Raw genomic sequence first — 140701 nt, forward strand, 5'->3', positions numbered from 1 at the left:
CTATGTTCCCGGTTCGCTCCGCTCCCGGTTCGCTCTGCTCCCAGTTCGCTCTGCTCTCCGCTCCCAGTTCACTCTGCTCCCAGTTCACTTTTCTCCCAGTTCCACCTGCTCCCAGTTCACTCTGCTCCCAGTTCACTCTGCTCTCCGCTCCCAGTTCACTCTGCTCCCAGTTCACTTTTCTCCCAGTTCCACCTGCTCCCAGTTCACTCTGCTCCCGGTTCACTCTGCTCTCCGCTACCCAGTTTGCTCTGCTCTCAGTTCGCTCTTCTCCTAGTTCGCTCTGCTCCCAGTTCACTTTGCTGTCCACTACACAGTTCACTCTGCTCCTAGTTCACTCTGCTCTCCGCTCCCAGTTCCACCTGCTCCCAGTTCACTCTTCTCCCAGTTCACTCTGCTCTCTGCTACCCAGTTCACTCTGCTCACAGTTCGCTCTGCTCCCAGTTCACTCTACTCTCCGCTACCCAGTTCGCTCTGCTCCCACTTCGCTCTGCTCCCAGTTCACTCTACTCTCCGCTCCCAGTTCGCTCTGCTCCCAGTTCGCTCTGGTCACGGTTCACTCTGCTCCCAGTAAAATCTGCTCTCCGCTCCCAGTTCACTCTTCTCCCAGTTCGCTATGTTCCCGGTTCGCTCCGCTCTCGGTTCGCTCCGATCCCGGTTCGCTCTGCTCCAGGTTCGTTCTGCTCTCCGCTCCCAGTTCGCTCTGCTCCCGGTTCGGTCTGCTCCCGGTTCACTCTGCTCCCGGTTCCACCTGCTCCCGGTTCCACCTACTCCCGGTTCGCTCTGCTCTCCGCTACCCAGTTCGCTCTGCTCCCGGTTCCACCTGCTCCCGGTTCGCTCTGCTCCCGGTTCCACCTGCTCCCAGTTTGCTCTGCTCTCGGTTCGCTCTGCTCCCGGTTCCACATGCTCCCGGTTCGCTCTGCTCTCCGCTACCCAGTTCGCTCTGCTCCCAGTTCACTCTGCTCCCAGTTCGCTCTGCTCCCAGTTCACTCTGCTCTCCGCTCCCAGTTCACTCTGCTCCCAGTTCCACCTGCTCCCAGTTCACTCTGCTCTCCGCTACCCAGTTCACTCTGCTCACAGTTCGCTCTGCTCCCAGTTCACTCTGCTCTCCGCTCCCGGTTCGCTCTGCTCTCAGTTCGCTCTGCTCTCAGTTCGCTCTGCTCCCAGTTCGCTCTGCTCCCTGTTCACTCTGCTGTCCACTACCCAGTTCACTCTGCTCCCAGTTCACTCTGCTCCCAGTTCACTCTGCTCCCAGTTCCACCTGCTTCCAGTTCATTCTGCTCCCAGTTCCACCTGCTCCCAGTTCACTCTTCTCCCAGTTCACTCTGCTCTCCGCTACCCAGTTCACTCTGCTCCCAGTTCACTCTGCTCTCCGTTCCCAGTTCACTCTGCTCCCAGTTTCACCTGCTCCCAGTTCACTCTGCTCTCCGCTACCCAGTTCACTCTGCTCACAGTTCACTCTGCTCCCAGTTCACTCTGCTCTCCGCTCCCAGTTCGCTCTTCTCCCAGTTCGCTCTTCTCACGGTTCACTCTGCTCCCAGTTCACTCTGCTCTCTGCTCCCGGTTCGCTCTGCTCTCAGTTTGCTCTGCTCTCAGTTCGCTCTGCTCCCAGTTCGCTCTGCTCCCTGTTCACTCTGCTGTCCACTACCCAGTTCACTCTGCTCCCAGTTCACTCTGCTCCCATTTCCACTTGCTCCCAGTTCAAACTGCTCCCAGTTCCACCTGCTCCCAGTTCACTCTGCTCTCAATTCGCTCTAGTCCCAGTTCCACCTGCTCCCAGTTCACTCTGCTCCTGGTTCACTATGCTCTCTTCTCCCAGTTCAGTCTGCTCCCGATTCACTCTGCACCAATATCACTCTGATCCCGGTTAACTCTGCTCTCCGCAACCCATTTCGCTCTGCTCCCAGTTCACTCTGCTCCCAGTTCAGTCTGTTCCCTGTTCACTCTGCTCCCAGTTAACTCTGCTTTCTGTTCCCAGTTCACTCTGCTCCCAGTTCCAGCTGCTCCCAGTTCACTTTGCTCCTAGTTCACTCTGCTCCAAGTTAGCGCTGCTCCCAGTGTTGTGGAGAAATTAGAGTCGAATCCCGCGTTGGTCAGCCGTCCATTGGGGAGTTTATTGAACAAACCGTCACAGCAAATGTGCATACAGAGTGTACAAAATGTCCACCGTCTTCATACTGTGAACCAACTTTATACTGGTTTAATCATAACATGCATGCGTCATCCGGACTCAATCTCTTCCTGCGACGCCGAGCGTCTGCCCTAAATGTAAACAGCCCATACTACCTTTTACCCATATTCATATGAACCAGTCAACAAGGCCCAGGATGTAACTAGGCCAGAAGTCATGAACATGTCATGACATCCTTCTCCCACACCAGTTCACTCTGTTCCCAGTTCGCTCTGCTCCCAGTTCGCTATGTTCCCGGTTCGCTCTGCTCCCGGTTCGCTCTGCTCCCAGTTCGCTCTGCTCCCGGTTCACTCTGCTGTCCACTACCCAGTTCACTCTGGTCCCAGTTCACTCTGCTATCCGCTCCCAGTTCACTCTGCTCCCAGTTCACTCTTCTCCCAGTTCACTTTTCTCCCAGTTCCACCTGCTCCCAGTTCACTCTGCTCCCAGTTCACTCTGCTCTCCGCTACCCAGTTCGCTCTGCTCTCAGTTCGCTCTGCTCCCGGTTCACTCTGCTGTCTACTACACAGTTCACTCTGCTCCCAGTTCACTCTGCTCTCCGCTCCCAGTTCAGTCTGCTCCCGGTTCCACCTGCTCCCGGTTCGCTCTGCTCCCGGTTCCACCTGCTCCCAGTTCACTCTGCTCTCGGTTCGCTCTGCTCCCAGTTAACTCTGCTCCCAGTTCACTCAGCTCTCCTCTACCCAGTTCGCTCTGCTCCCAGTTCGCTCTGCTCCCAGTTCGCTCTGCTCCCAGTTCACTCTGCTCCCAGTTCACTTTTTTCCCAGTTCACTCTGCCCCCAGTTCACTCTGATCCCAGTTCACTCTGCTCTCAGTTCACTCTGCTTCCAGTTCCACCTGCTTCCACTTCATTCTGCTCCCAGTTCCACCTGCTCCCAGTTCACTCTTCTCCCAGTTCACTCTGCTCTCCGCTACCCAGTTCACTCTGCTCCCAGTTCTCTCTGCTCCCAGTTCACTCTGCTCTCCGCTACCCAGTTCGCTCTGCTCCCAGTTCACTCTGCTCTCCGCTCCCAGTTCGCTCTTCTCCCAGTTCGCTCTTCTCACGGTTCACTCTGCTCCCAGTTCACTCTGCTCTCCGCTCCCGGTTCGCTCTGCTCTCAGTTCGCTCTGCTCCCAGTTCGCTCTGCTCCCAGTTCGCTCTGCTCCCTTTTCACTCTGCTGTCCACTACCCAGTTCACTCTGCTCCCAGTTCACTCTGCTCCCAGTTCCACCTGCTTCCAGTTCATTCTGCTCCCAGTTCACTCTTCTCCCAGTTCACTCTGCTCTCCGCTACCCAGTTCACTCTGCTCACAGTTCGCTCTGCTCCCAATTCACTCTGCTCCCAGTTCACTCTGCTCTCCGCTCCCAGTTCGCTCTGCTCCCTATTCGCTCTTCTCCCAGTTCGCTCTGCTCTCCGCTCCCAGTTCGCTCTGCTCCCAGTTCGCTCTGCTCCCGGTTCACTCTGCTCCCAGTTCACTCTGCTCTCTGTTCACTCTGTTCTCCGCTACCCAGTTCGCTCTGCTCCCAGTTCGCTCTGCTCCCAGTTCACTCTGCTCCCAGTTCACTCTGCTCCCAGTTCACTCTTCTCTCCGCTCCCAGTTCACTCTGCTCCTAGTTCACTTTGCTCCCAGTTCACTCTGCTCCCAGTTCACTTTTTTCCCAGTTCACTCTGCCCCCAGTTCACTCTGATCCCAGTTCACTCTGCTCCAGGTTCGCTCTGCTCTCCGTTCCATACTAAAATACTAATTCATGGTTTCATAACAATTTCTATTTAAGAATGATAAACATTTAGTTATTTTTATGTATAATACATTTGTTTATTTATCTCTTTTCTTTTTTGTTTGAAATGTATGTTATTATTAACATTTGTAATTGAAAATTATGATTTATTTCTTTCATCTGTACATCCAGCTGCATTAATTTTTTTATGTATCAGTTTTATTGATCTCAGATTTGGAGCTGCCATGGTCTTTGGCTTGGAAAAGGGTGGAATGCTCTCTCCGGGTCGGGAATGAGATCCTTCCCCAAGTGGAGGAGTTCAAGTATCTCGGGGTCTTGTTCACGAGTGAGGGACGAATGGAGCAGGAGATTGACAGACGGATCGGTGCGGCGTCTGCAGTGATGCGGGCTCTGCACCGGCCCGTCGTGGTGAAGAAGGAGCTGAGCCAGAAGGCCAAGCTCTCGATTTACCGGTCAGTCTATGTTCCTACCCTCACCTATGGTTACAAGCTGTGGGTAGTGACCGAAAGAACGAGATCGCCAATACAAGCGGCCGAAATGAGTTTCCTCCGCAGGGTGTCTGGGCTCTCCCTTAGAGATAGGGTGAGAAGCTCGGTCATCCGGGAGGGGCTCGGAGTAGAACCGCTGCTCCTCCGCAGCCAGAGGAGTCAGATGAGGTGGCTCGGGCATCTGGTTAGGATGCCTCCAGGACGCCTCCCCGGTGAGGTGTTCCGGGCCCGTCCCACTGGGAGGAGGCCCCGGGGAAGACCCAGGACACGTTGGAGAGACTATGTCTCTCGGCTGGCCTGGGAACGCCTCGGGGTCCCCCCAGAAGAGCTGGAGGAAGTGGCCGGGGACAGGGACGTCTGGGTCTCTTTGCTCAAGCTGCTGCCCCCGCGACCCGATCCCCGGACCAGCGGAAGATGATGGATGGATGGATGGATGGAGTTTTATTGATCTAGTTATTGAATTAATTTATGTAGTTTTTCTTTTTTGAGTGTAATTAAATGTATTTATTTATTTTGGGCTACGCTGTGACACTGAACAGGATCAAGGTGGTGTGGAGAATGAATGAGTGATGTCACGGTGAGCATTTTTAAATTGGGATTTATCATTAAAACTGGACCTGTGTGGGTTCTCGGGTCACTCTTACAGCAACGACCTGAAACCGTTTCATGGTTCTGTTCACGTCTCTGATCCTGAGTTTAAAGCTGCATTAGATCAAGAGTAACTAAAGAAAGACATGAGCATCCCTGTGTGTTCTGGACATCTTAATAGTTACAATATAGTCTATGATAAAACGATTTAAAGAAGTACAGCTGGTAGATTGGGCATTATCTATATTAACTGTTTCCTCCCATACAGACTTCCAGTTAAAAAAACTGACATTTTAACACGGAAAAAAGAAGTCAACATCCCGGTTTTGGGTTTAAACTCAGATCATTTAAATATTTTTTCTTTTTTAATAGAGACACTATTTAAGGTCATTAAGAGACATCAGTTCTGCTTCATTTTAATTTGTCACTAATCGCTGTCCACATGATCCGGTAATCAATTCAAGCCTATTACAGCTGCGTTTGAGCCTAATTGACATGCAGATCTGTGAGCTGAACAAACGATTAGAGGAGATGTATGAAATGTTGCATTAAATAAAGTCAGAGTCAGATCTTAATGATTTAATCACATGTAATTAATCACAGGCGGCAATCTGAGGGCCCGTCTGCAGCTACAGAACCTGTAGAAACAGAACCTGTCAGCACAGAACCTGTATACACAGAACCCGTCGGCACAGAACCCGTCTGCACAGAACCCGCAGACACAGAACCCGTCGGCACAGAACCCGTAGACACAGAACCCGTTGGCACAGAACCCGTAGACACAGAACCCGTAGACACAGAACCTGTATACACAGAACCCGTATACACAGAACCCGTCGGCAAAGAACCTGTAGACACAGAACCCGTCGGCACAGAACCCGTTGGCACAGAACCCGTCGACACAGAACCCGTTGGCACAGAACCCGTAGACACAGAACCTGTATACACAGAACCCGTCGGCAAAGAACCTGTAGACACAGAACCCGTAGACACAGAACCCGTAGACACAGAACCCGTCGGCACAGTACCCGTCGGCACAGAACCCGTCGGCACAGAACCCGTCGGCACAGAACCCGTCGGCACAGTACCCGTCTGCACAGAACCCGTTGGCACAGTACCCGTCTGCACAGAACCCGTCGGCACAGAACCCGTCGGCACAGAACCCGTTGGCACAGAACCCGTAGACACAGAACCCGTCGGCACAGAACCCGTTGGCACAGTACCCGTCTGCACAGAACCCGTCGGCACAGAACCCGTCGGCACAGAACCCGTTGGCACAGAACCCGTAGACACAGAATCCGTTGGCACAGAACCCGTAGACACAGAACCTGTATACACAGAATCCGTATACACAGAACCCGTCGGCAAAGAACCTGTAGACACAGAACCCGTCGGCACAGAACCCGTTGGCACAGAACCCGTCGACACAGAACCCGTTGGCACAGAACCCGTAGATACAGAACCTGTATACACAGAACCCGTATACACAGAACCCGTCGGCAAAGAACCTGTAGACACAGAACCCGTCGGCACAGAACCCGTTGGCACAGAACCTGTATACACAGAACCTGTATACACAGAACCCGTTGGCACAGAACCCGTCTGCACAGAACCCGTTGGCACAGAACCCGTCGGCACAGAACCTGTATACACAGAACCTGTATACACAGAACCCGTTGGCACAGAACCTGTATACACAGAACCTGTATACACAGAACCCGTTGGCACAGAACCCGTCTGCACAGAACCCGTTGGCACAGAACCCGTCGGCACAGAACCCGTCAGCCATACCAGAATCCATAGAGAAAACACATGATTTTACAGTTCGGTCATTCTTCTCAATATGTGCACTAATGAGTGAAAGTGTAGTTATACGAGTGAACAAGTGAATGAATGATTGTTTGAATGAAAGAATGAATGAGTTAATGGATAAAAGAGAGAGTGAAGAAACAAATGAATTAACACACGATTGTATGATTGTAGTGAGTACACAAATGAATGTGTGAACCAATGAATGAACGACCAAAGATCCAAATGAACATATAGTTGATTAATACATATCTGGATATGAATGAATTAATGAAATGAATGAATTCACTCTGCCCACCCCCTGCTTACCCCCCACCAGCTGAGAGGGAGCCCATAGTGAGCTGAGGGGCCCTGAATCTTCATGAACACAGAGTGAATGACGCTCAGCAGGAAGGAGCTGCTGCTGCTTCTCAACCAGGTGAAGAGAAGCCAAACACACGTCACACACATCACACTCATTTCAGTCAAGAATATCAAAATATCTAACTTATTTTTAAATAAATCAGAGAGCACAGAAAAAAACAAGAGTTTCTCAGAACAGAAGACTTTATTCTGCTGTAAAACGGAGAATTTGTAAATTTTTTGGTAATTTTTCTGACATCTTGGCTTTAATTTGTGAAAAAAATTAACTCGACATTCTTTTTATATCTTTAAAACACATCTTTTTAAAGATTTTCTGAGAATCGTGGTGCTCAGATGTCAGTTGATAAAATTCTGGATTTGATAGAACTGAAGTGCTTTTTTAATGACTTATGAGATTTCCATCCATGTCGCAGTCACTGAAGAGGCCTCCTCCTGCTGCTGTGACTGACATGAGAGCAGCTGCTACCAACACAAGCAGTAATGTGTGCATGTTATCGCTGTGGTGTCTTCACAATAATTACTGCAGCTGCTGTTCGTGGATTTTTGTGGAAATTAAAAAGTCGTGCAGAGATTTAAAGGATAAGACCGGTTTTTTGACATTGGGCCCTTGATTTCACATTATAACATGATGTTCTACTCACCCCTGCTTGTTGTTTGTCATTTGGAGCTGTTCCAAAGATATTCGCGAGGCGTCTGGCTGCTCTCTTGAGATATTCGGCCATGAAACGGTTTCCTATGGGCAAGCTTATACAGGCACAAACTATGCAGTTTATAATGTATTAATTACTGTACACTAGCACTGATAACGTGGAGGTGCGTCGCTTACTTAAAAAAATCCGGGTTACTAATTTTGAATTTTAGCCGAATGAATAAATAGGCAGCAGGTCTGTGGGCTGTCTGTGGCAGTAGCACGACGATGACGTCAGTAACACCCACTTTACGACAAAAAAATCAAAATTACAATAACCCGGATTTTTTTAAGTAAGCGACGCACCTCCACGTTATCAGTGCTGGTGTAGAGTAATTAATACATTATAAACAGCATAGTTTGTGCCTGCATGAGCTTGCCCATAGGAAACCGTTTCATGGCCGAATATCTCAAGAGAGCAGCCAGACGCCTCGCGAATATCTTCGGAACAGCTCCAAATGACAAACAACAAGCAGGGGTGAGTAGAACATCATGCTATAATGTGAAATCAAGGGCCCAATGTCACAAAAACGGTCTTATCCTTTAAAGGTGACATATTGTGTTAAACTCTTCTTCCTGTTCCTGGGAGCATATATCAGGGCGTCTGACGTCACCAGCAGGTGTAAAACTCCTTCTTCCTGTTCCGGGGAGCATATATCAGGGCGTCTGAAGTCACCAGCAGGTGTAAAACTCCTTCTTCCTGTTCCGGGGAGCATATATCAGGGCGTCTGAAGTCACCAGCAGGTGTAAAACTCCTTCTTCCTGTTCCTGGGAGCATATATCAGGGCGTCTGAGGTCACCAGCAGGTGTAAAACTCCTTCTTCCTGTTCCTGGGAGCATATATCAGGGCGTCTGAAGTCAGCAGCAGGTGTAAAACTCCTTCTTCCTGTTCCTAGGAGCATATATCAGGGCGTCTGAAGTCACCAGCAGGTGTAAAACTCTTTCTTCCTGTTCCTGAGAGCATATATCAGGGCGTCTGAAGTCAGCAGCAGGTGTAAAACTCTTTCTTCCTGTTCCTGGGAGCATATATCAGGGCGTCTGAGGTCACCAGCAGGTGTAAAACTCCTTCTTCCTGTTCCTGGGAGCATATATCAGGGCATCTGAAGTCAGCAGCAGGTGTAAAACTCCTTCTTCCTGTTCCTGGGAGCATATATCAGGGCGTCTGAAGTCACCAGCAGGTGTAAAACTCCTTCTTCCTGTTCCTGGGAGCATATATCAGGGCGTCTGAAGTCAGCAGCAGGTGTAAAACTCCCCATAAACACAATCCTGGTATTTATTTAGTTCCCCTTTTTTTGAAAGTTCCTCATTTAACTCCTTAAGTTGACCCCTCCTCCTCTGCTAAGCCCCACCCCCTCCCATCCCCCCTGCTGGACAGATGAAGCCAGCTCCGGGTGGAAATGTTCTGCTGTCAGCTGCACTGAGGAGCATGCATCTTCCATCCAGCAGCAGCCTCAGAGGATATCAGAGCCCAGTGGATGAACTCTATCTGAGGCTAATGTTCCAGCAGAGTTAGCTACAGACTGTGGATGTGCAGCAGCCACTTTTCATCCCACTGTTTGAATAACTTGGTCCAGTTCAACGCTGGACTGAAGAAGCTGAGCCACAGAGAGGGATCAGTTCCAGCTCTCAGAGCCTGAACTTCAGAGCAGGGAAATGGAAGCATCTGAGAAATAATTCCTCATGGTTTATTTATTGATTTATTTTCTCCTTTAGCAGCAGCTAACGCTAACAGCTTAGCTAATGAAGGTGACGTACACCAGCTTATAAGGAGTTATTGCTGGTCCATTTCTGTTGATGAGAAAGCATTGTTTGCTAGCATCTGCTGCTAATTCACAGCTACACTGCTAAACTATTTCCCTCTGGGATCAATTGAGGAACTATCTGTATCTCAATAAGATTTAGAAAATTGTGACAAATTCTTAAAAAGGGCAGAATATGTCACCTTTAAACATTCTTCTCTGTTTGGTTGTTTAAATAAGATGCGTCACAAGGTGCCACCAGGAGATCGAGCCGACAACATCATCAATTCAAGGCAAAAGGTCTCTTTAACGACTATTTTATTGTTGGTTTTACATCACAATAACATCAGGGATTGAATTAAATTTAATTTAATTTACACACAAAAGTGTTTGACCACATTGAATTCAAAGACCTTTTCCAGCAGGTCACCTTATAATTAGATTTGGATGCAGAGACCATCTTTGATTGATGATTCTAATTCAATGTGAGACATTTTCAACAAATATACAGTTCAACACATTGTCTTCTCATATGATCCCGGCCCACACTGGGCTCAGCCACATATCTACTAGAGAAGGTCCAAATCGAACGTTTTATTGGACCTTTGTCCTAACTCAGCTTATGATCATCTGGCCCACACAACACTTGTGCTTGCCATACATGAACCATGAAGAGCAAAAGTAGCCCAGATCAGAAGTAAATATGTCAGCTCTGTGGATGCATACAGTATGGTTGATTGATTCAGTATGGCAGCACGTGGGACAGCCACTCATTTCTAATTATTATGCAAATGTTTCCTGATGACGTCATTAAGTAAAGGAAGAAAACGCTGGACTAAAACAGGTTAATTCAGGCAGTTGAGCAGCAGCAGTTCTCTTCTTTTGGAGACGCTGACCTTGTTTAACACACCGAAGGAAAAGGGAAAAACCCATCATATGAACTCTGTTTAACTCTGTTTCTGATCATGTTTAATATGCACAGACATAAACTTCTGTTCTGATCCTAGAACTCGTGCTCTGTCAGTCAGGGTGATGTGTTCTCACAAAGGTCGCCTCCCTCCTCCCTCCACAGCCGGCTGAACCGTTCCTTATACATCATACATGTTTTTCTTTTTTCTGCTGCCAAGTGTTTCCATTTCTGCTCGCCAGCTGGTCTGGGGTCTCCTGCTGCCGCCAGGGCCCACAGCTCACTTCCTTCTCTCCGCAGCACCTGTTCCTATTTGGCAAAGCCGGGCGGCCTCCTGAAAGCTTGGAGACGAGCCATCTGCTGCCCAACTCTGCAGCATTTTACCCCCAATCCCTCATGTCTGCATGCATCCTGGTGACTCTTCTTTCTCTTTGAGACACACTTTGATACCGAGAGATGGAGGAAAAGCTGGAATGGATTGGCTGATAAATCCCACAATCTCTATTTAGCTGCAGGGGGAAGCTGTGAGTGTTCAGGTTAAATCAAAGCAGAGAGTGTTTACCTCATTCAGGTGGAGCAGCTATCAGTTTTCATCTCAAACGCTCAAAGTTATTTTATCTCTGCAGCCCATACTGGGCCCATTTCCAAAGGATTTTGCATCCTCTGACGACATCACAGAAGCTGGTTAATGACTTCAATTAAAGTTAAACAGAGTTTGGATGCCTGTCTTTGAATATTTAAGTAGCATTTTGCTAATCTGCCCAAAGCACTACAGTGTAAAAGGTCAGCAGATCTCACAAAACTTCCACAGATTTCCCTTATCTGTAGCAGGAGCGGCTAATAACTGAGAGCTGCTGACATTCTCGTTGTTCTAAGCCAATATGCAAACGTGTGGAAAAGACACAGAGAACCAGAGTTCCAGTGATACTACTTAAATATCAACTTGAAGTGCTTATCCCGTACCCGTTGACTCCAACACTCCCCATCCAGACTCTCAGGGCTTGAGCTTCCTGAGGAGCTCTGGGGTAAGATCTGGAGCTTCCAGAGATTAGTGCCAGCTCCAAGGTTTGGAAGGAGCACGTTATTAGGTTCCTTTAACCTTTCTAACTGGTCCATGTTTCATTTCTGTGACTAAGCTGGGGCATAAACTGGATGTAATCTGTCCCGGCAGCCAGCAGGAAATCAGTTACCAGGAGGTGGTTGGAAATTTAGAAGCTGAAAAAACAATTACTCATTAAGAACAAACTCGTGTTAATTTACCCGGGATGGTTGGGACCACTCCTTCTTTTATCCTGCATATTGATAGTGTAGTGGCTATTTCTTTGTCCTATTGATAGCCACTGGTGGCCGAGCTGGAGAGGCTGACTCAAACATCCAAGTTGAAAATAATATCCAGAAGAAAAGGTTGTCTGAAAATATTGAGGGGTTTAATAAAAATAACATATTATACAAAACTTAGAAGATATATAATGTCCATATGAAGCAGGATCAATAAGATAAACTAAAGATTCATTTGCTTGGGTTTTGCTTGGTTGTTAGGTCAAAGACCATCACTTCCTGCTCCAGCCACGCCTTCTCAGGTAACATCACCTGTTGATATAGGAAAGGTGGATGGCCCCTTTGGCCACAAGAGGGAGACAGGAATGGGCTTGCACAACACAAAAAAGGGAGATGTAAGAAAAAACTCAAATGTGCATTTTGGCTCCTACAATTCCGGCCCCTAAATGTTTTAGGCTTAACATAAAACAATTATTAATTTTTTTTAATATATAAGGAGCCAATAAATAGAAATAATAAGGAAAGACATACATTACATTTTCTAATTTGGTCACTTGGTCCCATCTTCCAAAAGCAGGCACAATTTAGTAATTGGCCTCTCTAGAACGCCAGTTTTCATCTTGAGCTTCACTAACCGGACCCTCTGAATCAGGCTTCGTCTCAAGGATTCTTGCAAGAGGCCATGAAGATCTTGGGGAGGTAGGGTCAACGATCATCACAACATCTCCTGTCTTGAGGTTCTCACTGACTTTGGACCACTTTTGCCGTTCTTGCATCAGAGTCAAGTATTCATGCGTCCATCGTCTCCAAAACAAGTCCGCCAGATACTGCACTTGTTTCCACCGGCGCCTGGTGTACAAGTCAGTGCTGGAGAACTCACCGGGAGGGAGCACGTGTTGCGTGTTGAGTAGGAGGATGTGATTTGGGGTAAGTGGCTCATTGACAGAATTCCTCTCCGTGTGTGTGGCTTCTTAGGGACTACAATGTTGAATCTGAAGTCATCACCTTCCACACTCCACTGTAGTCCAAGCGCCCGGTCCACTGGTAATTGGTCCGTGTCGAGATCTAAGGATCTGATGTCTTTTCCTCTTTCCTCTTCTTTTATGCTTGACAGCACAGCTCTGTTGTTGCTCACCCATTTTGTAAGCTGGAATCCACCTTTACTGCATTGTTCAACCAGGTCTGTTGTTAACTGCACGGCATCCTGTACTGTGGGCAGAGAAGTCAAGCAGTCGTCAACATAAAAATTATGCAGTATTATGTTTGTCACCTGTGGTCCAATGTGGAGATTCTCCTCTGCTGTTCTTCGCAGGGCAAAGCTGGCACAGCTTGGGGAGGACGTGGCTCCAAACAAGTGCACCAGCATGCGATGGTCTACTGGGTCTTTTTCAATGTTCCCATCTCTCCACCACAAGAACCGCAGAAAGTCTGTGTCTGACTTCGTTACCCTGACTTGGTGGAACATAGATTTAATGTCTGCCATTAGAGCAATGGGCTCTCGTCTGAATATGAGCAGAACACCAATTAATGAGTTGGTCAGATCAGGGCCTTGCAAAAGTTCCGAGTTCAGGGACCTACCCTGGTACGCCGCACCGCAGTCAAACACCACCCTGAGCGTGTTTTTCTTGGGGTGGTATACTCCATGATGCGGTATATACCAGGTTCGTCCTTCAGCTCCTGCCAGCTCTTTCTGTGGGACCACTTCAGCATATCCTTGAGCTATGACATCATTTAGGAAGGCGGAGTACTCATCATGGAACACCGGATTTCGACTCAGTTTCCTTTTCAGGTTGTGGAGGCGCTGTAGGGCAATGGGACGATTATTGGGCAACTTGACATTATCGTCCTTGAAGGGTAAGTCTAGTGTATAGTGGCCATCTATAACTGATACAGAGTTGTTTGCAATTTCAAGGAACTTTTTGTCCTCAATGGAGTGCTCACGCTTTTCGTCAGCAGTCTTTTCATTAAATTCATGGTTGTATTGACTGATCAACAACTTCTCCAGATTTGCAACAGAGATCCTGTTCACTGCTGCAGATTGACAGTCATTATCTATGGCGGACTTGCCATGTCTTAAGGGCCCGTTGACAACCCATCCCACTAGGGTCTTTATGGCATAGGGTCCCTCACCCTGACTGTTTATTACTTCCCAGGGCTCTATGACCTTCGAAGCATTGGTTCCTATCAGCAGTTCAATGCTACTGTCGATCAATGGAATGTTGACCTTTTCCAGGTATGGCCATCTGGCGAGATCCTGCTTTGTGGGGATATGTTCAGAGGTTACAGGCATTTCTTTTTGCGTGAAAACATCAGGTAATGAAATGAAATTGTTTTCTGCAAGACCAGAAATTTCTAAGCCTGACACCACATAAGTTGGTACAGATGTCTCGTGACTCATTGTTTGTAGCAGTATGTTTGTTTTTCTTCCCTGAACGTTCAGCTGTGACATGAGCTGCTCAGTACAAAAGGTAGCTGAGCTACCTGGGTCAATGAATGCATATGCTGTTATGACCTTTTCTCCTCTGCCTGCTTTTACCTTTACAGGGAGCACTGAGAGCACGTTACCGGCCCCTGTACCGGCCCCAATGTGCCCACATTCTTTGGGCTGTGCATCGACAGTATGTACGTCTTCAGACGTGTAAGGCCTTTGTTGTTGCTGTGGCTTTTGTTTTGTGTCAATGTGCAGGACACTTGGGTGCTGTTTGAAGCACACAGTGCAGGTAAGTCTTTGTTTGCAGTGTTTGTTGAGGTGACCTTGATGTAGACAGCCGAAGCAGATCCCTTTTTCCTTTAAGAAATCTATCTTCTCTCTGTGTCTCTTTTATCAGTGCATCACAGCAGTCCAGTGTATGATTGGAGCTACACATAGGGCAAGTTGCTTGCATGACATTACCTTTGGGGTGTTGGCTGAGTTGGGGGGAAGAGGCAGAGACAGTAGTTGCACCACTGACGAAAGTGGCACCGGTGGACTTGGATGGCGGCCTAGATGTATTGGGTAGGTTTCCCGCAGCTCTTGTGGGCCTATCTTGAATGTCTCCATACACTGGATCAGTAATCACTCTCAGTTGCCTTTCAAGAAATGTGACAAGATCAGAGAATTGTGGTCTGTTGTTCTGCTTCTCCTGAAATTCACACACATAAGAGCGCCAGCGCTCTCTGAATTTGTAGGGGAGCTTCATGATCAAGACCTTCAGGCTGGAGGACAAGTTAATTTCCTGTGAGTATCTCATTTCTTGCATTGCATTACAACAACTCCTCAAAAATAACACAAAGGCTTGTAGTGCCTTCGCATCCTCAGTTTTAATGACAGGCCATTCCAATGCTTTTTTCAAGTAGGCAGAGCAAATCTTGAATTCATCTCCATAGTGTTCCTGAAGCAAAGCCTTTGCCTTTTCATAGCCTGTGTCTGAGCTCATGTGAAAACAACTCCTCACAAGGTCTCGAGGGTGCCCACTTGTGTATTGATCAAGAAAGTACAGCCTATCTGCACTATTGTCAGTTTTAAGCTCAATCATATGCTCAAAAGCTCTGATGAATGGCCTATACGACAAAACATCTCCGCTGAAGACTGGGACTTCTCTTTGAGGGAGTTTTGACTGTTGTTGTTGCTTTACAAGAATGGATGTTATGTCATTTTGACGCTGTAGAATATTTGCAAGTCCATCATTAACATCATGCCTTGGAGGTGCTACGAGTTGGTTAGACATGCTTGTTGTGTTAGAGGGGTCGCTCTTTCTAAGTGAATCAAGAGGACTTGAGGTGGTCTTTTTAATGTTTAAACTCTCTCCCTCTCCTATCAAGACAGACTGAAAGTGAACGCCATCTTTTGGGCGAACACTTGGGGTTTGCATTATTGAGAGGGCTTGGGCAACTTTATCTAAAGAGAGAAACTCACTCTCTGATGTAGCACTTTTCATTGACATTTCAGCAAGGTAAGCATTCATTTGATCTTTACCTTCACTCTGCAGTGTTTCATCTGGTAGCTTCACTTGCATGCCTGGTGCTTGTGTGACAGAGGTTGGATCCCTTGGCATCTCCTCACTTGGTAGTTCCACTGTTGGACTGGACAGCAAGGCTCTTTGTTGTTGCTCAGCAGAATTAAGAACTGCAAGTTTGGATGATGGGGCAGCCAACTGCGTTTTCAGCTCAAGAGCCTCACGTTTCTGCTTTAATGCTCGCATCTCTTTCTGTAATGCACTCTCCAGTTCCTCCAATTCATGCATTTCCTTCAGTGCTGCAGCCTTGGCCTCGAGTCCAGCTCTTTCAGCCTCTGCAACTACTCTGGCTGATAATACTGAAGATGTCCTGGACCCACGTGACCTGTGAGAGACTTTAGAAATGCTGTCCTTTGCGGTCACCTCCACTTCCTCCTCCTTCTCTTCTTCTGGTTTAGGATTAGTAGTCTTAGATGCACCAAAAAGCCACTCAGACACAAGAGAAAGAAAATGATCAATTTCAGCCATTTTGGGTTTAAACCATTCGCATTCATCTTTGTTCATTGCATCTTCACTCAGTTGCCCCTGGTACTCTCTATGTACAGACTTAAACTCTGCATGAAGTTGCATGTACTTTTGAAGATTTTCTTTTACTTCCTGTATGCCAGTCACATCTTCCATTAATTCAAGCATTATATTCTTGCTTTTAGTCAACTGACTAAGTTTTCCTTTTCTAACATTTTTCATTTTAGGTTCATGTTCACCATCTTCCATTTCCTTTCCTGAGTTTGAGGCACTATTAGCTACTCCCTCCATCACATTTGTTTCCATTTGATCAGCCATGTTTGTTTCAGTCCTTATTTATCCAGTCATCCAAACAATATAGTAGTCCACTCCAATAGCAGAAAACTTTACAACTGGGCAAATTCCGCATAATCCACTCCAATAGTAGACTTCCTTAATTGAATCTTCAACTTCAACATCAAACACGTCGTCTTAAATGTACTAGAGGGAGTACATACCATGCTCTCAAACAATCAGCTCCATGTGCTCCATAGCTTCCATCCATTTCTCCTTTTCCATCTTGAATCCACGGTTTGTTTTTTCAAGTTGGCTCACTGGATGGCATCCATCAGTTTGGTAGAGGTCTTTGACTTTGTAGTGGCTATTTCTTTGTCCTATTGATAGCCACTAGTGGCCGAGCTGGAGAGGCTGACTCAAACATCCAAGTTGAAAATAATTAAAATATTGAGGGGTTTAATGAAAATAACAGATGATACAAATCATATTTAATGCCAAACTCCACTTTCATGCTGATGATACGGTGACGTGTTGCTCTGCATCTCCTCCTAATCAGGCCGTCTGTCAGCTGCAGCGAGCGTTTAGCTCTAACTTTGCGTGATAAACTCATTAATCTTCCTTCATTTTGAGACTGATTCCGTGTTCCAATACAAAGACGTGTAAAGCTGGGTTTATTCAGGGCCAGAAAAAGACTTGCTGCTGCGGCTTTTCCCTCCCGTAGACTCAAACATGGGCGTATTCTGATCTGTAAAGCTATCGTAGGTCTGCTCCCAACTCATTTACCGACTTAAACTCTTGGTTCCTGTTGTCTGTGGCTAAGTTTGGAAAGAAAGCATCTCGGTGTGCTGCTCACTCTGCTGGGAATAAAGTGCAAACTCACCTGAATCTTAAGCAGCTGGTGTCACCAAAATAATTGAAACTAATGTGAAACATATTAGCAGCAGAACGATATGTCCCCAAATCATCCAGGTCTATGATTCTGTTCTCCTGAGGTTGTCCTCCTGAGAATATGAATGTGAGACCGTGCACATTTAATCTGAGCAGACACGCCTCAGGCGCCTGAACACTGAGCCTCTGCGGTAATGACCTGGAAACTCTGGGAGGTGACTCCACACCAGCCCACAGTCTGCTGAGATTACCATGAAAATGTGAAAGACTTGAGAAGCTTGGTGCCCGTCCAGTTAATTCTGCACAGCTGATAGATTCCTTCATTAAAAAACTGGAAACCTGAGGAACTGTGCCGCTTCTCCAAATAAAGACAGATATTAAAAATGTTTCAAAAGCGAATTTGTTTAAGTAACCTGCAGGCTGTGAATGAGCCTTTACTTTTCCTACAGTCATTTACTGTTTAAGTGGAAACATCGATCACAAACACTTTTTAAACGTGGACAGTAAGATGAAAACAGTTTCTCTGTTTTTACAGCCTCCATCACAGCTCAACGGGCAGAAGTTTCTGTCCTGATGGAGAGCAGATGAGAGCAGCGCTAGTCTGAGTTTCACCTCCAGGATGATGCTGCTGCTGATGATGAGGTTGGTTTCATGTTTGGAAGATCTTTATTTGCTGCTCAGAGATGTTTCTTTGTCTTTGTTCATGTGGTGGTTGTTTCAGAGTTCTCCAACAAGTTAAAAATGGCACTTACACTCATCACATACACTTAGTTTTATTAAGCTTGAATGAATTTTATTGCATACAAAAAGTTTTAAAGTTACAAATGATAGCAAAGTGAACTTGGATGACAGATTGTGGAAGTTTGTTGCAACCATTTCATTCTGTCCAAAGCACGCAAGTTAAAAAAGATGGCAGATAAGAAGCATTGAACCGATTCCTCATCACGGAAACCAACTCAGGGCGGTGTAAGCCAGAATGGAGCGAGGGGTGGAGCACTCAGGGCGGTGTAAGCCAGAATGGAGCGAGGGGTGGAGCACTCAGGGCGGTGTAAGCCAGAATGGAGCGAGGGGTGGAGCACTCAGGGCAGTGTAAGCCAGAATGGAGCGAGGGGTGGAGCACTCAGGGCGGTGTAGCACAGGCTGTGAGCACATGCTGATGGTCAGGAAACTACTGATACTGGAGAAGAAACAGAGACAAAATGAATCAAAAATAAAATCTTTTTGGAATTCAGGTTCATTCTCAGAAATATTTTCTGTGATTTAAACGATATCCCGAAGCACTTACTGAATATTTTTCACCAATAAAAAGCCAATAAAAAGATAAATGCAGAAGCCAAACTGGCTTTCCACGTGCCGGGGGAAGGGAAAGGAAACATTTAGCTTTTATATCCTATGAAACGGTTCAATCAAACATTCACAACATAATCCAGATCTTTTATTTTCAACGTGCTTCTTGTTATTGACACGATAGAATTAAGCAAGTTTACCGGGAAGCCGTATCGCCCTGGGAAGTAGGGTTTTCTCTTGATCTTTTTCTACAAAAAGCAATGAATGAATGAACTGTTAGAACGTTGTCCTCCATGCATGCTTTTCTGCTGCTGTTCTGCTCACTTTATGTCATGGTTTCAGCACCAAATCTACTGCAACAGATGATCGATTTTAAAGCATCTTCAAACTGTGGAACACTACAGAGCTGACATCAGTGCTGCTCACAGGTAAGACAAGAGGAGAACACCTTTAAACACATTTACCTGTGGCAGGACACCTGGATGGTGCACCAGACCTCTGAGTGCTCGCTTCTCTGCATCGACCTTCTGTAAAAGGAAAAAAAAACGTGATCACGCCACAGGTATCAATGAATGAGTGAAGCTGTATAAAGCCAACAACCTCTGATGGATGTTTTTACCTGATCACCTGTGAAAAGAGGGGCTGCATCGGAGGGAGTGACGCCAGCGATGAGCAGGACAGCCTGCAGACTCAACAGGAGCAGCAGCACGGATGCCCTCATGACTGAGGCGCACTGAACACAAAGCCCACATTTACACGCTCAATGGAACCCGTGTGACCAAAGGGGAAGCAAAAACAGGACGTCGGCTTCAGCTTCATTACCAGCAAGATGCAAGTCATGGACCGCAAGAAGCAATAACAATTGTGCAATTATGTTAGATAAAGTTGGACTGAGAGATCCCAAAACTTACAAAACCTTAACAAGTAAGATGCTTGCATCCCGAAGGCCTCAGAGTGCAGGACTAATGTTGTTTTAATGAGTTTCCAGCATCTTTCTGGAAGAGTGGGAGGTGGATTAGGGCCGCAGCTGCAGGGATGTGTATGCAGCATCACTCTGTTGTGGTGTAGAGAGAGCTGAGCCCGTTGATCTATGTTTCAACCCTCAGCTATGCTCACAAGCTGTAGTGACTGAAAGAATGAGATCACAAATGATGGCTTTTGCTTGTGAGTTTGCTTGCTACTTCTGGCCAATACAACAGCAAAACCATGCTGACAAAGTTGGATCGCTCACAAGGTCCAATCATTTTGCTCCATTTCTTCCAACAAAGATCTGGAACACTGATGGCTCTGACCACAGCACACGTTTCCACCGTGTGACGCTCCATCCCAGACGCCTCCGAGCCCAGAGAAGTGGACGCCGCCTCTGGACCAGGCTAACATCAGGCTTCTTCTCTGCACAGTAAAGTCTGTGAATGGAACTCTGGATCGTAGTGCTGGACAAAGGTTTCCCACAGTAATCCCTTGTCCGTGTGCTTCTATCAGCTGCTGATGAATGAGGGTTCTTGATGCAGTGCCGTCTGAGGGGTCAGAGGTCACGGGGGTCCAGCTTAGGCAGCTACAGTCACCTGTTAACATCACCTGTTATCAATTAGTTTATTAATTCATTTCCTCATTTCTAGCGATAAATTATCCCATTCTTTTTTGGAAAATATTGCAGGTCTGAAACAGAAACAAAATATCTTGTGTTTCTGTGGACACTTCACACAACTAAATTACAAGAGGTTATGTAACTTGTAAAGATCAGCAGATCTCACAAAACTTCCACAGATTTCCCTTATCTGTAGCAGGAGCGGCTAATAACTGAGAGCTGCTGACATTCTCGTTGTTCTAAGCCAATATGCAAACGTGTGGAAAAGACACAGAGAACCAGAGTTCCAGTGATACTACTTAAATATCAACTTGAAGTGCTTATCCCGTACCCGTTGACTCCAACACTCCCCATCCAGACTCTCAGGGCTTGAGCTTCCTGAGGAGCTCTGGGGTAAGATCTGGAGCTTCCAGAGATTAGTGCCAGCTCCAAGGTTTGGAAGGAACACGTTATTAGGTTCCTTTAACCTTTGAGACTCTCTAACTGGTCCATGTTTCATTTCTGTGACTAAGCTGGGGCATAAACTGGATGTAATCTGTCCCGGCAGCCAGCAGGAAATCAGTTACCAGGAGGTGGTTGGAAATTTAGAAGCTGAAAAAACAATTACTCATTAAGAACAAACTCGTGTTAATTTACCCGGGTTGGTTGGGACCACTCCTTCTTTTATCCTGCATATTGATAGATTCGATCATATTTAATGCCAAACTCCACTTTCATGCTGACGATACGGTGACGTGTTGCTCTGCATCTCCTCCTAATCAGGCCGTCTGTCAGCTGCAGCGAGCGTTTAGCTCTAACTTTGCGTGATAAACTCATTAATCTTCCTTCATTTTGAGACTGATTCCGTGTTCCAATACAAAGACGTGTAAAGCTGGGTTTATTCAGGGCCAGAAAAAGACTTGCTGCTGCGGCTTTTCCCTCCCGTAGACTCAAACATGGGCGTATTCTGATCTGTAAAGCTATCGTAGGTCTGCTCCCAACTCATTTACAGACTTAAACTCTTGGTTCCTGTTGTCTGTGGCTAAGTTTGGAAAGAAAGCATCTCGGTGTGCTGCTCACTCTGCTGGGAATAAAGTGCAAACTCACCTGAATCTTAAGCAGCTGGTGTCACCAAAATAATTGAAACTAATGTGAAACATATTAGCAGCAGAACGATATGTCCCCAAATCATCCAGGTCTATGATTCTGTTCTCCTGAGGTTGTCCTCCTGAGAATATGAATGTGAGACCGTGCACATTTAATCTGAGCAGACACGCCTCAGGCGCCTGAACACTGAGCCTCTGCGGTAATGACCTGGAAACTCTGGGAGGTGACTCCACACCAGCCCACAGTCTGCTGAGATTACCATGAAAATGTGAAAGACTTGAGAAGCTTGGTGCCCGTCCAGTTAATTCTGCACAGCTGATAGATTCCTTCATTAAAAAACTGGAAACCTGAGGAACTGTGCCGCTTCTCCAAATAAAGACAGATATTAAAAATGTTTCAAAAGCGAATTTGTTTAATTAACCTGCAGGCTGTGAATGAGCCTTTACTTTTCCTACAGTCATTTACTGTTTAAGTGGAAACATCGATCACAAACACTTTTTAAACGTGGACAGTAAGATGAAAACAGTTTCTCTGTTTTTACAGCCTCCATCACAGCTCAACGGGCAGAAGTTTCTGTCCTGATGGAGAGCAGATGAGAGCAGCGCTAGTCTGAGTTTCACCTCCAGGATGATGCTGCTGCTGATGATGAGGTTGGTTTCATGTTTGGAAGATCTTTATTTGCTGCTCAGAGATGTTTCTTTGTCTTTGTTCATGTGGTGGTTGTTTCAGAGTTCTCCAACAAGTTAAAAATGGCACTTACACTCATCACATACACTTAGTTTTATTAAGCTTGAATGAATTTTATTGCATACAAAAAGTTTTAAAGTTACAAATGATAGCAAAGTGAACTTGGATGACAGATTGTGGAAGTTTGTTGCAACCATTTCATTCTGTCCAAAGCACGCAAGTTAAAAAAGATGGCAGATAAGAAGCATTGAACCGATTCCTCATCACGGAAACCAACTCAGGGCGGTGTAAGCCAGAATGGAGCGAGGGGTGGAGCACTCAGGGCGGTGTAAGCCAGAATGGAGCGAGGGGTGGAGCACTCAGGGCAGTGTAAGCCAGAATGGAGCGAGGGGTGGAGCACTCAGGGCGGTGTAAGCCAGAATGGAGCGAGGGGTGGAGCACTCAGGGCGGTGTAGCACAGGCTGTGAGCACATGCTGATGGTCAGGAAACTACTGATACTGGAGAAGAAACAGAGACAAAATGAATCAAAAATAAAATCTTTTTGGAATTCAGGTTCATTCTCAGAAATATTTTCTGTGATTTAAACGATATCCCGAAGCACTTACTGAATATTTTTCACCAATAAAAAGCCAATAAAAAGATAAATGCAGAAGCCAAACTGGCTTTCCACGTGCCGGGGGAAGGGAAAGGAAACATTTAGCTTTTATATCCTATGAAACGGTTCAATCAAACATTCACAACATAATCCAGATCTTTTATTTTCAACGTGCTTCTTGTTATTGACACGATAGAATTAAGCAAGTTCACCGGGAAGCCGTATTGCCCTGGGAAGTAGGGTCTTCTCCTGATCTTTTTCTACAAAAAGCAATGAATGAATGAACTGTTAGAACGTTGTCCTCCATGCATGCTTTTCTGCTGCTGTTCTGCTCACTTTATGTCATGGTTTCAGCACCACATCTACTGCAACAGATGATCGATTTTAAAGCATCTTCAAACTGTGGAACACTACAGAGCTGACATCAGTGCTGCTCACAGGTAAGACAAGAGGAGAACACCTTTAAACACATTTACCTGTGGCAGGACACCTGGATGGTGCACCAGACCTCTGAGTGCTCGCTTCTCTGCATCGACCTTCTGTAAAAGGAAAAAAAAACGTGATCACGCCACAGGTATCAATGAATGAGTGAAGCTGTATAAAGCCAACAACCTCTGATGGATGTTTTTACCTGATCACCTGTGAAAAGAGGGGCTGCATCGGAGGGAGTGACGCCAGCGATGAGCAGGACAGCCTGCAGACTCAACAGGAGCAGCAGCACGGATGCCCTCATGACTGAGGCGCACTGAACACAAAGCCCACATTTACACGCTCAATGGAACCCGTGTGACCAAAGGGGAAGCAAAATCAGGACGTCGACTTCAGCTTCATTACCAGCAAGATGCAAGTCATGGACCGCAAGAAGCAATAACAATTGTGCAATTATGTTAGATAAAGTTGGACTGAGAGATCCCAAAACTTACAAAACCTTAACAAGTAAGATGCTTGCATCCTGAAGGCCTCAGAGTGCAGGACTAATGTTGTTTTAATGAGTTTCCAGCATCTTTCTGGAAGAGTGGGAGGTGGATTAGGGCCGCAGCTGCAGGGATGTGTATGCAGCATCACTCTGTTGTGGTGTAGAGAGAGCTGAGCCCGTTGATCTATGTTTCAACCCTCAGCTATGCTCACAAGCTGTAGTGACTGAAAGAATGAGATCACAAATGATGGCTTTTGCTTGTGAATTTGCTTGCTACTTCTGGCCAATACAACAGCAAAACCATGCTGACAAAGTTGGATCGCTCACAAGGTCCAATCATTTTGCTCCATTTCTTCCAACAAAGATCTGGAACACTGATGGCTCTGACCACAGCACACGTTTCCACCGTGTGACGCTCCATCCCAGACGCCTCCGAGCCCAGAGAAGTGGACGCTCCATCCCAGACGCCTCCGAGCCCAGAGAAGTGGACGCTCCATCCCAGACGCCTCCGAGCCCAGAGAAGTGGACGCTCCATCCCAGACGCCTCCGAGCCCAGAGAAGTGGACGCTCCATCCCAGACGCCTCCGAGCCCAGAGATGTGGACGCCGCCTCTGGACCAGGCTAACATCAGGCTTCTTCTCTGCACAGTAAAGTCTGTGAATGGAACTCTGGATCGTAGTGCTGGACAAAGGTTTCCCACAGTAATCCCTCGTCCGTGTGCTTCTATCAGCTGCTGATGAATGAGGGTTCTTGATGCAGCGCCGTCTGAGGGGTCAGAGGTCACAGGGGTCCAGCTTAGGCAGCTACAGTCATCTGTTAACATCACCTGTTATCAATTAGTTTATTAATTCATTTCCTCATTTCTAGCGATAAATTATCCCCTTCTTTTTTGGAAAATATCGCAGGTCTGAAACAGAAACAAAATATCTTGTGTTTCTGTGGACACTTCACACAACTAAATTACAAGAGGTTATGTAACTTTCATTTAATGTAAGTGTGTTTCAAATATGTTCATTGTGGATTAAATCGTGTTTTTTTCTTTTAGTTTCTGTCAGTATAACGTTGTGAACCACCTCGGTGTTTCAAACCGTGTTAAAGTTGGATGACGACATTAGTCATGGACTACACATCCCAGAGGGGATCCTTCTGCGCATGATCGAGAGTATGCGGCGCGCGAACCCATGCGGATATACTGTTTCGTAAAATGGCGGCGTGAGGAGGCTCGTTCAAAAACACTGAGTAGTGGTCCTCTTGAAGGTGCTTGGTCAACATTTCCGGCCGGTTTGCGTTACCTGAATCAGTCAGACAGTCATTGAGAGACAGACGTCGGAATTTATCTTCCAATAAAGGTATGTCATATTTCCTTTTTAATGAAAATAGTGAAGGTACTGAGGAGCTAGCGGCGGTTGGCTTTAAACATGACGTTAGCTGCTAATGTGCGGCCCGGTTAGCTTTGTACTGACGGACCGGTCGTTTGCTCACCGGGTGTCTGCCCGGACACGGACGGTGGACACTTGAATGGGGTTTCAGTGCATGCACTGTTAAAGGTTTACCAGTTTAGCTGGCTAATTCGTAATCCATTAGAAGTATTTGTTGTAATATCTCCTATATTCAGTAATAATTGTTTTCATCTAGAGAGAATAGCTCAAAAGTTAAGCTAAGCTAGGCAAGTGCTAACTAAATGCTATCTAAATGCTAATTTACAGGGAAATGCAATTGAGGGCTATATCACTGCATTTTCTTCTGTACATCACACGGAACTAAGACCTGTAAAAGAACACAACAGTCATATCTGGACTGATTTATGCTATAAAGGACATCGATTCTTTAATGTACACTTTAATTGGTAAATCTTTATTCCATTTGTGAAAATTTAAGGAAAATGTGCCATATTGGTTGTCTTCATATGAAAATTACCCTAGTTGAGGTCTTTAATGAAAACCACAATGATGAGACTGGTCAAATATAGACTGCAGAGGACACGCATGCATTAAAATTGTGATTTATTTGTGATTTGACGAACTTTTGGCATATTGACTTGGGTGATGAGGTTTCACAGATCAGATTTAGTTTAAAAAAATCATCTTTTTCTTTGTAAATAACTCGTTGCACATTTGACCGGTCTTACTATTGTAGTTTTCATACTGCATCTAGTTTAATATTTTCACACGCGGTAGCAGAATGACCATTTTCTACTCCACAAGGTTTCACCTTTCGCAAAGTGTTTTATAGCTCTTTATGCACATCTTTTAAACTCACTGATAAATAAAGGGCCTGTTACAATCTTCTGTCAGAAAGTAATCATTTATTTAAAAATACTAAACACAGAATTGTGCCATCAAATGTTTGATCAAACCGTTTTTTTTTTTAGTTAAATCATGTTTGATTTTATTCAGTCATTAAATAGCTGGAAATGGTAAGGAAACTTCAGCTCGATTGATTGTTTAATAAGGTTAGCTGTTTAACATTTGTGTGCCTTTAAAATGTCAGAAACATTAAGAATGTGATATTATGTCCCACAGTTCAACATGAAACCATGAGCACACACCTTTAAACCAAACTAACATGCTTATTTTAGGCTTAAACAACCTTCTTTAGTCTCATTATATAACAGCAGTGTTCCTTTTTAACAAATGGACTGAGAGTGATGTGGTAATGTGAGACAGTCACCCACTACCACAACACAATGGTAGTTTTAAACAGCTGGATGAATGTGACCAGCATTAAATGGCCTGTACCTCATTCATAATGTTATATCAGTTTATTATGTTTTTGACCTTATTTGTACCAGTTTCAGCTTAATTAATAAAGATATTATCGTTCCACTGTGTGTGTGACTTTAAAAAACATTTTGGGAAAACTTTAAAGAACATAATTGATCCTGGTTGATTGAACATATGTGTTCATGATTATTAGGGGTGGGTATTGGCAAAGAAGTCACGATTCGATTCGAATCACGATTCACATGCCACGATGCGATTCTGTCACGATACTTGAATTATTGCGATGCATCGCGATATTTTCACTGAACATACTTAAAAAAAAAAAATACAGCCATTACCAGTGGCTGACTGGCTGTGTATGGTCTGGATAGTGTCTTCAATTGATACATAACTCAAAGCAAATCAATTCATAACTGTATTTATTGAAACAACTTTTGGAGGTATTGCCATTAAAACAAATATTACTGGACACAAATATTACTATTACTGGACACACTCATCACAAAAAGTGCATAGGATTTATAAAACTTAAAATAACAAAATAGGGATGATCAGTACAGACAAAGTGCATAGGCTTTATACAACTATAAAAAATATATACATATATTGCAAACATCCCTTGCAGCGAAATGCATCAATTGCATGTGTCCTATCATTAAAGGCATAAAAATTTTTGCATCGTCATGACGATTATTTTGCACACCCCTAATGATTATATCGTTTTACTTTGTAAATTTGATCTGATTTGATTTAAACACAAGTCTGAGCTGCAGCCGTCTCATTAACACAGAGAGACTCGCAGCCTGTGTTCATTTATCTCCTGATCAGCTGGAGGAATCCAGCAGAAACTTTCCTCTTCCTTGGTTTCACCTGCGATAATCAGCTGCAGCACTGAGTCAGAGCTGTGGATTCTTCCCTTTATGTCCTGCCATGCAAATATTGTGCACACTTACAGTGTGGTCCTGAAAAGTGAGGAACATTAATGTAAAGCTGAAAGACTGAATTCAAGCGGCTGCATATCTGGAAACAAAAGGAAGTGCATGTTTGAGATTCCCCCGCAGATGTTTCCAGAACTGCCCTAAAGCTCGACCTGATGTTCTGGTTTTAGCACGGTATCCACATGTTGGCCAGGTGTGCGTAGGCTGGATCCAGCTGCTGCTCAGGAAGCGAACCGGCTGATTAACGGCAGTTTGTTTGGGTTGCAGAGCCGGTGGGATGGCGAAGAGGATCGCTGATAAAGAGCTAACGGACAGGAACTGGGATCAGGAGGAGGAGGGAGAAGAGGTGAGTCCCTGAGAGCGTCGCTCTGTAGATCCACTGATTGTGTGAGTGTCGCTGCTGATGTGCTGTTCTTCATCAGGCCGGGACGTTTTTACTTGCGAGTCGAGATGTTTTGAAGAGTCGAGCGATTAAGAAGGCCAAACGCAGGAATACCGGCGCCGACGTAAGAGCAGTCGATCTCCACAGACTTCTACACCAACCACATCAAAAATGTTCTGTTGACGGTTTTGTTTCTGCACATCCTCCTGCATTTCAGGGTGAGGTTGGAGGAGCTTTCAAAGGTTTTAAAGGGTTCGCTCTGACCGCGGCGGCCCCGCCTCCCGCCGCCTTCACTGGCTTTGGGGGCACTGGAGGCTTTAAAGGCTTCGGTGGCCTGACCAACGGGAACAGCAGCGCTCCAGCATTTGGGAGTTTCTCTTCTCCTGCAACGTCCACTGCTGCAGCTGGTAAGTTGGGAAAACTGTGCTTTACGTAATGTCAGCGAACACATCTTTGGTGCTGTTTACACATACCCGGGTGTTTTGATAAACGAAGACTTTTCCCTTCGTTTGTGCCTTTCGTTTATACACAAACGGAGTTTTTTCCTCCGAAACGAGGCATAAAAAAACGTGGAGATTTTTTAAAAACTCTGTTTAGCGGTTGTGTATAAACTGGTTGAAAGAGACAAAAACGGAGTTTTGGGCAATATCCGCGGTAAAAGACCGACGTCCATTGTTTATCTGGCAAGCATGGAGGTACTAGCAGCATTTCTGTTTTTAAGAGCTACACTCGCTTGTGTGCTTTTGTAAATTAAAGTCATACAGTGTATTGACCAACAAAGACGCATTGGGCTCAGAGGGCAGCAATTGCGGAGCTTCTTTTGACAGACAGAGCCCGGCCATACCACCGCCAGCGACGGCGATTCTGGGTTAGACCCGGACGGACTGCGTATTTATGCTGATGTAGATGTGTTTTTTTTTTTTTTTAAACGGGGCTGTGTGCACCTAGTTATTTTTGCAAACGAAGGTTAGAAAATATGCGTTTATCAAAATACCCGGGTATGTGTAAACAGCACCTTTGTTTGGATATTTGTGTCCTGATATTTGAGCGATGATGCAGTGAACACTGCCGGTGTTTGTCAGGGTTGTTTTCAGCAAACACAGGACATAAATAACTCTCCTTAAAGACGGCAAAGAAAAAAAAAACGGGATGTTTGAAAAGTTGTCAGCGCCTCATTAATTCCTGTTGGGCTGGTCGGCTGCTTGTTTGCCCAAAGTCTCATTTTTGTGAGGTGGATTTCTACATGATTTGGGTTTTATTTAATTGATGCTGTCTGGCATGTTGATAAAAGTCAAGACTTTGTATAGGCTGCAGACTCTCAGTTATGTTCTGTCGCATCCAGACACCTGTTAGTTTCCAAACTTAGAGTTCCTACACTTGAACTTAAGGTTGTTATGACTGAAAAACAAACCGCTTGTGCAGCTTTTCTTATTAAGACATTGAATTGACTTCCATTCACTGTGGACAGTCTAACCCTGACTGGGGCCCCGGAACTGACCCGTGGTCTCATTAGGACCGGCCTCTGGTCCATAAGGACAATTGGACCAAAAAGGTCTTTTTTTTTTTTTTTTACCAGAAAAGTTCTAATGAGGAAACAAGAACTGCACAAACACACACTCACAGGCGGTTAGGTGGAGAATCGGGCTTCATGGTCATAATGAGCACCAGCAGGCCTGTTAGAGCAGAAACCCCTCAGCTAACATGCTGTGACACCATCATCTACCTTTTATTTCAAACACAAAGGTCCATAGAAACTAAATAAGAACAATTAAACACCGGGATGTCGTTAAAATGTTCCGGTGCATCCAGAAGGAAGATGAGATGCTTGTGTCACATGATCAGCGAGGGCCATCATAATTTCTTTATCAGAATGAGTCATTCGACCCACACATCTGTTCATATGGGTTCTCAGAGCAAACGTTGCTATTTCAACATCATCTGTTCATGTGTGAAATTTGTGCGACACTTGCAGAGACCGCCACATGAATCATTCCTCATTACATGAGCCACATTCTACCACATTGTCAGCTAAATAAAAGGAGGGACATTTTAGTTCCAGCAAACGTCACCGCTTCTGGTTTTGTTCTGCTCCCCCTGACATGACTGCAGCATGATAAGGGGAGCCTTCAGCGTACACCGGGGGATTAATGCCACAGTCTCCCATACATGCAGTCCCACGTTCATCTAGTTTCTTTGGAAGATCCTCCAGCTACAGTGAAAAGAAAAGGGGACAGTATTCCACTGTGATGAGCCCCGTTTGGAGCTTTGCTACAGCTGGTTTTAGCCTTCCACTCTGACTCCATGTTACGCAGCAGTCCCACCCAGCGATGCGCTGCTGATGTGTGGGGGGTGAAACTCATTGGTTTCATGATTGGAGCGAACTCAGCGGGGTTCGTGTGTTTGTGGCTGGCTGCTCTTTGATTCCACATGGTTGTGTCGCTCGCTGCAGATGGGGAGGGGCTCCTCCTCTCAGCTTCACCCTCTGTGTGCTGCCACACTCATCTCTGCCTTCATCCTCTCAGGTCTGATGTTCAACGGACCCTCCTCCACAAAGCCCATCGCTGATGCCACAGCCAAGCAGACCAATGGCTCCGCCCCCAGCCTGAGTCAAGGCTCCAGCTCCGGCAGCAGCAGCGTCAGCAACAAGGAGTACAGCCGGCAACTCACAGCGCTCAACTGCTCGGTGCGGGACTGGATCACCAAGCACGTGAACGACAACCCTCTGTGCGATCTCAACCCCATCTTCAAGGATTATGAGCGGCACCTGGCCAGCATCGAGCGGCAGTACGGAGCCGGCTTTGCCGACGGAGGCTCGGAGGAGAAGAAGCAGGGGGGGATGCTGCCGGCGTCAGCCACCCCTCCTCCTCCTGCCTCCTCTTCCTCCTCCAGCACCAGCTCTGCAGCTCCAGCAGCCACTTTGTTCTCCTTCAGCAAAAATCCCACACAAGATTCGGCTCAGCAAAGCTCCAGCGCCGCTCCCATCCCCGCCGGCATCACCTTCAACTTCGGCCAGAAGGTGGACAGCTCGGTCCTGAGCTCCTTAGGGTCCAAACCATCTGTCCCCAGCTTCTCCTCCTCCAGCAGCACCTCCCTGTTTGGCGCTTCAGAGCCCGCCGCTCCGCTCCCCTTCGGTGGGACGAAAACGGAGAACGCGCAGCCGGCAGGTGAGCGGTTTTTTCCATCCTCGACATGATGTGATCTCTGCATCGTGTTTGCTGCGTCCAGCTCCTCTGTCTTTCCAGACTTTAATCACTCAGCTGAGAATGTTGGAAAACTGTCGTGTCCAAACAGAAATTATTTAATTATTTATTAAAATAGCCGATTAACAATCAATTAATAAAACTGCAGATGGTAAATTTCCTACATCTTTAACTCCATTTGGCCAAATTTGCATCAGGAACAAAGTGGATGTAGTTAAAGGATGTCACTGAGATAGTTTCCTGCCTCAGAAACTGTAAAACTAAATCTAATAAATGTATGATCAATTAAAACCAAACCACAGTGTCTTTGGTTGGACCTTTAACTGGACAGTTTAGTGGTGAAGTGACATCATTTATCGATAGATCAGATTCATTTCTGTAATTTCTTCTTCTAAAACATGCTCGTCTTTATTAAACCTTTTCTTTGGTTTGATTTTCTCCTCCGATAACCGTTTGAACATCTTTTCTTTCTGCAGACGAGAACGGAGACGAGGAGTCGGAGGAGCCTCCCGCACCGGATGTGAAGGTGGTGAAGGAGGACGACGCTTTCTACTCTAAGAAGTACGTCTGCAAATCTGCCAGAATCTGTCAGAGTAATTCGATACGATCATGCAACAGAAACGAGGTGATCAGTCACAGTTTCTTTCTTTAATGAGGGACCATCTGTGACTGACCTCCAGTGAAAGCATCCAGTGTACGGGTCATTTCTGAATCAAGTTTACTGTAATGTAGAGTTTTTGTAGATTTTCTATGAATGACTTTAGTACTTTCCTGTAGTTTTATGCTGTTTGTAACAGGAAGTCAGTCCGTCTTTCTGTTTGTTGGAGCAAATTCCTCAAAGAAATGATGACGCTCAGTCCAGCAGACTCTAAGGTCACCCACAGCCGGCTGATGTTTTCCTCTCTGCTGTCGTCAGGTGCAAAATGTTCTACATGAAGGACTCTGAGTTCAAAGAGAAAGGAGTGGGAACGCTGCACCTGAAAAACACCGCAGACGGAAAGACTCAGATGGTCATCCGGGCCGACACTAATCTGGGTAAAACACACATGTTGAGGTTCACTTAGTATTCAGAGGAGGGTTCTTTACTGAAACATGTCCTTTAAAGCCGGGTCGGGGGTCCTGAACAGGAGAAACTTTCCATCTATGTGGTGGACATATAAATTAACATGTTCTCAGTCGGCCACCGGGTGGCGCTGCAGCACGCTGACGGAATATATGGCAGGCGGGCGTCCACCAAGAAAATACTGCGAGGCCGTCCTGAAGCCCAGTTTTATCAGAATATCTGAAAAGAAGAGATTTCAGTTCAGCTCCGTCATCCTGCTTCAGGCCCTCATTATCTGAGCCAACATGTTATTATTGTTGTTGTTGTTGCTGTTGTTGTTGGGACTATTCTACCCAATGAAAAACATGAGCAACAGAACAAAGAGTTGGAGGCAGCTGCAATCCAACAGCTCCACCTGCTGCTCAAACACAGGAACTGCAGCAACGGTTTTAAATGCAGAGGAAGCAGCAGGTTCATGATTCCGAGTCAGGGTGCCGAACAGATCAAAGCAAGTTTAATCAGGATGATAAGAACTGATGGTGGGGATACATCAGCTGGCCAGCAGGGCCATGGGGTGGAGAAGGAAGGGTGGATGTGGTGAAGAAAGGGTGGAGAATGGAGGGTGGGTGTGGTGGAGAAGGAAGGTGGAGAATGGAGGGTGGGTGTGGTGGAGAATGAAGGGGGGGTGTGGTGGAGACGGAAGGTGGAGAATGGAGGGTGGGTGTGGTGGAGAATGAAGGGTGGGTGTGGTGGAGACGGAAGGTGGAGAATGAAGGGTGGGTGTGGTGGAGACGGAAGGTGGAGAATGAAGGGTGGGTGTGGGGGAGACGGAAGGTGGAGAATGAAGGGAGGGTGAGGTGGAGAAGGAAGGTGTAGAATGAAGGGAGGGTGTGGTGGAGAAGGAAGGTGGAGAAGGAAGGGTGGGTGTGGTGAAGGAGGGGTGGATGTGGTGGAGACGGAAGGTGGAGAATGAAGGGTGGGTGTGATGGAGAAGGAAGGGTGGGTGTGTTGGAGAAGCAAGGGTGGATGTGGTGGAAAATGAAGGGTTGATACGTAACGTCTGCACCACCTTCCGTTCAGCAGCATGAACACAAACTGACACAAAATGAATGTTCATGTTGCTTTTCTGTCTCAGACTTTTAGGCATCAAAGGCCTGGAATCTGGGCAGTGCATAAAAAGCCTGAGTGGTGGACATTGTTGCAGCTGTACTTAGCTGTAGCTTTAAGTTAGCTGTAACTTAGCTGTAGCTGTAACTTAGCTGTAGCTGTAACTTAGCTGTAGCTGTAACTTAGCTGTAACTGTAACATAGCTGCAGCTGTAACTTAGCTGTAACTGTAACATAGCTGCAGCTGTAACTTAGCTGTAGCTGTAACTTAGCTGCAGCTGTAACTTAGCTGCAGCTGTAACTTAGCTGCAGCTGTAACTTAGCTGCAGCTGTGACTTAGCTGCAGCTGTGACTTAGCTGCAGCTGTAACTTAGCTGCAGCTGTAACTTAGCTGCAGCTGTAACTTAGCTGCAGCTGTAACTTAGCTGTAACTGTAACTTAGCTGCAGCTGTAACTTAGCTGCAGCTGTAACTTAGCTGTAACTTGGCTGTAGCTGTACTTAGCTGTAACTTTAACTTAGCTGTAACTTAGCTGTAACTTTAAAGGCAGGGTAGGGGATCTTTTTCTGGAACATTTTTTTACATATTGCTTGAAATACTCTTCACACCCCCATTGCAACCAATTAATTAAAAGTTTTGACACAAATATGAAAACTTTTAGTGGCCTCTAGAACGTACAATCTAGGAAAAACAGTATCCAATCATTGTGAACGGACCGTTCACAATGATTGGATTCTGATGCCGTCTATCAAACTGCAATCTGCTCCTCCTTCTCCCTGTGTGCGTACCCTGCTCCGTGAACGAAGCTTGGCAGGAAGCTAAACTAGAGCCAGCTTGGCTAGCACCTAGCATTATTAAACGTATAGTTAGCATAAACTAAATACTAAATACGGCAACGATCGATGCTTGCTGTCAGAACAGCGCTCGTGCACCTTCGTGCTCGTGCGCGTTCATGTACTCTAGAGGCGTGCCTTCGGGGGGAAAGTGAAGAAAAGGGTTGGGACTTTTTACCTGTGTATTTTCAAAATGCAGCTTCGCTGGACTCAAAATCCAGGATCTCCTACCCTACCTTTAACTTAGCTGCAGCTGTAACTTTAACTTAGCTGTAACTTAGCTGCAGCTGTAACTTTAACTTAGCTGTAACTTAGCTGCAGCTGGAACTTAGCTGTAACTTGGCTGCAGCTGGAACTTGGCTGCAGCTGGAACTTGGCTGCAGCTGGAACTTGGCTGCAGCTGGAACTTAGCTGCAGCTGTAACTTAGCTGCAGCTGTAACTTAGCTGTAGCTGTAACTTTAACTTGGCCGTAACTTAGCTGTATCTGTAACTTAGCTGTATCTGTAACTTAGCTGTAACTTAGCTGCAGCTGTAACTTTAACTTAGCTGTAGCTGTAACTTAGCTGCAACTTAGCTGTAGCTGTAACTTAGCTGTAGCTGTAACTTAGCTGTAGCTGTAACGTAGCTGTAGCTGTAACTTAGCTTCAGCTGTAACTTAGCTTCAGCTGTAACTTAGCTTCAGCTGTAACTTAGCTGCAGCTGTATCTGTAACTTAGCTGTATCTGTAACTTAGCTGTAACTTAGCTGTAGCTGTAACTTTAACTTAGCTGTAGCTGTAACTGTAACTTAGCTGCAGCTGTAACTTTAACTTAGCTGCAGCTGTAACTTAAATGTAACTTTAACTTAGCTGTAACTTAGCTGCAGCTGTAACTTTAACTTAGCTGTAGCTGTAACTTAGCTGCAACTTAGCTGTAGCTGTAACTTAGCTGTAGCTGTAACTTAGCTGTAGCTGTAACTTAGCTGCAGCTATAACTTTAACTTAGCTGTAACTTGGCTGAAGCTGTAACTTAGCTGCAGCTGTAACTTAGCTGCAGCTGTAACTTAGCTGCAGCTGTAACTTAGCTGCAGCTGTAACTTTGCTGCAGCTGTAACTTTGCTGCAGCTGTAACTTTGCTGTAGCTGTAACTTTGCTGTAGCTGTAACTTAGCTGCAGCTGTAACTTACTGCAGCTGTAACTTTAACTTAGCTGTAACTTAGCTGCAGCTGTAACTTTAACTTAGCTGTGACTTAGCTGTGACTTAGCTGTAGCTTAGCTGTAGCTGTGACTTAGCTGTAGCTGTGACTTAGCTGTAGCTGTGACTTAGCTTTAGCTGTAACTTTAACTTAGCTGTAGCTTAGCTGTAACTTTAACTTAGCTGTAGCTGTAACTTAGCTGTAGCTGTAACTTAGCTGCAGCTGTGACTTAGCTGTAGCCTGGACTTAGCTGCAGCTGTGACTTAGCTGTAGCTGTGACTTAGCTGTAACTGTGACTTAGCTGTAGCTGTGACTTAGCTGTAGCTGTGACTTAGCTGCAGCTGTAACTTAGCTGTAGCTGTGACTTAGCTGCAGCTGTGACTTAGCTGCAGCTGTGACTTAGCTGCAGCTGTGACTTAGCTGCAGCTGTGACTTAGCTGTAGCTGTAACTTAGCTGTAGCTGTGACTTAGCTGCAGCTGTGACTTAGCTGTAGCTGTGACTTAGCTGCAGCTGTAACTTAGCTGCAGCTGTAACTTAGCTGTAGCTGTGACTTAGCTGCAGCTGTGACTTAGCTGCAGCTGTGACTTAGCTGTAGCTGTGACTTAGCTGCAGCTGTGACTTAGCTGTAACTGTGACTTAGCTGCAGCTGTGACTTAGCTGCAGCTGTGACTTAGCTGCAGCTGTGACTTAGCTGTAGCTGTGACTTAGCTGTAGCTGTGACTTAGCTGCAGCTGTGACTTAGCTGCAGCTGTGACTTAGCTGTAGCTGTGACTTAGCTGTAGCTGTGACTTAGCTGCAGCTGTGACTTAGCTGCAGCTGTGACTTAGCTGCAGCTGTGACTTAGCTGCAGCTGTGACTTAGCTGCAACTGTGACTTAGCTGCAGCTGTAACTTAGCTGCAGCTGTGACTTAGCTGTAGCTGTGGGCTTTGTTTGGGCTAAAACCAGCTGAACTGTGCACCTGACAGAAAGCTGACAGCAGTAAGATCAGTGTCTCCTCGTCTTATCGTCGGCTGTTTCTCTTTGTCTCAATGATCTTTAGCTCAAACTAAAGGGGCCAGTAGTGAGCTGAAAGATGGGGCACGGGGGGGTCTGAATGGAACCAGGGTGTCAGAAGAGATGAGGACTGGGTTTCTCTGAATCCTGATGGGGGATCAGACACTCTGATGAGCTGCTGTCCCTCTGAGAACAGATGAAACTCACAGATGTGACGTTTAAACACCTCAGAGGGTTAACTCTGACTTCTTTAATTAACGAGGACATTAACCTGAACGCAGGAAATAACGTCCTGTTGGTGTTTCTGCTCACTGACCGCTGACTGTCGTTCCATCAGGAAACATCCTGCTGAACATCATGGTGCCGCCGTCCATGCCGTGCTCGCGGGTCGGGAAGAACAACGTGATGGTCGTGTGCGTCCCCAATCCGCCCGTGGACGATAAGAACCCCAGCAGCCCCGTCTCCCTCCTGATCCGGGTCAAAGCCACCGAGGACGCCGACGAGCTGCACAAGATCCTGGGAGAGAAGAAAGGCTGAGCCCCACCACCCCCACCTGAGCTTTTAGCAGATCCACCTGGTCATCCTCAGACTCACCGGTTTTACCCCCTCACACACACACACACACACACACACACACACACACACACACCTCTGTACGTACAGATAACTTGGTCGTCATGCTGTGAAATGTTTGCGTCTGAATGAGAAGCAGGTGGTTGTGCGCCTACATTCCCTCTCGTTCCACGCTGCTGTTCCACCACTCGAGCCGAACACAGAGCTGTTTTTGGGCAAAGCTCCAAACAAAAGGCCAGTCGATTTGGTTTTACAAATTAAAAACCTGCAGCAACACTTCTTTTCTTTTTTTTAATTGAGCGTCTGCGGAGTGATTGTTCAGGAAACTATTTATTGTGTCGGCAGGATTTTTTTGCTCTCACTGACTGGACCTGCAGGGAAATGTGGAGGCAGAGCGAGTCAGACCGGTTTTACTTCCTGTTGTCCTGTAAACACGAACTCTGTCGCTTTCCAAGTGTCCTTTGTTCGGCCTGCGGGATGAGGCATGCTGTCATCGTCTGACAACATTTGTAAAGACATTTATTGGGGAATAAAAGAAAACAAGCAACCTCAGCCCATGATTTGTGTGGTTTTTGTTTCCAGATGGAGAACGTTGGCGTCCTGATTCAGTCGCAGTGACTCGGCTCGCTGCTGATGGCGAGCCGATCGGTCACTTCAACCTTTGACATGTGATTTCCCCTGATGTGAACAAAAAGAGCGCTTTACTTTGCTGTTGGTGTAACTCCAGACCAACAGATCAGTGAAGTTTGAGTTGTGTTAAAAGGCCACTTCTCTGAGGAGCTGGAATCCGTCTGATTGACCGAACTGAGAGAGCTCTCTGACTGCTGTCCACTGCAGGGTTTCTCTTTTTGGTTGAAAGAAGCCTTGATGCACATGAAGGGGTAGAGTCACACCTGAACTTTGTTTCCTGTCGAGTAACTCGTATTACTCCCACCAACATGTTCACAGTTATTACTGTCACACAACATGCATACGCACATGCTGCCTTTTGTAGCAGTCTGATTTGATGGAAGAAACTGGAGAAAACGAGGAGCAAAATCAGAGAAAATGTCTAAAGTTTGGGAGCATTTCAAAGAAAAGAGAAAATACTGAACAGTGTGTCCATTGCAAAAGCCAGTTAGCTTAGCACACCGTCAATGCTACAGCATCTCAGCAGAAAGCAGCCAGTTAGCCTAGCACGATAGCACAACGTCAATGCTACAGCATCTCAGCAGAATTTCAGGCTAGTTTGACTCTTTTCCATCAGCAGAACTCAAGTTAAAACGTTTTTATTGATGAGTTGAAGCAGCAGCAGGTGCAATGAGGAGCCATCAAAGACCAATCTTCATCACGTTTCATCTTTCATATTAAATGAGTTCTCCTAAAGTGACTCAAAGACCCTCAGTGGAGCTCATCTGAAGCCTCCGGGACCCCTGATAGGGACCAGCCATCTTGTTTTTGTCCCTTTATTTGGTTTCCTGTTCGTTTGTTCATTTCTGTTGAAATGTCAGCAGAACTCCCATCATATTGTCCTCATGGAAACCCATCTGGTTGACGTTTGTTAAAGCTGGCTTCAGATCTGCATCCCTTCAGAATCTGTGGGCGGAGACTCACTGTGCGAAGCCAGGGAAGGATCATCGTTGCAGCTTTACCTGATTCAGCCTTTCGCTCCACCTTCACCTCATCATCCACAGTCTGTCTGACGGCCGTTAGCACGTCTGCCCAGCAGGCGGCGCTAGAGGACAGATGGTCAACCAGGAAACAGGCAGGAAGGGAGTTTTTCTGCTAATGTTTATTTCAATAAATAAAGGAGGAAACTGTACAGGAGTTTGGGAAGTGAGCAACAGAAGGAGCGTCAACATGCACAGGAACCGTGTACAAAAGCTGTGATGTACGAACATCGAAAAGTGTTACAGTGCAAACTGGCGTCTCACCCAAACGGCTTTCATATTGATCAGCATGGATACATTCAGCTGGAGGATCTATCAACTACGTCATCAATAACACTGAGGAGGCGACTGGCTCGTCTGTTCCCGTTCACTGATCAGGCGTGATCAATAACAGCTGAGCGGTCAGTTTCTAATCAGCCTGAAAACAGCACACACCAGAGATGCTTTCCATTGATCATCTTTAACTGATCACTTTATAAACTTATTTATTTTCATGTGGAAAGAACAAAGAAAAAGGAACTTTAACATCAAATTTTAGCACATTTTGTCTCCTGACGACCTTCATCATTCTCAGTCTAAAAACTGCGACAAGAAACGGGAACAAAAGGAAATCAAAGTGTTGAATTCTTTGATTTGGTTGAACCGTTAAAAGAACTTTTATCCCAAAGCTAAAGAGTTTTCTGGTGTTTCTGTTTTCAGTCTGAACCTGGAAGCTTCAGCCGGTTGGTTTCTGTTTAAACACCAAGTGAAAAGAGAAGAAAGTTGCTCAGATTTAAGGCTTCAGGAGCACAAAGAGGGACAAAACACTCCGGTCGGCTGCTTCCTCTTCAGCAGCTTTGCAAAAACAGTTTGTAAAGTTTTTCAGGTGAGAAAAAGGTCCGAGTCGACTGCAGCGTTTCATCATGTTCAGGCCAAAGTCCTGAAGTCTGAACTGGTTTTATTTTGTACAAAAGTCCACATGATGTGAAACTGAAACATGAAACCGTTCAAATTTAACTAAAGATTCCACTTCTTTATTCGATTTTTACACCTTTAAATCTCCATTTTCACTATTTGGACTTAAAAAAGTCAAGTTTTCATTATTTCTCCCTCATTCAGATACTTTATTATATATTAATAATGAATTAATAATAATTAATAATCTCCGATGGAAGTTTATAAAAATGTAAAAGTTTTTCCAAATAAATTCTAATGAGACATTTTCTGACTGGTCAGTTTGAGATAATTCAGAATATTAAAGAATTATTTTTTAAAATTCACGTGTAAAGACGGAAAAACCCAAACGTGAAACTTTAATCTAATGAACGTGTCGACCTTTCATCGACTGTCAGTCGTGACAAACGGTGAGTTTCCCTGGTGAGAGTGAGGTGGATCCGACCCGCCGCCGTCAGTTCTGCGGGATGAAACGGAAGCCACGCCCCTTCCATCCGACAGGAGAAGAAGCCCACAAACAGACGGTGGCCATTAAAAGCTCCACCTTCTGTCAAGGCGTCTCAGTGAGTAAAGCAGCAGGGTATTTACAGGAAAACACGCATTCTTCACTCCCCTCTCCTTCAGAGTTCAGCCAATGCCTTTTCACACTGAGGTCATGTGATCCTGACGCCACCGGCCCGTTCACACGGCCATGACCTCCAACACGGCAGGAAACTGGACAAGAGGAGGCACTTCTTGAATAGCTGGTTGGTCAGCGGAGCGTCTCGGGCGCCTGCCGAGCGACTCCGGGTGAAGCAGGTGTTTGGTTGCAGGTCTCCGTCCGGACACCGGGGGGCGCCGCTGTTGTCTCAGTGGCCTGATGCAGGAGGCACTTGGAAGTGGTGCTCTGAGGGAATCCGGCGCCGCTATGTCATCAGGATGGGCTTCTGCCTCACCTCCAGGATGTCTGCCACACAAACAGAGTCGGGTCAGAAGGTAACACACACACACAGGGAAGGTTCTGGTCGGCAGGTAACAGTCATACACACAACACGTGTGCGTGCGGTGACCTCTGACCTGTGGTGATGCGGTGCAGCGGCAGCGTGACGTAGGTCAGGTGGGAGTAAAGCAGGAAGTAATCTTCGGCCCGGTTCAGTTTGAGCCACGAGCCCACCAGAGAGCGTCCGGTTCCCGACAGAGAGCGCGAGCGAAGGTTGGTGGTGCCGTGGAGGTCTGAGGACAGAGAGGAAACAGACGTTCACAGCAGGTCAGAACCGGACAGAACCAGAGGAACCGGTGCGACCCGTCTTCACCTTCGTCTTCCTCCTCCCTGAAGAACTCCTCGCTGTCGTTGGCAGAGTGAGACTTCTTCATCTCTGCGATCCGGTTTCTGGGCACTTTCCTTCTGAGAGACGGAGAGAAGAAGGAGGGCCGGTTCCTCTCCGGGGTCGGAGGCGTGCTGAAGGACGTCACCTGCAGGGAAAAGCCTCCAGCGTCTGGGATATGTTCCACTGAGCGCACATACCCTGAGTTCAGGATATGTTCCACTGAGCGCACATACCCTGAGTTCAGGATATGTTCCACTGAGCGCACATACCCTGAGTTCAGGATATGTTCCACTGAGCGCACATACCCTGAGTTCAGGATATGTTCCACTGAGCGAACTTACTGAATTATTATATTCATATACACTCAGACATCAGGGGACGTTAAATCTTAATCCAGTTACTCAGCTTTATTAAACATAGTTCAGGATAAATCAGACTGTTCTCGCTTCAGTCTGGATTCATTGATTATTGATTGGGCTCTCAGGCTGAACAGCATTAGGGGCTGATGTGTTTCCTCACCCTCTCGTGCACCGGGGACACCTGGTCCTCCTCGGTGCCGCAGGGGGAGGTGTCGCCCGTCGGCACCCGGCTCACGGCCATCTCAGCGTGACCTTTGCCCTGCGGCCCCTTCATCCTCACAAACTCCATGTTGTTGTACTTGTAGAAGCCGAAGGACATTCGCTGGGCCATCTTAGCAGCAACGCTCACCTGCAGCATGCACACACATTTCAGTAAAAGCTAAAACTCTAACACTGAACATTAACAGTGAGGTCACACAGTCACAAACAGGCCCAGATGATGCATTCAAATGTTTAATCGCACCTTTGTCCATAGTTAACTGTTGATTAATCGCACCTTTGTCCATAGTTAACAGGTGATTAATCGCATGAATGTCCATAGTTAGCTGGTGATTAAACGCAACATTGTCCATAGTTAACTGTTGATTAATCGCATTATTGTCCATAGTTAACTGGTGATTAATCGCATTATTGTGCATAGTTAGCTGGTGATTAAACGCAACATTGTCCATAGTTAACTGTTGATTAATCGCGTTAATGTCTATAGTTAACTGGTGATGAATCGCATGAATGTCCATAGTTAACTGTTGATTAATCGCATTATTGTCCATAGTTAACTGGTGATTAATCGCATTATTGTCCATAGTTAGCTGGTGATTAAACGCAACATTGTCCATAATTAACTGGTGATTAATCGCACCTTTTTCCATAGTTAACTGGTGATGAATCGCATGAATGTCCATAGTTAGCTGGTGATTAAACTCAACATTGTCCATAATTAACTGTTGATTAATCGCACCTTTGTCCATAGTTAACTGGTGACGAATCGCATTATTGTCCATAGTTGGCTGGTGATTAAACTCAACATTGTCCATAATTAACTGTTGATTAATCGCACCTTTGTCCATAGTTAACTGGTGATGAATCGCATGAATGTCCATAGTTAGCTGGTGATTAAACTCAACATTGTCCATAATTAACTGTTGATTAATCGCACCTTTGTCCATAGTTAACTGGTGACGAATCGCATTATTGTCCATAGTTGGCTGGTGATTAAACTCAACATTGTCCATAATTAACTGTTGATTAATCGCACCTTTGTCCATAGTTAACTGGTGATGAATCGCATTATTGTCCATAGTTAACTGTTGATTAATCGCATTATTGTCCATAGTTAACTGTTGATTAATCGCACCTTTGTCCATAGTTAACTGGTGATGAATCGCATTATTGTCCATAGTTAACTGGTGATGAATCGCATTATTGTCCATAGTTAGCTGGTGATTAAACGCAACATTGTCCATAATTAACTGGCGATTAATCGCATTATTGTCCATAGTTAACTGGCGATTAAACGCAACATTGTCCATAATTAACTGGCGATTAATCGCATTATTGTCCATAGTTAACTGGCGATTAATCGCATTATTGTCCATAGTTAACTGGCGATTAATCGCATTATTGTCCATAGTTAACAGGTGATTAATCGCATTATTGTCCATAGTTAACTGGTGATTAATCGCATTATTGTCCATAGTTAACTGGTGATTAATTGCATTATTTTCCAGTTAACTGGTTATTAATCGCATGAATGTCCATAGTTAGCTGGTGATTAATCGCATTATTGTCCATAGTTAACTGGCGATTAATCGCATTATTGTCCATAGTTAACTGGCGATTAATCGCATTATTGTCCATAGTTAACAGGTGATTAATCGCATTATTGTCCATAGTTAACTGGTGATTAATCGCATTATTGTCCATAGTTAACTGGTGATTAATCTTATTATTTTCCAGTTAACTGGTGATTAAACGCAACATTGTCCATTGTTAACTGTTGATTAATCGCATGAATGTCCATAGTTAACTGTTGATTAATTGCATTATTTTCCATAGTTAACTGGTGATTAATCGCACCTTTGTCCATAGTTAAAGGTAGGGTAGGAGATCCTGGATTTTGAGTCCAGCGAAGCTGCATTTTGAAAATACACAGGTAAAAAGTCCCAACCCTTTTCTTCACTTTCCCCCCGTAGCCACGCCTCTAGAGTACATGAACGCGCATGAGCACTGTTGTGACGGCAAGCATCGATCGTTGCCGTATTTAGTACATGCTAACTATACGTTTAATAATGCTAGGTGCTAGCCAAGCTGGCTCTAGTTTAGCTTCCTGCCAAGCGTCTGGACGCGTAATTCGTTCACGGAGCAGGGTACGCGCACAGGGGGAAGGAGGGGGAGGGAAGAGCAGATTGCAGTTTGATAGACGGCATCAGAATCCAATCATTATGAACGGTCCGTTCAGTATGATTGGATACTGTTTTTCCTAGATTGTACGTTCTAGAGGCCACTAAAACTTTTCATATTTGTGTCAAAACTTTTAATTAATTGGTTGCAATGGGGGTGTGAAGAGTATTTCAAGCAATATGTAAAAAAATGTTCCAGAAAAAGATCCCCTACCCCACCTTTAACAGGTGATTAATCGCATTATTGTCCATAGTTAACTGGTCCTTAATCGCACCTTTAACCTACGTTTACCTTAAAGGGATATTTTGAATCCTCTTATTAACACGGGAGCAGACGAACATGCTGCTTTATGTAAACGGAGCCGCCACATTTTACACACAACTGTTATATTCTCTACTTAACAACATATTTTATTGTCCAGGCTCCCTTTAACACCATCTGACCTACGGTCTGTGACCTCATGAATTTTTGTTTCCCTCAAACTTCTCATGATGTTGACCTGCCGACAGGCTCTGCTGTCGGCTTCGTGTCCGTCTCACCCGATTGTCGTACACTTTCTTGAGCGCCTCGTAGCGGATGGAGCCCTGGAAGATCACTCCCTGGAAGGTCTTGCTCTTGTCGCTCGCCACCAGCTCCACGCAGACCATCTCGCCCTCGCCCACCGTCATATCTTTGAACACCTGCACACACGGGCTCACATTACAGAAGCTTGACCTGGACATTTGTTCTGGATGTATGCCACCTACTCTGCAGATCCATTTATCTCACACTGTGTGCATAGAGCCCTGATCGATCTGCTTCTAATCCGACTGTTTTATCGTCATTAATCAAACCAGCCTGGAAACAGGACCCTCAGAGTGTGCTGGGGGGCTCAGATTCAGCGTTTCCGTCGGTCAGGGACAGACCTGACGCTGCAGAAGATGTTCATTACCTCCTCGAAGTTATCAATCATGAAGAAGATGTTGGGGTAGCTCATCTTGGACTCCTCTCCTTTGCTGTCCATGGCGTGTTTGCTGGGAGATGCAAACACTTCCTGCGAGAGGAGGACGGAGAAAACGAGGTGGGTGAAATGCAGACGGCGTGCCCGAGCTGCTGCCGACAGCTGAGGCTTCCTACCTGACACTTCTTCTTGTGGATGTGGATGTCTCCTGCGTCTGAGCGCGTGCAGACGGCGCACGTCACCACGTAGTCCAGCTGGAAGACAGCAGGGGTCACAGTGAGCATCAGTACTTCTGAGGTGCGCTGACCTGGTGTTTACCAAGAGTAAAGGGCAGATTATAGTTCTGCGTCTATCGTCTTGACGTGTTGATTTGCTCTGGTCGCGAACCACTTTTCATGTTATGGTTCTGCAACCTCGGTCTGGAATTTCTCGGGACGCACAGCAGTTTCCCCTCGCGAGAATTTCGGTGGGCAGTGACGAGAACTTCGGCGGCGCCGGCGGAAGTGTTTATTTAAAAAAAAAAAAAAAAAAAGTGTATGCAAGATATGGATCTGGAGTTGCTCGACATCGAAGAAGAACAGCTTCTTTTATTGGAGTTGGCGAAAATGCAAAGGAGGAAGCCACACAGACAACCGGAAAGGCACACCGAGGACCAATCACAGCCGCTTTTGTCTGCGCACTTCCGTTGGTGGTCTGCGTGCGTCTGTTGCGTAGTCAGGATTTTTCTGAGGTGCACGAGAACGCGCGCAGAGCCTCTGCGTGGGGGAGTGGTCAAGATTTTGACGCTCGCAGAGGCTCTGCGTCAGAGGCTTTGCGTCTGAAGCATAAATCAGCCTTGAGACCTTCTGAGGGATGAGATGGAGCAAAGCCGTTTATGGCTTTAAAACCAACATTACAATCTGATATTAACTGGGAGAATTCATAATTCTGTCAGGACAGCGTGCTCCACCGTGTCCAACGCTGCTGTGGTGATGTCATCATGGAGTTTAAAAGAGCTGACTGTATGAAATGAGATTTTATTTAAATATATATGTAGTATAAAAACAACTTTTTCTAAAACATCCCAGCCAGAAGTAAGTTCTTCAGTCCTGAACAACTCTCACCCAAGAGGGTCAGAAAGCTACTGATGACATGATTGTGATCAGTTCCGCTGTGGCTGCTGGTCTTTACCTTCTGCAGGATCAGGTTCAGGTAGACGCTCTCCTCCCAGTCGATGTCGGGGTCTCCGAGGCCCGGCAGCTTCTTGGAGTCCCTCCTGTAGACCTCCACCTCCACCTGAAATGCAGCGCAGCCAGAATCAGAACCACACAACGGGTCCACTGCCAGTTCAAGCCCCTTCTGTCAGGGTTTCCTTCCTTCCTCAAACCAACGCCACAGTAAACATGACCTTGGACCGAGTTCAGTTTCCCTCCTGCTTTATGGACGTGAAACAGAAACACCACATCAAAGAGTTGTGTCTCTGTGGGCCGAACCTCATATATATTGGGACAAAAAGCCGAACCCGATCTTTCAATTCATCATTTTAAAGAAATCAAACTGTAAATGTTTTCAAATGATACGTTTTGAACAGAAACCGACCAGTAAACTCGTGTCCGTCAGTAGTTTTGTAGCTTTCTTATGTAGATTTAATCTCTGGAAAACATCGATGACTCATCCTGCACTGAGGGGCGTGTGCTAACTCATTGTCCAATGAAATGCCTTCTTGGATTTGGAAAAGATGGGTGGAGTCTCATCAGGCCACTCGAGCTAACCAATCAGAGCTCTGTGGGCTTTTTAGGAGGGAACTGCCTCCCGAGCTTCTGTTTCTGAAGAAAATGCATACATTAAGTTGACTGACAGCACTCCACTGGTCATTTTAAAGAACTTTTAGATGTTTTTAGAAATCAGAAATTAGCCACCTGGTGCAGACACTTTGCTAACTAATGTTCAATGTTTCAAGTTTGGAAGCTTTTACACTTAAAGTAACTCCTTTAAGGGGAAAACAGGGCGTTTAGCTGGAAACATGGTAAAAGAATAAAAACAGACATTTCTGTTTGGGATGAAAAACTTGCCATTAAAGTTGAAATGATTAAACTCCACTTTGATTGGTTGGCAACGACTGAAAGGTTCATGTTGCTTTACCGTTTTCATTGCCTGATCCTTTGGTCTGATGACAGACTGACAGAGTCGAGGTCCAGCAGCCAGATGCAGTCATGGAGAAAATGGAAAAATTATTCATGAACAATCAGGAATCTGCTGAAAGTTGCAGTTGGTGCATCTGTAGCTACGGTTAGTCACCTGCTGACCTTTAAAGCTCAGTTCCCCTTTTGAATAGTTAAGTGCTTTGTGTCATTTAAAGTCTTTGGCACCATGTTTGCTTCTGGAGGCTGGACCAGGGTTCAGCTTTCCTCTCTACAAACTGCCATGTTTACATATATTGGGTTTAGGGGAGTTATTTATACAAAAATATTTAGTTAGTCTGGTCGTGTAGTGAGTCAGGGCTTTTGTTTGTTCTTTATTTTATGTCCAGTTTAAGTAAGGTCCTAAAAACTAGTTCAGAGTCTCTTTATGTTTGATTCATTTTGCCAGAATGGTGAAATCCATGAAAGTGAAAAGATGGTGCTAGTTCACTCTGAAAGCAGTCAGCTGTCTCCCTGCGTGGTGATAAGGCAGAGATGAAGGTGGAAACCTGGACAGTGATGAAGTAACCAAGGCAACCAGGGATGGAGGGGGATGTGGGACAAAATACAAAAGGCAGACTGAGAGTCTGCGTTCATGAAATGTAATTACAAAGACACTCCAGCTCCATGTCTCCACAGAGCCCTCGTTATGTGAAACGGATCAGGAGAAGCTCTTTATTTGTGTTTAACAGAAACTTCAGACGACTCGCACTGATTTTTATCAGAACTAACTTGTTAAAGCGACAGTCTCTCCTGTCTTCATGATGCTTTTTCTTCTTTTAGGTTGAATCACATCTGCTGTAAATCTGCTATCTCCTCCTCTTTTTTCTCTTATTCTAAAACTCAAGCTGCTGTTTTTTTATTCAGAACTTTAGGGATTCTCTTTCTCTTGCCCGTTTTATTCATCTCATGATTTTCTTCCTGCTGAATTTACTGCTCATATTTCTGCCTTCTCTCGGCTTCAGCACCTGCAGAAATGATCACGTTTTAACTGTGGCTGCTGGTGCCGAATGTCTCATTCTGCGTTATTACGTTCGGCCTGTATGATCCGATCTGCCCTCAGATCAGATCATACAGATCACACACTGTCAGTCTGCCGCAGGATGGGACGTCAGAATATTGGCCGTTGTTGTCTGTTTCCTGTCAGACTAAATAATTTAAGTCGGCCGTCTGAGTCACAGCTGATGTTACTGTGGAGCAAAAAGCAGGAGAGACGAGTTCACATGTTTAACACGAGGTTTATTTAAAATGATATCTCACTTAAATCTCATTGAAGTTTTCATCCAAAATTAACCAAATCTGAGAAACTTTTGAAACGTCTCTTCATAGAAAGAAACATCTACACGTATAAGATGTGCACGTCTGATCCTCACACTTTTTCTTTATGAATCCAAATGAATGTGACAAATGACACCGCCCGATGGTCATCTATTGTCCAATCATTAGGGTGAAATCCTGCTGCAAAAGGAGGAAGACCGGAGAGAAATTCAATTCATTTTTATTTATATAGCGCCAAATACAACAAATATCATCTCAAGGCACTTAGATAATAAAGTTCAATTCATTGTAATCTTAATTATTCATAAAATAATCCAATTCGTTCATATAGAGCCAATTCAAAAACAATTTCCTAGCTAAGAAAACCAAAAGATTGCAGTGAAACTTTTTTCTTTTTCGGAAGACCGATGAAAGGAAGATCGGAGAGATCGAAGAGACGAAACTCGGAGAGATCGAAGAGAGGAAGATCGGAGAGATCGAAGAGAGGAAGATCGGAGAGATCGATGAGAGGAAGACCGGAGAGAGGAAGCTCATTTCCAGACTGTCGCTCTGCTCTAATAAAATCCTGATTTTAGAACCACAGCCTCATCTGACACAATCACCATTAAAGTAACTTAAAGACAGCGTCTGAGCAGTGAATCCAGCTGGTCGAACGATCCAGTCACGTCTGTGATTCATCTCATTCTGAGATGTGATATTTTGGTTCTGTAAATGGTACATTTTCTCACCTTTTTGCCCTCGCTGTTGTCTGCGCTGTTGACATAGGCGAGCTTCCTGCGGACGTAGAAGAGCATGTCGTCCTGTCGAGGCGCCCACTTCTCCATGAAGTACGTGGAGAACATCCAGGTCCAGAACACGATGCGGTCATCCTTAAAGCAGCCTGCAGACACAAAACGGAGACGCCAGGTCAAGAATAAGGGCGACTCAAAGCCATCATTTCTCAGGCACGAAGGGAAGTTTTTATGAACCGAGGTGAGATAGAAATGCTCAGACAAACACTTCACTGTTTATTATTTGATCCGTTTCTCCCTTTTAAGCACAAAATCTGTCAAAAAACACAACAACATCAAATTTACAATCATGTGAATTTAAACGATAATCCTGATTTTCTGCATCTTTAATCAGTTACAAGCTTTGAACTGTGAGCATCAGTATGTGATGAAAACACACATTTAAAACATCGTTTTATTTATATTACTGAGCCCACGGTCCGAAGCCCCGCCCCCTAATTTGCGTAATTAAGCAGAAACGCATACACGACTGTTAAGCAGAGACTGGGAAATGGAAATATATAGGTCATAATGCAAGGAGAAATGAGACTAAATACATCTATGAATAAAGAAATAAATGTGGTGAATAGGGGTGTGCAAAATAATCGTCATGACGATGCATCACGATTCTAATTTTCGCGATCTACTGCATCGATTCTGGACGCCAAGTATCAATTATTTATTAAAAAAAAATATTTTTTTTTTTTTTTTTTTTTAATGCCTTTAATGATAGTACACAAGCATTTCGCTGCAAGGGATGTTTGCAATATATGTATATATTTTTTATAGTTGTATAAAGCCTATGCACTTTGTCTGTACTGATCATCCCTATTTTGTTATTTTAAGTTTTATAAATCCTATGCACTTTTTGTGATGAGTGTGTCCAGTAATAGTAATATTTGTGTCCTGTAATATTTGTTTTAATGGCAATACCTCCAAAAGTTGTTTCAATAAATACAGTTATGAATTGATTTGCTTTGAGTTATGTATCAATTGAAGACACTATCCAGACCATACACAGTATGTCAGCCACTGGTAATGGCTGTATTTTTTTTAAGTATGTTCAGTGAAAATATCGCGATGCATCGCAATAATTCAAGTATCGTGATATAATCGCATCGTGGCATGTGAATCGTGATTCAAATCGAATCGTGACTTCTTTGCCAATACCCACCCCTAGTGGTGAAATCAGATTAAGATAAATAAATAATAAATAGATTAATATGTAAAGGAAAGTAAAGAAATGAATACTGAAATAAATAAAGACAGAAAATTAAAATAAATAAAATAAAAAATTTAGTGTCAAAGTAAATAAATAGCAACAATAACACAAGCTGAAATGAATGGAATTTCAATTAAATGGATTATTTTTCATTATATATTCAATAACTTAGCAAAAATTAGTTTTAAATTTAATTTTAGCAGAATTTATCATATAAACGTATTTATATATTTGTGTTTTCATCATTAATTATGGCAGCTTCAGTCCTCCCAAGAGATGAGTGGAGGTCGACACGGCGTCCTGTTGGAGCCTCCACCTTCTCTCAGCCAACCTCAGACTCATTAAGACCATTTTGGATTTTATTTAAGTTTTTCTCACGTCATTATTAAAACAAGTTATTAACATGTTTTTATGTGATGTTGTTAAAACTTAAAGATGGATAAGAACATACATCCTTAAAGGCTTCTTTCCTTCATTAAATTTGGGATTTTAGAGGTTTTAGAATGAACTTTTTGGTCCATTTGAAGGCTGAACTTTGAGAACTTGGTCAAAATGGTTTCCCCCAAAATCCCCCACAGGTGTTTCAGAACCCCAAACAGCACTAAACGACTTTTCTAAAACACACGCAGAAGCACCAACAGAACCACCTGAAGGTTCTTTACAACCTCAGTGACCACAAAAATCTTTCAGAACCTTCTTAATTCTAAACTCAACTACTGGACCTCTACGGAGAAGTTGGACGTCTTTATACCTCACAGAACTACCAGAACGTCCTCTTTGAAAAAATCTAAAGGATTCCTCGATGCAACCTTTTCAAATAAACGGATCAACTTACCGGCATGTCACCAGGTTCTGCAGAAGTCTGTTCAGGATCCATTAATCCGAACCAGGAGTGTCGGATCATCCAAAACAGCCCCTCGTTCGTCCTATCCAAGGAAACTGAGGCAGCTAAACTGGGAGACCGCGCTCCGTTTGTCCCCTCTGGGCTACTGTAGTAACACACAGGTTTCATCCCAACACAGCGTGCTGTGGTGAAGTGGTTCTGTGGCCTCGTTTCATTATCTGAACAGGGAGGACTAACCCGGTTAGCTTTGATCCGCTCACACTGCAATTCAGTTGTGGAAACACCCGAGTTAGCAGGCGAAGGTCACCGTGTTGAGATGGTGAATCCGCCAATAAAGACACTGTACGGGTTTGATTTAACGGCTGATACAGGGGACAGCTGTTTTAATCCAATCTATTCATGGGTCACAGCAGAAATACTTATAACGGCTCTGGTCCTCAGAGAAAACAACCAGATGGGATTTATTCATTTCCTCACACGTAAATGATGTCATATTTATTACTTTTCCATCTAAAACACAAACCAACAAAAAAAAGCCGCAAATATATTCTTCCTTATTGTGGGATTTCTTCTAATGAAACGTTTCACTGTTTTCTAACACGACCTTAAACAGGAAACAATCAGGCTGTTAAAAACTTCAGTTTCCATCTCTGGAGCTACAGGAAAGTTCCTCTTTAACCATTTCTATGACTCATTCAGCTATTTTATTTCAGTCTCAGAAACTGGACGTCATCACAGAATTTATCTTTCTTTCAGAGGAAATTTACACCCAACTTTATCCTTCTTTCAGAGGACATTCAAACCCAACTTTATCCTTCTTTCAGAGGAAATTCAAACCCAACTTTATCCTTCTTTCAGAGGAAATTCAAACCCAACTTTATCCTTCTTTCAGAGGACATTCAAACCCAACTTTATCCTTCTTTCAGAGGAAATTTACACCCAACTTTATCCTTCTTTCAGAGGAAATTTACACCCAACTTTATCCTTCTTTCAGAGGAAATTTACACCCAACTTTATCCTTCTTTCAGAGGAAATTCAAAGTGAAACATTTAAAAAACAAAAAAACAATGATGATGTGAAGAAAAGTAAAATCCTCTCCATGATGGAAAGATCATTTTGGAGGAGAACCAGCTTCATATGGACTTTTAATTCTTCATTACTGATCATAATGGCGTCCTCGCGGTGTCACTTCTGTGTAATTACAGACAGTAAACACCAAAGCTGTGACCACGCCATCATCAGCGGCGCCGACAGCCTGAACTCAGCTAATAAAAGTCATAATTCAAACAGTTTGACCTGAAGCTGTTCACACTACACCAGTGTGTTCAGGCTGGCAGCCAACCAGAGCTGCTGCTTGCAGCGAGGAGACGACCTTTGGCCTTCGTCCAGTCGTATTTGGCACGAAGGATGTCTTCCTCACACAGAGGTGAGCCCATCAACACGAGCTGCTGGCAAACTGAGCAGCAGAAGCTTCCAGAAAGTAAGAAACAGCAGATCTGACCTGCAGCAGAAATCCCTCCATCAAGATTTAGTTTCTCAGCTCTGATCCAAATCCACTGGATCCCAACAAGGCTTCACTGTCACTTCTAGAGCCTTCTATAAGAGACCCAGAACCACCGAGGGCACTGGTTCACAAACTTTTTTTGCTGGGCCCCCCTTTGGTACAGAAGAAAATGATAATAACAACCCGCCTTTCGGCTGCGGAGTCATCAAGCATAGTTGAAGCCATAGTTGAAGTCCACAGCTCAGCTTTCAAGTCTCAAGTAAGTAACAAAACAGAAATTACTTCATAAAATTATTTATTGATGGCTTTCAATCTAAACAGGGTCACTTCTGCCACTAGTTTAGTATTTTAGTTGCCTAACAAGAAAAAAGGCAAACATAAAAATCATCTGAAAGAAAAAACATACTACTGTATAGAGCATCAGAAACATCTGTATGTTTGATCTGTATCATCTCGAGACACCAGAGCTCTAAACACACAACAAAAAACAGATTTTTAGCTTATTGTTCTTAGAAAAATGTCATTTCTGTGGGTTTTTGCCATGTTTTTAGTTTCTGTTTAAGTTCTTAGTTTTACCATGTTTCAGTTTTTCATGTCTTAGTTTTGTTAAGTTTTAGCTTCAGGTCTTGTTTTTAGTTTCTTGTTTTTAGTAGTCTTTCTCCTGCCCTGCCATCAGCTTCACTTCCCTCACCTGTGTTTTCCCCATCAGCTGCGCTCAATCACCCTCCACAGTATTTAGTTCCCAGGTTTCCCCATGCACGGGGCCAGATCCTTGCACATTCACGCCACGTCTTCATGCCGAACCAAGCTGAGTGTTTTCATCTGACCAAACATGGACGCGGCGGACTTCAAGGCGTTCTGGGAGCTGGCCGGTAAACTCTGCAGCTGCTCGGCACGGGACAGCAGCTCTTGGGAAAAATTCAAGGTGTCTAATGAACTCCTGGATTTTTTTTTGAGAAAGCAGGTTCTCGAGACTTGAGCTGTGAACACATTACACATCTGGGATGAGGCGAGGCGTGTACAGCGTGCTGCGGTGCTGGACATTTTCGGCATGGAGCCGCATTGTACACTTCCGTCTTTTGCTGTCAATGTTGAAATAATGAAAGCTGAAGACGATGACTCTCGGCCCCCCTCCCGCTGACATGTTGATGCGTTTCTGATATGAGAGGGCGGGTCTCTCCAATAAACACATAAGGTACGAGAGGGCATGACTGATTGACAGGGTAGCGATCCAATCATGACGCCATTCTCAGCCTGCGCTCCTACCGGGTAATCCATATTGTTTTTTAAATTAATTTATTAATTTTATATTCAAACTGAAAACATGAACTGAATAACACTCATAATTCAAGTCATCTTGTCTCAAGTCAAGTCAAGTGCCGAGTCTTTAACTTCCAAGTCCGAGTCGAGTCTCAAGTCTTTCATTTTTTGTCAAGTCAAGTCACAAGTCATCAAAACAGAGACTCGAGTCGACTCGAGTCCAAGTCACAGTGACTCGAGTCCCCATCTCTGCAGGGAAGTATGAATTCCTCCGCGCTGTGGGCAGCTTTTCACACTGCGTCACTCGGTGGGCAACTTCATACAAGGCGAGTTGAGCATCTGCCGGCACGGATGCAGCTTTAGTAAAAAATGACTGTCGAGCACGACAGTTTACGAAAACTCAATTGGCTCAACTTTGTGCTCTGGATGTTTCGTCTCAGAGTGGCGTCTTAGCTTGTTGGGCTTCAAGCTGTCACAAGCTAGCTCTTTAAGACGGACGACACACTGCGGTCTCATTCCCCACCGCTGTGCAGGTGAAGCCAAAGGAAAGATGCGTGTCATCACACCTGCTTTTCTTTGCCATGGAAGGAAACTGCTTTGGAAGCACATTTGTGCAACGCTTCATCCTCTGCTTTGCGTTTACGTGGTAGCCCCATCAAAAACGTGTTCATGTTATGCTGGCAGTGTCATTTATCGATTCATGCATTCCACCTGCGCGCCCCCCAGTTTGGGAACCACCAACCTAGAGTGACATGAATCGCCAACTAAAAGAGGTTAAACTTCCCCACACCCCACTCTGCACCTTTACACTGACCCCTCGGCCCACCTAAAGAATGAGTAGAAACACTCAAAGTCCTCCAGAAGAAAGGGGAAGGAACAGAAGACCCACCTAAAGGACCTGCACACCCAGAACTTCTACCTTCACATGTCACTGAACCTAAGAGAAGTCCACCTCAGACCTTGTGAAATCTAAAAAGGTTTTATGTGTTGTGAGGTCGGTCGGGACGAGCCTGTCGGGGACGAGCAGGTCGGGGACGAGCCTGTCCTGGTCGGCCTCTGGACTGAGAAACCAGCCAGGTGTGTTGCTAAAAGTGTTTTCTTTGACTGCACGCCTGAGAGGAGATGTTCTTCCAGAGTGAAGCAGAGTGCAGCTCTGCAGCAACTCTGATGAAAGTCCTGCTCTATTTATAGCTGCAAGTCGGCTTTAAAAATACATCAACTGTGTATGAAGCCAAGCTCATCTGAGGAAAGTAAGCTGAACTGTGAGCACGCTCGGACATATCACGGGCCACGTTGGTTCTGCTGACAGTTGTACGGCGCTCAGTGATGCGTTATCAACGCCCCACTGACCCGCATGACAGGATGAACGGGGGGGGGGGCCGGGCATCAGAAGGATGAACCGGCCAATAAAGATGCAAGACTGATTTAAACTCAGATTTTATGACCACTACAACTTAAGAACAATTAGCACCACATATATCCCCTCTAGAACCTCATTGATGTCCACAACAACCTCTTAAAGAACCACGAAATTCCCATAAAAGATCCCAAGATCTCATCCATGGTCACGAGCACAATGTACAAGCAACCGAGAACCATCCCAGTGACAGTTAGAACCACCCAAACAGCCAAAGTGGAACCTCTAACAGGAACAGGACAACCTTATTCCCTACAAACCTTTGTGAAACTCTAAAGCAGGGATGTCCAAAGTCGGTCCTCGAGGGCTGCTGTCCTGCAGGTTTTAGATGTTTCCCTGCTTAAACACACCTGATTCAGATCAAGACATCATTAACAGGCTTGTGCAGAACTTAAAAATTTGTTGAAGAGATCCATTTCATCACATAGGACAAGGAAAATTAATCATTTAAATGCACATTTTTGTGTTTGCAGCATTGCTTAAAATGAAATAAAAATAGATGTTTTTTTCTTTTAAACTCGTACAACACATGTATTTCTACAACCATGTGACGTAGCCTCTCGTGCACAGTAGAGCCACTCAAAGCTTTGGTTACTGGATTCTTTCAACAATCAGAGTTGATAGTTTCTATCCAGCAAGTTTAATTAGACACCTGGATGTGAACGTGAACATTGTAGGTCTGTGGTGTCAAAGTTATTTCGAATAAAAAGTAAAGAATGTTTATTTGGAATCATTAAACGGTATAATCTGATCATGTGACCTGCTCCGTGTTACTTCTGTCATGTATTCAGGCTGAATGGATGAGGTCATGTGATGAGTCTGTGCTCTCAGTATGATCCTGATGACTGGATAAACAGATCTGAGTCTCTCTGCAGGACTTTTTCCTTTTATCGTCCCTCCAAACGACTTTTTGATCCAAGTCGATGTTTTTAACAGCCCAAAATGAACCTTTAGGTTTATTCTGTCCCAGTTAGTACTCTAAGAATACATCTTGAAAGAAGGACAGTTTAGGGCTGTTCTGCTCCATTAGTTTACAGCCAGGGAACATCCAGCAGCCCACCTCGGAGCCGTCTGACATCAGAAATAAGCACCTAACTTTTATCCAGGTCCAAATGTAGACAGTTTGGGGACGTCTTGCCTGGCAGCATGGCTGCAGTTACACACTATGCTCCACATTTTTGTTTCTAACTTGCATAAAAAGCTTCGAATTCACAGAAATGAACTTCCATCAGCTGATCTGCTGGTGGTAAAATCTGCTCCATCCTGAAGATAGAAACCAGTTCCTTCACCTGGGGGGGTCCAGAACATGTGAACCCCACTATCGCTGGTCTAAATACACCAACATCGCTGCCAGAATCAACCACAAATATCCTAAAATAATTGTTTGTGGAGATCATCTGCTGCTCTTATTTCCTTCTCTGACCCAGAAAGCGATCCGTTTAATCATCCTGGAGCAGGTCTCAGGAGCTGCATGCACCTGGAGCAGCAGGTCTCAGGAGCTGCATGCACCTGGAGCAGCAGGTCTCAGGAGCTCCATGCACCTGGAGCAGGTCTCAGGAGCTGCATGCACCTGGAGCAGCAGGTCTCAGGAGCTGCATGCACCTGGAGCAGGTCTCAGGAGCTGCATGCACCTGGAGCAGGTCTCAGGAGCTGCATGCACCTGGAGCAGCAGGTCTCAGGTGCTCCATGCACCTGGAGCAGCAGGTCTCAGGAGCTGCATGCACCTGGAGCAGCAGGTCTCAGGTGCTGCATGCACCTGGAGCAGCAGGTCTCAGGAGCTGCATGCACCTGGAGCAGCAGGTCTCAGGAGCTGCATGCACCTGGAGCAGCAGGTCTCAGGAGCTGCATGCACCTGGAGCAGCAGGTCTCAGGTGCTGCATGCACCTGGAGCAGCAGGTCTCAGGTGCTGCATGCACCTGGAGCAGCAGGTCTCAGGTGCTCCATGCACCTGGAGCAGCAGGTCTCAGGTGCTCCATGCACCTGGAGCAGGTCTCAGGAGCTCCATGCACCTGGAGCAGCAGGTCTCAGGTGCTCCATGCACCTGGAGCAGCAGGTCTCAGGAGCTGCATGCACCTGGAGCAGCAGGTCTCAGGAGCTGCATGCACCTGGAGCAGCAGGTCTCAGGAGCTGCATGCACCTGGAGCAGCAGGTCTCAGGTGCTCCATGCACCTGGAGCAGCAGGTCTCAGGAGCTGCATGCACCTGGAGCAGGTCTCAGGAGCTCCATGCACCTGGAGCAGCAGGTCTCAGGTGCTCCATGCACCTGGAGCAGGTCTCAGGAGCTCCATGCACCTGGAGCAGCAGGTCTCAGGTGCTGCATGCACCTGGAGCAGCAGGTCTCAGGTGCTCCATGCACCTGGAGCAGCAGGTCTCAGGTGCTGCATGCACCTGGAGCAGCAGGTCTCAGGAGCTGCATGCACCTGGAGCAGCAGGTCTCAGGAGCTGCATGCACCTGGAGCAGCAGGTCTCAGGAGCTGCATGCACCTGGAGCAGCAGGTCTCAGGAGCTGCATGCACCTGGAGCAGCAGGTCTCAGGTGCTCCATGCACCTGGAGCAGCAGGTCTCAGGTGCTCCATGCACCTGGAGCAGCAGGTCTCAGGTTCTCCATGCACCTGGAGCAGCAGGTCTCAGGTTCTCCATGCACCTGGAGCAGCAGGTCTCAGGTGCTCCATGCACCTGGAGCAGCAGGTCTCAGGTGCTCCATGCACCTGGAGCAGCAGGTCTCAGGTGCTCCATGCACCTGGAGCAGCAGGTCTCAGGAGCTGCATGCACCTGGAGCAGCAGGTCTCAGGAGCTGCATGCACCTGGAGCAGCAGGTCTCAGGAGCTGCATGCACCTGGAGCAGGTCTCAGGTGCTGCATGCACCTGGAGCTGAGAGCAGGCTGCAGGAGGAGCTCCAAGAAGGATGAGGGTCGGTTGAAAATCACTCGAATAATTCCTGAAACGCAGCTCAACCCAATATTGGAAGAAACAAGAGCCTCCTTTCAGAGGTTTCTAACATTAGATTAAACTCATTTGTGGGAAGCAACTGAATGAATCAAATCAGAAGCAACAGAATCAGGAAGTTTGTGTTTGGGCACATTAAATGTTTTATTGGATTCTGATGTTTTAATCTAATTTTTGGAGGAATTTGTTGGGAGAACAACTGAAGAGAGCCATCAGCTTTTGTTCATCTCAGCACGTGGTGTTTGTTCTAAGAGTTACTGACAGTGGAAGCGTCTCTGAGGAGAGTCTGAAGACATGAAGGATGTTTGTGAGGAGCAGACGGGACGCTTCCTGCTGGGACTGCACCGACAACAACCTGACGGGGCCGACTCATGAAATATTCAGCTATTTCTACTGTACAGTTACAGTCTGTGAGGAGCACAGCTCAGCACAGACTGCTGGGATTTATTCTCTGTTGGAGAACTAACTGCTCAACATAAAGCTGCACACCGATGTCAGAGTATTTATATCTGTGAGGTCATTAAAGCTGAAACTGCCGTTTCTGCTCCTGTTTGCTAATGAAGTCATGTGACACCATGAACATGTCATGATTTATCACACATTCCTCTGTGTGACACCTCCTGATCAATGATCTAAACCTTTGCAACTGCTGGAAGACCAGAAACAGCTGATCGGGCTGTTTAACAACGGCTTTAATGATGAAGAAAAAGTGTGAAGCCTTCATATTTTGGTGGTTGAATTTCCGGTAAAAACAGAAGCTATTTCCCAAGAAACGTCTACTGAAAGCTTCTGGTTCTGATGGCGGCTTCTTCCTGTTAAAGGGAGTTTTTTTCTCTCCACAGTCACCTCTTGCACGCTCAGGACGGGGGATTGGATCAGTTTCAGTGCAATCTGTTGGTTTCTTTAGCTAGGAAACCCTTTGATATTTTCAGACTTGACGTGAACCGACTGAGTATTCATGAAAAAAATGGCGTCTCAGTGACTTCTAATCACAGGAGAGATATATTAAAACATTTTAACATCAACTGTGATTGAATCAGACTTTAACATCTCATTTCAGAGGGTGTTGACAGCAGCTTCAAATCCCATCTGAGGGTCTGATTTACTCCCGACAGTCGTGGTTTTAGTCTTTAAGTGAGTAATAATGAGGCTGAAACTGAGACCCAGGATGTGGTGAGCTGGTGTGTTTATGTGCAGACCTGAGTCACTGTTGATGCTGCCTGATAAGAGTCAGACCTGAGTCACAGTCAGCAGCCTGCAGACAACCATCCGAGGACACACACCACACCGTGAGGTACTTCCTGCCTACTCCTACAACGACCTGACCACTGTGACACCATCAGAGGTTGTTCAACATGCAGCTTTCCAAAATTTACGACCAGCCAAACGACACCGAAGCACCCGGAGCGTAAACATCAATACATCCGTCATATACCCTACATCTGTCATATACCCTGTATCCGTCATATACCCTACATCCGTCATATACCCTGTATCCGTCATATACCCTACATCTGTCATATACCCTGTATCCGTCATATACCCTACATCCGTCATATACCCTGTATCCGTCATATACCCTACATCCGTCATATACCCTGTATCCGTCATATACCCTACATCCGTCATATACCCTGTATCCGTCATATACCCTGCATCCGTCATATACCCTGTATCCGTCATATACCCTGTATCCGTCATATACCCTGTATCCGTCATATACCCTACATCCGTCATATACCCTACATCCGTCATATACCCTGTATCCGTCATATACCCTACATCCGTCATATACCCTGTATCCGTCATATACCCTACATCCGTCATATACCCTACATCCGTCATATACCCTGTATCCGTCATATACCCTACATCCGTCATATACCCTGTATCCGTCATATACCCTACATCCGTCATATACCCTGTATCCGTCATATACCCTACATCCGTCATATACCCTGTATCCGTCATATACCCTACATCCGTCATATACCCTGTATCCGTCATATACCCTACATCCGTCATATACCCTGTATCCGTCATATACCCTGTATCCGTCATATACCCTACATCCGTCATATACCCTACATCCGTCATATACCCTGTATCCGTCATATACCCTACATCCGTCATATACCCTGTATCCGTCATATACCCTACATCCGTCATATACCCTACATCCGTCATATACCCTGTATCCGTCATATACCCTACATCCGTCATATACCCTACATCCGTCATATACCCTGTATCCGTCATATACCCTGTATCCGTCATATACCCTACATCCGTCATATACCCTGTATCCGTCATATACCCTACATCCGTCATATACCCTACATCCGTCATATACCCTACATCCGTCATATACCCTACATCCGTCATATACCCTGTATCCGTCATATACCCTACATCCGTCATATACCCTACATCCGTCACACATCCTATATCTGTCAAATATCTGTCATATACCCTATATCTGTCATAAACCCGACATCCGTCATATCTGCCATATACCCTTCATCCGTCATCTAATCTACATCTCTCATATACCCGACATGCGTCATATACCCTGTATCTGTCATATATCTGCCATATACCCTTCATCCGTCATCTAATCTACATCTCTCATATACCCGACATGCGTCATATACCCTGTATCTGTCATATATCTGCCATATACCCTTCATCCGTCATATACCCTGTATCCGTCATATACCTTGTATCCGTCATATACCCTACATCCGTCATATACCCTACATCCGTCACACATCCTACATCTATCAAACATCTGTCATATACCCTACATCCGTCACACATCCTATATCTGTCAAATATCTGTCATATACCCTGTATCCGTCAGATGTAGGGTTTATCTGTCAAACCCTACATCTGTCATATACCCTGTATCTGTCATAAACCCGACATCCGTCATATCTGCCATATACCTTTCATCCGTCATCTAATCTACATCTCTCATATACCCGACATGCGTCATATACCCTGTATCTGTCATATATCTGCCATATACCCTTCATCCGTCATCTAACCTACATCTGTCATATACGCGACATCTGTCATATACCCTACATCCGTCATATATCTGTCGCTTACTTACTGCAGCTGGTAAAATCATAGAGTTGATTTCTGAGGAAGTCCACGAACTACGCTCCAAACAAAGGCACGATCATAAACGGATGTACTCGTAATCAAAACAAAAGTATCTTCTGGGCCTTACAAATACAAAGTTCTGCTTTAAATCCTGATCAACACTAATGTCATGATTTATTAAAAGAGGGCTTTTTTACCGTTTGACTCTTTGTTTTTAAACAAACTAATCGATGTACATTTAAAATGACTGATTTGAAATAGTGAATTTCTACATTTAATGGTATTAAAGTCCAGAACAGAAGCTAAATGGACCCTGTTCTGCATCCAGGTACTGTTGGTTATTAAAAGAAGATCTTCCTTTGTCTGAAAAATATAAAAACTACTGCCTGAATTTTGTTGTGTGCCTTCAGTTTGTGATGATATAAGACCCTTCGCAGCTAGAGGCAGAGTTTGACATTTTCCTGCCTTCCGTACAGACGACATCATAGCAGATGCAGAACACAGGCCCGGCCATGAGGTCATGGGTCGTTAACAGAGCGCTATTGATCGCTGCATCAGAGCAAACAGGCAGCACGATGAGGCAGAAACAGCCCACAAACTGCCCAGCTGACACTTTTCCATCAGGACGATCCGGTGACCCATCGGATCAATACCGTCCTTCACATGCCGCTCGCTTTCTTTCAGAGCGCCTCCGTCAGCCACATTTGGTTCATGAAGGAGGCTCATAATTAAAGCTGGGAGATAAAAGGCTCTCGTTAAGAGACGTGAGGTCATCACAGTTTATTTTCTCCTGTCTGTGCCGTGAATTAGTGACGTCAGCAGGTTATTCTTAGAAAAGAGGTTTCAGATGTCTGTGGGAGCACAAACCAGGAGATGAAATGTCCTTAGCCTCCAAACCTCGACAAACTTTCTGATGACATCATGTTAATCTCTGTTATTTAAACTCATTTCAATACAAACTGAGGGACACTTCTGAGGTTATTTAATACAAAACCTGACAAACAGAAGTTTAATTTGTGTTTTAATTAAAATGATACACTAAAATATAAGAAACATTTCAATTATTATTAAAATTCTGAACATTTATCACACGTTTTGTCCACCATGGCTCACTTTTACCAGCGAGCAGAAACCTATGATGATGCTTTTGACTGTAGGGTAACCCTAACAGGTTTTCATGTTTTCTAAGATATTCTGATAAAACAAGCAATCTGAGCTACAGAAACAGGCCCCGAACAAACCTCTGGTCCCAAAAAGAAGCCCCAGAGCAGGTAACCTCATCAAGTGGGAAAAGAGCATCACCTGATCCGTACCGACGCAAACCAACAACAACCATCAAAATTTACTCACTGACTGAATCAGACTGAGTCAGAGGGAAAAAGTACTCGATCCTCTTAAGATACTACTGAGTAGAAATACTGATGTAAAAATACTACAGAGTAGAAATAGTCTGTTATCAATGAATGAGTCAACTGAATAAAAGACTAAAATTAAAATGAACATTTTAGACAGATATTTCATATTATTGATTGTAATTACAGATTTAATTATGAAAGCACAACTTTAATACAGCTTGCAGATTAACGTATAAAAAAATCCTGATAAATTTACTATTAAGAACGTTTTTGTTTGTTTCTTAAATTAGTAAAAGTTAGAAAAGTTGGTGTTTTAAGCTGATGCTTCAGCCTGAACTGAATTTTCTTCTTTAACAGATGAAGAAACAGAAAAATCTCTGCAGAACGACCTTTGAAAGATATTTCCTCTTATCTCAGTCTGCTAAAAGAAGCTAAAAGCTAACATCAATGTAGCAAACAGGACTTAGATTCAACAGCTTCACGAGTCTAACTAGCTTCAGACGGTCCTCAGTCAGATCTAAAACACCAAATGTTGGTCCAATAAACTGTGCAGCTCAAATTATTCAGGTTCCTTTAACATGAAAGTACAAAAACTACAAACTTTTACTCTGAGAGCACACGTCAGAGAGAAATTCTGGACGTTAATGTTTCTGCTTGAACCAATGCAGTAATGACTCCGTCTCAGATCAATCTGATGCTGCCTTGAACCAGAAGTTCCCGGTACTTTCACATGAGCAACTTTCTTTCACAGAATCCCGCAGATTGTGTTTATCTCATTTTAGGGAAATGCTGCTGCAGGACTTCAGTGTTTCACTTGGAGTCAGACTGTTGGTGCTTCCTCTTTTACTTTAAGCATCTGAAAACCACCAACGAAGAAGAGCTCGAACATCACTGCAGGTAGAAATGAGCCACAGGGTTTGCATAGGGACCAAGAAACCAACTTTAAGTCTAAAGAAATGGTCAGATACTCCCGACACAATCACTGATCAATCAGTTTAAGTTGTTCAGGGGTTGATATCAATGATCAGTAAAGGGATACGCTGCTTTATAGACGAGGCAACCCAAAGACTGAGGAGAAACAACCTCTTAAACGCCTAAAATAATGTTGTTTTGGTCAATTAAAGAAGAGCTGGAGAGAAAATATAAAATATGTATTTATCTGAGACCAAAGGCCGAACGAGGCGACATCTCAGGAGGCCTGGGGTCCGTTTCACAAAGCAGGTTCAACAAACTCTGAGTCTATTCCTGATCTCTGAGTGCATCTACTCTGAGAAAGAAAACTCTGAGTTTTCGGTTCCAGAAACGCTGATTTGAGTGAGTTTAATCAACTCCGAGTAGTTTCACCTTGAGTTTAGCGCATGCACCACAACTTTAAAAAGCCAACATCAATGGAGCCCTGATTCAACGAGTCACCATGGCAACGGGGAAGAGGAGGGGCTACGTTTTGGAAATCTTAATGCGCTCATACGGCGAGTTTCAACACGTTTTTAGAAATAAGTGCAACACCGCTGCAGCAGCAAAAGCGTAAGTTTAAATGTAGTCCTTTGCAATCCCAATAATATTACAGGGAAACTGCTTGAATGGTAGCCCATTCATTTATTTCATTTAGGTGCAATTCCGCGGGGGAGAAGCGCACTTGGCAGTTTAAGATGAAATATAAAAACATTGTTCAAACAGGTGAGACCTCGGCATGGAGGCACCTCATTTTGATCATGTTTTACACTGTAAAGTAAATATTAAGTGGCTATTTGACTGTGCAGTTATTTTATCCCCAACATAATGCTGTTTTCACACACATAAACTGTGTCTTCTCATCTATATCATGTTCTGTTAAATAATTAAACCTATTTAAACTAACACAGACTTCTACTGAGCCAACAGAAAGAAGGCAGATGCCCGTAAAACGGGTGGTGCCCAGCACCGCCACCTCTAACGGGAGGCCAGTGGCTGAGGGAATCCCTGGAGGGAATCCACCTTTATAAAATATAATAGACCTATATATATATCTTTTTTAAGCCTATTCATACACATATTTGTCTTTTTTTCTTTTGTCCCAACACATTCTGATGGTGCCTCTCAAAAAGATAATTGTCTGGAAATGCTAAAACATCTATGCGCGGTCTGATAACCATCTCCCGACGAATATTTAATTCTCTGAGCAGTAATGCTGCACCTTCATCCACGGGATCGTTGTCTAAAGGACATGTTTGTGAAAATAGTAATCTCCTACTGTGCCTAATGGACTTCTAGAAGCAGAAGAACTCGCTCTGCTGACTGAATGAATGAGGAAATCAAATGGCGTGTGTGGCTGAAAGAGGGCGGAGACAGAAAGAAACTCGAGGTTTCTTGAATAAAACCTGGTCCCGACCAGGTTAGGTTCAGAGAGTCTGTTACTACGGTAACTGACCGAGAGCTTAAGTTACCTCTCTTTGTGAAACAGGCTAGAGTTACCCCTCTTTCTCGGGGTTGAGTTACCTCCCTTTGTGAAACGGAAAACTCAGGGTTTCCCTCATTTCAGGGTTAACCTACTCAGAGTTTTCATGAAACCTGCTTCGTGAAACGGACCTCTGGTGACATCATTTCAATCACTACAACTTTATTCAAAATGTTTACGTCTTATGAACACAATAATGGTCCAAACCTCGAGGTTTTGTGAGTAAATCTGGTCTTAGAAGCAGAACTATTTTACTACACGTTGAACTCATGTGTTGTAAAGTTGGATTTGATCCTTTTTATTCTGTTTTAGCTCATTTTTAGGCAAAGAACATATTTAGAAACTGGCCTCCTTCCTCACTCTAAGGTTGTAGTCACATGGATTTATCCCAGCCAATCAGCAAAGACCAAGCTGAGTCACAAGAAGTGACATCACAGCATTTGAACAACTATTTTGTTTGTACCAACCTGGAAACTAACCGATTAAATTCGGGTGGTTGTGCCAAACGTTTTTTCAGAGGATTTCTGGAAATTAGTTGAAAACGCTACATTTGATCGCACGCCCTGATCAGCGTACACGATGGTCGTCCCATCTTTAGACAGACTCGCCATGTTTTAGGCAAGCCTAAACTTGTGATTACGCTCGCCACATTGGTCGTGATGCGAGCGAACTGTGACGTGACCGGTAGTTTTCCTCCTGAACAGTAGGTGTCGCTGCTGAGCCCAAACGTCAGACAGGAAATACAAAATACACTTCATAAAGCAGGAAAACAGCCATCGACATGATGCTGGAGAAGACATTTTTAATGTCTAAGTAGTGAAATGTGAAATACAGTTAGGAGTTAAAAGTGCACAGTTAGGGTTTGAAAACATAAAGCCAAAGTTTTATACTCCGAGGCGACGGTTACTGTCACCTGATGAGAAGCTAGACACCAACCAACCTGCGTTGCAAAGCTACATTTAGGCATTTCTGGTGAGACTGAGTTGCACAAACACAACCTACATCCTCCAGGAATCCTAAGAGGAAGTGCACGCCGCCCACGGTGGGACAACCAGCCCCACAAAAAGAGGAAGCTCTGCCCGACTACCAGCACTCTGCTCAGGGAGGAAATCTGTGTTTTAAACCTCTATCATTCAACCTCACACTGAGCCCATTTATTCTAAAGTTCAATTGATCAGAAAACTTCATATCACATATCACTAACCCCCCAAAATGTTTAACAAGAACAAGAAATGCGACTGAAATCACAGCAAGAACCTCTGCTCTAGTTTTAATATCAAGTCTGATGCGTTTCATTTTGGGCCCCTCACCTGTGAAGTGAACCCGAGGCCCCCTAACAGCTGGATACGGCCCTGACAGATGAACATGGAGCACAGAAAGTTGCAAACAAACATGAAAAATACAACAAATAAACACCGAATCTGATTCTCCGAGCGGAGACCTACATCTGCCCTGTGATTGGTGAACACACCTGTGCGTCTCAGGTGGATAAAAAGCCTTCTGAAGAAGCGTCAGGGCCACAGACAATAAGCGACTCACCGAGCCCACTGATCTCCTGTCGGCTGTTCAGTCGGTTCCTCTCGTCGGCGATGGCCTTCAGCATCTGCTGCAGGGAGCCGTCCAGCTCTCCATTCTCCTCCTCCGCGGGCCCGACAGCCTTACACAAACCGGGGAAGGACGCCATCTCCGAGCTGGGATCATGACAGTCCAGGCTAACAGCGACCGACGGCACCGGCTGACGGCAGCTAACTGACGGATTGAGGGAGCGCGGGAAGAGGAGGGGAGCACCGGGGAGCACCGAGGATTCCCCCCCACCCGGTTCTTCCGTCTAATTTGTCCCGGAGAGGACTCTTACCGCGGAGCTGCCGGAGGTCGCGACCGGTGCGCTATGCTGTAGTGCCCGAGAACAGCGCGGGCAGGTCGGTCTACTAAGGGAGCCTCGAGTCCTACTGTTGTGCGGATCAGCTGGAAACACCCCTTACACTTCCGGTAACAACATGATGCTCTTAAAGAGACAGCGCAGCAGAACAGCTCTCACACGCCGGATGAACCCGGAGCATGGAGAGGTGTAAGAAAGGACTCTGTCACCCTTCACATTCACTGACCGGGGTGGCCCACTGCCGCCCGATTAAAAGTGAAACAAAAAAGTACAAGTTCGACATCCATCCATTATCTATACCGCTGAATCCGTCGGTTGGGTCGCGGGGGGGCTGGAGCCTATCCCAGCAGTCAATGGGCGAGAGGCGGGGTACACCCTGGACCGGCCGCCAGTCAATCGCAGGGCCACAACACATATTCTTTTAAAACATGAAATACTTCATTATCATGCTAGGACTAAAATGTGAATCTTTAATCCATTTAAAAAATAATCATTTCCATTACATCAAAACAATTAGAACAAAATCAAAAAATCAATTATGTGATTAAAAAGCACAAAATGATCAAATTCTACAGAAAAATTCTCAAACATTCTAATGGAGTAAATAATGATCATAAACACTGACATAACTTCTTAAAACCTTCAATATGTATGTGTATATAATTTAATTATACAGTCAAATATACTTTTATTTAGTACTTTTGGGCATTAAGTGTTACATTTACAACAGTTAGACACTAATATTTTAGTTTTTTAAATTTAAATATTACTTTTAATTCTTTTCTTCAGCTGAATTTGTGTCTCAGTTTTCCTAATTTGAATTTATAAACACTTAATGTACAATTCAGCGAAGATTTGAAAGCTATGAATAATTTATTTTGCCCTCTCCAACTAGACGTAAAACAAAAGCATATGGTACGAATCCAGCGCTGTTAGCATAGCAGCTAACTAACATAACCGAATATCTTTCCGTTAAACGGAGCAGGAGAAGAATCAGAGTAACTCAAATTGAACCCTTTGAATAAGCGAGGTTTTGGCTCACATCAACGTTTACCTACAACGACACAAACATTCGGCTGAAGCCAACTTTATCTGAAGTTGCGCGTGAGTTCCTCCCCAGAGGACGGTTTATATCACGTGACATCACAGGAGGCTCTGGGAGACATTAAACTGTGTGAGTAAACACAAATACAGCCTCCGGTCGGTGCTTGGGACAAACTGACGTTTCAGTAACCGTTGTCCATCAAATCCTGAGACTACACGCTCAGACCGTTTGACCGGATCCATTAATGGTCACTCTAACGAATTATCTCATTCTATACATTTCTCACACATCCAAAATTGGACTCGTTGCTTGTGACCCGGTCACATTTTCTGACGGGTGACAAAATTCGATGTTACATCGCTGCACCGCAGCAAACTCCGCCCGCCCGGACTGATCCTCCCCACAGCTTATAACGGTCGATTAAAACGAGTGCACCCTTTGTTTTAAAACAAAAGATGACGTCATTTTCTCACGAGCTCGAGGAGACCGGAAACTGAAATGAATTTTTTAACAACTAAACATGTATTTTTAATGAATAAAATGCACGCAAACCCATAAACAATGAATCATGTATGTATATTAAACATAAATATTATAATTTGTTGGGCAGTTTGTTGACTTTAAATTGAAGTTATGGAGACGGTTATTTACTGTCTGAATTAAGCTTTTTGCATTAAACATGTTTAATAAATATTGGGACAGGTTCGTGTTTATTACTACCTTTTTATTATTTAACAACACTGCCAAAGCTTATTAGCGTCATCCTTGAACTTAATCCAGTAAATTCACATATTAGTGTTTTCTAAACCAACCAATAAATCAATTTAGTCTCAGCTCAGTCTATCAGGTTAAATATGAAAAGCTAAAAGGAACCAAATAAAAGCAAACGTGTTTCCTCTCTGTAAAGTGTGACCGACCAGCTCGTCGCTGTGTTTATCATCTCATCGCTCATCTACAAAGGTCACCCGTTTCTTTGACTGAACATAAAGAAGCGCACCCTGATGCTTTGGCCTCTCAGAGCAGCAGCGGCTCGCACTCGTCACCAACACTTCGTGTGTTTCAGTTGAACTTTCAGGCGTTTCCATCGTTGTTTAAGTGTGGGGACGTTTAATGACCTCAGGTTTTTCCTTTCTCTGAGGCGGTCTGATACCGACGCACAGCTTTAGGCCCCGCCCCCCACCTGTCTCAGAACTCATTTAAATAAACACTTGGTGATGTCACTTCCTGTTAGTTTTATTGATCAGTCCTGGAATGGATAATCAGATGAATCCTCGGCGGATGTCAGCCGGTCGTCCTCCCGCCGGTCTGCGGTAACCGGAGCGCGGTCGTCCGGCGGGATCTGCGATGGGGCCGATAGGGTCGTAGCGGGGGCGGGGCAGCAGGCCGTGGGGGAAGTTGGGCCTCTGGTCGTACTCGCCGCCGATGATCCCAGGCAGTGGGGGGAAGAGGGGGCGGGGCATCGGGGTGAAGATGTCCCGGTCGGGGAACGGCGGCAGGGAGCGGTGACGAATCGCACGTCGTGATTCGGAGCGACTCTGATGAGTCTTTCTGTAAAGCTGAAGGGAAACAAGCGCGTTAAAAACGTCCTGAACGTGTTCAACGGGAAAAATACAACAAACTTTCTATATTTTCATCTTTCTGAGCCACCTTCTGTTCGGCTGAATGTCTTCTTTTTCAGTGTTTCTCGTTTCATCTTAAATCCTGAGAAGTTTCACACGTGATCAATACCAACTGCACCGCTTCTTCTGATGACCTCCGTCACAGCAGGTCATTACATCCATCCATCCGCCTCTAATTCAGAGGCTCCGCCCACTTTGGCTTTTACATTAAAGGGTCTTTGAGCTTGAGTTTAAGTTTGTTATCCGATTTGAACATGTTCAGTTTCAGTCTGAAATGTAAAAAGCTTTGAAGTTAAACCGATCCGAGTCATTTTCTCACCTCTTTCCAGTCTGTGTCTCTGGATCTGCTGCGATCCTGATCTGAAGCACAACAAACACATTCAGAACCATTAGATGAACCCAGAAGGTTCTAAGAGATTTGAATGTGTTTTCACCCAGAAATGAAGGAGTGAACGGCCCCTTAAAACTAAAGAAACCTTCTTTTTAACCTCTCCGTGTCAGACCCAAAGCTGCTGTAGAACCAGCCCGGTTCTGGTCTCTTTTCAAAGTTAAACCTCTAAACCTTTCAGTCACAGAGTTCTGTTTCTTCTGATCAGAAAACCTTTGGATCAATCTCATCAGCAGAACCAGGAGGTCACATGATCAGCTGAGGAGGAAACCGTTTCCCCAGAACAGAACCACCAGTGAGAATCGGACCTTTAAAATCACTTTTTTACCTTTTTAAAAAGGTTTCAAACCATTGTCACCTCGGAGCTGTGATGGTCTCACCTGCGAAGTCCCGGCGGTACAGGTGTCTCCACAGCGTGGAGTCTGCGGCGGCGGCGTGGAAGTGCCGGCTACCCGCCGACAGCCTCGCCAACGACTGAACGTCCAGCAGTCGGAGGACTCGGAGCAGCAGCTCCGGAGGAAGAGCCGGCAGGCCGAACGCCACCGGCAGATTCATGGCTGCAAACACACCGCCGTCAGTTGGTACGATACAAGAGACGAGATGATTCAGACACAAAAACGCTTTCATTTGACCAACCGATGAACTCTGGATAACTTTAACGCTGGCGCCCCCCAGTGGTTTGTCTGGTGTAGAAACGAGCCGGAAGAGAATTTAGTTTATTAAAAAGAAAACATTCTGCTGCCTGTTCCCTGAACACTAAACTGTTCTCTGAACACTGAACTGTTCCCTGAACACTAAACTGTTCCCTGGACACTAAACTGTTCCCTGGACACTGAACTGTTCCCTGAACACTGAACTGTTCCCTGGACACTGAACTGTTCCCTGGACACTGAACTGTTCCCTGAACACTGAACTGTTCCCTGGACACTAAACTGTTCCCTGAACACTAAACTGTTCCCTGGACACTGAACTGTTCCCTGGACACTGAACTGTTCCCTGAACACTGAACTGTTCCCTGGACACTGAACTGTTCCCTGAACACTAAACTGTTCCCTGGACACTGAACTGTTCCCTGGACACTGAACTGTTCCCTGAACACTGAACTGTTCCCTGGACACTAAACTGTTCCCTGAACACTGAACTGTTCCCAGTACACTGAACTGTTCACTGAACAGTTCCCTGAACACTGAACTGTTCCCTCAACACCGAACTGTTCCGTGAACTCTGAACTGTTCACTGAACTGTTCCCTCAACACCAAACTGTTCCCTGAACACTAAACTGTTCCCTGAACACTGAGCTTTTTTTCAGTTCATACTGAACTGTTCCCTGAACACTGAACTGTTCCCTCAACACCGAACTGTTCCCTGGACACTGAACTGTTCCCTGAACACTGAACTGTTCACTGAACTGTTCCATGGACACTGAACTGTTCACTGAACACTGAGCTTTTTTTCAGTTCACACTGAACACTTAACTGTTCCCTGAACACTGAACTGTTTCCAGTTCACACTGAACACTAAACTGTTCCCTGGACACTGAACACTAAACTGTTCCCTGGACACTGAACTGTTTCCAGTTCCCACTGAACTCTTCCCTGAACACTGAACTGTTCCCTGAACACTGAACTGTTCCCTGAACACTAAACTGTTCCCTGAACACTAAACTGTTCCCTGAACACTGAACTCTTCCCTGAACACTGAACTCTTCCCTGAACACTAAACTGTTCCCTGAACACTGAACTGTTCCCTGAACACTGAACTGTTCCCTGAACACTGAACTCTTCCCTGAACACTGAACTCTTCCCTGAACACTGAACTGTTCCCTGAACACTAAACTGTTCCCTGGACACTAAACTGTTCCCTGGACACTGAACTGTTTCCAGTTCACACTGAACAGTTCCCTGAACACTGAACAGTTTCCAGTTCACACTGAACAGATTCAGAGTTTCAGCTCAGCAGGATGAACCCGAAGAACAGGTTTTAATCAAAAACTGAGGCTTTGTGGAGAGTTTAGATGGAAACGTTTTATATTCCGTGTTGGATCATTTTATTAAAACAACTTTATTCGTGTTTTTAAAGCAAAGTAAATTCATCATTCAGGAAAGTTACTTTTGTTCAAATCTTATTATCTTTCTGATAAATAAAATAAGTTTCTGATGTTTTTGGGGCTCTGAGGCTCGCCGTGAGGAGCGTGGAAGCCGTCATGTGGCGTTTACCTTCTCTGGCGGCGGCGATCAGCGGGTACGCCAGCTGGTCTTTGAAGATCCGGGACATTTTCTTCAGATCTTTGAAGGCCGCCGCTGCACTTTCCCCTGAATGACGACAGAGACAAACGGTTACTCGCGGTTCCCCGGGCGCCCTCGGTTTTGCAGAGCGATCGCGTCCCTACCTGGCCAATCGTCGGTCACGTAGCTGCAGGCGTTCAGCTGCAGTTTGCGGACGGCGTCGACGGTTTCTGTCACCTTCAGAGTGGCTGCAGGGAACAAACACAGAGGGTCACCTGGTTCCCAGGAGCTCCACCGCGGCTCTGACGTGCGGCGCTGCGGCCGACAGCCAACTCACCGTTGATGACCAGCAGCGGGCCCATGCTCACCGCCACCACCGCCGCCAGGCTGCTCCCGCTCAGAGGGTGGGCGTACTGCAGCCTGTAGACCCCGCCCGCAGACCTCCACCCCGCGGGCATCTCCCCCTGCTTCACCTCACAGCCCAGAGAAGTGAAGCCGGTCTCCAGCATGAGGAGGTGCGCGGCCACCATGACGGCGTCGTTGGGGCTGGCGATCCGGGCCGTGTGATAGAGGAGGTCCAGGGAGAGCGGCGCCTGACCCTCCTCTGCCTCGCTGCACAGCATGGGCTCCCAGACGAGGGCCGCCGGCGCAGAGCCCTGCATGTCGCAGGTCTGCGTGGGCGGGGTCAGCGGCGGGCTGCTCGGCTGCTGGATGACAACACGACAGTCGGGAAACTGAACATGTGAAACACGTGCTGCAACCAGGCGGCGTCTCAGAAATTAAAAACAGCTGAAACATGCACACCGTTTCATTTTGCAACGTTTACAAAGAAAAGAGCCATCAGACGTTTGATCTACAGCGAGCCAATCAAACGAGAGAACTCAGCTCTTAGAACAAGACCACGACGAGACAAAAGCAACGAGCTGCAACTTAAGTTTCAGGCTTTAAAGCGGGAAAAAAAAGAGATTTTTCTCCTATTTTCTACATTCAGACAACAAAATGACACATTTAGACGAGTTTTTAACAAACTCTTCTTCTTTAAAACGTCTGTCATCACCTGTTCAGACACACGATACAACGCCGAGTCCAAAATGTCACCGAATGTTTCCACAAGATGAAGAAAACTGACACAACAAAGCTTTAAAGGAACACAAATCTTTGGAGTTTATTCTCTAAACATGAAACATGTCAGTTTCTGTTCATTACTCAGTGTTTATTAACTTATTTCTGCTACTTGTTTCATGATTTTTATGTTTATTACTCACTGTTTATTAACTTATTTCTGCTCCTTGTTTCATGATTTTTATGTTCATTACTCAGTGTTTATTAACTTATATCTGCTACTTGTTTCATGTTTTTTATGTTTATTACTCACTGTTTATTAGCTTATATCTGCTACTTGTTTCATGATTTTTATGTTTATTACTCACTGTTTATTAGCTTATATCTGCTACTTGTTTCATGATTTTTATGTTTATTACTCAGTGTTTATTAGCTTATATCTGCTACTTGTTTCATGATTTTTATGTTTATTACTCAGTGTTTATTAGCTTATATCTGCTACTTGTTTCATGATTTTTATGTTTATTACTCACTGTTTATTAGCTTATATCTGCTACTTGTTTCATGATTTTTATGTTTATTACTCACTGTTTATTAGCTTATATCTGCTACTTGTTTCATGATTTTTATGTTTATTACTCACTGTTTATTAGCTTATATCTGCTACTTGTTTCATGATTTTTATGTTTATTACTCACTGTTTATTAGCTTATATCTGCTACTTGTTTCATGATTTTTATGTTTATTACTCACTGTTTATTAGCTTATATCTGCTACTTGTTTCATGATTATGTATCTCACTAATTTGTAAGTAGGCAAAATATTTACAATAGCACATGTTTCACTGATTGCTGAAATGTTGCATTGATAACTTGTAGTTTAGGACCATGGACAGTTCTTTCCTTTGCCTAATTTTTAATTCTGTGACCTCTCTGGTTTAAATGACTGTTGCTGCTTTGATGAAGCCTAATTTGATAGTTTCAAATTAATTTTTGAAATATTTTGTTAATAAATATTTTATGAGTAATATAGTGTTCTTTGTCACATTGTATTTGGCATTAGTAAATAATGATGCACATTTACAGATATTTGACATGATATGAGTGATAACACGTGTTATAAGGGCTATTTTGCACAATAGGTGGGCCTTGAGATTTTTACTTGTCCTTTGGTGTGCCTTGGGCACAAAAGGTTTGGGAACCACTGGGCTAGTGAGAACGAAACCTGTCTTCCAATTCATTGCATTTTTTTGTGGTAGAAGTATCGGCATCGGTACTCTGTATCGGCAAGTACTCAGATCCAAGTATCAGTATCTCATCGGTTTGAAAAAAAGTGGTATCGCTGCATCCCTAGCCACGATCCATCAATTCAATTCAATTCAATTCAATTCATTTTTATTTATATAGCGCCAAATACAACAAATGTCATCTCAAGGCACTTAGATAGTAAGTCCAATTCAAGCCAATTGGAATTCAATTAATTAATAATAATCATAATTCATAAAATAATCCAATTCGTTCATATAGAGCCAATTCAAAAACAATTTCCTAGCTAAGAAAACCAACAGATTGCACTGAAAACTTTTTGTTTTTCGGTCCAATCCTTGTTGGAGAGGCTGAACCTTTGCTGGATGCTGCTGTTCTACCCAACCCTGACACCCTCACCTGTCAGCAGGTAACCTGCTGGTTGGAGCAGCTTCCAGAACGCTGTTCCTGTAGATTCTGGAAACTTTCTGTCTTTCTGGGACTCCAGAACAACTTTTACTGAGTGCTGCTGCAGCAGTTTCTGGGTTTGGTTCTGTTGGTCAGTGAAGACTCTGAGAATCACTTAAAGTTGAACAAGTGTTCAACTGGCCTAACAGTAAGAATAACCTCTGAACTCACCTGGCTGGTGGTCCCGCTGTTCATCTGCTGGCTGTGGGTTGTTCTTGTTGTGGTGGTGGTTGGGTTTGAGGTGGTCCTGGTGGTGGTTGGGTTTGAGGTGGTCCTGGTGGTGGTTGGGTTTGAGGTGGTCCTGGTGGTGGTTGGGTTTGAGGTGGTCCTGGTGGTGGTGGTTGGGTTTGAGGTGGTCCTGGTGGTGGTGGTTGGGTTTGAGGTGGCCGAAGTGGCCGAGGTGGCGGCGGCTGGAGGCAGTAAGACGCAGATAAGATCACCGGAGACGACGCCACAGGACGCCAGAGTCTGATCGGAGTCTGACAGCAGCTCCGAGCCTCCGAGAGACAAACTGAACTGTGTGTCCGAGCTGAGGGGAGAGAGATGAGTATGAATCAGGCCGTCCACACACGTTGTGGACAATGAAACCCGTCTGAGGTCTGACCTGAGACCATGAGAGGACAGCAGCGTCTCCTCAATGAGCTCTCTGAGCTGCGTCACGCTGGGCTCCTCCGATGGCAACTCCACTTTGCTGGTCTGCTGGTTGATCCGAACTCGCAGCTTCATGCTGAGGACAGACACACAGCGACCTTCCCCATGATCACGTGATCATAACACAAGTAATATCTCTGCATAAACTCCTGGCTTTAGTGCAAATAAAAGGTGGCTCCTGAACAACAATTATGCTGTAATGCTAAATAACAGACATGCATGATTTAGTCATGTTGAGTAGAAAAAAACTCAACAGATTGTCCCCCAAATTACTCAAAATTTAATTCGGCACCGCTTCAACTTTATATCTCCTTTGTTTTTGGCATGAAAGTCAGGCTTTGTTTAAATTAGAGGAAAAGTTAATGGAGTTTGGTGGAGAGACTCTTCTTCTAATGCTTCTCGTTGTCGGGAGTGTCCACACACTTTTGGCCATTTTACAACTGATTTTAGAACAAAATCACAATGTGAATCATCTATTTTTCACTTTTGATGAGTCATTAACGTCCCGCTTTATCTTTTACGCTAACCTAATTTCCTGTTATCAGAAAAACAACGATGTATTTCCATGAAATATTCAAAACTTGGTCTGAAATCACCTTAATTCGACATTAAGAAAACATTCACACTGAAAACATCCAACAGACACATCAGTTACAGATTGTTAAATAAGAGAAAAACACTGTTGAAGTGCAGCAGATTTCGTTTTCGTTTCAGGACGTTAGCAAACCAAAGTTGCTGCGTAACAGTCTAAACTGCTAGTTGATGCTAACTAACCTGGTCGGTTAGCTGGTTAAAGCTGGTTAAACCGGTGGTTTCGGCTTTTAAAAGTCTAACAGGGAAACTTTCACATGAAGGACTAACGTTTTGATACCCCAAACATTTCACGCCGTTTCTCTGTAAACACAAACCTGCAGCCGTGAACTTCTGCGGCAAAAAAAACAGGAAGTGCAACTTCCGCTCTGGATTTTCAAAACAAATCTCGTAAACACAAAGCCGCAAAGAGTTACATTTATTTCAATATTTTGCTTATTATTTAAAGTGGTAGAAATGTATATTCTTACATAACGTCCCACATAAACCAGTAATTGTCCCATCTGTTGCAAATCAGTATTTCTGTTGGTATCCTTCAAAGTATACAAAACCTTTTAATTTTTGGGTAAATTAATTTAAAAAACACCAACACAACATTTTCCAATCGGTCCAATTCATTTAATGATTTTTTTAGCCACATCAAAGTTCACCAAAGCAACGACTTAATAATGGGCGGGGCAATCTGTTGAGTGTGGGCGGGGCCTGATCAGGCAATCTGAGCTGCCCAATCACGGCAGACTGCCGCAGTAGTTTTGTGGCTGTAAAACTTTTCTATTTCCGAGGAAATTTTTCAAAAGAACACCAGCACATCAAATTCTAATTTAGGCTACCAATTACAGCAGCCTACAGGAGTATTTTTGTAATTATCCTTTATTGTATAAAACACTTTATACAAGTTTTTTTTTACTTTCCGAGAAAATCATTTTAAGTCACACCAACACAGCAAATGCTGATCTTGGTCCAATTGACTTTTCAAGTCAAATGTCAGCAGAGTGCCTACAGAACGGTGGGCGGGGCCATCTGCAAAGGGTGGAGCTTGAGCAGATTGGAGCTAACCAATAATAGTGGACTGGGCTACACCACCTTGGTGTTTTTTTTTTTTTTGGTTCAGGTCCTACTTGGAGGAGCGGAGTTATTTTGTGACCATTGGAAGTAATCAATCTGATAGAGTGGCTATGACATGTGGAGTTTCACAGGGGTCAGTTCTTGGACCCCTTCTGTTCACCCTATACATGCTGCCTCTGGGTCAAATTCTGAAGAACTCTAAAGTCAACTACCACAGCTATGCAGATGACACACAGATATATCTGGCACTGTCTCCAGATGACTGCAGTCCTATAGAGTCATTGTGCGACTGCCTAGAGCAAGTCAAAAAGTGGATGAACCAAAATTTCCTTCAGTTAAATCAAGAAAAAACTGAGGTCATTGTGTTTGGCAACAAAGAGAAGAGGTTTGCTGTCAGTAAACATCTTCAGTCACTGTCTCTAGAAACTAAAGACCAAGTCCGGAACCTCGGCGTGCTGATAGACTCAGACCAAACCTTAAACTATCATATCAAATCAGTCACCAAATCAGCCTTTTATCAACTTAAGAACATATCCAGAATGAAGGGTTTCATGTCCCAAACAGATCAGGAGAAGCTGATTCATGCTTTCATCTCCAGCAGACTTGACTACTGTAACGGTCTTCTGTAACGGTCTTCTGACTGGACTCCCCCAAAAGAGTCTCAAACAGCTGCAGCTCATTCAGAACGCTGCAGCCCGAGTTTTAACCAGAACAAAGAGATCACATCACATCACCCCAGTTCTCAAGTCTTTACATTGGCTCCCGGTCAGATACAGAATAGATTTTAAAGTTCTGCTGCTCGTCTACAAATCACGGAATGGTTTAGGTCCAGAATACATGAATGACATGCTAGCAGAGTATAAACCCAGCAGAGCTCTGAGATCTGCTGACTCAGGTCAGATAGTGGAGCCCAGAGTTCAAACTAGCCCCGCTGAAGCAGCTTTTAGCTGTTATGCTGCACACAACTGGAACAAACTACCAGCAGAACTGAAATCAGCCCCAACTGTAAGCACTTTTAAATCCAGGTTAAAAACATTTCTCTTTCGATGTGCTTATGGTTGAGTTTATATTTTTCTTTTTTCCCCTCTTCTTTGATTGCTTTTAACTGTGTTTTTAATTTTTGTATTATTTTTTTTCTCTTTCAATTGCTGCTTTATGCTGTTCTTTTAAATGCCTTGTCTTTATGTAAAGCACATTGAGTTGCCTGTGGTATGAAATGCGCTGTATAAATAAAGATGCCTTGTCTTGCCTTGCATTGCCTTGTTTTTATGGTAAAACCAGAAACTGGTTCATGGGGACCTAAATGTAAATGCTGGTGCCAAAACACCTCTGTTATAAAGCTTTTAAAAAAACTCAGTTTATTGTTGTTAAAAAGATATTTTCCAATTCTATTACGTCGAGGAAAATAGAAGAAAAGCTGTTGGGCTTTTATTTTGAAGGAAAGTTCAACCTTTTCTGGTTTCCTGCGGATGTAGTCGTTGAACTTGACAAGATATAAACTGACTACAATTACGGCAAGCGGCTAGTTTAACGCTGCACGAACACTCTTAAGAACAAATTATCGTAGAATAGTAAATAAACGAGCGTTTGACGTCATTTGTGTTCGAGGCTTTAACGTCTCATTAGAAAATCCTCGCGCTCCGTTGAATTTTTTACTGCGTCATTCCGAACTGAATCTCGCGTTTGACGGCTCGCGGGCCTCCGTATCGCCCTGAGTGCAGCTGCGTGGCGTTGAACAGCAGCTGAACACAGCAGCGTTAAACTCTGAGAGCTGTCACCCGTTTGGATCGGAACCATGAGCCGAAACTACAACGATGAGCTACAGTTTCTGGATAAACTCAGCAGTAACTGCTGGAGGATTAAAAAGGGCTTCGTCCCCAACATGCAGGTGAGGCGCTGCTAACTAGTTAGCTGGTTAGCTTCAGTTAGAGCGTGCCGGCTACGCATCTAACCGGGCAAGGTGTCTACCTGGTGAACAGAACTAAAAGTAGTAAACGATCATTCAAAGAAGCTGTTTTCGGTTTAAAACGTGCTGACGAAGCTTAGTGATGCAACGAAAAGAAAAGCTCAAATATGTCAAAATAGTTATTCTGAATTACATTTCTTTACAGGTGGAATTTAAAAGTAGCTTTTTGCTAATGTAAAAAAAAAAACAACGTTTCTTTATTATTCTGTGTTGTTAAATTCTTGTTTTTTTTTTTTTTGTTTGTTTTTTTTTATATCTTGTTACAGACAGTCTGAAGTGAACATGTTCCCTGTTGTGTCTCATCAGCTTCATTTAATCTGTTAACAAACATAATTTCTACATCTCAGACCTGCAGCACGTCCCATAAAAGTCAGGACAGAGAACCTTCTCCACATGTTGCTGTAAAATCTCTTTCTGCATTAATGCTGCCATCCCAGAAGTGGAAATGAGGTTTGCTCATTGGGGCCCTGATCCAAGCCCATCCCATCCCAGAGCCTGGCTGCAGGGACTGCTTGCTGACAGCAGGCTGGATGCTCCTTTGGCTCTTTGCTCCGTTTCTTCCAACAAAGATCTGGAACACTGACGGCTCTGACCACAGCACACGTTTCCACCGTGTGACGCTCCATCCCAGACGCCTCCGAGCCCAGAGAAGTGGACGCTCCATCCCAGACGCCTCCGAGCCCAGAGAAGTGGACGCTCCATCCCAGACGCCTCCGAGCCCAGAGAAGTGGACGCTCCATCCCAGACGCCTCCGAGCCCAGAGAAGTGGACGCCGCCTCTGGACCAGGCTAACATCAGGCTTCTTCTCTGCACAGTAAAGTCTGTGAATGGAACTCTGGATCGTAGTGCTGGACAAAGGTTTCCCACAGTAATCCCTTGTCCGTGTGCTTCTATCAGCTGCTGATGAATGAGGGTTCTTGATGCAGAGCCGTCTGAGGGGTCAGAGGTCACGGGGGTCCAGCTTAGGCTTGCTCCCTCGTCCTTTACACTGAAACTCCTCCAGATTCCCTGAATGCTTTCATGATGTTCTGAAATATGCATATCCTTTCCAATATTTCTCTGAAGAACATCTTCTCAGACTCAGCTGCTTTAGGACCAGATCACGGTTACAGTCGGCTGTTTTCTGGAGACATCCAGCCTTAAATTGCTCCTATTCCAGCATTTTTATTTATTTTTTTAATTTGTTGCCAGTCTGAAATCTTAACTAATGAAATTTAGTTGAGACCAAACAGATCTCAGCTTCATCCTGTCACTGGCACTTTTCAGACAGAATTTCTTAATAAGGAAGAAAAAATAGATTCGTTTCTTAGCTTTGTCCTCAGTTTTTATCACGCTAATTGAATTTTGTAGCGAGTTTTTGGCATCTCATGTTTGAACTTTTCTGTCAGGTGGAAGGAATCTTCTACGTGAACGATCCTCTGGAGAAGCTGATGTTCGAGGAGCTTCGTAACGCTTGTCGAGGAGGAGGTGGGCTGAGCCGTTCCCCGCTGAGATGGTGTCTGCCGTCTCCCACGTGCGCGGGGATTCACCTGCTCTCTGCTCTTCCTCAGGTGTGGGCGGGTTCCTGCCGGCCATGAAGCAGATCGGGAACGTGGCGGCGCTGCCCGGGATCATTCACGTGAGTGGAAAGGTTTCGTACCAACCGCTGGAGGAGTGATGCCAAGCGTCCACGCTCACACTGTGTCTCATGTCCACAGAGGTCCATCGGTCTGCCAGACGTCCACTCTGGCTACGGATTCGCTATCGGCAACATGGCGGCCTTTGACATGAATAACCCGGACGCCGTCGTGTCTCCAGGTAAGAAACAGTTCTGATGTTGCATCGTCTCTATCGCTCGGTGCGCGCTCACCATCCCACGTTTCCCGTGTCTTTCAGGCGGTGTGGGTTTCGACATAAACTGCGGCGTCCGTCTTCTGAGGACGAACTTAGACGAGGGGGACGTCCAGCCGGTGAAGGAACAGCTGGCCCAGTCGCTGTTTGACCACATCCCCGTCGGGGTCGGGTCCAAAGGAGTCATCCCTATGGGAGCCAAGTGAGCGGGATCCTCCGTGACTGAATAAAGGTAACATGCATGACCTCCTCCACCCGTCTGCCTCACCTTCTCACCTGTGGTGCCTCAGGGACCTGGAGGAAGCTCTGGAGATGGGTGTGGACTGGTCTCTGAGGGAGGGCTACGCCTGGGCCGAGGACAAGGAGCACTGCGAGGAGTACGGCAGGATGCTGCAGGCCGACCCCAACAAGGTGTCTTCCAAGGCCAAGAAGAGAGGCCTGCCACAGGTAACCCACAGGCCCCGCCCCCCGCAGGGGAAAGCCCCTTTCACACTGCCGAATAACCCGCGTTTAATCCGCGAATTTAGCGTGTCCGCTGTTGCGTTCACACTGCCGACCCGGGCTGCCGCGTCAACTCGACTCGCCTTTCGACCCGCGTCGGACCCTAGTCTTTTTGCCGAGCCGAGTTTGATGTGAACACAATCGACGCGGGTCGGACGTGGGCGTTGCGTGACGTGAGGAGTTTAAAAGACAGAATGGGCAGCTGATTCAGAACAACGGCGACAGGTGAGGACAAGTTTTACTCTGTTTTAGCCTACATTAAGTTCGAGACATTTTTGAAGATGGCCAACTGGGGAGACAAGGAGGTCCGCGAGCTCCTCAGCCTCCGAGCAGAGGACGTTATTTACCGCCACATTTCGGGGACTATAGTGCTCTTGTATTCTCCGCATATGTTCTTCGGCAGCATCCCACGTTGTAACCATCCACACCCCGTAAAATAACATCTCCATGAACTGCATATACAATTGCAAAAACGAGCCCTCAAGGTGTATTTAACCCTACCTCCGACGCATGGCTTGTGCCTACGTCATTGTACACGCCCAGCGTTTTCTGTGTTTCGTGTGACGCTCTGCCACTAGGCCACGCCCCCTGAACTCGGCTTCCGGCGACACGGGTCACCAACACGCCAAGCGTTCACATTGCTCTACGCGGGTCGAAGGTGCAATTTGGACCTGCTAAGGTAGCGGGTCGCAGTGTGAAAGGGGCTGAAGACTCTCACAGATGGATTTATAATTGGTAAACAACCCTTTTTTTTTTTTTTTTTTTTTTGGTCTGTTAAAGCTGGGAACTCTGGGAGCAGGAAACCATTATGCCGAGATCCAGGTTGTGGACGAGATCTACAACGACTACGCAGCCAAGAAGATGGGCATCGACCACAAGGGCCAGGTGTGCGTGATGATCCACAGCGGCAGCAGAGGCCTCGGACACCAGGTGGCCACAGGTAGGCTTCTCCAGCAACCGAAGGGTCCTCTATGCCCCCGATGACATGAACTGAAGACAAACTTCCAGTTTTGTGCCTCAGAGCAAATAAATAAAGTTTTGACTGGATACAGAATAAGTAAAGGTAAAATGAGGTAGAATCTAAATTGGACAAAGCTATAAAAGTACTAAAATGAGTTCAATTTGAATTCAGTTTGTTCACTGCAGAAGTCTTTAAAGAGACAGTCACACGTTCAGTTGATTTAAAGCACAAACCAGGTGGCTCCGATATTACAATAAACTTTATCAAATACAGCAACTGTTGTTGTTGACAGATGCTCTGGTTGCCATGGAGAAGGCGATGAAACGCGACAAGATTATTGTGAACGACCGTCAGCTGGCCTGCGCCCGCATCACCTCCCAGGAGGGCCAGGACTACCTGAAGGGCATGGCGGCTGCAGGAAACTACGCCTGGGTCAACCGCTCCTCCATGACCTTCCTCACCAGACAGGTCAGTACACCTGCAGCGCACACCTGCAGGGCACACCTCCAGGGCACACCTCCAGGGCACACCTCCAGGGCACACCTGCGCAGTCACCTGTAGGGCACACCTGCAGCGCACACCTGCAGCACGCACCTCCAGGGCACACCTGCGCAGTCACCTGCAGGGCACACTTGCAGCGCGGACACCTGCGCAGTCACCTGCAGGGCACACCTGCAGCGCACACACCTGCAGCGCGCAACTTGCAGCGCACACACCTGCAGCGCGCACACACCTGCAGCGCGCACACAGCTGCAGCGCGCACACACCTGTAGCGCACACACACCTGTAGCGCACACACACCTGTAGCGCACACACACCTGCAGGGCACACACACCTGTAGCGCACACACCTGTAGCGCACACACACCTGCAGGGCACACACACCTGCAGGGCACACACACCTGCAGCGCACACACCTGCAGCGCACACACCTGCAGCGCACACCTGCGCAGTCACCTGCAGGGCACACCTGCACGGCACACACCTGTAGCGCACACACACCTGTAGCGCACACACACCTGTAGCGCACACACACCTGTAGCGCGCACACACCTGTAGCGCGCACACCTGCGCAGCTCCAGCTTTCTGCAAATGTTCCACGAGGACTTTTAGAGATTAACCCCCAGTACAAGTTTAGGACTTTTGGGTCAATTCTGAACTGATGAGGTCTAACAAGTCGGTCGGGTTCTTAGGAGTAAATTAAAGACTCACAATTTGTTTACGACTGAAATGTGAGTCTGAACTGGTCGGTTCCAAGTAATTCAAGTTAATTAAGGAGTAGGGTACTGAGATGATTAAGATTCGAAGAGTCGATATAAGTGAGGTCTTAAAAGTTCTAAGATCTAATAAAGTTCTGACAGTTTGAGTCAGTTGGGTTCTCATAAGTTGAGCTGACACCACCCTACAAGTCACATAAAACTCAATGGGTCCAGTTCTGACGGGTCTAGTCAGTTAGGTCTTAGCAGGTCAGTCACAAGTTTAGGAGTCTTCATAATCGAGTTGGTTCAAACCGAGTCATACCTAACGTGTAAGTTAAGATTAAACAGTGCAAATCCGAATGGGTCGGTTCCCTGAAAGTCCAGTTGATGAAAGTCTTATCAAGTCCAACCAGCTCAGTCTCAGCAGGTGAACTGAAGGCTAATATGTACCAATGGACCAAGTTGAGTTGTTATGAGGTGAGTAACCCAGAGTGAGAGGGTTCCTCCCACTTCCAGTGTGTTCAGCCAAGTTCATCAAGTCTCAGCAACATAAGTCCAAATGAGGGGAGTTGAGGAAGAATATCGATATCAGAAAGTTGAAAAATACCATCAAGAACCATGAGATGAATTACAGGAACCAGTGAATGCATAATTAACAGATCGGTCTTGATCTCCTCTTTAAGGCCTTCTCCAAAGTCTTCGGCACCACGCCGGATGACCTCGACATGCACGTCATCTACGATGTTTCTCACAACATCGCCAAGGTTGAAGAGCACATGGTGGACGGGAAGCAGAAGACGCTGCTGATTCACCGCAAAGGATCCACCCGAGCTTTCCCGCCACACCACCCCCTGATCCCTGTCGACTACCAGGTACACCGTCTTTAGTCCCAACTACCAGGTACACCGTCTTTAGTCCCAACTACCAGGTACACCGTCCTTAGTCCCAACTACCAGGTACACCGTCCTTAGTCCCAACTACCAGGTACACCGTCCTTAGTCCCACCTACCAGGTACACCGTCCTTAGTCCCAACTACCAGGTACACCGTCCTTAGTCCCAACTACCAGGTACACCGTCCTTAGTCCCAACTACCAGGTACACCGTCCTTAGTCCCAACTACCAGGTACACCGTCCTTAGTCCCAACTACCAGGTACACCGTCCTTAGTCCCAACTACCAGGTACACCGTCCTTATGCCCCTTTTCCACCGCCAAGCTTGCCCTACTCTACTCGGTTCGATATAGCCCAACACTACACCACACGACACAGCACCAGTAACATTTTCTTTTCCACCCAAACTGTGGCCTGGAAGTGGGCGGAGTCGGCCCGGTCACCATTAACGTGACGTCGGTTTCAGGTGACTGCAAAGTGTCACGCCGCGGTTAGTCAAAAGTAAACACAATGATGGAGTTTAATGTGTAATGCAGTTGACAATCCATATTGTTTAGTTAAACCAAGCTCTTTATTAAATAAGACAGCACAAAAGTAAACAGCAGGAGTTGTCTCAGATACAGGCGGTGACGCCAGTGTTGGTGCCGGTGGAATGCAGATAGCAGCTGCTGCCTCAGCTGCAGATTGTGATGCCAGTGTTGGTTTTGAAGCCTGCGGGGTTGGAGGATCTTCGCTGACCTCAGCAACCGAACACTCATCGGTTGAACAAACCGAGTCTTGACTAAAAAAAAAATAAAACGTGTGAACATATGAAACGCATACACGTAACCGCATAGAGAGACACTGTGCTAGCCTTCCAAAACAGCGTTGTTTGCTAGTTCACTCAGAACAACTTACATGAGACACCTGTGTAACTTTTTACACAAGTTAAAGACTGAAAATGTATTTGTTACGATATAAAACATGCAATTGTTAAGATATAAGTGTTGCACCAAGGGGATAAGAACAACACTTACCATTTTCCATCGCCTCCAACAAACACATCGCCGAATCCACGCCGTTCGCCGGGCTGTGACCGTAAATTCCGTCCATTTGGTCGAACCACTTCCATGTCTTTCGGTTTGACCCACTCCGGCTGTTGTGGTCCTTTACCTGCCGGTAATAGCTCTTCAGCTTGTCTCGGCACTGCTGAGAATTCTGGTGATAGTTGGTCAGCTTCTTATTTCGTGTTGCTCCAACCAGTTCCTTCTGTATGCGGTCCTCAGCCACCACACACAGAAAGGTCTGCACCTCGCTCACTGTCCACGGGTTGCCTTTCCTTCTCTGGTCTTCCATCTTCGCAATTCTGTTTATTCTCTGTTTCTCTCGCAGTTGTGTTTTCATACATGGCGGGTGATTCATACATAAAGCTCCCCGAGCTTCGTTGCGTGTATGACGTAATTTCACCTGACCAATCAGTGGACAGCACTGATCACGTGAAGTTTTAACACCGACAAGTACCTACTAGACCCACCTCTGAAGCAGGGACTTGCCGGGGCTCAAAATTGTAACGGGTCCCACCTTCAACCCGCGGTGGAAAAGCTCCCAACCAGGGTAGAGTGGGACCGTGTAGAGCTGTGTTGGTACAAAAATGTTCGGTGGAAAAGGGGCATTAGTCCCAACTACCAGGTACACCGTCCTTAGACCCAACTACCAGGCACACCGTCCTTAGACCCAACTACCAGGTACACCGTCCTTAGTCCCAACGTAAGACTGAAAGCCCCGCTGAAGATCTGAAGCTGATCAGAAGCTGTTCAGAAGCTGTTCTGAGCCTTTTTTTTGGTTTCCAGCTCACAGGTCAGCCAGTGCTGATTGGCGGGACGATGGGAACCTGCAGTTACGTCCTCACAGGGACAGAACAAGGAATGACGGAGACGTTCGGCACCACTTGTCACGGAGCGGTAAGAATCCGATCGATCGTTTCCAACGCTTTGGACTCTGGGTGTTTCATTGACTTCATGAAACTATTTGTTGTCCGTTCTTTCAGGGTCGCGCTATGTCCCGAGCAAAGTCCCGCAGGAATCTGGACTTCCAGGATGTCCTGGACAAACTGGCTGACATGGGCATCGCCATCCGAGTGGCTTCACCCAAACTGGTCATGGAGGAGGTGAGGAGCACGTGCCACCATCACGGTTAAACCTTTTCCCTGTGTGTGAAGCAGTGATGCTGAAAGCCATCTCTGACTCAGAGGGATCAAACCTGCCGACTCGGTCTGACGTTTCTGTTTCCTTTCAGGCTCCGGAGTCTTACAAAAACGTGACGGACGTCGTCAACACGTGTCACGACGCTGGAATCAGCAAAAAGGCCATCAAACTGAGGCCGATCGCCGTGATTAAAGGCTGAAGCTGCATGACACCGTTATTAAAGACTGTTTACACTAAAGGAAGGACAATGCAACCCACAGACTGATCAGAGAAGCAGAAAATGTTTTTTTTTTTCTGTTTTTGATGAGTGAAAAGTGAATTTATGTTGGAGAAAACGAGGCTGAAAATCTGCCTTCTGATCTGGAACAAGTTTGTTTATGTTCCAAATTAAAAGAAAAAAAAAAAATGCCTGAAGCTTCATTTTAATTTTCCATCATACTATACACACTGAAGTGTGTAACTGCATATTACTCCAGGGTCAGCATCTTTTCCTATAGTCACTAACATGACTAAGATTTGAGTTTCAGCTGATTTAAGTCCAGACTGTGTCGGAACTAATGAGAGGCTCCATATTTGTTGTGTGTCATGGTCGTATGGATCAATAGCCGCTTTCGGACAGAGCTGTTCTAAGGACGCAGTTATCAGAACTGTCCTACTCGAATTTCGTTCTGATAACTGTCCTTCCCCAGCGGAACTGTTTCAGTCTGCATTCGCACACGAGTCGGGACTGATGCGCCGCGCGCAGCCGTCTGAGACAGTGACGTTAGCCGTTTAGCGCCACATTCAACAACAAAACAAAACAAAACCTGATAAAAGTAGGAGAGAAGAAAACACCACAAACAAGCTAATATGGAGAGCGGGGAGGCCACCGTGTTCATGGTCTGCATGATGGTGATATTAATCATGGACAATCACATCAGGCGTCTAACATGGAGGCTGGAAAAGCTCACAGAGAGTCAGGAGACGATACTTTTTCATTTCATGAAGGAAGAAAGGAGAGCAGAGTGCCGCAGACAAAGGAGACCAGTGTAAGTTTAACTTATTAAACACCCGTCGGTTGTGTCCGTGTTGTATGAGGAAACATTTCAGCCGTGGCAACATGACAAGGGGCGGAGCTACCGACCACCAAACACCTCCGTCAGATGAGAATGAGGAGTCACGTGACTCCGGTCGGCCATGTTGGCAGGAGACGCTATTGGTTGCCAGGGGCAATGCCATCAGAACTGAACAGAGGCGCGCCTATATATTCCAGATATCTTCCCGCATTTATCATTTCGGCAGGACGGAGACGAATACAATAAAAAAAAAAGAAAGCAAAGCAATGCAGAAAGATAAGGTGAAAGAAAAGGGACCTTACAGGGACAAGCTTATTACAAGCGCAAAGCAGCGGTATTTGGAGAAGCTCTCGAGCATCCAAAATATTGATCCTTGCGAGCTCCCTGCAGCAGAATGGCACAGAGACCTGGACCAGTTATCTCCGTGCACATATATGGACATAGTCAATTATCTTGTCTTTGGTGTAAGTTACTACACTATGCAGGAGTTTAAATGTCACAAATCTTTAGAATCGTACGAGACTTTCTGCTGTGGCTGGGTGCAGGACTTGGCCATCTTCAAGCCTCCAGGTGGCTCTGGTGATGATAACAGCGTTGTACTGGCAAAGGTAAGGTTCTTGTCATGCATTTTAGTGTGATGTAATTACATTGCATTTAGACACTTCTTGACCAAAATGACAACGTAATTAACTGCGACTTGTTTCGACTTGTTTTGTAAACACTAGATTAACGAGATGTTCAATGTACAGAAACGTTTCCAATGTTTTGATGTATGCTAAAGCTTATGTTTAGGTATTTAGTTGTCATTTGATTTTAGCCCAACGACACATACTGTAGCAGGTTATTGTGGGGGTGGGGGGGTGTTGTGTATTCGTGGTTACGTTTAGGCAGAGCGGGCGGCGCCCCCATCTTCCCCTTGGCCAGACTCAGGCTGTGTTCGAAACCGCCTACTTTTCCTACTAGTCATACTTTTTTAAGTTCCCGGATGTACACTAGATGCATACTAGATTCGCCGAAATGTTGAGTATTCATCATGAGGTTACTTGTCACACTCAAACTACCCAAGATGCAACGTAACGTGACGTCGCCCATCGCCATTTGAACGGTCAAATTCCGTTAACGGGACGAGAGCAGTCAAAGCGGCATAACCGGAAGTGCGTTGCTCACTGCGGCTAGCTTTAGCGCCGAATTCGTGGGAACAAAATTGTAAATAGCCAGGATTTTGTCAGATTTTCAACACCTTGGGGGTCTAAATGACTACTTTCTCGCCTGAAAATGTTTCAAATGTTGCTAAAGTTATATATTTACAGAGTTTATAGCTTAAGCTTTCAAATAAACACAGAAAACAGGATGTTTGATGGCATTTCGTGTTGTGTGGATGGAAATAATTAATTACGCAAAGAAACGTCGTGTTATTTCGATGCAGCAACATTTACGCTGCATATTCATGCCTTTGGTGGACCTAAAGTGAGGATTTTGACCAAAACATTTGTACTGGGCTCGTTCTCCTGATGGATACAGACAGAAAGATATTGCAGGTGTTTCTGTGCCAGAGGGTGACGAACGTGGTATCAAACGGGTGAAAACGGACAGAGAAGGAAATAATGACAGGTCAGTCTGCTAACCTAACACTACACTACACCGATGCTCCCACCACAACGCCCAGTGAAGTGCAACATCTCTCTGTGAGCAGTAGGGGGGTTGGGGGCGCCAGCCGTAAATCAGTGTCGGACCGCGACTGCGTTTCAGCCACAGAGGTGCAGGCGCCCGGGCCGGCATCGCGGGGGGTACAAAAAAAAAACCATGAAAAAAAAACAAAAAAAAAACAAGGGTGAGGGTGAGGGCGGGGGGGCGGCACCAGCACCGGGTTTCGCCCGAGGCGTAAATCAGTGTCGGACCGCCACTGTCTGTGAGCCTCCACTTACCAGTCCAGTGGTATCACTTCAGTTGGGTGGGGCTTGTGGACAGACCCCCCGGTGACACGCCATGGTTTTGCTCTTCTTGTGCTGAATAGTGTTTCTTTGTTCTTTTGCACTAGTAACAGTATTATTTTATTATTGCTTGTTGTCAATGTTTACATGCTGGAAATTTTTATACTCTGAATGCACACATGTTCTTTTGCACTCGTAACTTTTCCTAGAGGTATATTGCATTCTGCACCTTGCGCCCTTATTCTTTTTTCCTGTTCTGTTAATAAACATTGTTAAGCCATATCAAGTTGTTTCAAGCATTTATTTCAAACAAATTAAAAGGTAATGAACAAGGCACTCAAACATTTATTTCAAACAAATTAAAAAGTAATGAACAATGAGGAATGAACTCAAACAACACTTTTGCACATGTTCGTTAAGGCACAGCAAACAGTGACAATCTTATCTAAAGGCATTAGGTTTTCAACCTCACATTTGAGCAGCATGTGCACAGGTACAGTTGAATGTAAAAATCTGAATTTGTCCAGTCAGGATGGTTCTCCAACATCTCATATGATGGCTTACCTACACCAGAATAAATAGTTTATGAAAAAACCTATGCAATCAATGGCAAACCCATTACAGAACACATGCAAAATAAAGATACAGACTGAGAGGGTAACGCTGCTCATGGTATGACAAAAGGGCTGAAGGGGTACACATTAAGGTGCTGTTTACACATACCCGGGTATTTCGATAAACGCATATTTTCTAACCTTCGTTTGCAAAAAAAACTAGGTGCACACAGCCCCGTTTTTAAAAAAAAAACACGTCTACATTGATCCGCATAAATACGCTATCAAGAGCTGTTAAATTACGCCAAGCCTGACGGTGGCAGTGTTAGAACAATGAGAATTCCACACAAGCCAATCAAAAGCCTAATAGAGAACCGCTGACAGGAAGAACTTCCGGATCCTTTTCAAGAAGAAAATATGGCGCCAGGCTCATGTGTGTGGACTGACAGCGAGACTGAGCTACTTTTACACGTTGCGCTGGACTATAAAACTGCTAAAGCCGTGAAAAATGTCCTTGTTGTTCAATACATTGTATGACTGTAATTTTCAAAATCACACAAGCGAGTATAGCTCTCAACAACAGAAATGCTGCTAGTACCTCCATGCTTGCCAGATAAACAATGGACGGAGAGAATGGCGTTTTCACGCTAGCATCCTGCCAACATGGCGGATAGGGGCGGGGCTCTGTACTATGACGACAACTCCTCATTCCATTCCCAAAACTCCGTTTTTGTCTCTCTCAACCAGTTTACACACAAACGCTAAACGGAGTTTTTAAAAAATCTCCACTTTTGCCGGAGTTTTTTTTTTAGCTTCGTTTTCGGAGGAAAAAAATCTGTTTGTGTATAAATGAAAGGCACAAACAAAGGGAAAGGTCTTCGTTTATCAAAATACCCGGGTATGTGTAAACAGCACCTAACACATTAGCCACATTAGGGGGTAGTTAACATTAATTTTCGAAGAGGCAACAGTTCGCTAGTTAGCTAGGCAGCAACGTCAGGTGCACTTCAGGGTTTGCAACAACATAAGGTAACTTCGTAGCTTTAAGAGGCAACAACATAAAGAGATTTTTAGAGAACGTACCCGAGTGAAAATGCAGGGAACACACTGTCATCGACGGAGGGGTGCAATCGAAAGTAAGGTCCTTTCTTCTTATTGCAGCCAGCCAAGCAATCCGGCGTCTCCTCATCAGGTCAGAAACCTGCTCTCCCTGATGCTGCATCCATTTAGGAAACCTAAAAAATGTATTTCGTTGTTCCTATGTTTCCCAAACGTATTATGTGAGGTACTGGAACAGTTCTTCACACAGCAGTGATTTCCTTACCTGACTCCCGCCCTCTGGTATTCGCATACCATCTGGGACGAGCCCACAACCGACATGATTTCAAATGGGGCTATTTTTTCTAAAACTCATGCATGTGATTGGATGAAGAATCTGTCTGTCATCTTGACTGACACGCCACTTCAGCCACTCCCAATGACTCAACCCGTGACGTAGCTCAGAGCTTACCTGACTCCCGCCCTCTGGAGCATGAATCGGCGGCCATAACCACAGCACGCGGCCAATTCATCCAAAGTCCCACCCAGCGATTAATGATTGGCTCTCATTATTTTCTAATCGGACGAAACACATACGACTCCCAGGCTCCTCAGATGGTTGTGTGAGGAAAGGGAACGCCCCACGTGTAGTTGGTGAACGCAGCCAGATGACATGAGTCAGGTTAGTGATTTCCAGGCATGTTCTTGCAATTCCGTACTGTTTAAACTTACTGATTTAAAAACACACGCGTACACTGTAAACGAACGGAGAGAATGGCGTTTTCACGCTAGCATCCTGCCAACATGGCGGATAGGGGCGGAGCTCTGTACTATGACGACAACTCCTCATTCTCAATAGAACCATGAAAAGACCCGACCTCGGAGAAGGAGCTAAATAGTTATAGGAACTAAGGGAGAAAGCCCCGAGTTCCTGTATGTCCGAACACGGGAGAAAACGGCCCCGCGGATTAAAAGTTTACTATGGTTCCTACAGTCCGAAAGCGGCTATAGTCTGAAATTACAGGGAGAAGTTCTGCTTTCATTCTGGTCACAGATTTTATTGTTCTGAAAACCTGAGGGGTTTTGATTTGACAGTTGAACACCCAGACTTCTTATCAAAGCAATGAGTGGCAATCTATTTCCATCCTAAAAGACACCATAAAACACACAAGTCTCCTGAAAAAGACAAAAATTCTGAATTTTGTGGGTTAAGCAGTGTTTCGCATTAAGTTGTTAGCTACACAGAACATGTCTGTCTGTGCGTCAAAGCTGGAAATTTTCTCTTGTTAGGGAACATTTTCTATTCAATTTTTTTGTGCTAAGCTAATTACGTACCAACACCATTTTTTTTACTGACAGCTGACATGAATTTGTACTTTATATAATTCTCTCTTAGCATTTAAACTCAGAAAGAGGTCACAAACTTACAGAATGTCAAAAGTTTTGAGACTACACTAGCTAGCAGTTCTTTATTTCCATTTCTTTCAGCTAAGCTAGACTAAACGTAGCTTAGCTCAAAGTGGAAGCACTGTGAGGAAACTTTGTAATCCAATCCTTAATTGTGCCATTTAGAGCAACATTTTCAAGTTGTGTAAAAGTAGAAAAAGGAAACAAGACTGGTACGACTGAGTCATAAACTTAATCTCTTTGATAGCTTTATCTCAGACACTGCTGAGTCATGGATCTGACAGCTTTCAGCTAACAGAATTAGCATGCATGTTTACATCCAAAATAATGAATGTGGACATTTCTGATTTTGGGTTCAAGTCCACCATGTTGGCATCATCAGACCAAACACAGTTTAACAAACAGAATTATTACAACTGTATTCATTTAATAGTTAAATGAGTCCGTTTAATTATTCTAGTCAAATCCTGATTGCCATATCAAAGCACCATCTTTTTATTTTTATTTTTTAACTTTTGAAAATGTCAACGTCATGTTTGAATTAGCAGCTCTAACAGGTAAGGGTTAGGGTAACCTTTATACCCTAACCTAACCCACGTATATTTACACAGCACCTGGCTAACATTAGCAGTGGGCCCCATCTCACATTTTAGTTTTAAGTGTAGTCTTTTTATCCAGTGCTTTTCTCCTCCATGGTTTTCCTTAACATGATTTGTTGCTGCATTTAAAAGTTTTTTACCATAACACGAGCAAAATGAATCGAGTTGAATGGAGTGCAGCCTCTGCAACAACGCTCGTTCATGACATGTAATAAAATCCTCAAAAAGAAGCAGCACTTCAGTTCTCAGCTGCTTCACCACCATGATCAGGTGTTACAAAGCACAAACAGCTGTAATGTTTCAGATCATGTCTGAATATCTCCATTTAAATCCAAATATGCATCAATTCACAGTGAAAACAGTTTCTAACAAACTTTAGCAGTTGTTTTTTTTCTTTTAATAAAAACTAAAATGACTTAGTTTTTTATCACTATCACAGAGGGTTTGTCAAACAATATAAAAAATGTAGAATCACACCAAACTCTGCTTTAAACTAGGCTTTATTCATACTATATACCTGCAAGACGACTTTGAATTGAAAGCAACACAATCAGGCACTTTCACCGGAGCTTTTCCAAAAGCAACATCTTAAATTTAAAGTAGAAACTCAGGGCAAATGAACCAAATCACAAGGAAAACACAGGACATCGACTCGTTTAAATAGTGAACATGTCTCTTGTAAGTGCGATGTACAGTGGGAAAAACAAAGTGGGCGTCACAATATGCAGAGTTGTTCCAGAACAGAGGTGTTTGTACAGTTAAATCTGTGTTTTTAACGTGTACGTCTTACAGTTCGTTGCCTTTGCTGATTGTTTTAACTGATTGGCAGCTTTTTCACAGTATTAAGCGTTGCATAAATCATTTTGTGGATCATCACTTCAATATAAAATTCAAACAGCCACGTCTGTAAACTTGTAAATTAATGTTTTCACTCAAGCTGTACACGAACGATCCCGTGAACAGGTTTGCGTTCCCTACGGAAGCCCATCGATGCCAAGGAAAATAACTGCTGAAGATAAAGAAAGAGTTAAATTTATCTAATCATGACATTTATCTTTAAAGCCAGAATTCAAAAGTTTGACTTGTATTTTAGCTCAAATAATCAGTCAGAAATTTAAACAGTAGTTTTAACTCGAACTCTTGAAATTAAACGAAAAACAAGACAAAAATGTAATAAATTCAAACATTTAGGTCAAAATTACAAAAAGTACAGTCATTGAAAAAGATTAAATACGTTAAAGTTATTGAACTGAACAAATGTTGTAAAAATCTGAGATGTTAATGTTCCAAATAAAATTCTACGTTAAAAAAAAAAAAAAAAAAAGGCAAATAACTGATCATTTAAAACAATCAAAAGATTTACAAAAACAGGAAATAAAACTAAATAATGAACAAAAACACAGAAAGTCACAGACGGTAACTTAAGTCTGACTTTAGTCAAATGATCCTGTTAAATACTTTCACTTTTAAGTCATGATTAAGATTTAAAAGTCAGATACTGACTGAAGTATCGAAATTAAATACTCACGGGTCATATTCATGAGCTGAAAACAGATTAATATTACTAATATTAAAATGATACTAGTTTAATCTAACTCAACAATTTAAGCCACAAATAGTTAAGACGTTAAATCAAAATCGCTCCAACTTTGAACAAATTACCAAACAAACGGTCAGAGGTTTAATTTATTTCACCGTTCAGATTTACAACTTTATCCGTCAATATCCTATTTTTTTTCTGGGCACGAATGGGCTTCCATACTAGTTTTCCAGATGGGAATGACTATTTAAAAAAAAACAAAAAAACCTAAAGCTTGAATTTTATTTACATTTTGAACAACTTATTCTCTTATTTACACTTTGTTCCTCCACTTCTTTTTCATTTCCTTCTGAAATTCAAACAACTCAACGATATTAGTGACACAAAAATACTTTTTCGTGAACTCTGGACATGCAGCCGACGCCGAGTCCCGCGCCGAGTCCCTACATCCGAGCAGGTAGCAAATAGAAAACCCGCTGAGGTGGTTCTGAGAACCGTTAAACTGAGGAGTGAGTGAAGGCGGGTGCTCACAGACGGGCTGGAACGCTTCACTTCAAACTCTAAATCAACCGTTTGTTGCTCGACACATCAAAGAAAAATCTAATCTGAAATCAAATCCCCGCTCAGCCCTTTTTCTGTTCATTCTGCGGCAGCAAACGGCACAAAAGTGAAGCTGAATCTGTTGAAATGTGGTTTCTAAGGTGAGTAAAGCTGGTGAATCCTGACCGAGAAGAGTTGAGATGTTTCCAGGATCCCGAGCGCTCCTCTCGGAGCCCTTTCTGCACCGCACCGCGGCGTCGGAGCCTGTCGGGCTCCTTCTCTCCGACAGCTCAGCGGGTCATCGAGTCGGCAGCCCTCCGAGCTTCGGTCCATTCTCCCGTTCCAACGCGGGCTTTGTAACACGTTTAGTCCTCGCTGCAAAAGCAGCTCTATGCTAAGTTCCTTTTTTGATGAGAGGCGAGGGCGGCCGCTTCCTGAGTCCGTTCAGTCCCGGTGAACTTCCACTTTTACTTCCTAAAGTTTGGCTCTCTGAAAGAACGCCTGCAGAAGGAAGGAATGGTGGTTAAACGGCGAGCGGAAGCCCAGCCACTCACTGACGGGGGGAGAAACTACGCCTACCTTAATGTAGTTCTTCAGGACTTTGAGGTCCGGTTGCTGGAGCACCTGACACAGCTCCTGTGGACAAAGAGACGCCAAAGAAACCACCGTTACTGGAGGCAAATCCAGCTGGGACACCAAGCCCTTTAACCCATTTAAGCCGGGAAAGCATTGCCGCATTTCTACCTTTAAAGCCGGGGGCGCTGTTGCGTTATTCTACCTTTAAGGCCGGGAAAGCGTACACGTCTTTTTCAGACGGTAGTGATTGTGAGGAGTTTCTTGGCTTTGATGATGCTGATGAACGTGCTGACCCAACTGATCGAGATTTATGGCGAGCACATGTGTTTGAAGATGACGATAACGACGAGGATGATTTTGAAGGGTTTGAATGTGAGTGGAAGACTGACAATTACCACCGTAATCGACGGAGAGATTTCAACCGCACACCAGGGGAGAAAGTGGATTTACCTGCAGATGCCACACCGTTGCAGGCTTTTAATCATATTTTTACTGAGGAGCTTTGGGCGCATCTCGTTTCTGAGACGAATAGATACAGTGAGCAGGTACTTCAGACTCCAGCTCGAGCAAAGATGGCAAGGTGGTCACACTTAAAGCTGCAGTCTGCAAGAATTGTTGTTGTCATACGTAAAGTCCTACTTTTTGGCATTTTAAGAGTTTACATGATCTATCAGAACGCTTGAAGTTGAAAACGGTGACCTCTGTAGTCGCAAAATGCAAGAAATGCTTATTTTTTAACCGAAAAATAAAAAGTTATTCAACTTCCTGTCCCGCCCCATCAAAACACATGAGAACTCGTGCACGTAGACGTGCACGCCAGATGCGCCTACACGACTCCTCATTCATCAACTCACCTGTCATTTGCGATCATGGAAGACACAGTAAGTAGACAAGCCCGTAATGAAGTTCAATAGTCCAGATAAATAAGCGTGGGGACGAGCCTACCTTGTATCGCGCGTGCACAATCGGTGACCTGATTGGTTACCTTTTACCAGTCCGGTCTGCAATTTTGTAAACAAACCTGCTGACTTTGGAGGGACCTAGCGGGACATATAGGGGACCTAGAGAACTCGGTTTTTTTTGTATTGGGGTATTTAATGCATGGCATTATGCTTGAAAAAGAGTTGCAGACTGCAGCTTTAACTGTGCCAGAGATGAAAGCGTTTATTGGAATGTGTTTGGGCTCCTTGTGCCGCCAGTACGAAGAGATTACTGGCGATAAAATAAATAAATAATTTAAATATAAAATTAAATTTTATTTTATTATATTACTATTTTCTAATTGAAAGTAGTGCTGTTCCTGCACTTCCAGAATTTTCCAGAAAAACTTCAGGTTTTAGGGGGTCTTTCTGAAATCGCCCTGTTTTACAGGCATTCTTTTCCAGGCGTTTTAGGCCTAAATGGGTTAATAACCACCATGTTGGAGGAGAGAGAGCTGAAAAAGACTAGAATATTCAAAGCACACAGGGCAGGTGCAGGGCAGGTGTTACCTGTGCGATCTCCGGCGACACCTGCAGCGAGGGCAGGTACTCCTGCTGGAGGAACTGGATGAACTCCAGCCCCTGAAGGGAAGGAACCACACAAACGTTAAGCTCTGGAACGACTGAGCAAACCGAGCACGGAGCCGAGGAGCAGCCGCTCTTACCCGTTTGAGATGAATCATTTTCAGCGTGAGCGCACACTCCGACAGCGTCTGCAAAACAAAGACGAGTCGCACTCAGAACAGGCGGGAAAACGCGGCCCAGGAACTCTGGAGCAGGGACTTACCAGCACCGTCTGAGCGTCCGAGAGGTCAAAGGTGGGTTTGAGGGGGGCCAGGAAGCACGCCGGCACAATGTGCTTGTAGACGAAGTCGGGGAAGCCCACCAGGCCGTCCTTACCTCCTGCGGGGGGGGGGGGGGACCAAAGCGTCAGCAGAAGCGCACAGAGCTGAGAACACGGGTGCACACGGATCTGACTCACCCCACAGCTCCACCAGCTTGGACAGGATGATGAAGCAGGTTTTCTGAGCGATGGGGTCGGGGAAGTCCACAGCGCCCTGGATGATGGTGAACAAGACCCGCTCGATGTTCTCTGCTCCTGAAAGCAGCACGGTCACATGGTCAGCCTCGCCGTTCCTGACTTATCGTTATCTACTCTGAGCGAGGCTCTGAACTCTGGGAAACATTCAGATTCTGCACCTCCCCCTTTAACAAAGCCAGCCTCAGCTATCATTACGTCCCTCTGAGCTAACGTGGTGTGGGCAGCCATTGGTTCCAAGGTGATGAGGTAACCCTGAGGGTTCCCCCTGAACCTGCCCACCGCCCTTTTTACAAGCATTCGCCTCCGCCTCCTCGCCGCTCACCCTGATTGGCCATCACCTCGTTCATTCCACTTCCTGTGATGGTCTGGATGAAGCTGAAGTAGCTCCTCCTCAGCATCTGCTTCTCCAGCGCCGCCGTCTGGTCGTTTTCCTCCGCCGGCCTCGCCAGCACCTCGAAGATGGCGAGCACCAGCGGCATGAAGACCTGCTGCAGGAAGGGGGACACGTGCTGCTGCCATGGCAACAGGAGGAGAGAAGTGTTAGCAGTGGCGTGTCAGACGTGGCGTGTCAGTGTCAGACGTGTCAGTGTCAGACGTGTCAGGTCAGACGTGGCGTGTCAGACGTGGCGTGTCAGTGTCAGACGTGGCGTGTCAGACGTGGCGTGTCAGTGTCAGACGTGGCGTGTCAGTATCAGACGTGGCGTGTCAGTGTCAGACGTGGCGTGTCAGTGTCAGACGTGGCGTGTCAGTGCAGGACGTGTCAGACGTGTCAGTGTCAGACGTGGCGTGTCAGTGTCAGACGTGTCAGTGTCAGTGTCAGACGTGTCAGTGTCAGACGTGGCATGTCAGTGTCAGACGTGTCAGTGTCAGTGTTAGATGTGGCGTGTCAGTGTCAGACGTGGCTTGTCAGTGTCAGACGTGTCAGTGTCAGACGTGGCGTGTCAGTGTCAGACGTGGCGTGTCAGTGTCAGACGTGGCGTGTCAGTATCAGACGTGGCGTGTCAGTGTCAGACGTGTCAGTGTCAGACGTGTCAGTGTCAGACGTGTCAGTGTCAGACGTGTCAGTGTCAGACGTGTCAGTGTCAGACGTGTCAGTGTCAGTGTCAGATGTGGCGTGTCAGTGTCAGACGTGGCGTGTCAGTGTCAGACGTGGCGTGTCAGTGTCAGACGTGGCGTGTTAGACGTGGCGTGTCAGTGTCAGACGTGGCGTGTCAGTGTTAGACGTGGCGTGTCAGTGTCAGATGTGGCGTGTCAGTGTCAGACGTGGCGTGTCAGTGTCAGACGTGGCGTGTTAGACGTGGCGTGTCAGTGTCAGACGTGGCGTGTCAGTGTTAGACGTGGCGTGTCAGTGTTAGACGTGGCGTGTCAGTGTTAGACGTGGCGTGTTAGACGTGGCGTGTCAGACGTGGCGTGTCAGTGTTAGACGTGGCGTGTCAGTGTTAGACGTGGCGTGTCAGTGTTAGACGTGGCGTGTCAGTGTCAGACGTGGCGTGTCAATGTTAGACGTGGCGTGTCAGTGTTAGACGTGGCGTGTCAGACGTGGCGTGTCAGTGTCAGACGTGGCGTGTCAGTGTCAGACGTGGCGTGTTAGACGTGGCGTGTCAGTGTCAGACGTGGCGTGTTAGACGTGGCGTGTCAGTGTCAGACGTGGCGTGTCAGTGTTAGACGTGGCGTGTTAGACGTGGCGTGTCAGACGTGGCGTGTCAGTGTTAGACGTGGCGTGTCAGTGTTAGACGTGGCGTGTCAGTGTTAGACGTGGCGTGTTAGACGTGGCGTGTCAGTGTTAGACGTGGCGTGTTAGACGTGGCGTGTCAGACGTGGCGTGTCAGACGTGGCGTGTCAGTGTTAGACGTGGCGTGTCAGTGTTAGACGTGGCGTGTCAGTGTTAGACGTGGCGTGTCAGTGTCAGACGTGGCGTGTCAGACGTGGCGTGTCAGTGTCAGACGTGGCGTGTCAGTGTCAGACGTGGCGTGTCAGTGTCAGACGTGGCGTGTCCGTGTTAGACGTGGCGTGTCCGTGTTAGACGTGGCGTGTCAGTGTCAGACGTGGCGTGTCAGTGTTAGACGTGGCGTGTTAGACGTGGCGTGTCAGACGTGGCGTGTCAGTGTTAGACGTGGCGTGTCAGTGTCAGACGTGGCGTGTCAGTGTCAGACGTGGCGTGTCAGTGTCAGACGTGGCGTGTTAGCGTTGGCGTGTCAGACGTAGCATGTTAGCGGTGGCGTGTCAGACGTAGCGTGTTAGCGGTGGCGTGTCAGACGTAGCGTGTTAGCGGTGGCGTGTCAGACGTAGCGTGTTAGCGGTGGCGTGTCAGACGTAGCGTGTTAGCGGTGGCGTGTCAGCCGTAGCGTGTTGTGTCGGACGTGGCGTGTCGTGTCGGACGTGGCGTGTCGTGTGTGGCGTGTCGTGTCGGACGTGGCGTGTCAGTGTTAGCGGTGGCGTGTCAGACGTAGCGCGTTGTGTCGGATGTGGCGTGTCGTGTCAGACGTGGCGTGTCGTGTCAGACGTGGCGTGTCAGTGTCAGACGTGGCGTGTCAGTGTCAGACGTGGCGTGTCAGTGTCAGACGTGGCGTGTTAGACGTGGCGTGTCAGACGTGGCGTGTCAGTGTCAGACGTGGCGTGTCAGTGTCAGACGTGGCGTGTTAGCGTTGGCGTGTTAGCGGTGGCGTGTCAGACGTAGCGTGTTAGCGGTGGCGTGTCAGACGTAGCGTGTTGTGTCGGACGTGGCGTGTCGTGTGTGGCGTGTCGTGTCGTGTGTGGCGTGTCGTGTCGGACGTGGCGTGTCAGTGTTAGCGGTGGCGTGTCAGACGTAGCGCGTTGTGTCGGATGTGGCGTGTCGTGTCGGACGTGGCGTGTCAGTGTTAGACGTGGCGTGTCAGTGTTAGACGTGTCAGTGTCAGACGTGGCGTGTCAGTGTCAGACGTGGCGTGTCAGACGTAGCGTGTTAGCGGTGGCGTGTCAGACGTAGCGTGTTAGCGGTGGCGTGTCAGACGTAGCGTGTTAGCGGTGGCGTGTCAGACGTAGCGTGTTAGCGGTGGCGTGTCAGACGTAGCGTGTTAGCGGTGGCGTGTCAGACGTAGCGTGTTAGCGGTGGCGTGTCAGACGTAGCGTTTTATGTCGGACGTGGCGTGTCGTGTCGGACGTGGCGTGTCGTGTCGGACGTGGCGTGTCAGTGTCAGACGTGGCGTGTCGTGTCGGACGTGGCGTGTCGTGTCGGACGTAGCTGTCTGCGCGCCTCACCTTGAACTTGGCGGTGATCTGGCTGATGAGCGGGATGAACTCCTGCAGGTCTTTGGCCTCGCAGTCCTTCAGCATGTGCTCGGAGGCGGCGGGGATAAAGGGCAGCACCTCCTCCTCCAGGCAGATGATCATCCTGTGCAGGAAGGAGCGCACCGAGCTGCGCAGCACCCCCCGCTGGACGGGGCAGCTCAGCGCCGGCAGGAAGGCGTGCAGACAGTCCCGGTAGACCTCGGTGCAGCCGCACTGCTTCACCGTCTGCTTGTTGCTGAACGCCTTGCTGGTCCGGCTGCAGAGGAGATGGGTCAGAGGTCAGCAGAACGCCGACAAAATCTTCAAACCACACCTGGAAGCGCGCGGTGACACCAGACGACAGAATTACACGGCGGCGGCGGCCCGCTGACGAGCCTCACCTGGCGAAGCCGACGGCGTGGCTCAGACAGTCGGCGAGGGAGGCCTGGCGCTCCTCGTCCGTCTCCTGCAGCAGTTTGGCAAGCAGCAGGCGGAAGGCGTCCATCAGCGGCGCCAGCAGACTCCTCATCAGCGCCTGCTTCCTCTCCACCGGACTCTCTCCGTTCACAATCAGCACGCCGGCCGCCTCGAACATGAAGAGCTGGTCGTCACTGGTCAGCAGCGCCAGGAAGCCGTTTTCCTGCACAGGGAGAAGGTGGACGTGGAAAAGCGGGGACTCGGAAGAGAACGGAAGAGAAAGTGGCGAGGACAGGTACTCACGGGAGGAGCCAGCTCCAGCAGGTCCTGGATCCTGGTCAGGATGTCCTCAATGAAGGTGGTCATGTGTTTACTGTCAACAGAGAGCAGGTGAACAAGTGAACGGGTGAACAGGTGAACGGGTGAACAGGTGAACGGGTGAACAGGTGAACGGGTGAACAGGTGAATGGGTGAGTCACACGGTCAGCGCCCTGCGCTGCCTGAGGCGGAGCGGTGCACTCACTGCAGGGTCTTGATGAACCTGGAGAACAGGTACGCCACTCGGCTGCGGACCTTCGGGCTGCTGTGCCTCAGCCCCCTCTGGTCCAGAAACGCCATCTGACATCAGACAGAACGGCATCAGAAAAAGAGCTCAAAGGCACACCGGCGTGGGCGCTTCCTCCAGCAGACTCACCAGGACGTTGGGAATGTGCTGCGGCTCCACGATGAAGAACTTATCGTACCGGACGACGGTTTCGAAGAACTCCAGAGCGACCGAGCTGTGCTGGTAGCTGCTGACGCCGCAGGACACCAGCTGAGGGTCAAAGCAGAAACACTGATCAGCGCACGGCGCCTCATCCCGCCACAGGAGACGGCGAGGCACGCCACTGACCGTCCTCATCATGTCCTGCAGGGCGCTCGTCTTCGCCGTGTCTCCGGAGAAATGGGCGCCGTGAGACGCCGGCAGAGCCTCGCCCAGCATGTACAGCAGCCTGATGGCCACCTCCACCTCCATGAAGGGAACCGTCTGCCAGTTCCTGAGAACAAACACGCATAAGAAGCTGCGAGCTCATCAGCATCCGCCGCGCCTGTTAACCCTGATGTCTGACCACAGAAGCGGCGGTGGCTGATGACCCTGCTGATGACCCTGCTGACAAGCTTTCAGACAGCAGGAACCAACAGTGAGACGTGCGCTGCACAGACAGACTCATCCATCTTACTGCATGGTGTTGGTGAAGACTCGGCGGACGGCCTCCAGCAGCAGCTCAGGGGACACCTGAGCCAGCCGGTCCAGCAGCATCTTCATCTGCTTCCTGTACTCCACGAACATGGCCTCGTCCTCGCCCTGACACACAGACACAGCGTCAGCTCCCCCGCCGCTCAGGCGCCGCGGACTCAGCCGACGGGACGGAAACTCACCTCGTTTTCAAAGTTGTACTCGTCATCATACGTCAGCTTCTTCATGACAGCGAGCATGATGGCCTGCGGGCAGAAGAAGGCGGGATTCAAACAGTGTTTCTGCCCGCAGAGCGGAGCCAGAAGGAGGCGGAGCCAGAAGGAGGCAGAGCCAGAGGGCGGCGTCGCAGAGGGACTCACCTCGATGTTGGCCTTCTGCTGCTCGCTCAGCTGGGGCAGCTGTTTCAGCACCTGCAGGTACTCGTAGCAGAAGCCCACGATGTTGGCGGAGATGTCGTCGTCCTCGTGCACCAGCAGCTGCAGGAGCAGCGGCACCTTGGCCTCCACCGCCTGCAGCGACTCCGCCGTCTCCTTCAGGTTTCCCGATTTGGCCAGCTTGGTCCAGCTCAGCACCAGACTCTGACCCATCCCGTTCACCAGACGGGAGAACTTGGCCAGGAAGTCCACATCCTCCTCCTGCCAGAGGAGGAGAAGAAGAAGAAGAAGACATTGAGGGGGAGCATGTGACCTGTGAGCACGCAGCAGCTGAAGCGGCTTGACTCAGAATAAGGCATCTAAGCAGGAAAAGGACAGTCAGGAGGAAACGCGCCCTCGTGGAGGAGCCCTTCCTGTAACCTGACACTCTGCTGAGCTAACTTGCTCTTCTCGGCCTGCTTTGGTTGGGCTGCTCAGGGCTTTTCGCTCAGAGCTAACAGGCTGCAGCGGGACGCTCACCTGCTCCACGTTGAAGAAGCCTGCAGACTGCAGCACCCGGCACAGAGACTCCACCAGCTTGGTTTTATCCACAGGGTCCATTCCTTTGTTGACTATTTCAAACAGGCAGTCGCAGGCCTCCTCTCTGAGCTCCTCCATGGACATCTGACCCAGCAGGAGGTTGACAAACCTGAAACACACCACACACACGCCTGAACATCCGTGGCTCACAGAATGAGGAGAGAGGCAGAGGGCAGCTCACTGACCGGTCGTTGGCGATGAGGTTCAGGTCGATCCAGGACACGTAGGCCCCCACCACCTCCAGGCACTGACAGGTGAGCTCCGGGTGGGACCGCTGGTACGTCTGCAGGATCTGGAACCAGGACTCCACCAGGCTGGGGATGCAGTGCTCCCGCATGCCGTCTTTGATCAGAGTGTTTCTGCGGGTCTCCTGAAACACATTCAGGGAGAGTTTCACCGGCTCAGCAGCTTTCTCTGAGCTGTGCGGTGAAGATCTGATCGAGTTTGACTGTTAGATAAATGTAAGAGGTTTGGACTGAACTGGGTCCGGTTCTGCTCCTTAAAGGACTACCTTCGGACCGGCTGATGTGTGGAACTTTACAAGTGAAACAGGGTGTACTTTCTTTTCTGGAAAACAGCACAGAGAGCTCCCAGTGTTCCTCCAGGAAACATGTGGAGAAACAGCTGGATTCTGCTCGCACGCCTTACCTCGTGCGTGTGCAAGATGTCTCTGTCCACCACCTCGCCGTCGATGGCCATCAGCGTCCTCAGGTAGATGTCGACGCCGTGGGGGTTCAGACCCACCAGGGACAGGATGTCGAAGAAGAACTTGGGCCACAGAGTCAGGTACTCCATGACAAAGGTGAGGGCGAACACCTGAGCTGCCTTGTTCCTGATGAAGGGCTTCTCAGGCTGAGTGTTCATCAGCTGCAGGCGGGAAGAAAGCCTCATCAGTGACAGAAAGAAGCCGAAAACTGGCAGAAAAAAGCAGAAAACTGGCAGAAAACTGACAGAAAGGAGCAGAAAACTGGAAGAAAGAAGCAGAAAACTGGCAGAAAGGAGCAGTAAACTGGCAGAAAAAAGCAGAAAACTGGCAGAAAACTGACAGAAAGGAGCAGAAAACTGGAAGAAAGAAGCAGAAAACTGGCAGAAAGGAGCAGTAAACTGGCAGAAAGGAGCAGAAAACTGGCAGAAAGGAGCATAAAACTGGCAGAAAGAAGCAGTAAACTGGCAGAAAGAAGCAGTAAACTGGCAGAAAGGAGCATAAAACTGGCAGAAAGAAGCAGTAAACTGGCAGAAAGAAGCAGTAAACTGGCAGAAAGGAGCAGTAAACTGGCAGAAAGGAGGATAAAACTGGCAGAAAGAAGCATAAAACTGGCAGAAAGAAGCAGTAAACTGGCAGAAAGAAGCAGTAAACTGGCAGAAAGAAGCAGTAAACTGGCAGAAAGGAGCAGAAAACTGGCAGAAAGAAGCATAAAACTGGCAGAAAGAAGCAGTAAACTGGCAGAAAGGAGCAGAAAACTGGCAGAAAGGAGCAGAAAACTGGCAGAAAGGAGCAGTAAACTGGCAGAAAGAAGCATAAAACTGGCAGAAAGAAGCAGTAAACTGGCAGAAAGAAGCAGTAAACTGGCAGAAAGGAGGATAAAACTGGCAGAAAGGAGCAGTAAACTGGCAGAAAGAAGCAGTAAACTGGCAGAAAGGAGCAGAAAACTGGCAGAAAGGAGCAGTAAACTGGCAGAAAGGAGCAGAAAACTGGCAGAAAGGAGCAGAAAACTGGCAGAAAGGAGCAGTAAACTGGCAGAAAGAAGCATAAAACTGGCAGAAAGAAGCAGTAAACTGGCAGAAAGAAGCAGTAAACTGGCAGAAAGGAGGATAAAACTGGCAGAAAGAAGCAGTAAACTGGCAGAAAGAAGCAGTAAACTGGCAGAAAGAAGCAGTAAACTGGCAGAAAGGAGGATAAAACTGGCAGAAAGAAGCAGTAAACTGGCAGAAAGAAGCAGTAAACTGGCAGAAAGAAGCAGTAAACTGGCAGAAAGGAGGATAAAACTGGCAGAAAGAAGCATAAAACTGGCAGAAAGAAGCAGTAAACTGGCAGAAAGAAGCAGTAAACTGGCAGAAAGGAGGATAAAACTGGCAGAAAGAAGCAGTAAACTGGCAGAAAGAAGCAGTAAACTGGCAGAAAGAAGCAGTAAACTGGCAGAAAGGAGGATAAAACTGGCAGAAAGAAGCATAAAACTGGCAGAAAGAAGCAGTAAACTGGCAGAAAGGAGCAGAAAACTGGCAGAAAGAAGCAGAAAACTGGCAGAAAGAAGCAGAAAACTGGCAGAAAGGATTATAAAACTGGCAGAAACCTTCATCTCTGCATCCCAGCGGGGATCTGAAATGATGGCTCTGTTTATGGGACTTCAGAAACACATAAGCCGTATTCGGACTGTAGGAACCTTTGGCAGTTCTTATAACCTTTTAATCTACAGGGCCGTTTTTCCCCCCACAGTCGCACATACAGGAACTAGGGACCATCTCCCTCAGTTCCTGGAACCATTTTAGCTCCTTCTCCGACGCTGGGTCTGTTCTGGGTTCTATAGGAACACATCTGAGTGTCGTAGATACTAACAGCACCCGCCACACCCCCCCAGGTAAAGGCCTGCTGTGGTGGGCAGGATGCAGTGGGAGGCCCAGGCAGTGGCCAACACCCACCAACCTCAGGAAACCCCATGCTGAGGACCCGGCACAGCGACTAAGGGCTGATTTATGGTCGCCTACAGAGAGCCCTCTCCGTCAACGGAGACCCTCCCGGAGACGCTCTCCATCGCTTGCGTACGTCGGCCAACATTCCTATCCCTATCTATCTAAAAGGGTTGTGATTGGTCGGCTATCATTTCCGGAATCACTTTTCCGGTTTAGCTCCTTCCTCTCAGAACAACACCGCCATTTCTGAAAGAGTTTACTGTGTGCCGGTCAACATTTGGTCAAAATTATTTGCATTTCAACATCAACAAGCTCCAACTCCAACAACAGTCTTTCTCTCTCGGTCGCAATCGTTCACTGTGAGGAGTGAAACGGAGCCGGAAGGTGAACAATCAATCAACCACTTTCACCATAGACGTAAGAGACTGGGTCGTTTAACGTAGCAACACCTACTGATCGGAAGGTGAACTGCTTTGGTTATCCGACAGCCCGACGGAGAACTTCGAAAGGACGGAGAAGCATACTGAGGCCTTAAGGGCTGTTGGGTAACAATGTTCTTCTGAGGTCCCTTTTAAACAGATCAGGTCCTGAAAGGATGCTTTTTAATGGCTGACGGAGCAGCTGGAGGACACGTACCTGACACTGCAGCCACTTCATCAGCGTCTCTCTGATGAGCTGCTGCTGGAGGGCACTCAGAGCAGCGTGTCTGCAACAGAACAGGAGAGAACGGGTGAGAGCAGAACGGGTGAGTACAGAACGGGTGAGAACAGAACAGGTGAGAACAGAACAGGTGAGAGCAGAACAGGTGAGAACAGAACAGGTGAGAACAGAACAGGTGAGAGCAGAACAGGTGAGAACAGAACAGGTGAGAGCAGAACAGGTGAGAACAGAACAGGTGAGAACAGAACAGGTGAGAGCAGAACAGGTGAGTACAGAACAGGTGAGAGCAGAACAGGTGAGTACAGAACAGGTGAGAACAGAACAGGTGAGAACAGAACAGGTGAGAGCAGAACAGGTGAGAACAGAACAGGTGAGAGCAGAACAGGTGAGAGCAGAACAGGTGAGAACAGAACAGGTGAGAACAGAACAGGTGAGAGCAGAACAGGTGAGTACAGAACAGAACAGGTGAGAACAGAACAGGTGAGAACAGAACAGGTGAGAACAGAACAGGTGAGAGCAGAACAGGTGAGAACAGAACAGGTGAGAACAGAACAGGTGAGAACAGAACAGAACAGGTGAGAGCAGAACAGGTGAGAACAGAACAGGTGAGAACAGAACAGGTGAGAGCAGAACGGGTGAGAGCGGAACGGGTGAGTACAGAACAGGTGAGTACAGAACAGAACAGGTGAGAACAGAACAGGTGAGAACAGAACAGGTGAGTACAGAACAGGTGAGAACAGAACAGAACAGGTGAGAACAGAACAGGTGAGAACAGAACAGGTGAGAGCAGAACAGGTGAGAGCAGAACAGGTGAGAACAGAACAGGTGAGAACAGAACAGGTGAGTACAGAACAGGTGAGAGCAGAACAGGTGAGTACAGAACAGGTGAGTACAGAACAGGTGAGAGCAGAACAGGTGAGAGCAGAACAGGTGAGAACAGAACAGGTGAGAACAGAACAGGTGAGAACAGAACAGGTGAGAGCAGAACAGGTGAGTACAGAACAGGTGAGAACAGAACAGGTGAGAGCAGAACAGGTGAGTACAGAACAGAACAGGTGAGAACAGAACAGGTGAGAACAGAACAGGTGAGAACAGAACAGGTGAGAACAGAACAGGTGAGAGCAGAACAGGTGAGAGCAGAACAGGTGAGAGCAGAACAGGTGAGAACAGAACAGGTGAGAGCAGAACAGGTGAGTACAGAACAGAACAGGTGAGAACAGAACAGGTGAGTACAGAACAGAACAGGTGAGAACAGAACAGGTGAGAACAGAACAGGTGAGAACAGAACAGGTGAGAGCAGAACAGAACAGGTGAGTACAGAACAGGTGAGAACAGAACAGGTGAGAACAGAACAGGTGAGAGCAGAACAGGTGAGAACAGAACAGGTGAGAACAGAACAGGTGAGAACAGAACAGGTGAGTACAGAACAGGTGAGTACAGAACAGGTGAGAACAGAACAGGTGAGAGCAGAACAGGTGAGAGCAGAACAGGTGAGTACAGAACAGAACAGGTGAGAACAGAACAGGTGAGAACAGAACAGAACAGGTGAGAACAGAACAGGTGAGAACAGAACAGGTGAGAGCAGAACAGAACAGGTGAGAGCAGAACAGGTGAGAACAGAACAGAACAGGTGAGAACAGAACAGGTGAGTACAGAACAGAACAGGTGAGAACAGAACAGGTGAGAACAGAACAGGTGAGAACAGAACAGAACAGGTGAGAACAGAACAGGTGAGTACAGAACAGAACAGGTGAGAACAGAACAGGTGAGTACAGAACAGAACAGGTGAGAACAGAACAGGTGAGTACAGAACAGGTGAGAACAGAACAGGTGAGAGCAGAACAGGTGAGTACAGAACAGGTGAGAACAGAACAGGTGAGAACAGAACAGGTGAGTACAGAACAGGTGAGAACAGAACAGGTGAGAGCAGAACAGGTGAGAGCAGAACAGGTGAGTACAGAACAGAACAGGTGAGAACAGAACAGGTGAGAACAGAACAGGTGAGAACAGAACAGGTGAGAGCAGAACAGGTGAGAGCAGAACAGGTGAGTACAGAACAGGTGAGAACAGAACAGGTGAGAACAGAACAGGTGAGAACAGAACAGGTGAGAGCAGAACAGGTGAGAGCAGAACAGGTGAGAACAGAACAGAACAGGTGAGAGCAGAACAGAACAGGTGAGAACAGAACAGGTGAGAACAGAACAGGTGAGAACAGAACAGGTGAGAGCAGAACAGGTGAGAACAGAACAGGTGAGAACAGAACAGGTGAGAGCAGAACAGGTGAGAGCAGAACAGGTGAGAACAGAACAGAACAGGTGAGTACAGAACAGAACAGGTGAGTACAGAACAGGTGAGAGCAGAACAGGTGAGAACAGAACAGAACAGGTGAGTACAGAACAGGTGAGAGCAGAACAGGTGAGAACAGAACAGGTGAGAACAGAACAGGTGAGAACAGAACAGAACAGGTGAGTACAGAACAGGTGAGAGCAGAACAGGTGAGAGCAGAACAGGTGAGAACAGAGCAGAACAGGTGAGAACAGAACAGGTGAGAACAGAACAGAACAGGTGAGAACAGAGCAGAACAGGTGAGAACAGAACAGGTGAGAACAGAACAGAACAGGTGAGAACAGAACAGGTGAGTACAGAACAGGTGAGAACAGAACAGGTGAGAGCAGAACAGGTGAGTACAGAACAGGTGAGAACAGAACAGGTGAGAACAGAACAGGTGAGTACAGAACAGGTGAGAACAGAACAGGTGAGAGCAGAACAGGTGAGAGCAGAACAGGTGAGTACAGAACAGAACAGGTGAGAACAGAACAGGTGAGAACAGAACAGGTGAGAGCAGAACAGGTGAGAGCAGAACAGGTGAGTACAGAACAGGTGAGAACAGAACAGGTGAGAACAGAACAGGTGAGAACAGAACAGGTGAGAACAGAACAGGTGAGAGCAGAACAGGTGAGAACAGAACAGAACAGGTGAGAGCAGAACAGAACAGGTGAGAACAGAACAGGTGAGAACAGAACAGGTGAGAGCAGAACAGGTGAGAACAGAACAGGTGAGAACAGAACAGGTGAGAACAGAACAGGTGAGAACAGAACAGGTGAGAGCAGAACAGGTGAGAGCAGAACAGGTGAGAACAGAACAGAACAGGTGAGTACAGAACAGAACAGGTGAGTACAGAACAGGTGAGAACAGAACAGAACAGGTGAGTACAGAACAGGTGAGAGCAGAACAGGTGAGAACAGAACAGGTGAGAACAGAACAGGTGAGAACAGAACAGGTGAGAACAGAACAGAACAGGTGAGTACAGAACAGGTGAGAGCAGAACAGGTGAGAGCAGAACAGGTGAGAACAGAGCAGAACAGGTGAGAACAGAACAGGTGAGAACAGAACAGGTGAGAACAGAACAGGTGAGAGCAGAACAGAACAGGTGAGTACAGAATAGGTGAGAACAGAACAGGTGAGAACAGAACAGGTGAGAGCAGAACAGGTGAGTACAGAACAGGTGAGAACAGAACAGGTGAGAACAGAACAGGTGAGAACAGAACAGGTGAGAGCAGAACAGGTGAGAGCAGAACAGGTGAGAACAGAACAGAACAGGTGAGAACAGAACAGGTGAGAACAGAACAGGTGAGAACAGAACAGGTGAGAGCAGAACAGGTGAGAGCAGAACAGGTGAGAACAGAACAGGTGAGAACAGAACAGGTGAGAACAGAACAGGTGAGTACAGAACAGGTGAGAGCAGAACAGGTGAGAACAGAACAGAACAGGTGAGAGCAGAACAGAACAGGTGAGAACAGAACAGGTGAGAACAGAACAGGTGAGAACAGAGCAGAACAGGTGAGAGCAGAACAGGTGAGAACAGAACAGAACAGGTGAGTACAGAACAGGTGAGAGCAGAACAGGTGAGAACAGAACAGGTGAGAACAGAGCAGAACAGGTGAGAACAGAACAGGTGAGAACAGAACAGGTGAGAACAGAACAGGTGAGAACAGAACAGAACAGGTGAGTACAGAACAGGTGAGAGCAGAACAGGTGAGAACAGAACAGGTGAGAACAGAGCAGAACAGGTGAGAACAGAACAGGTGAGAACAGAACAGGTGAGAGCAGAACAGGTGAGAGCAGAACAGGTGAGAACAGAACAGGTGAGAGCAGAACAGGTGAGTACAGAACAGGTGAGTACAGAACAGGTGAGTACAGAACAGGTGAGAGCAGAACAGGTGAGTACAGAACAGGTGAGTACAGAACAGGTGAGTACAGAACAGGTGAGTACAGAACAGGTGAGAACAGAACAGGTGAGAACAGAACAGGTGAGAGCAGAACAGGTGAGAACAGAACAGGTGAGAACAGAACAGGTGAGTACAGAACAGGTGAGTACAGAACAGGTGAGAACAGAACAGGTGAGAACAGAACAGGTGAGAACAGAACAGGTGAGAGCAGAACAGGTGAGAACAGAACAGGTGAGAGCAGAACAGGTGAGAGCAGAACAGGTGAGAGCAGAACAGGTGAGAACAGAACAGGTGAGAGCAGAACAGGTGAGAGCAGAACAGGTGAGAACAGAACAGGTAAGTACAGAACAGAACAGGTGAGAGCAGAACAGGTGAGAGCAGAACAGGTGAGAGCAGAACAGGTGAGAGCAGAACAGGTGAGAGCAGAACACAAAGCCTCCTCCTCTTCCTCACCTGAACTTGATCTGATGCTCCAGAACTTGGAAGCAGAAGAACTTCACGTGGTCGTCACTGCACCGATGAACAGATAAGAACACGTCAGATGGGAGTAAACCACAGCAGGAGGCCTCAGCTCCACCAGTTAATGTCACACTCACCTGTAGATTCCTTTAGCGAGGGCCTCGGCACACACCTCCCAGGCATCCTGGGACTCCTTCAGCTGTTCAAAGTAGGCCATAGCCTGCGCGCGCACACACACACACACACACACACACACACACACACACACACACACACACACACACACACACACACACACACACACACACACACATTACTTCCTGTTCCTGATGAAACAGGTCATTTCCTCTCTGTGATGCTGAAACCTGCACCTCATCACACCATGTCCACAGGAACCTTTACCCTGTTCCTCTCTTTTGACCCTTCAGCCTACATCTGTTAACTCACATCAGAGGCTCCTAGAATAAAAGCTGCATGTGTGGAGCTGCTAACTGGTGATTTATGAGTTCATCTGTCAGAGACGACGTCAGAAGGCTCATCTGCACATGGATGATGTCAGCAGGAGTGAACCTGGCTGCTCCCACCTGTGCGCTGCTAACAGACAAACAGCTTTACATCGCTGCTGCTCTGGAGGAGAATTATGCTGCTGAATAACAGCAGCTGCTGAAAGGGAGCCGGTGTTCTGCATCTCCGAGGCTTTTAAACCGGAGCAGCTCGTGGACATTTCATAAAGCTTCATAAAGAACCCTCTTTTCTTTGAGTGGTTAGTGTGCAGCATCCCTGACAGCAACGCGGTGAGGAGGCGTCTCACCCTCTGCCTGTAGCGGGCGTCGGCGTTCGGGTTGAGCCCCAGCAGGGCCTGCTCGTCCATGACTGCGGCGACAGACTGGCAGGCCATTCGTGGGTTAGCTTTCCTCCAAGGCTGGTTCACTCCTCTCTGCTGCAGCCGGGCAGATCTCTCTCATCTGCTCAGAGGGAACAAAGCTGACGTCAAACTCTGACACAGCAGCTCAGAGAGCTGACAGCTCAGCAGGGTCCACACTTTACTCCAATCACCGTTTCAGGTCCGAATCAAGTGACGAGGACGGAGCCGGTTCCTGTTGAAGCAGCATTAAGACATGATTTCACCTTAAATTACAACAAAGCCTTCAGATGTCCCACCAAGAACTGTTGACAGGTAAACTTAAACCATACATGTGAGGTCACAGTTTCACACCAGCTGAAGGTAAACTCATTATCGAGCATTTTGTCAAGATACATCATTCATACTTCTGTTCAACAGTCTTGATCAGCTTCATTTCTTTACATATTTCATATAAAAACAGGAAGCAACTCCAGAGATTCACTGAAACATGTTCCAACATGAACATAAACCCAGAATCTGAGGCAGAAGCAGAGTTAGTTCAGTTCTGAGCAGCTTTAAAGTGAATATCTACTCTGAGCTGCTTTATTCTCCAACACAGCCTGAACCCTCTCAGATGAGCTTTCTGTCCTTTCTTTGAGTCTTCAGGAATAGTTCTCCAAGCTTCTTGAAGGACATCCCAAGGCTCTTCTGTTCTGTGTGGACACAACACTGGTTCATCCCTTGAGTTAGGAGCCTTTTTCCTGCCTGAATGGTTCATAGGTCAGAGTTAAGTGGCTTAACAAAGAAAAAACACATTCCTCTGAAGATGCTCAGGTACAAGGACTGGACTGAAGATGAGGAAAGAAGCAGAAAATGTTTAAAGAGAAACTTTGAAAGAGCTTCAGGAAGCTGCAGAACTGTTGATCAGGACTTTAAAGGTTCCAGGAAAGTCTGGAAGAAATGAGGCAGATCAGGACCCTGGGTCGGGACCCTGGATCAGGACTCTAGACTTTTAAACAGGGCTGTAGAATCTCCACATCCATGAACAATTTAAAACCAATCTAACTTTTAACATTGTGAAATATAATTTTTTTCCTTGCTTCTGTTCCTTTTTCAGCTTGAATGTCCCTTCCCTCTTTCCTTACTTCCTTACATTCTTCTGCATCTTTCCCCGATAATCCCTGTGCTCTCTGTGCCTTTTCATTGACTTCTGGATATCACCACCAAGACTTATTTACTTGGAAGCTTCTCACGTCGAAATACCACGTGTCATTGTCTCATATCTCAGCTGTTGTCACATCTGGAGTTCTGATTTAGACCAATAACGACATTAAAAAACACGCACATCTGTTCCGAGCACAATGCTAAACTTTGCCATCCACACGTGATCACATGTTTTAGTGTGTTGACAGGTAAATACTGTACGTGGCTGGCTGATGGCCTCGTGCAGCGTGCTCGTGACAACATGGGATCCAAGTGGGCTGACACGCAGTTGCTTAGCACTAACACGACCCTGACAGCTAATGTTCGCCTCAGACGTGTTTTACTGCCCTGACAGCTACATGATGCAACACAGAGCCAACAGCTGCACCGTGGCTCGGTACCAACCCGCTACTGGTGATGTAAGCGGCCAACCAGTGAATTTGAAGCCCCTTCTTGTGGGGGAATCCAACATCAGCCGGGCCACTCCTCAGAAAGTTAGCGCTACGTGCTAAACACTACATCCTGACACTTACTAGCTGCCTGCGGCTAACCTAGGCTAGCGTTAGCCGACTAGCCGCTGCTGCCGGATGAGTTGATCCCGGCGGAGAAAACGCGAGAAAACCCAAAGATTTCCCCTGGAAGATCCCGATAACAGCGGCTCTGACCGCGCGGGACAAGTGTGAGCCAATTTAAAGTGCTTCTGTCCCGGTTTAACTCGGCCCGGTACCGCATACCTGCCCACGTCTCTTCAATCACATCAACGCTGTGAGATTCTCCCGAGTCACGAAGACAAACTAACTCCGCGCGCGCTACCCGTTTTCCCACGTGAACCCCGCTCGGATCACACAGCCGAGCAGCTCACCTTAGTGAAAACCCAACTCTGCCGGTGTTTGTCTCCGTCAGCTCATCGCGGAGCCTCCAGAAAGCAGTCGCATGTCGGTGGGACTCACAGTGGATACGGCGGTGCAGCGTGTCCGCTCCGGGTTAGCATCCGGGTCACGGGCCCAGGAAGAAGGTCCGCGGCCCGGGAAGGGATTCAAGTGCACTCAACCCGAACAAACCCTCCGATTTATGACATATGGGACTTTACTTTATTTTTGTTTTTATTTCTGCTCATTTATCCTGCCTCTCTGCCTTCCTTCTTCACTTCCTTTCTGCCTATCTGTCTTCCTTCCTTCCTTCCTTCCTTCCTTCCTTCCTTCCTTCCTTCCTTCCTTCCTTCCTTCCTTCCTTCCTTCCTTCCTTCCTTCCTTCCTTCCTTCTTCACTACCTACCTCCCTTCCTTCCTCCCTCTCTGCTTTCCTTCTTCACTTCCTTTCTGCCTATCTGCTTTCATCTTCACTACCATCTTTCCTTCCATCCACCCTTCCTTCCTTCCATCCTTCCTCCTGCCTTCCTCCCTTACTCCCTTCCTCCCTCTCTGCTTTCCTTCTTCACTTCCTTTCTGCCTATCTGCTTTCCTTCTTCACTACCATCTTTCCTTCCATCCTTCCTCCTGCTTTCCTTCTTCACTTCCTTTCTGCCTATCTGCGTTCATCTTCACTACCATCTTTCCTTCCATCCTTCCTTCCTTCCTTCCATCCTTCCTCCTGCTTTCCTTCTTCACTTCCTTTCTCCCTATCTGCTTTCATCTTCACTACCATATTTCCTTCCATCCTTCCTCCTGCTTTCCTTCTTCACTTCCTTTCTGCCTATCTGCTTTCATCTTCACTACCATCTTTCCTTCCATCCTTCCTTCCTTCCTTCCATCCTTCCTCCTGCTTTCCTTCTTCACTACCATCTTTCCTTCCACCTTTCCTTCCTTCCATCCTTCCTCCTACTTTCCTTCTTCACTACCATCTTTCCTTCCATCTTTCCTTCCTTCCATCCTTCCTTCCTTCCTTCCATCCTTCCTCCTGCTTTCCTTCTTCACTACCATCTTTCCTTCCACCTTTCCTTCCTTCCATCCTTCCTCCTACTTTCCTTCTTCACTACCATCTTTCCTTCCATCCACCCTTCCTTCCTTCCATCCTTCCTCCTGCTTTCCTTCTTCACTTCCTTTCTGCCTATCTGCTTTCATCTTCACTACCATCTTTCCTTCCATCCTTCCTTCCTTCCTTCCTTCCTTCCTTCCTTCCTTCCTTCCTCCTGCTTTCCTTCTTCACTACCATCTTTCCTTCCATCCACCCTTCCTTCCTTCCATCCTTCCTCCTGCTTTCCTTCCACCTTTCCTTCCTTCCATCCACCCTTCCTTCCTTCCATCCTTCCTCCTGCTTTCATTCTTCACTTCGTTTCTACCTATCTGCTTTCCTTTTTCACTACTATCTTTCCTTCCTTCCATCTTTCCTCCTGCCTTCCTTCTTCACTTCCTTTCTACCTATCTGCTTTCCTTCTTCACTACTATCTTCCTTCCTTCCTTCTTCACTTGCTTTCTGCATATCTGCTTTCCTTCTTCACTACCATCTTTCCTGCCTTTCTTCTTTCCATCCTTCCTTCCTTCTTCACTTCCTCTCTACCACCTGCTTTCCTTCTTCACTACCATCTTTCCTTCCATACTTCCTTCCATCTTTCCTCCTGCTTTCCTTCTTCACTTCCTTTCTGCCTATCTGCTTTCATCTTCACTACCATCTTTCCTTCCATCCTTCCTTCCATCCACCCTTCCTTCCTTCCATCCTTCCTCCTGCTTTCATCTTCACTACCATCTTTCCTTCCACCTTTCCTTCCTTCCACCCACCCTTCCTTCCTTCCTTCCTTCCTTCCTTCCTTCCTTCCTTCCTTCCTTCCATCCTTCCTCCTGCTTTCCTTCTTCACTTCCTTTCTGCCTATCTGCATTCATCTCCATCTTTCCTTCCACCTTTCCTTCCTTCCACCCACCCTTCCTTCCTTCCTTCCTTCCTTCCTTCCATCCTTCCTCCTGCTTTCCTTCTTCACTTCCTTTCTGCCTATCTGCATTCATCTCCATCTTTCCTTCCATCTTTCCTTCCATCCACCCTTCCTTCCTTCCATCCTTCCTCCTGCTTTCCTTCTTCACTTCGTTTCTACCTATCTGCTTTCCTTTTTCACTACTATCTTTCCTTCCTTCAATCCTTCCTCCTGCCTTCCTTCTTCACTTCGTTTCTACCTATCTGCTTTCCTTCTTCACTACTATCTTCCTTCCTTCCTTCTTCACTTTTTTTCTGCATATCTTCTTTCCTTTTTCACTACTATCTTTCCTACCTTCCTTCCTTCCATCCTTCCTTCCTTCTTCACTTCCTCTCTACCACCTGCTTTCCTTCTTCACTACCATCTTTCCTTCCATACTTCCTTCCATCTTTCCTCCTGCCTTCCTTCTTCACTTCCTTTCTGCCTATCTGCTTTCATCTTCACTACCATCTTTCCTTCCATCCTTCCTTCCTTCCATCCTTCCTTCCTTCTTCACTTCCTCTCTACCACCTGCTTTCCTTCTTCACTACCATCTTTCCTTCCATCCTTCCTTCCATCTTTCCTCCTGCCTTCCTTCTTCACTTCCTTTCTACCTATCTGCTTTCCTTCTTCACTACCATCCTTCCTTCCTTCCTTCTTCACTTGCTTTCTGCATATCTGCTTTCCTTTTTCACTACTATCTTTCCTTCCTTCCTCCCTTCCTTCCTTCCATCCTTCCCCCTTCCTTCCTTCTTCACTTCCTTTCTACCCACCTGCTTTCCTTCTTCACTACCATCTTTCCTTCCATCCTTCCTCATGCCTTCCTTCTTCACTTCCTTTCTACCTATCTGCTTTCCTTCTTCACTACCATCTTTCCTTCCATCCTTCCTTCCATCTTTCCTCCTGCCTTCCTTCTTCACTTCCTTTCTACCTATCTGCTTTCCTTCTTCACTACCATCCTTCCTTCCTTCCTTCTTCACTTGCTTTCTGCATATCTGCTTTCCTTTTTCACTACTATCTTTCCTTCCTTCCTCCCTTCCTTCCTTCCATCCTTCCTCCTTCCTTCCTTCTTTACTTCCTTTCTGCTTATCTGCTTTCTTTATTCACTACCATCTTTCTTTCTTTCCTTCCTTCCTTCCTTGCTTCCTTCCTCCTTCACCTCCACCTTGCCTGACTCTATCAATGGTACACTGAAAATGAGCTGGTTAAAATCTTTCCTTCACAATAAGAGCTTCTGGTATCATATCCCCAGAGAAATCTTCCAGAAACTTGGTGGCATTGAGCTTTTGTTAAAATGTGGTTTTAATATTCTGAAACTTCCCGTTAAATTATCCCTGTTTCACCAGCAGGTCCTTTTATTTTGGAAACTCCTGTCCAATCACAACTTCCCCCACACAACACGCCCACATGGAACAATAGATACATCACAAGGAGAAACAAGTCGCTGTGTATAAAGGACAGGATGGAGGAAGGTATTTGGTCCCTAATTCATTTGGTTGATGTTGAAGGGTGTGTGATGACATATGATATTTTTTCCCGCAAATATAATTTAATCATCAATCATAACTTCTTTGCATCCATAATAAAAGCCATCCCTGAACCTACTTTATATTTAATTTAAGGGATTGTTTCCAACTCCACTCACATCGCTCCTAATTTTTCACTTCTTCTCGTTGGAAATTGTGATTTTAAGGCTTTTAAGATTCCAAATAAAACAATTAGAAAGAGGTTTGATGACATCACGCACCCTTTATTGTCATTTCGTAACTCTATTAAACAAATTTTCTCCAAAGAAGACATAAATTCGTTGCGTTCTAAATATATAAAATTCCCCATTAATCCTAAATGGTGTCTATCCATCCGGAGAGTTACTGAGACGGAGGTGTGGTTTAAATCGGATGGATGTGTGTTTGGTGGAGGGGATGAAACTTCTGACCACTTGTTTTTCATATGTTCTCCACAACATACATGACTGGCTGCACTCAGGGATCCGTCTCCAACCCTTCTCCCTAAAAAACATTATTTATGGTGTTATTATGGTTAACAGTGAATGGTACGGAAGCCCTAAACGGTCATACATACATACATTTTATTCCATCCGTTTTCCCGTGATAACGAGCTAATTTTCCGTTTAGGGCTTCCGTACCCATTGACTCTAATGTAAAATAATTTTTTTCCAAATTTCTGGCATCACAATCATAGACATTATAAAGATTCTTTATTTATATTCTTTATATGTCTATGGTCACAATACTATGGGCCTCATGCAAGAACATTTTCATATTTTTATTATAAATTTCTCTTACTTTTTTTGTTAGTTACTGTTACAACAGCAACTGCTCAGATGTTGTCCATGAACTGAACTCCAGATTAAAAAATGTCTTCGGAGAAGGCGAGCTGTCCTTGTGGATCTGAGTGTGGGACATGAGCTGAGGCAGGAAAAGGAAAACTAGATTCAACATTCATGTCTTCTAAATGAACTCCAAGTAAAAAAAAACAACCAACATCAAATATGCGAATTGGGAATATCTTAAATACAAAAAATAGTCAATTTATTAAGAAAAGTACGTTATTATATACATAAATATAGGACAAAAAAAGCGCTTACAATTATTTGGGAGGCTTTTATTTTCATGTCCTTACCGGAAGTGATATCTAATTGCGTATTTGCTAGCTTGACAACCTCTTTGCATCGGTCTCTATTTCCCTCTGGTGGCCATACGCTGCAACTACACCCTGAACGTCAGTATGAACGTTGAAATGTGGGAAATCTTTATCAAATTAGTTTTTATGATGGAAGAGAACAGTCATATTAATATTTTAACAACACTGTCATATTTAGTTAAGATTATGAATGCTGGAGTTTTACCACAGCTTACATTTCTTATCATTACTCAGGCTACGTGCCCACGACAACGCTCTGAAGCATAAACGCAGATGTCCGTTTTTTTCCTCCACAATTTATCTGCGTTCTCACGAGCGTCTTGGGGGTGGATATCTGTCTACCCATGGGAACAGGGAAAACGTATAAAACTCATAAAACTCGCAGTTTGCCGATGTAGTATGCACGCCCCGGACGTAGGTGGCAGTAGCAAAGGGCAGGCTCAAATTTGGCGGTAGAACGTCAGTAGGCTACTTCCAGATGTGTGTGCAAAAAAAAAAACGTGTGCAAAAAACGCACTTCTGCGTTTTGAACTGTTGCTACGGCGACGAGAGGTTGGAAAGTTTTCAAGATCTCCACTCTGGGGGGCGTTTGTGTTTTCTCCGTTTTGAAATTCTAAAAACGCTGTCGCCGTGTGCAAGATAGGCACATCTGTCGAAATGTTCTACGTTTATCTGTCGTTACCGTTGTCGTGGGCACGTAGCCTCAGTGAAGATGGATGGATAGATGGATGATAGATAGATAGATAGATAGATAGATAGATAGATAGATGCACAGTAACTGGTAAAAACCTTTAAGGATGAAACTTCTGGTAAAGATTGTTGTACTTTGTCAGTTTGAATGTTTTACTGACAGCATTGTTGTCCTGTTGTGTCTGAAATGGAGTGAAATCTGTTCCAAAGGCAGCCAGCTGCCTTCATCATATGAACAAAGCACGATCATCTTCTTCGTAACTACCTTTTGAGGGGCATTTCAAAAACTGTGCAACGGTTATGATTTTGAGTGCTTGCTTAAATTCAAGAGCGGTAGGCAGCCAAAGAGGTTTTCCAGGCAGTCCTGGGAGAACCGAGATGTCAGGACGAATGTAAAGCCCTACGAGAAAAGCTCAGCCTGAATATCCAGAATTGATGACATGGAAAGTACGACACTTGACTGCACGGGTTTCCAATGGCCTTTTGCCCCGATAGATATGTTCTTCATCACCCATAAGGCCGAGCGCAGATGTGACAGTGCAGCTTCGTATGAATCCTGGTTGACCTGACTCAGTGCCAAGACAGGGTGTCTACTTGACATGAGATCAAACCATCTGTTGAAAAAATCTAAGAACCACGCTGTGTGTCAAATCCTTCTGAATGCACTAAGTAGCGCAGTGCGGAACTCACTGAATGACTGAAAAAGTGTAAGGCATTGGACATCTTCATTTTACCAAAGTGGGATGGTGTCAGTGTGTGTTCCTTCAGTTTTGGGGCAAGCTTCAGGTCTTTATCTTGCTGAAAATTGTGGAGCATTTTGACATGCTTGACAGTGACTGTGTTTGATGTTAAATGAAACTTCTAACAACCTCCTTCCCTAAAATGATGTCATTTCCATTGACAAGTGCCGCTTTCATATTTTTGATGATATGGGGAACATCAGCAATGAAATGCAGAAATCTGCCCTCTTCCTTGGGATGGCAGAACTTTGTTTACAGTCCTACTGAATTTAGAGCAAACAATGCCAAAACTTAGCCAAAGTGCACAATTTGAAGCACCCATGTCTGATGTTATTGCTGTCACATGTAGCCCAATGTCTTTGGCCTTCTTCAGTATCTCAAGTACAAGAGGCTTTAGTTTAGTGCCATCCACTGAATTGCTGGTGAAGTGATATCCAACTGTTTGTTTCCATCGTGTAGTCACTCCGGCAAGCATGAAGACAAGTGCATGTGTAGCTTCGCCGCTGTGGTCTGGTAAGGTTACATCTCCACGCATACAACTTGAACTTGGGTCATACTGGACACCAGGTTGGATAGACATCTCATCAAGGGTGAGGCAACACTCCCTCTCTTCTTTTCTCTGCCTGATAACCTTCCACTTTTCTTTCCTTTCTTTAACAAGAGCCCGCTGGAGTGAGGATACCTGGTTCTTCAAGATGTTCAGTTGTTGTTTGTCCCAGTTTGTAGTGTCCTCGCTGACATTCTCCCTGCCCGCTGTCTCACTGCTAGCTGTCTCCCTGCTGACTGTCTCCCTGCCCGCTGTCTCACTGCTAGCTGTCTCCCTGCTGACTGTCTCCCTGCCCGCTGTCTCACTGCTAGCTGTCTCCCTGCTGACTGTCTCCCTGCCCGCTGTCTCACTGCTAGCTGTCTCCCTGCTGACTGTCTCCCTGCCCGCTGTCTCACTGCTAGCTGTCTCCCTGTCCGCTGTCTCACTGCTAGCTGTCTCCCTGCTGACCGTCTCCCTGCCCGCTGTCTCACTGCTAACCGTCTCCCTGCCCGCTGTCTCACTGCTAGCTGTCTCCCTGCTGACCGTCTCCCTGCCCGCTGTCTCACTGCTAACTGTCTCCCTGTCCTAAGAGAGAAAGAGTGAAATGCTCTAAGAAAGAAAGAGTGAAAAGTTCTAAGAAAGAAAGAGTGAAATGTCCTAAGAGAGAAAGAGTGAAATGTCCTAAGAGAGAAAGAGTGAAATGTCCCGAGAAAGAAAGAGTGAAATGCTCTCAGAAAGAAAGAGTGAAATGTTCTAAGAAAGAAAGAGTGAAATGTTCTCAGAAAGAAAGAGTGTGTCAGGTGTGGGTGTAGAAGGGGAGGACACGGATGCGGACTTTCAAAAAGTAAAGGTAGATTTATTAACAAAAAGCAAAGTAACAACATAAAACGCGGCAGAGCCGGAGAAAAACGGAGCTATAAACAAAACAAAAGAACAAGGACATGGCATGGAATAAATACTTAGCTTTGACGAAAACGTGGCGTGGAAACGTGGCATGACAACTAACAGCAACAAAGATCCGGCAAAACTGAAAGGGGAGGCAGGAAACTAAATAGGGAGTGAGAGTGATTGGAGAGTGAGTGCAGCTGAGGGAAAAAACACAGGTGAAGTGGGTGAGACTGATAAACGGAGTGCAGGGAAACTAAAATGGCAAAAACTAAACATGGAGTGACACAAACATAACCTAGAACATGAAAACCAAAAACGTGAGTCCATGGGTGTGACAGAGCCCCCCCCTCAAGGGGTGGATCCCAGACAACCCCTTAAGAAATCCGAGGGTGGGAGGGAGGGGCTCGAAGCCGGTCAGGCCGGGGACCAGAAACGGGTGTGTGGTACCGGCTTCGGGCAGCAGGAGGCAGTGGTCTGGCGGACGCCCAGACCGCAGATGGCATAGCAGGAACAGGCGGTGGTCTGGCGGACGCCCAGACTTCCGTCGGCGTGGCGGCAGGAGACGGTGGTGATCTGGCGGACGCCCAGACTTCCGTCGGCGTGGCGGCAGGAGACGGCGGTGGTCTGGCGGACTAAAATGGCAAAAACTAAACATGGAGTGACACAAACATAACCTAGAACATGAAAACCAAAAACGTGAGTCCATGGGTGTGACAGAGTGAAATGTTCTAAGAAAGAAAGAGTGAAATGCTCTAAGAAAGAAAGAGTGAAATGTTCTCAGAAAGAAAGAGTGAAATGTTCTAAGAAAGAAAGAGTGAAATGTTCTAAGAAAGAAAGAGTGAAATGTTCTCAGAAAGAAAGAGTGAAATGTTCTAAGAAAGAAAGAGTGAAATGTTCTCAGAAAGAAAGAGTGAAATGTTCTAAGAAAGAAAGAGTGAAATGTTCTAAGAAAGAAAGAGTGAAACGCTCTCAGAAAGAAAGAGTGAAACGCTCTCAGAAAGAAGTCTACCTGTGTGCTCCAGCAGCTCAGGCTGTTAGCAGAAGTCTGAAAGGGATTTGCTGAAGGCTGAAGTTTGCTCAGCTCAGCTGCGAGCTCACATAGCACAAGCTGTTAGAGATCAGTTTGAGACGTCTCAGGGACAGTCTTCAAACTTTGAAACCAACAAGTCAGAGACTTTATTGGGCTACAGATCCTGAGACAGAAGCGTCCCAACCCAACACCAAGCAGCTGAACATGAAGCCAGAGACATTTGATGAGCAAAGCTGCTCCACAGGAAACATGTTGGAAGACTAAAAGATGGTGTCTGTGGTCATCAGTCTCAGGCAAAAAGTGCCAAGAAAGCAGCACCAACAAGTGGAGGCATAACTCAGAGGGTCCATAAACTGCTTTGGGACTCGGAGGTCATATGTTCAAGTCCTGAGAGAGCTGCTGAAAGAGTTGAAATGTCCATCCAGTCTGTACACAAACACACTTTGGATGGATTTATCATCTTATATTAATTTTAAATTACATACAAATGTCCATATTGAAGATAGAGATCTTTATCTGGCAGGCCTCATATAATTACAGGAAAATTATCTAAATCCAAACCATGTTACAGTATATTTTCATCAGAAGTGAAGCAACATAATGGCCCTCATTTATCAAGCCGTCGTAGAAAGCATCGTTGATATGAGCGGAGAACTTGTCGTACGCAGAGGCTCAAGTGAGATTTACAGAACATGCGTACCACACCAATCCCATCGTAAGACCGAGCGGCTGTTGATAAATCCGGCGGCTGAAATCCATCGTAATGATCCTAACCACGCCTTCTACAGAAGGGGGCTGAGAGGCCGCACCTCTAGAATTTGTGACATGGATAGACGAAAGGCGGCAAAGAAACGCTGTCAACAGCGTTGGCGATGTAAATCGCAGACCGGACGAGTTATGTATTTTCCCCTACTGTGATGGTCAATAAAATGTGATAAACTCCAGATTAAATGAAATCTAGAATTGTACAATATTTTACTTTTTCTCCAATAAGATCAGGAAGAAGTGGTCCGATATGAAATTTGCAGCTCTCTGACGCAGCATGTCACAAACGGGGGGGGGGAATTTGAGGTTTGGATTTGAGTGCCTTGGAGGAGAGGGTGGCTGGCCTGATCGGAGCTACTTCTTTGCGTATGCGCAGTGTTAAAGCGCCTCTCCTGTACGGCTCATAAGCCACTCATCATTTTCCCGAAAGAAATCCTGCCGGTCCCGGAACACTCTCTCGCGCCTGATGCGCGCGTTCAGGTCCTCTAACAAAGCCAGATCTGCCATCGTTTCGCCATTACCGCGCCGCTAGAATCACCTCTTAAATAGGCGGTTGAATAATGAGCCATCACTCTTCCAATTACGGAGTTGTACTTGTTTAATTTTTTTATTTATTTAATTTGCGTTTATGTTTATATTTATGTTGAAGTCAAATAAAACATGGGCCTTCTTTGAAGTGATAAGTCTGTAATTTTAACCTAGCGATTTGTTGCGACTCATGAGGCACGCACTAGTGACGCTGCTGTTTATGTATGCTATTGCAGTCACCGCAAGTCAAAATGGAAAAGTGCGTACACGGCCTCAGACCTGTCGTGGTGATTTCATCTTTCCTGCGATCACGATGGATTTGATAAATGCCAACCTTTGCGCAGAAAAGAACGTACACACGACCTACGCATGTTTTTCGTCTTACGCAAGTTTGATAAATGAGGGCCATTGACTTTATTACAATCCTCCTGAAAAAGCTGTGGAAGTATTTTAATGCATCATCCGGATGATGATGGCTTTGTTGTCCCCACACTGAATTGATACACATTGTATGCCCATTTCTGTATAAATCTTTAGTCTTTATTACCCTCAGTGGTCTGTTTGTGGTATTATTCCTTATGTATTCTTTGAAAGTTGAAATAAAAATAAAGTTTTTTAAAAATTCTTCCTTTCTACACCTGCTTTGTGAAGCAAGAGAGCAGAAAATGTGGTTTTAAACCGATTTTAAAAAGATGAAATGAACACGTTTGAGAGGAGCCTGGTGTGTCAGGAGGATGAACATTTCAGGATCTATGTGATATCAGAAGAAGTCCGAAGAACAGTCAGAAACCATTGACGTAATATACATAGACGCATCATAGCCTGACGCTGCTATTGGAGCTGACGTATCAGCGCGGCCGCCATCTTGGCTGGCTCTCCAATTCCCCCACAGTGCATTTATTTCGACTGAGGAAGGTGTTTATCCCCAACTACAATAATCATAACTCCCCGAATATTTACCGTATTTTCTCACGGTTTGCTTTGTTACAAACAACAGAGATTTAGTTATGATACAGGACGCTGTCACACATAAAAAATACGTGCTTTCATGCTGAAAGACTTTGTATTACGCTCTTTAACAAAGACATATGGTAGGCTATGGCACATTGATAAATGTATAAATGATTTTAAATATAAATTTTATATTTTAATAAAGAAACAAGTATGATTGTTCATTTGAATTTATTTCTCTCTCTCTCACACACACACAAACACACACACACACACACACACACACACACACACACACACACACACACACACACACACACACAGGACACTTCTGTAACACATATACATACAAGCTCCCATACAGTATTCAAGGATTTTTTTTATTTGTATTCCTACAACAAAATTTTGTTGGCACTCAAGAACAACAGACAAAACAACAACAAAGAAGAAAATAAAGTGTTGAGTAATAAAAACAGTTTTAAATAAATTAGAAAAAAGATATATAGTTCTAAAAATGGTGGAATTATAAATATGGTGGAAGTAAACATTGAATGAAATAGAATAGAATATAAAAATACTTTATTAATTATTCATCTACATGACTTATTACTCATTTATTGACGCAGTATATCTAATATAATATTGCACATATATACTGTACCAGCTCAGTACATTTTTTTTAAAGGCCTAGAAAAATAAGCGTTATAATTCCGGGTCATTCCAGCGTTACACTACCCTGTTAGGCTGGCCACTGGGGCTGGGGAGCTGGAACCCTTGGAAAAGAACTGTTTAGCACAGCTTCGGCACTCTGTAACTCCAGGGTAGTTCATTTTGTGATGTGGTGCAGCCTTACTTTGTGAAATACAGACACCACAAATGACACAAGCATCATCTCTAAGCCTGACAATCTCACCCGTCCTGTCAAAATCACCAAGTGCTCACTACAGAGCTTTGACGGCTCTGTCCCAACAAAACCCTCCCGTCTTATAGCAACTTCTCATTGCCTCCTCAAGCCTGTATCACTGGGAAACCTTCAAAATATGAAGAAGAAACAAAAAACAGCAAGACCCAATGAGAGAATACCAGTCCCAGCTGTAATAACGTTACACGGAAGTAACGTTAGTTATGATGACATATTGTTATATTAGGTAAAATAACCAAAATTACTGTTTAATCTTACTTGTGAAAGGTAATCCTACGCAATCTGGTATCAGGGGCGAGGCTAGGGTATTTTTAGTGGTGCCAAGGCACCACAGTGAGATAGCTCGGCACCCCCTGGCTCAGCACATTTTTAAAATATTATATTATGCAAAAACACTTTTTTTTTTTGCTCAAGGATGCATTATTTTAGTGACTATTTTATTCATTTTCTAGCATTTGTTTTTGTTTTAACTCTTTACTCCCAAAATAAATGTTGAGTTATCTTCAATATTTGTCTCAGGCTCTCTGTTATCCCTGTCAAGCCACAGTCTTTTGAAATGAAGAGGTCCAAACAGAATGTTGTAGGGGAAAACACTACTCACAGCAAAACTAATACGGCTCCAAAATTTATAAATGTACTAGTTCGCTAGCCTGGCTGACGCGTCCACAATCTCGATGAGATGGTGGTCTGGGAACTAGGTGTGCATTTTCTCGTATTTGAGGCGTGGTTTACGAATGCTACTTAAATTGACAACAAAGTAGGCCTATATGCTATATTCTACATGAATTTTTATGTTGTAGAGTTGTGAATTTATTTTAATAATGGAGAAATTGAGCAGCCTTGCTTTGTTGTCTACAGTAGTAGATCAACCCTCATCTTACATTGAAGCTCCCAGCTCCCAGAAGTGACGTCGACGCAGCTTTAGCACCAGAAAAGCTATCAGGCTTGTGTTGATAATAATAAACTCCTGAACTATGTACAAACTTCCAAATGCATCGTTTGGTGAGTACAGACCATATTTGTACTACTGTAGAAGTTTGGTGTCATGGCATGTGATTTTAGTGTGGTAATTTTGGAGATACTGCCAGGGTCCGTTAGCGCTTGTACTAAGCTATTCGGGATAACTCAGTAACTCAGCTGATGTTCAGCCAAGATCGGAAAAACTTCGGGTGGGCTACTTGGCTGGATGTCACGGTTCAAATGACCCTAGGGTGAATCTACTCCGAAACACTTTCTAAGGCTGCATCGAACGGTAACGTTGTGTCCGCTGTCATGTTGGATTAACACTCTACAAGCTTCGGTCTAGCGCATAGAAGTCGTCATCGTCTTGCTGCCCCCCCGTTCTGTGATTGGTTCCCAAACTCTGGCAAAAATAAGGGCGGTGGTTTCCAGGCTGACTTTGCAGTGAGAATGAAATCGAGCGCAAAGCAGCATGGGAATTCCCAGGCTACTAGTTCGCCTCAATTAGTGAGAAATAATGTGCCTCTGTGAGCACTGGGGGCTGGACACCCCTAAAGACCAGATCCTAAAATCGCCCCTGTCAGGTATCAATACTGCGCCGGTTATTGCAACCGTAAACTGCACTAAATACTAGCACAGTAGCTCATTCTCAGTAGACTCCAGTTGATTCTGGTGCTAGCATAGAGTGAGGAGACCCAGCCAATATGGCGGCGACTCTGTTACGTTCCAGCACGCCATGAGCCGTCTACGAATATTATGTCTATGTCAGAAACCTCCAAGAACGTGTTCACATCAACTCTGTGTTCAAAGAGAAAACTCTTCCAAAAGTATTGTGTACTTTACATTATCTGCCGGTGATAAATACAGCAGTTTGTTGACAATGTTAAATGAGGAAAGTTCACTTATTTCACAAAGTTTTCAACCTTCTTGAAAGTAAATCTATAGAAAACAAGCTGTCCGTGAACGCGGCGGAGCTGGACGGGGAACGGATGTCGTCACGCGCCCGACCCTCCCTCCGTCCGTTAGACATGCGCAGTCTCCGCCCTTCTGCTTCCTCTTTTACTGTGGCAGTGAGCGAGACACCATGAAGGCGTCCGGCACAGTACGTAAAACCTTTTATTTATCCGCTACAGGCCCGCATACACGGCCGCTGAGGGCAAATATGATCATGTAAGGTTGAGATAGTTTGAATAGTGCGCTAAGGTGTGTAAAAAAATCCCGTTGAAATGAGAATCCGACTCTTTTTCGTCCCGATGCTTTTGCGGCTACAACATGGCGGCCGTGGCACCATGTGCACGTTGGCGATATGAGCTGGGACGCTGTGAGTTAAAGTTAGCGTCCTGAGATAGTGGAGGTATTCAGTTCAGTAACTAGATCAGAAACTTATCAGAAAATATATCAGCCGGTTTAGAAGTATGATATTTATGAACCGATTAGCCTGTTTTGGGTTAAGCTCCAGTGCGCTCCAACGTGGATTTGAACCCGGGTTAACAAGCGGTTTCCAATTATTTGGCTTATTTAATTAGAGTGCCGATGTTTCTATTTGTATATAAAGATGAACCCAGCTTGATACCTCAGTGTCAAAAGGATTCACTTTTTGGGTATTACTTGTTCTTTCAGAACATCATCTTTGCCCTACGGGGTTCTGCACACGTTTTAGGACGGTGGTCAAAAATGATACTCCACTTTAACTGGTTCACAACACGGATCAGAGGACAGCTTTTTTAGACGCCACAGAAGTTTTAGCATAATTATCAGTTCCAGATTGTGAAAATAAAACATTTATGGTTTAAATGTCTCTAAAACAGGAAGACAGATTACAAATTCCCAGCTTTAGTTCTTCTCAACAAGAGTGAAGGGGTTCTAACCCCATGAAGATGCACCCAAACCCAAAGGTCTCACCTGTTCCTGTGGTGAGATTTTGTCTGGTGTGCGGACAGAAAGCTGAACCTTGTCGCCTTTCTCTGATGCTGCCGTGCCTTTGAAAGTGAATTCAAGGTCCAACAGGTCCCCCTTGTGTTTTTTCTCTGCCCTGAAGCTCTGACGTGTGATTTCTGCCTGCAGCTTAGGGAGTACAAAGTCATTGGGCGTCTGCTGCCCTCTGTCAAGAACCCCAACCCCCCCCTGTACCGCATGAGGATCTTCGCCCCCAACCATGTGGTGGCAAAGTCCCGCTTCTGGTACTTCGTCTCCCAGCTGAGGAAGATGAAGAAGGCTTCCGGGGAGATCGTCTACTGTGGCCTGGTAGGTGTGGAGACCAGGGTGGGGGGGGGGGCAGCACGGGCTCAGAGTTTGAGCTTTTAACCAGGAAAATCCGTCTGAATGAACCGAAACGTCTGGCTGTGGTCCAGTTTAACGAGTCCTAGCTGTAGAAGCTCTGTGTGTTCTGATGACTGTGTGACCTCAGTGTTTGCTGGTTCTGTTCAGGTCCACGAGAAGACGCCTCTGAAGGTGAAGAACTTTGGCATCTGGCTGCGCTACGACTCTCGCAGCGGCACCCACAACATGTACAGGGAGTACAGAGACCTGACCACCTCTGGAGCCGTCACTCAGTGCTGTGAGTATCAGCTCAGCGGCAGCGCCAAAGCATGACTTTAGTTTCTCTGCACAGGAAACACGAGTCTCTGTTTAGCCTCAATTCCACTATGCAGTTCGGTACGGGTCGGGTGGCTTTGGGGTCAGCTTGGGTTCCCACTGTACAAAGGGGACCCTCGGGTGGGTGGAGTGCGTGCCGAAGCATAAATAGCAAATAACAGCAAACAACATCCATAATTTGGAACCACCTCCAAGCTTCTTCAGCTTAATGCCACACTGGCTCGCGGTCCGGTTGGAACCACTCTCAATCAGCTGTAAAACTTTTTGGTTTGGCCCAGCGCCATCGAGCTCCCGCTGCACAGCCTCCTCACCAACACCGGAGAGCAGAGCCTGGAACCGGTCCTGTGTGCTCGGTACCCCAAGCAGAAGGGTTACAGACATGGTAACGGGTTCCATGGTAACAGGTTCCATGGTAACGGGTTCCATGGGACCGGTACGCTTTGGTGGTAGTGGAAACACTGAAATAAGAGAACCGTTCTGAACCGACCCGTACCGGACTGCATAAGCCGCTTTCGGACTGTAGGAACCTTTGGCAGTTCTAATAACCTTTTAATCCGCGGGGCCGTTTTCTCCCGTGTTCGGACATACAGGAACTCGGGGCTTTCTCCCTTAGTTCCTATAACTATTTAGCTCCTTCTCCGAGGTCGGGTCTTTTCATGGTTCTATAGAACGCATCTGACGGAGGTGTGTGGTGGTCGGTAGCTCCGCCCCATGTCATGCTATCACGGCTGAAATGTTTCCTCATACACGGACACAACCGGCGGGTGTTTAATAAGTTAAACTTACACTGGTCTCATTTGTCTGCAGAGCTGCTCTCCTTTCTTCCTTCATGAAATAAAAAAAGTATCGTCTCCTGACTCTCTCTGTGAGCTCTTCCAGCCTCGATATTAGACGCCTGATGTGATCGTCCATGATTAATATCACCATCATGCAGACCATGAACACAGTGGCCTCCCCGCTCTCATGTTAGCTTCTTGGTGGTGTTTTTTCTTTAATTACTTTTATTCTGTTCTGTTTTGATGTTGAATGTAGCGCTAAACGGCTAACGTAACACGTCACTGAAACAGACGGCTGCGCGCGGCGCATCAGTCCCTATCAGGTCCCGACTCGTGTGCGAATGCAGACTGAAACAGCTCCGCTGGGGAAGGATAGTTATCAGAACGAAATTCGAGTAGGACAGTTCTGATAACTGCGTTCTTTCCTGCTGAAACGCCTCCACCTTTCCTGCTGAAACGCCTCCACCTTTCCTGCTGAAACGCCTCCACCTTTCCTGCTGAAACGCCTCCACCTTTCCTGCTGAAACGCCTCCACCTTTCCTGCTGAAACGCCTCCACCTTTCCTGCTGAAACGCCTCCACCTTTCCTGCTGAAACGCCTCCACCTCAGCTCCCCTTGTAGCTGCTGGTTAGGTGTGGGTTCATGTTGGTCCACTTTAGATCTCTGTGCAGCTTTTTCTTGTCCTTTGGAGTCTGTCAGTCGGTGTGTTCCACACATTTAAAAGGAAAACTTTGAACAGAATAAAAGAGGGATCGTAATCCATGAAGTTGCACCCAAACCCAAAGGTCTCACCTGTTCCTGTGGTGAGATTTTGTCTGGCGTGCGCACAGAAAGCTGAACCTTGTCGCCTTTCTCTGATGCTGCCGTGCCTTTGAAAGTGAATTCAAGGTCCAACAGGTTTTCAGAAAACTGATTTTTCTCTGATCTGACCCGGAGTCCTTTAAAGTGTCCTGATCAGCAGTTCTGCAGCTTCCTGAAGCTCTTTCAGAGTTTCTCTTTGGACATTTTCTGCTTCTTCCCTCATCTTCAGCCCAGTCCTTGTACCTGAGCATCTTCAGAGGAATGTGTTTTTCTTTGTTAAGCCACTTAACTCTGAACCATTCAGGCAGGAAAAAGGCTCCTAACTCAAGGGATGAACCAGTGTTGTGTCCACACAGAACAGAAGAGCTTTGGGATGTCCTTCAAGAAGCCTGGAGAACTATTCCTGAAGACTCAAAGAAAGGACAGAAAGCTCGTCTGAGAGGGTTCAGGCTGTGTTGGAGAATAAAGGAGCTCAGAGCAGATATTCACTTTAAAGCTGCTCAGAACTGAACTCACTCTGGTTCTGCCTCAGATTCTGGGTTTATGTTCATGTTGGAACATGTTTCAGTGAATCTCTGCAGCTGTTACCATGGAAACATCTGCAGATATTCACTTTAAAGCTGCTCAGAACTGAACTAACTCTGTTTCTGCCTCAGATTCTGGGTTTATGTTCATGTTGGAACACGTTTCAGTGAATCTCTGCAGCTGTTACCATGGAAACATCTGCAGATATTCACTTTAAAGCTGCTCAGAACTGAACTAACTCTGGTTCTGCCTCAGATTCTGGGTTTATGTTCATGTTGGAACATGTTTCAGTGACTCTCTGCAGCTGTTACCATGGAAACATCTGCAGATATTCACTTTAAAGCTGCTCAGAACTGAACTAACTCTGCTTCTGCCTCAGATTCTGTTGGAGATAAAGAAACTTTGTTGAAACTAAATAAGATCATAAACAGCTGGTCTTCACCTCTGTTCTGTCACAGCTCTGACCTTCACATGAACGTCTGAGTCTGCTGATGAATGAATGAAAGCAAACATCTGTGACAGGAATCTGCAGACGGATGTTTGACAGTCACTGCACCTCTCACCCCCCGATGATCCGACCTGTAGGGCTGGTGGTGGTCCCGGTTCAGCCGGGATGTTCTCAGACTCTGAAAGCATCAGTTCTGCTTCTTTTTATTAGATGAACGATGTGTTTACATCCAGGCGACATGAAACGAGTCCTTTCAGGCTTCAGACTGAATATTAAAGCCTCTCTGCTCTGTTTAACGGGCTGCTCTCTCTTTCAGACCGGGATATGGGAGCTCGCCATCGTGCCCGCGCCCACTCCATCCAGATCATGAAGGTTCAGGTCATCGCTGCCAACAAATGTCGCCGACCGGCCATCAAGCAGTTCCACGTGAGTCTCCTCCTTTGCCTCCATCCTGTCTGCATGTGGGCGGGTCTCTCTCTGGGCTGCCGCCACATCCGTCAGCTCCAGATCAAAAACCCGCCAGATCAGCTGCCAGGTTCCTCTTCCAGGTTTCCAGCTCTCATCTTCAAACCTGGCGGTTCTGAAACTGGCAACAGAACATTGTTATCAGGTTGTGTGTGCCCATTAAGTTCTCCTTCACGTTTGTTCATCTGTGACCCGTTTTCTTTCCAGGACTCCAAGATCAAGTTCCCGCTGCCCCACCGGGTCCTGCGTCGCCAGCACAAACCCCGCTTCACCACCAAGAGACCAAACACCTTCTTCTAAAGAGAGTTTTTCATTTTGTGCGGGAAACGATAAAAATAAACTTATAAAAAAGAAGCCGTCTCATCTGGTTGATTTAAGAGGACTGGGTCGGTCCAGAACATGTTGGGGGTCTGATGTGTGCCGGGGGTCCAGTTTATCACAGGCAGAAAGGAAGAAGAATGAAATGGCTGAGAAATAAAGCAGATTTAACTCTGCGATGAGAGGGGTGATGAGAGAAAGAAAAGATGCTCTGATTAATATAAATTATATTATGCTGGAAATCTTTTTGAAGTTCTCAGAGGGAGTGAAAACTGGCCACAGTATGAAGGCAAAGCATTAAATCGCCTCCAAAGTCGTGATGTTAAAACCTCCACACTGTCACATGGATTTCAATAAAATTCAATTCATTTTTATTTATATAGCGCCTAATACAACAAATGTCATCTCAAGGCACTTAGATAATAAAGTCCAATTCAAGCCAATTGGAATTCAATTCATTGTAATCATTATTCATAAAATTATCCAATTTGTTCAAATAGAGCCAATTTTAAAAAAAAAAAAATTCCTAGCTAAGGAAACCAACAGATTGCACTGAAACTTTTTTTTTTTTCGGTCCAATCTCCCGTCCTGAGCGTGCCTGAGGCGACTGTGGAGAGGAACGGATGCAGGCGTTCGATGTGGAAAGTCCGTAAGGTGACCTCATGGGCTCAAAGAGTCTAAGACACAAACACTCGGCTCTGATGTGGCTCTGTGGTAGTTAAAATATTCCACAAAGAGGGAATTAATATCTGATTATACTGTTTCAGAGAGGCTGAGTTATCTATTTTCGAAAGTATTACTCACTGTTCAAAATATATCAGAAACTTAGCCCAATATGGATGCAAGAGCAAGCTCGTCAGGTGCAGACTGAGCAGGTCACCTCCATCTGAGGGAAACAGAACTGTCTGCTTCCAGAGGAGTCGGAGAAGAGCCGAAGGAGCCTTTCAGATCAGACATCTTCAAGAGCCAAGAAGAAGAAGCCCGGGGGTCCTAAGTCCTTAGTTTTGAGGATCACCATGACCTGGACCACTTCAGACATTTTAACTTGAAAGGAGACACAGGTTGATTAATGAGGCTGTTTTCCTCTCAGAGGAAGTTCAGATTTATCCTCCAACTAACCAGCATGTTAGAGGTGGAGCAGCCCTCATTAATACACCTGAGATGAGCACCACCTATAATAAGTCATATTTGTAATTTAATATTCAATAATACACGATCTCAGATCGTATGTTCTCTTAAAATCATGCAGCTGTGAGTTGTTATTTAAAAAAGGGAAAGAAAAAACTGAAACATAACCAACTGCCCACACAAACAAAGCACCCAATCATCTCCTCATAAAGGATGATGGACTTTATTTGGTCACTCTGCATCTTTTTCTGTTTAGTTTGCATGTTTCTGGGGTCATTTTAGTTGTTTTGACTTGTCTTTGTGGTTGTTATGTGTCTCTTTGTGGTTGTTATGTTTCTCTTTTGTGGTTGTTATGTTTCTCTTTGTGGTTGTTATGTGTCTCTTTGTGGTCGTTTTGTGTCTCTGTGGTTGTTATGTGTCTCTTTGTGGTTGTTATGTGTCTCTTTGTGGTTGTTATGTGTCTCATTGTGGTCATATTGTGTCTCTTTGTGGTCGTTTTGTTTCTCTGTGGTTATTATGTGTCTCTTTGTGGTCGTTTTGTGTCTATGTGGTTGTTATGTGTCTCTTTGTGGTTGTTATGTGTCTCTTTGTGGTTGTTATGTGTCTCATTGTGGTCATATTGTGTCTCTTTGTGGTCGTTTTGTTTCTCTGTGGTTATTATGTGTCTCTTTGTGGTCGTTTTGTGTCTCTGTGGTTGTTATGTGTCTCTTTGTGGTCGTTTTGTGTCTCTGTGGTTGTTATGTGTCTCTTTGTGGTTGTTATGTGTCTCTTTGTGGTTGTTATGTTTCTCTTTGTGGTTGTTATGTGTCTCTTTGTGGTCGTTTTGTGTCTCTGTGGTTGTTATGTGTCTCTTTGTGGTTGTTATGTGTCTCTTTGTGGTTGTTATGTGTCTCATTGTGGTCATATTGTGTCTCTTTGTGGTCGTTTTGTTTCTCTGTGGTTATTATGTGTCTCTTTGTGGTCGTTTTGTGTCTATGTGGTTGTTATGTGTCTCTTTGTGGTTGTTATGTGTCTCTTTGTGGTTGTTATGTGTCTCATTGTGGTCATATTGTGTCTCTTTGTGGTCGTTTTGTTTCTCTGTGGTTATTATGTGTCTCTTTGTGGTCGTTTTGTGTCTATGTGGTTGTTATGTGTCTCTTTGTGGTCGTTTTGTGTCTCTGTGGTTGTTATGTGTCTCTTTGTGATCGTATTGTGTCTCCGTGGTTGTTATGTGTCTCTTTGTGGTCGTATTGTATCTCTGTGGTTGTTATGTATCTCTTTGTGGTTGTTATGTGTCTCTTTTTGGTCGTTTTGTGTCTCTGTGGTTGTTATGTGTCTCTTTGTGGTTGTTATGTGTCTCTTTGTGGTCGTTTTGTGTCTCTGTGGTTGTAATGTGTCTCTTTGTGGTTGTTATGTGTCTCTTTGTGGTCGTTTTGTGTCTCTGTGGTTGTTATGTATCTCTTTGTGGTTGTTTTGTGTCTCTGTGGTTGTTATGTGTCTCTTTGTGGTTGTAATGTGTCTCTTTGTGGTTGTTATGTGTCTCTTTGTGGTCGTTTTGTGTCTCTGTGGTTGTTATGTATCTCTTTGTGGTTGTTTTGTGTCTCTGTGGTTGTTATGTGTCTCTTTGTGGTCGTATTGTGTCTCTGTGGTTGTAATTTGTCTCTTTGTGGTTCTATTTGTGTCTCTTTGTGGTTGTTATGTGTCTCCTTGTGGTCGTATTGTGTCTCCTTGTGGTCGTATTGTGTCTCTTTGTGGTTGTATTGTGTCTCCTTGGGGTCGTATTGTGTCTCTTTGTGGTTGTATTGTGTCTCTTTGTGGTCGTATTGTGTCTCTTTGTGGTTGTTATGTGTCTCTTTGTGGTCGTATTGTGTCTCTTTGTGGTTGTATTGTGTCTCTTTGTGGTTGTTATCTGTCTCTGTGGTTGTTATCTGTCCCTTTGTGGTTGTTATGTGTCTCTTTGTGGTCGTATTGTGTCTCTTTGCGGTCGTATTGTGTCTGTGGTTGTATTGTGTCTCTGTGGTCGTTTTGTGTCTCTGTGGTTGTTATATGTCTCTTTGTGGTTGTTATGTGTCTCTTTGTGGTTGTTTTTTTTGTCTCTTTGTGGTTGTTATGTGTCTCCTTGTGGTCGTATTGTGTCTCGTTGTGGTTGTATTGTGTCTCTGTGGTTGTTATGTGTCTCCTTGTGGTCGTATTGTGTCTTTTTGTGGTTGTATTGTGTCTCTTTGTGGTCGTATTGTGTCTCTTTGTTGTTGTATTGTGTCTCTTTGTGGTCATATTGTGTCTCTTTGTGGTTGCCATGTGTCTCTTTGTGGTTGTTATGTGTCTCTTTGTGGTCGTATTGTGTCTGTGGTTGTATTGTGTCTCTGTGGTCGTTTTGTGTCTCTGTGGTTGTTATATGTCTCTTTGTGGTTGTTATGTGTCTCTTTGTGGTTGGTTTTTTTTTTGTCTCTTTGTGGTCGTTTTGTGTCTCTTTGTGGGTGTTTAATGTCTTCTTTTTTTCTGGAAGTTTGCTGTCACCCCATTAATGGACGTTGTCATCTCCTTCCTTTCATAATTAACTGCAGTGTTTCCATGAGGAACCCTCTTTTACTGAGCTAAAGGAAAGTGTGTCGTTAAGTTTTTGACTGAACCCACTGGTTCACATTGTGCTTTTCTGTATTCTCGCCTCTTCACATCTAAGTGTAGACAGAGGAGCCCAAACAACTAAATGGCAGCTCTTTGGTTCCTTTGCATCAGTCAGAAGTGATACTGACATGTGTCCTGCATGAGGAAGCTTAGGATTTATCTCGCTCTGAGCTCTTTCTCATCTCCTTGATGTGGATTTAAAGGAACCCAGTAGGGGAATCATTTCTAATAATGCACCATAGATAAACTTTCCAGTGAAATTAGAGCCATATAATCTGTTTTTATTCCATCCAAAGAGCAGGAATGAGTCTGAAATAAACTCTGACCTCTGACCACTGTAGGTTAGAAGCTGCTGTGACACCATCTGTCCACACGGTGGAAGTGTTGTCCAAGACGTGAAGGTGGAGCAGCCGACACTAACGCGGGGTTAAACTGATCTGTTGCACTCCTCAAACCTCCCCTCTGCTGGAGGATACGATCACATATCCAGGAGGAAGGTGTCTCTTTAAGGCTGTTTTTTGCATATCTGTGGTGAAGTTTTGTCTCTTTGCTGTCTTTCTGCGTCTTTGGCTAAATGTTCTAAGACAGACTGCATCAAATGAAAAAGATGTAGAAGCTGTATTTGTACAATCAGATTCCAGAGTAAATACAGAGTAAATACAGAGCAAACTCCTGGAGCCTGCGGGTGAACTGGTGTGGGACGTCCCACAGGTGTGTCAGAGTCAGGCAGCTGCATGAAGCTCCTGTGCACATGTGGGTGAAGTCGCATTAGCTCTCAGATAAAATGCAGCACCGAACCAAAGCAGAAGTTTGAATACGACGCAGATTTATTGTTTGTTGCTCCGCTGCTGTAGTTTAGTGTCGCTCAGCAGTTTGTAAGGTTTGTGTGTCCTTGTGTCATTTATGAGCATCTGAAGTAATTCTTTGTCTCTTTGTGACCGTTTTGTGTCAATGCACTTGTTGTGTTGTTATTTATCTTTGTAGTTCTTCTTCGTCTCTTTATTGGTCATTTTTATGTCTCTGTAGTTGTTTTAGTTTGTTGTTGCTGTTGTTCTGTCTCAGAGGTCATTCTTTGTGTCTCAGAGGTCATTCTTTGTGTCCCAGAAGTCATTCTTTGTGTCCTAGAGGTCATTCTTTGTGTCCCAGAGGTCATTCTTTGTGTCCTAGAGGTCATTCTTTGTGTCCTAGAGGTCATTCTTTGTGTCTCAAAGGTCATTCTTTGTGTCCCAGAGGTAATTCTTTGTTTCCCAGGGGTCATTCTTTGTGTCCCAGAGGTCATTCTTTGTGTCCCAAAAATCATTCTTTTTGTCCCAGAGGTCATTCTTTGTGTCAAAGAGGTCATTCATTGTGTCCCAGAGGTCATTCTTTGTGTCCAAGGGGTCATTCTGTTTGTCCCAGGGATCATTATTTGTGTCTAGGAGGTTATTGTTTGTGTCCCAGAGGTCATTCTTTTTGTCCCAGGGGTCATTCTTTGTGTCCCAGGGGTCATTCTTTGTGTCTCTGGGGTCATTCTTTGTGTTTCAGAGGTCATTCTTTGTGTCTCAGAGGTCATTCTTTGTGTCCTAGAGGTCATTCTTTGTGTCTCAGAGGTCATTCTTTGTGTCCCAGGAGTCGTTCTTTTTGTCCCAGGGGTCATTCTTTGTGTCTCTGGGGTCATTCTTTGTGTTTCAGAGGTCATTCTTTGTGTCCCAGAGGTCATTCTTTGTGTCCTAGGAGTCGTTCTTTTTGTCCCAGGGGTCATTCTTTGTGTCTCAGAGGTCGTTCTTTGTGTCCCAGAAGTCATTGTTTGTGTCCCAGAGGTCATTCTTTGTGTCCTAGAGGTCATTCTTTGTGTCCCAGAGGTCATTCTTTGTGTCCCAGAGGTCATTCTTTGTGTCCAAAAAATCATTCTTTTTGTCCCAGAGGTCATTCTTTGTTTCCCAGAGGTCATTCTTTGTGTCTCAGGGGTCATTCTTTGTGTCTAGGAGGTTATTATTTGTGTCCCAGGGGTCATTCTGTTTGTCCCAGGGATCATTATTTGTGTCTAGGAGGTTATTGTTTGTGTCCCAGAGGTCATTCTTTGTGTCCCAGGGGTCATTCTGTTTGTCCCAGGGATCATTATTTGTGTCTAGTAGGTTATTGTTTGTGTCCCAGGAGTCGTTCTTTTTGTCCCAGGGGTCATTCTTTGTGTCTCTGGGGTCATTTTTTGTGTTTCAGAGGTCATTCTTTGTGTCCCAGTGGTCATTCTTTGTGTCCCAGTGGTCATTCTTTGTGTTTCAGGGGTCATTCTTTGTCTCAGGGGTCATTCTTTGTGTCTCAGGGATCATTCTTTGTGTCCCAGTGATCATTCTTTGTGTCCCAGTGGTCATTCTTTGTGTCTCAGTGGTCATTCTTTGTGTCTCAGGGGTCATTCTTTGTGTCCCAGAGGTCATTCTTTGTGTCCCAGAGGTCATTCTTTGTGTCCCAGAGGTCATTCTTTGTGTCCTATGGGTCATTCTTTGTGTCCTATGGGTCATTATTTGTGTCTAGGAGGTCATTCTTTTTGTCCCAGAGGTTGTTCTTTGTGTCCAAGGGGTCATTCTTTGTGTCCCAGAGGTCGTTATTTGTGTCCCAGGGGTCATGGTTTTTGTCCTAGAGGTCATTCTTTGTGTCCCAGGGGTCATTCTGTTTGTCCCATGGATCATTATTTGTGTCTAGGAGGTCATTCTTTGTGTCCTAGAGGTCATTCTTTGTGTCCCAGGGGTAATTCTTTTTGTCCCAGGGGTCATTCTTTGTGTCTAGGAGGTCATTCTTTGTGTCCCAGGAGTCGTTCTTTGTGTTTAAGGTGATTCTTTCTTTCTCAAGGGGCCATTCTTTGTGTCTCAGGGGTCATTCTTTGTGTCCCAGTGGTCATTCTTTGTGTCTCAGGGGTCATTCTTTGTGTATTAGGGGTCATTCTTTGTGTCCCAGAGGTCATTCTTTGTGTCCTATGGGTCATTCTTTGTGTCCCAGGGGTCATTCTTTGTGTCTAGGAGGTCATTCTTTTTGTCCCAGAGGTAATTCTTTGTGTCTCTGGGGTCATTCTTTGTGTCCTAGAGGTCATTCCTTGTGTCCCAGAGGTCATTCCTTGTGTCCCAGAGGTCATTCTTTGTGTCCCAGAGGTAATTCTTTGTGTCCCAGAGGTAATTCTTTGTGTCCTAGAGGTCATTCTTTGTTTCCCAGAGGTCATTCTTTGTGTCTCAGGGGTCATTCTTTGTGTCTAGGAGGTTATTATTTGTGTCACAGAGGTCATTCTTTGTGTCCCAGGGGTCATTGTTTGTGTCCTAGAGGTCATTCTTTGTGTCCCAGGGGTCATTCTGTTTGTCCCAGGGATCATTATTTGTGTCTAGGAGGTTATTGTTTGTGTCCCAGAGGTCATTCTTTGTGTCCCAGGGGTCATTCTGTTTGTCCCAGGGATCATTATTTGTGTCTAGGAGGTTATTGTTTGTGTCCCAGAGGTCATTATTTTGGTCCCAGGGGTCATTCTTTGTCTCAGGGGTCATTCTTTGTGTCCCAGGGGTCATTCTTTGTGTCCCAGAGGTCATTCTTTGTGTCCCAGAGGTCATTCTTTGTGTCTTAGAGGTCATTCTTTGTGTCCTATGGGTCATTTTTTGTGTCCCAGGGGTCATTCTTTGTGTCTAGGAGGTCATTGTTTTTGTCCCAGAGGTCATTCTTTGTGTCCCAGGAGTCGTTCTTTGTGTCCCAGAGGTCATTCTTTGTGTCCCAGAGGTCATTCTTTGTGTCCCAGGGGTCATTCTGTTTGTCCCAGGGATCATTATTTGTGTCTCAGGGGTCATTCTTTGTGTCTAGGAGGTTATTATTTGTGTCCCAGGGGTCATTCTGTTTGTCCCAGGGATCATTATTTGTGTCTAGGAGGTTATTGTTTGTGTCCCAGGGGTCATTCTTTGTGTCCCAGGGGTCATTCTTTGTGTCTCTGGGGTCATTTTTTGTGTTTCAGAGGTCATTCTTTGTGTCCCAGTGGTCATTCTTTGTGTCTCAGAGGTCATTCTTTGTGTCCCAGTGGTCATTCTTTGTGTCTCAGGGGTCATTCTTTGTCTCAGGGGTCATTCTTTGTGTCCCAGTGATCATTCTTTGTGTCCCAGTGGTCATTCTTTGTGTCTCAGGGGTCATTCTTTGTGTCCCAGAGGTCATTCTTTGTGTCCCAGAGGTCATGCTTTGTGTCCCAGAGGTCATT

General features: G+C 45.7%; 6 protein-coding genes, 2 long non-coding RNA genes and 2 other non-coding genes across 14 annotated transcripts; 5 read left to right on the forward strand and 5 right to left on the reverse strand.

The window, feature by feature from the left end:
- Positions 1–18304: 18304 nt before the first annotated feature.
- Positions 18305–19394, reverse strand: LOC142385886 (uncharacterized). 2 transcript variants are annotated; one of them, XR_012770262.1, is made up of 3 exons: positions 19295–19394; positions 19140–19202; positions 18305–18565 (listed from the first exon to the last, which is right to left on the reverse strand). It is a non-coding gene; the product is annotated as an uncharacterized LOC142385886 (long non-coding RNA). The 2 variants fall into 2 exon arrangements; XR_012770263.1 differs by lacking the exon at positions 18305–18565 and adding an exon at positions 18876–18923.
- Positions 19395–22451: 3057 nt separating this feature from the next.
- LOC142385887 (uncharacterized) lies at positions 22452–23363 on the reverse strand. The gene is made up of 3 exons (XR_012770264.1): positions 23264–23363; positions 23109–23171; positions 22452–22534 (listed from the first exon to the last, which is right to left on the reverse strand). It is a non-coding gene; the product is annotated as an uncharacterized LOC142385887 (long non-coding RNA).
- Positions 23364–24736: 1373 nt separating this feature from the next.
- nup50 (nucleoporin 50) lies at positions 24737–37065 on the forward strand. The gene is made up of 8 exons (XM_075472321.1): positions 24737–24897; positions 27477–27555; positions 27632–27715; positions 27809–27998; positions 30114–30755; positions 31268–31352; positions 31708–31826; positions 36278–37065. Exons 2-8 carry the CDS (start codon positions 27487–27489, stop codon positions 36475–36477), a joined length of 1389 nt encoding a protein of 462 aa, XP_075328436.1. The 5' UTR covers positions 24737–24897; positions 27477–27486; the 3' UTR covers positions 36478–37065.
- Positions 37066–38269: 1204 nt separating this feature from the next.
- Positions 38270–66738, reverse strand: kiaa0930. Its single transcript, XM_075472322.1, has 10 exons — positions 65940–66738; positions 48267–48418; positions 45272–45376; positions 44278–44355; positions 44093–44194; positions 43701–43841; positions 40922–41110; positions 40388–40547; positions 40152–40307; positions 38270–40041 (listed from the first exon to the last, which is right to left on the reverse strand). The coding sequence occupies exons 1-10, from the start codon at positions 66082–66084 to the stop codon at positions 40001–40003; spliced, it is 1269 nt and encodes a 422-aa protein (XP_075328437.1). The 5' UTR covers positions 66085–66738; the 3' UTR covers positions 38270–40000.
- A 1289-nt stretch (positions 66739–68027) lies between these two features.
- fbxo7 (F-box protein 7) lies at positions 68028–75937 on the reverse strand. Of its 3 annotated transcripts, none has more exons than XM_075472324.1 (9): positions 75890–75937; positions 74935–75057; positions 74502–74859; positions 71894–72263; positions 71721–71804; positions 71548–71643; positions 69712–69888; positions 69263–69303; positions 68028–68880 (listed from the first exon to the last, which is right to left on the reverse strand). In XM_075472324.1, exons 2-9 carry the CDS (start codon positions 75054–75056, stop codon positions 68584–68586), a joined length of 1545 nt encoding a protein of 514 aa, XP_075328439.1. In that variant the 5' UTR covers position 75057; positions 75890–75937; the 3' UTR covers positions 68028–68583. The 3 variants fall into 3 exon arrangements, with proteins under 3 accessions (XP_075328439.1, XP_075328440.1, XP_075328438.1); XM_075472325.1 differs by lacking the exon at positions 75890–75937 and adding an exon at positions 75756–75883 and having other exon boundaries at positions 71894–72260; XM_075472323.1 differs by lacking the exon at positions 75890–75937 and adding an exon at positions 75756–75883.
- Positions 75938–78129: 2192 nt separating this feature from the next.
- On the forward strand, positions 78130–86587 carry rtcb (RNA 2',3'-cyclic phosphate and 5'-OH ligase). Its single transcript, XM_075472326.1, has 12 exons — positions 78130–78525; positions 79992–80070; positions 80154–80221; positions 80301–80400; positions 80479–80635; positions 80724–80880; positions 81715–81874; positions 82188–82363; positions 83777–83965; positions 85814–85924; positions 86011–86130; positions 86259–86587. Exons 1-12 carry the CDS (start codon positions 78433–78435, stop codon positions 86364–86366), a joined length of 1518 nt encoding a protein of 505 aa, XP_075328441.1. The 5' UTR covers positions 78130–78432; the 3' UTR covers positions 86367–86587.
- Positions 86588–93235: 6648 nt separating this feature from the next.
- xpot (exportin, tRNA (nuclear export receptor for tRNAs)) lies at positions 93236–114307 on the reverse strand. 2 transcript variants are annotated; one of them, XM_075472329.1, is made up of 24 exons: positions 114168–114307; positions 112070–112223; positions 111396–111478; positions 111253–111309; positions 106547–106616; positions 103931–104149; positions 103468–103652; positions 103223–103391; positions 102689–102964; positions 102512–102574; positions 102313–102437; positions 101985–102129; positions 101787–101906; positions 101616–101710; positions 101396–101465; positions 101077–101315; positions 100667–100952; positions 97752–97938; positions 97370–97486; positions 97175–97290; positions 97053–97100; positions 96898–96969; positions 95411–95467; positions 93236–95332 (listed from the first exon to the last, which is right to left on the reverse strand). In XM_075472329.1, exons 2-24 carry the CDS (start codon positions 112154–112156, stop codon positions 95306–95308), a joined length of 2913 nt encoding a protein of 970 aa, XP_075328444.1. In that variant the 5' UTR covers positions 112157–112223; positions 114168–114307; the 3' UTR covers positions 93236–95305. The 2 variants fall into 2 exon arrangements, with proteins under 2 accessions (XP_075328444.1, XP_075328442.1); XM_075472327.1 differs by having other exon boundaries at positions 97752–97941; positions 114168–114306.
- Positions 114308–127867: 13560 nt separating this feature from the next.
- On the forward strand, positions 127868–132813 carry rpl18a (ribosomal protein L18a). Its single transcript, XM_075472333.1, has 5 exons — positions 127868–127951; positions 128914–129093; positions 129277–129406; positions 132311–132420; positions 132667–132813. The coding sequence occupies exons 1-5, from the start codon at positions 127934–127936 to the stop codon at positions 132757–132759; spliced, it is 531 nt and encodes a 176-aa protein (XP_075328448.1). The 5' UTR covers positions 127868–127933; the 3' UTR covers positions 132760–132813.
- Positions 128726–128858, forward strand: LOC142385954 (small nucleolar RNA SNORA68). The gene has a single exon (XR_012770270.1). It is a non-coding gene; the product is annotated as a small nucleolar RNA SNORA68 (small nucleolar RNA).
- On the forward strand, positions 130987–131119 carry LOC142385955 (small nucleolar RNA SNORA68). Its single transcript, XR_012770271.1, has one exon. It is a non-coding gene; the product is annotated as a small nucleolar RNA SNORA68 (small nucleolar RNA).
- Positions 132814–140701: the final 7888 nt, after the last annotated feature.

The sequence above is a fragment of the Odontesthes bonariensis genome, chromosome 8 (genome assembly GCF_027942865.1).
Source record: "Odontesthes bonariensis isolate fOdoBon6 chromosome 8, fOdoBon6.hap1, whole genome shotgun sequence".
In the NCBI taxonomy this organism is placed as follows: domain Eukaryota; kingdom Metazoa; phylum Chordata; class Actinopteri; order Atheriniformes; family Atherinopsidae; genus Odontesthes; species Odontesthes bonariensis.

Coding starts and splice junctions, on each gene's coding strand:
- xpot (XM_075472327.1), bottom strand. CDS start 112,156: ATGGCCTGCCAGTCTGTCGCCGCAGTCATGGACGAGCAGGCCCTGCTG. Junction 101,466..101,615: donor AGGTTCATCAAGACCCTGCA/GTGAGTGCACCG, acceptor CTCTGTTGACAG/TAAACACATGACCACCTTCA. Junction 97,101..97,174: donor CGGACGCTCAGACGGTGCTG/GTAAGTCCCTGC, acceptor TTTGTTTTGCAG/ACGCTGTCGGAGTGTGCGCT.
- nup50 (XM_075472321.1), top strand. CDS start 27,487: ATGGCGAAGAGGATCGCTGATAAAGAGCTAACGGACAGGAACTGGGAT. Junction 27,716..27,808: donor GCAGGAATACCGGCGCCGAC/GTAAGAGCAGTC, acceptor CCTGCATTTCAG/GGTGAGGTTGGAGGAGCTTT. Junction 31,353..31,707: donor GACGCTTTCTACTCTAAGAA/GTACGTCTGCAA, acceptor TGCTGTCGTCAG/GTGCAAAATGTTCTACATGA.
- rpl18a (XM_075472333.1), top strand. Junction 129,094..129,276: donor AGATCGTCTACTGTGGCCTG/GTAGGTGTGGAG, acceptor GGTTCTGTTCAG/GTCCACGAGAAGACGCCTCT. Junction 129,407..132,310: donor TGGAGCCGTCACTCAGTGCT/GTGAGTATCAGC, acceptor TCTCTCTTTCAG/ACCGGGATATGGGAGCTCGC.
- kiaa0930 (XM_075472322.1), bottom strand. CDS start 66,084: ATGGCGTCCTTCCCCGGTTTGTGTAAGGCTGTCGGGCCCGCGGAGGAG. Junction 48,419..65,939: donor ACAGGAGATCAGTGGGCTCG/GTGAGTCGCTTA, acceptor TTGTGTCTGCAG/GCTGCTTTAAGGATGACCGC. Junction 40,308..40,387: donor CAGGGAGGAGGAAGACGAAG/GTGAAGACGGGT, acceptor CTCTGTCCTCAG/ACCTCCACGGCACCACCAAC.
- rtcb (XM_075472326.1), top strand. CDS start 78,433: ATGAGCCGAAACTACAACGATGAGCTACAGTTTCTGGATAAACTCAGC. Junction 80,636..80,723: donor GTCATCCCTATGGGAGCCAA/GTGAGCGGGATC, acceptor GTGGTGCCTCAG/GGACCTGGAGGAAGCTCTGG. Junction 81,875..82,187: donor CGGACACCAGGTGGCCACAG/GTAGGCTTCTCC, acceptor TGTTGTTGACAG/ATGCTCTGGTTGCCATGGAG.
- fbxo7 (XM_075472324.1), bottom strand. CDS start 75,056: ATGAAGCTGCGAGTTCGGATCAACCAGCAGACCAGCAAAGTGGAGTTG. Junction 71,644..71,720: donor CGTGACCGACGATTGGCCAG/GTAGGGACGCGA, acceptor GTCGTCATTCAG/GGGAAAGTGCAGCGGCGGCC. Junction 69,304..69,711: donor GTACCGCCGGGACTTCGCAG/GTGAGACCATCA, acceptor GTTGTGCTTCAG/ATCAGGATCGCAGCAGATCC.